The 143824-nt window shown below is 41.0% G+C and overlaps 8 protein-coding genes and 2 non-coding genes across 16 annotated transcripts in view; 3 read left to right on the plus strand and 7 right to left on the minus strand.

Moving 5' to 3' along the window:
- Window positions 1-1341: 1341 nt before the first annotated feature.
- Window positions 1342-24717, minus strand: LOC119914601 (calmodulin-regulated spectrin-associated protein 1-B-like). Of its 4 annotated transcripts, XM_038734004.1 has the most exons (20): window positions 24380-24717; window positions 23648-23820; window positions 16630-16892; window positions 14996-15157; window positions 14833-14913; window positions 13385-13417; window positions 12353-12494; window positions 9823-9962; window positions 9619-9715; window positions 9400-9526; window positions 8779-8864; window positions 7947-8031; window positions 5022-7413; window positions 4753-4889; window positions 4405-4613; window positions 4153-4215; window positions 3682-3769; window positions 3459-3580; window positions 3241-3359; window positions 1342-3026 (listed from the first exon to the last, which is right to left on the minus strand). In XM_038734004.1, the coding sequence occupies exons 2-20, from the start codon at window positions 23817-23819 to the stop codon at window positions 2736-2738; spliced, it is 4809 nt and encodes a 1602-aa protein (XP_038589932.1). In that variant the 5' UTR covers window position 23820; window positions 24380-24717; the 3' UTR covers window positions 1342-2735. The 4 variants fall into 4 exon arrangements, with proteins under 4 accessions (XP_038589932.1, XP_038589934.1, XP_038589935.1 ...); XM_038734006.1 differs by lacking the exon at window positions 13385-13417; XM_038734007.1 differs by lacking the exon at window positions 4153-4215.
- A 2028-nt stretch (window positions 24718-26745) lies between these two features.
- Window positions 26746-51556, minus strand: LOC119914644 (neurogenic locus notch homolog protein 1-like). The gene is given in 34 exon segments (XM_038734078.1): window positions 26746-29285; window positions 29397-29494; window positions 29588-29735; window positions 29816-30114; window positions 30225-30387; window positions 30511-30595; window positions 30957-31170; window positions 31300-31445; window positions 31592-32032; window positions 32155-32726; window positions 32839-32954; window positions 33062-33319; window positions 33431-33563; window positions 33696-33880; window positions 33997-34150; window positions 34265-34466; window positions 34589-34817; window positions 34913-35065; window positions 35153-35272; window positions 35837-35950; window positions 36064-36209; window positions 36324-36516; window positions 37687-37797; window positions 37895-38128; window positions 38240-38353; window positions 39774-39887; window positions 40011-40196; window positions 40311-40466; window positions 40580-40813; window positions 40932-41054; window positions 42059-42397; window positions 42495-42757; window positions 50112-50193; window positions 51302-51556. Coding segments are annotated over 34 exon segments (7416 nt in total). The 5' UTR covers window positions 51360-51556; the 3' UTR covers window positions 26746-28052.
- An 18828-nt stretch (window positions 51557-70384) lies between these two features.
- On the plus strand, window positions 70385-88464 carry sec16a (SEC16 homolog A, endoplasmic reticulum export factor). Its single transcript, XM_038733184.1, is given in 34 exon segments — window positions 70385-70470; window positions 72117-74608; window positions 74611-75066; window positions 75069-75366; window positions 75369-75505; window positions 75655-75800; window positions 76052-76137; window positions 76305-76428; window positions 76715-76913; window positions 78564-78747; window positions 78893-79035; window positions 79599-79660; window positions 80032-80170; window positions 80282-80524; window positions 80699-80796; window positions 80919-81000; window positions 81143-81260; window positions 81374-81485; window positions 81577-81682; window positions 81898-82038; window positions 82145-82258; window positions 82432-82633; window positions 82730-83184; window positions 83332-83379; window positions 83885-84049; window positions 84135-84215; window positions 84343-84399; window positions 84515-84635; window positions 84831-84968; window positions 85121-85203; window positions 85395-85466; window positions 85900-85938; window positions 86849-86917; window positions 87018-88464. Coding segments are annotated over 33 exon segments (7008 nt in total). The 5' UTR covers window positions 70385-70470; window positions 72117-72190; the 3' UTR covers window positions 87090-88464.
- Window positions 88465-90253: 1789 nt separating this feature from the next.
- On the minus strand, window positions 90254-92789 carry LOC119914129 (embryonic polyadenylate-binding protein-like). Its single transcript, XM_038733186.1, has 5 exons — window positions 92687-92789; window positions 92250-92362; window positions 91400-91499; window positions 91097-91218; window positions 90254-90918 (listed from the first exon to the last, which is right to left on the minus strand). The coding sequence occupies exons 1-5, from the start codon at window positions 92761-92763 to the stop codon at window positions 90815-90817; spliced, it is 516 nt and encodes a 171-aa protein (XP_038589114.1). The 5' UTR covers window positions 92764-92789; the 3' UTR covers window positions 90254-90814.
- A 779-nt stretch (window positions 92790-93568) lies between these two features.
- On the plus strand, window positions 93569-95844 carry rpl28 (ribosomal protein L28). The gene is made up of 5 exons (XM_038733187.1): window positions 93569-93608; window positions 94106-94193; window positions 94734-94857; window positions 95450-95568; window positions 95707-95844. The coding sequence occupies exons 2-5, from the start codon at window positions 94113-94115 to the stop codon at window positions 95794-95796; spliced, it is 414 nt and encodes a 137-aa protein (XP_038589115.1). The 5' UTR covers window positions 93569-93608; window positions 94106-94112; the 3' UTR covers window positions 95797-95844.
- A 4891-nt stretch (window positions 95845-100735) lies between these two features.
- Window positions 100736-118316, minus strand: LOC119914980 (prostaglandin G/H synthase 1-like). Its single transcript, XM_038734524.1, has 14 exons — window positions 118156-118316; window positions 117973-118056; window positions 115677-115793; window positions 112878-113018; window positions 112641-112784; window positions 111399-111580; window positions 110723-110806; window positions 110125-110371; window positions 107955-108241; window positions 106990-107137; window positions 106338-106696; window positions 103472-103655; window positions 103034-103215; window positions 100736-101825 (listed from the first exon to the last, which is right to left on the minus strand). The coding sequence occupies exons 1-14, from the start codon at window positions 118160-118162 to the stop codon at window positions 101262-101264; spliced, it is 2730 nt and encodes a 909-aa protein (XP_038590452.1). The 5' UTR covers window positions 118163-118316; the 3' UTR covers window positions 100736-101261.
- A 5090-nt stretch (window positions 118317-123406) lies between these two features.
- On the minus strand, window positions 123407-126873 carry rpl37 (ribosomal protein L37). Its single transcript, XM_038733188.1, has 4 exons — window positions 126780-126873; window positions 125870-126005; window positions 125360-125444; window positions 123407-123517 (listed from the first exon to the last, which is right to left on the minus strand). The coding sequence occupies exons 1-4, from the start codon at window positions 126780-126782 to the stop codon at window positions 123448-123450; spliced, it is 294 nt and encodes a 97-aa protein (XP_038589116.1). The 5' UTR covers window positions 126783-126873; the 3' UTR covers window positions 123407-123447.
- LOC119915183 lies at window positions 124367-124446 on the minus strand. Its single transcript, XR_005446921.1, has one exon. It is a non-coding gene; the product is annotated as a small nucleolar RNA SNORD72 (small nucleolar RNA).
- On the minus strand, window positions 126083-126162 carry LOC119915184. Its single transcript, XR_005446922.1, has one exon. It is a non-coding gene; the product is annotated as a small nucleolar RNA SNORD72 (small nucleolar RNA).
- A 4312-nt stretch (window positions 126874-131185) lies between the features above and the next one.
- Window positions 131186-143824, plus strand: part of st8sia5 (ST8 alpha-N-acetyl-neuraminide alpha-2,8-sialyltransferase 5) — a 16397-nt gene continuing 3758 nt past the window's right edge. Inside the window, exons 1-7 of one of the 4 annotated variants that reach the window (XM_038733189.1) lie at window positions 131186-131909; window positions 136515-136622; window positions 136936-137031; window positions 140508-140600; window positions 142518-142679; window positions 143394-143538; window positions 143685-143797. In XM_038733189.1, the coding sequence (XP_038589117.1) occupies window positions 131764-131909; window positions 136515-136622; window positions 136936-137031; window positions 140508-140600; window positions 142518-142679; window positions 143394-143538; window positions 143685-143797 (863 nt within the window). In that variant the 5' untranslated portion in view covers window positions 131186-131763. The remainder of the gene's footprint in view (window positions 131910-136514; window positions 136623-136935; window positions 137032-140507; window positions 140601-142517; window positions 142680-143393; window positions 143539-143684; window positions 143798-143824) is intronic. The other 3 variants (XM_038733190.1, XM_038733191.1, XM_038733192.1) reach the window with 3 other exon arrangements.

Here is a 143824-nt window from a genome sequence, read left to right on the forward strand (position 1 = left end):
CACACGGCAGCCGGACCCGGGCACAGACCATGAACTGGATATAAAAAGGCACAGACAGAGAGGCCAGTCTGACCACCGGGAACACAGTACGAAGGTGTTTTTCTTGCCGGTTTGGCTCTTTTCATCCTGGTAGCTAGTTAGCTGACTTTCAACAGCAACAAGTAAGTTAAAGCCATGTGTCCATCAGGAATCTCCTTAAATCACAGAGTTGAGGCAGAACAGCCGGGAGACATCAGAGAGAAAGCCAGATAATATTTTCCATCAAATATGATCCAGTTTCAGCAAAATCAGTGAATAAAGTTGTGCTTTCCTACAGTATTCAGCGGTGCCACTCCCATAAACACTATTTTTCAGCAGCATCATAAAAACAAAGAAAAAACCCCACTGACTATTAATTTAATTTAGAAATAAACAGATAACCAACACGTTAATGCTGTGGCTGGTTGATGTGAATTCAATTGGAACTTTGTTGGGTCATTTAATCTTCAGCAAGTCTATTTCTCTTTTGATACAGTCGTTTTTCCATGCTTTCCATGTAGTGATGTACTAGTTGTCAGAAGTCATGGAGAAATGTGTTTTTATAGCACCTCAAGTATCAGTTTATGAAATTAGTCCTAGTAGTATGTAGCAGAAGGGAGTTACAAAACACAATTTCACTCTATAACTTGTTATTTTGTGACAATAAACCTACCTACCTGTCCACCTACCTAGTTGTCCTGAACTCAAATGTGTGAGTTGTTGTCAGGATTGATACTTTTCAAGCACCCCAAAATCAAAGAATAAAATATTTCATATTTATTTCTAACAACTTTTAAGAGACACATGTAACATGTTTGATACCCTCTGTGAATATAATCCAGTTAATCTTATTCCCACACATTCTATATGGTGGCTTTTCATAAGAAAGTCTGACACAATTTGATCAATATTGTATGCGGTGCTTTTAAGATTTCATAGCTGCTATTTAAGACTTTCATACTGCAACACTTGTCTTTGGTGTAGTAGTTTAAATGATGTAAGGCCCAAAAACAAACGTGAGTGAGGGTATGGTTGTGCATACCAGTGTATAGTCATTTTTTGTGTGGGAGAATGGTTTAGGACCTAATCAGAGTTACAGACCATTCATACACATACTATTTACCTCCACCACGCCCGGAAGAGAACGAGAGAGGGGAATAGAGAGCAGCAGAGAAACAGAGACAGAGACAGATGTGATTAAAAAGAGGAGTGAAAGAGGAAGGCAGATGATCAAAGAAAGAAAAGGGGAGGAGGAAAGAACGGATGCACATCTGTATACACACAAAAATGCACACAGTACAACTTTGGCAAGCACACATTTCATCAGAAAACATACCTAGTTGCATTTTATTATATCTCTTCAAAATAAATAAACATACAATATAACACAATGAAATAAGACTCATAACATCTCTGAAAGCCTGTAACAGAATAAACCTCAAAATAGTGCCTGTTTTTTAGTAAACATAACTTGTACATAACGTACAAAAAATACTACTCAAAAGTGTACAAAATGCAGCAAACAAATATCAAGTATTGTGCAGTTTCCCTCCACGTTATACCAGCTGTTGACAGTCAGTCATTACAGGGAAATTACTAGTGTTGAGTGCCAGAAGCTACATTAAAATCGTATGTCTCACCAGAATCCAGTGAGCAGTTAATGAGCAGCTAACAGCTCAGTGGCATAGCTCAGTTCATTTTGGTTCAGCAATACGAGCCATTCAGGGATCTCAGATGGCTCACATATGTGGTGGAATGTAAGTATGAAGTTAATACAATTTAATGCACTACTGAAACGGTATAATGCACTGAGTCTCAAAAGCGCTTCCTTTTTGGAACAAATACTAGTAGAATTTCCCCTACTGTAAAAACATTACACTTCCTCTGTAACAGCAGCACGCAGCTCCCAAACTAAAAAAGAAAAAAAAAGTTTTGTTGCTTTGCTCTATTGTTCTGTTGCATGACAGACATTTTAAAGCATAATCAACAGTGAGAGAACACATTCAGAGCAGGATGCACGTACAGTGCATTCAGCTCTCCCCTTCCACTAACACTCACACACTTCCTCAAACGCACTAAATAGAAAACAAGACTGGACGTTACCACTCACTAAAATCCATTCCATACTTACATAAAAATGTATGTTCAAAGCTCCCTCTCTTCATGAAAGCACTGACCAGTAATAAATAGTTACTGGTGAATAATAGGGGCTCTGTATGTGGAGCCTGGATTAATCACAGCAGTAGGGTGTTTTTTTTGCCAAGCTGAAATAGCTTTAAATTTAAAAGACATAATCAAGTGAATGTTCACCTTTGCATGTCTGTAGTTGCACTTGGTATCAGCAGTATGCTTGTTAATGAAAGTAGATTCAGTAGTATTCAACTCGAGGGTCCATCTCCTCTTCATTGCTACATAAGAATCAGTCAATCATCAATAGTGCCTAACTCAAGTAGGACGTACCCACAAATTTGAACATGTGACATGCAGAATAAAAAGCTAACGAGACGAAATGAAAACATGAAATGTTAGAGCATTCAGTTGGCAGGTGTTTCATAGTCACACACTGCCACCGTCTGACATCTAAAGATATATACCCCTTTGGGACATGTCAGTTACATGACCACATGTCAATCATCTCAAAGATTATTGGGTCCTGCCCAACAGTAGTAGATAGAACAGAAACTATAACAAGTGTTTTCTTTCCCTCTTCTGCCTTCTCACTTTCTCCGCGCACTGCCCGGTCTCTTGACCTGCCAGAGGTGATTGTGGATGGTCAGGGCATCGACGCTGACCGACACAGACTTGGCGGGGATGACGGTGAACTGCTTTCTGTCCGAGCTGTATTTGTAGAGCTTGTCGATCATCTTGCGGGTGATAGCACGCGGCCCTGTGCCTGTGAACTTGATGATCTCCTCGGTGTCGGGTGAGTACGAGTAAATAGCGCGGAACTGGCACCCACCGTCACGGAAGAGGATAATCAAGTGATTCGACTCGCACTTTTCCAGCTCCTGTGGTCAGTAAAAGAGACACAAAACATCTTTTCTGAATATAGCAAAACATGAGCGAAAAATGTAACTGTGAAAGTAATACGTAAAATAAAAAACAACTTACTTTGCCATGAAAGTAACGCAGAGTTCACTGATGATAACGATGTAGGCATAGCTTCTACATATTCACAGTAAATCCACCATCAATACATTTATTTCAAGTGATCACACTAACCTCCAGAATAGCATTCTTCTGGCCCTCATTAACCCTTCCAGCCAGACAGCAGTGAGCGATGGCATTGATGATGATTGGCTTGTTGGACTTGGAGCTTGGCTCCTTGAAGAGTTTAGGTCCTTTAACAAACAAAAAAAATGACAAAAAGATTAATAAGATAAATGCATAAAAGTCTGTAAGCTATAGGATATTCAATCATTTTCTGCATTTCTGCTCACCATTGTACTCCACTGAAGTGATGGAAGAGGCTATAGAGCCGTTCTCCCAGTCCCTCTCCATGTTCCTGCTGGACGCCCTGCTCAGCATGGGGAACGACTCCATTGAGCACACAGATCCAGCTCTGGAAGCCACACATATATGTCAGTAAAATGACAATACCGATGCACAAGGTGGAAGAGAGATCATGTCCTCTGCACTTACACGAAACACAGGAAGTCTCACCTCTGTGACTCTGCCCCTCCAGAGATGACGCTGTCTGCCTCGGTCGCCAAAGAGAGTGTCGATCCTCTGTGACTGCAGATCAGGTCAGCTGAAAGTGACAGACAGAAGGATTTAGTCCCAGTCACTTTACTAAACAAAATAACATTGTTGTTTTCTGATCCCCACACACATGTTCTGCTGAATTTTCACATGACAAGCAGTGACCCAAATTGATGATTTAATGTTACTCTAAATGCAAAAAGTTTCATTTTCATTCAAACAAGGGACAGAAGCTGCATAATAAGAAAGACAACATTATGATAAATGGATCACAGGTAAGTCAGAACCACTAAGTCAGCTACTCTCAAAAGGCTGATTAATCTTCCAAATATGTAATAAATATCTGATAACCCATGGGTTTGCTGCATAAACAATCTTTATGGGCCATTAATGGTTTATATCACATCATGCAGAGCAGGTTAGAAGGTTCACCTCCCCTGCAGCCTGCTGCTGAGCCCTTCGCTTTGATCAACATCGACACCTTCAGAGAATTACCTGCATAACACACATGTACACACCCAGAGGATGACGACGATTGTACACAAGTGAGCTAAACTGAAAATACACGCGCACAAACATGGCCTATCAGCATGCAGACAAACACACTAGGCATCTTGGCTGACAAACAATACAAATGCAACATGGCGCACAAAAAAAGTACTAAACCACTAAAGGTGTTCTTACATGTGGTGGATCCTTTGGAGAGGCTGTTGGACTCTTCACGGTGCAGTGATTTGGGCCTGCTCTTGCGGGATTTAGTCCGTGGCCGAGGCTTGACCAGACCCTGCTCTTCCATCAATGCCTGCTGCTTCCTATGCAGGTATTCCTGCTTAATAAGCTCTCGTCGTGCCTTCTCCTCCTCCTTACGAACACGATCCTCTTCTGCCTTGCGCCTTCAAAAAGGGGAAGGAGAGTTAGATGCATAATTTATCTTCATAACCAAGATACACCCCTGTTCACCTGTGTACCTGCAGACTTAGACAGGTCATTTTCCTTATAATTAATATGTGAGCGTGTGAAACCAAAACTTACCTGGCCTCGTCACGCTTCAGCTCACTCTCAGCTTCTTGCTGTTGTTTGCGTAGTCTCGACTCTTCAGCTTTGCGTTGCTGTTTTAGAAGGAAGGCAGCGCGACGTTTCGCCATTTCATCCTCTGCTTTTTCCTCATCCTGGAGAATTTAAAAAAAGAGTGATCATCATTGAATTAGTGGTTATGCTTCCCAGATGGTACTCTTGATATTCCAAATAACAAGTTACGCACACAAGCACACATAAAAAAATACAGATATCCTAAATTTTACCTTAAAGAAGAAGCCTAGCACATTCTTCTGCTCGCCTTCTGCTGTGCAGTCTGTAACGTCTGCACTGCCATTCTCCAGTGGATCCTTGAGCTCTGATAGGTCAACCTCAATCAATTGACCTTTGACTCTGGTATTCTCATCTCCAACCACAGCCTCTTTCACTGAGTTTGCAACATTGTTCTCCTCTTGTTCTGCAGTCTGTGAAGGAGACATCAATATACTTGAGAGGACTTGTGGGTCCTGTGACTGGGTGCTGTCCAAAGAGGGCCCTGTTCCCTCTCCAATGCTGCATTTGTTTGGGTCATCATGGACTCTGAAGGTGGTGTTTCTCTGAATGTTTCTCTCTAGCCTAGTGCTCTCAACCATACTCGGTGTCTTCTGGTCTCCAAAAGAGTTTTCACTAGGAGACTGAGTATTAGACTGGACAGAAACCATCTTGCTGTTGTCTTTACTCTGTTTTTGCTTCAAGGCTTTGCTGCGTTGGCTGGAGCTAAGCTTGGGAGGACGGCGAGCAGGGGCAGAGCTGCTGCCACAGATATCCACAAAGTGAACGTCAAAGGATGTGCAATCTGAGGTAAAGGATGTTGATTGTGTTGTGTTTGGGGTTGTGCTAGGGCTTGAGCTAGGGCTTGACTCTACACGTTCTGGAGGTGACACCACACGCTTCATCAGCAGGTCTTGCTGTAAAGAGAGCTGCATCATCTGGTGCTGAATGGAACTTATAGCTTCATTGAGTAGATCTATGGAGTGGGAACACTCATTCAAGTCAGGTTCAGCCGTATTATCCTGGGACACAGTGTTCAACCTGTTATCTCTGTTCATTTGTCTTCCCTCTGTTTGACCTGCCTTTGCCTGGACCATCAGAACATCAAGACAGGAGTCATCCTTGCAGGACGGGGTCTTCACTTTGCTCCTGTCAGCTAGTTCTGAGGATTCCTGGGAGTGTTTGAGGGGCAGAGGAAGTGTGTCACTCTTCCCTCCACCCTTCTTAACAATGTTCAAGAAAGCAGCCTTCCCTAGCTTCAGTCGCTGCCGTGCTGATAGGGTCTCCATCTTCTTCTTCTGATACTCAATAGCACGTCTTTGCTCTTCTAGCTGCATGTGAAGTTGCAGCAGCTCTGAAGGCACTACCGAGGGACTCACCACCATATTCTTCCCCAACATAGGCTCCTTCCCTATCCAGCTGGAGGTGCAGTCACTCCTCAGCTGCCAGGGAGGGCAGGGTTGCCCCCCCTCAGAGCCATCCGGTGTGGTTTTCTGAGAGCTGCTGGTACTTGAGAATCCATCACGGAGGCCAAGTTTAAGGCGCTTTCTCTCTGCAAAGCTGGTCATCTTGACACTGGTGCTGCCTGAAGCGCTGCAGCTGCTCGCCCAGGATATGGTACTGAGGCAAGGGCTTGAGCGTCCACTGCAGTCTTCCTTATCGTCCCGCTCACAGTCTTCCTTATCGTCCCGCTCACTAACCTTCGAGTCTTCTCTCAGTTTGGCAGACTCACCCTCTCCAAATTCACACGCCACTCCCTCCTCTATGTATTTTTCCCTTCCTCTCTTCACCACCTCTTTAGTCAGCTCCATCTGATCCTCCTCCTCCTCATCTTCCTCAAGGTCTGCAATGTCAGAGTCAGATTCTTGCCCTACCTCCAGTGCCGTGGAGAAAGGACTGTCGCTGTCTGGCTCTCCTGAAATATGAAGGAAAAAGCCATGGGACTGTTTCTTCCCAGAAGGAGAGATGTCTATAGACCCCTCTGTGGGTGGCCTGAGAGAGCTTGGGACTGATTCTACCATGGGTATGGGCGTAAAGGTATTTCTGTTTAACTCAGATACAGGGCCTTTTCTCTGTGAGGTGCTTGGGGCATGGGCGGCTGCTTTCCTAGCAGTTGCTAGTACTCTACAGCGACTCTCACCACTTTCCTCCTCCTTGTTCAGGGAAATGCTCTTCTCTTTGGCTGGTTTAGGGATGGCAGGCATCAGACGCTCCAGATAGTAGCTGTCTGCCTGGCAGTCAGGAGTAAATGGACCTATGTCGAGGCGGGGAGAGCAACGGCTATTAGAAACTCTTGAAGTGGAGGTTGCACTCTGGATTTCCAGCTCATCCTGCTCCATGTCACTCCCAAGTGGACGTCGAGAAAATGCAGAAGGATGGATTACAGCAACCAGTTCCTCCTCTTCTATTTCCTCCTCTTCATCCTCTATGTGCATGTGATTAAGAAGGCTTTGACCACTGAGTCTATGTTGAGGCAGCTGAGGACCTGACCCCAGCATGTGTTTGGGGGTGATGCTCATTATGTTGGAGGCCAAGCTGTCTTTGCTGATGGAGCGAGCAAGGCTGATACTGTCTGCATCGTCCTCGATGGGACAATGCAGGGCGTAAGGTACTTGCTGGGATAAAGGCCTGGACAGGGACAGAGGGAGGAATACAATTTATGTGAGCGAATTATATATATATATAGAATCATGGAACAACAATTGCCTGTTATTCAATTAAATTCAATTCGATTTTATTTATATAGCGCCGAATCACAACAACAGTTATCTCACAGCGCTTTTCATAAAAGAGCAGGTCTAGACCGTACTCTGTGATGTTATTTACAGAAGCCCAACAATTCCCACCAGGAGCAAGCACTAGGCGACAGAAGCAAGGAAAAACTTCCTTTTAAGAGGCAGAAACCTCGAGCAGAACCACGGCTCAGGGTGGGCGGCCATCTGCCTCGACCGGTTGGGGGTTAAGGAGAGAGAGAGAGAGAGGGCACGAGAGAGAGAGAGAGAGAGAGAGAGAGGGCAAGAGAGGAACCAAGAGAAAGAGAGAGAGGGATGGAAGGAGAGAGAGGTACAGTACTGTAAATACAGTAATGTTTATGTTATGCGTGTGCCTGCTGATACATTAATAAACACAGTAATTGTGAAGGTTGTAATAACACTGCTCACCTTGGCCTCCTTTCCGGCCAGGCCAGTATTGAGCCCTGATGCTGCCCATCTGGACATGTCATAGAGTTGGACCTATTCCTCAGTTCTGTAAGAAAGGAAATATAATCCACATTACCTAAAGGACCTCTCAAACATACAAAATTAATTTTAATAATCTACACCAGAGACATTTTAGAGCCTATAAGGACTTAGTCTACACTCAGGGAATGAACTCTTTGGATAGAATATAAAACTGACTTTGAACGCTAATTATTCCAGCGAAATACCTTGTTGTTTTTGTTAAAAGTGGACATTGAAATAAGGAAAGATACAGATTAAAGATTAGCGAAAGTTTGCTAATCCACAATTTAGCGAATGTTAGTTATGCTACGTTCCAGACAACTCAGAATTCGAAAATCTTCGATCGCCAGCATCACTTACCCCACCTTTAATTCCACTGAAGACGCTGTTAAAAATGAATGCCTTTCCTTTATGGATCTCCAAAAGCAAGACTTCACTCTCAGAACACTTAAAAGTTCTTCTTTTTTTTCCTCTTTATTTTCATGAATACCCTCAATTATGCACAGAAGGCATTTATTATGTTTATGCATGCCATTTACACAGTTATCTGAAGTTAGGAGCATCTGCTGAATTGGACGTGACACATTTGTTCCAGACCACCGTACAAAAAAAGTAAAAGAAAATTAAGATAAGACTATGAAAAATGTTCTTGCATGAGGGCCAATGTTAATTCTGCTCTTTATCTTCCCTCTCTCTTTTCAGTGTTAAAGACTTTTGTTTGGTTTGGGACTTGAGGCAGCAAAAACTCTGCACTGGAGCTAGAGTAAATTACCTGAAGTGCTCTCCTCAGCCACTTTCTGTTGTCTCTGTCTCAGGGGCAGTAAAGAGTGAGATGGGCTTAATGGTCTTTGTTTTGTGCTGTAAGGGAAAGACAGATGTTTAGGTATTGATGTATTGATACATCTGGTTTGATTTTAGCTTGTGAAATGTTTGCTAAAAGAAACTAAAAATAATGCTCATAGTGTGTTTCAAAAATAGCCCTGATGTAGTGTGATTTTAGAATTAAAATATTTAGGAAGATGCTTTAATATGTTAGGTGCAGAGCAATTATAATATTACAGTTAAAGTGCTGTTGTAATGTACTGATAAAAAAAATACTGGTCTTAAAGTTAGCAGTAGTCTTCAGATTTAAATGTACGTCACACTATAGATTGTTTTGATTTGTGACTTTTACCATACTAAACTAGTGTATGAGTACTAAAAATGTACATTACAAGCACACAAATGTGCAAATGGACAAATGTCAACAGAAAGGACAAAGCAAAGTTTAGGCATGTGGCGTTTCTCAGAACTAAAAAATAAAAACTGCATTACATTAATCAGTAAACCTGTAACTTGAAAGTGAAACTGTCTCTGTGTGGTGTTACTGGAAAAAACAATTACTGGATAATACCTGAGGTCAGGGCTCGGAGGTATGGTCAAGATGTCAGCAGAGTTTGATGTTGTCAGGAAACTACGTTTGGTGACGTTGGAGATGGGAACATGGGGTCGTGAACTCTTAGGCTGCAGCAGCAATCTCACTGCAAAAATGGTAGAACGAGATTTTAAGAAGGGACCCTATAACATGAGCCATGAGCAGCTCAATAAATTACAAGTGGAGAGTGTGTTATACCATCTCTGATTTCCTGAAGGTCCCTGGGCTGTACAAACTCTGGCTTCACACACTCAAACCACCAGAAGAGCTCAGCAATGAAGACCATCACATTATTCTGCAAGACAATGATCAAGTTTAACGTCAACAGGAAATCATGATAATGTTGTTGGAGCCATTTTAAAAAGTATTTTCATATATGTTATGAATTTTTTTTGCGCTCACCTTTAATACTGGTGGAGAATACAACATGTCCTCAGGCTTCAGATAGAAGCATTTGTTCAGGTATTCATTAGAAAACTCCTTTAGTAGCTGGATGTTGTACACAGTGTCTGCTATGGAAGGAACCTCCTTCAGACAGATATCTGCACAATAATGGGACAACAATGCTTTATTCCATAGGCTGTGAGGTTGCTAAATCAATGACATGACTTTATGCACTACACTGAATTTTAATCTCATATCCGCCAGTTGGGCACTTTTAGTACCAGACACTTAAATTTTTTATTCATGTGCGTTTCTGTTGTGTCTATTGATCCCAGGGAAATGCTATTTAATTCTACCTGTACTACTGTTGTATCTCTGGTAAATGACAATAAATCTTATCTTATCTTATCTTAATGGGCAAAACTATCAAGTTATTACTGCATACTATAATAATAAAGTGGTAAATCAAGACTATTTTTAATCATTTAAAAAAAACTGGGCTTTTTGGGAAATACAGGTGCTGGTCATATAATTAGAATATCATCAAAAAGTTGATTTATTTCAGTAATTCCATTCAAAAAGTGAAACTTGTATAATGTGTACATTCATTCCACACAGACTGATATATTTCAAGTGTTCAATCCTTTTAATTTTGATGATATAATTGACTAATGAAAACCCCCAAATCACTATGTCAGGAAATTAGAATATTGTGAAAAGGTTCAATATTGAAGACACCTGGTGCCACACTCTAATCAGCTAATTAACTATAAAACACCTGCAAAAGCCTTTAAATGGTCTCTCAGTCTAGTTCTGTAGGCTACACAATCATGGGGAAGACCGCTGACTTGACAGCTGTCCAAAAGACGACCATTGACACCTTGCACGAGGAGGGCAAGACACAAAATTGCTAAAGAGGCTGGCTGTTCACAGAGCTCTGTGTCCAAGCACATTAATAGAGAGGCAAAGGGAAGGAAAAGATGTGGTAGAAAAAAGTGTACAAGCAATAGGGATAACCGCACCCTGGAGAGGATTGTGAAACAAAACCCATTCAAAAATGTGGGGGAGATTCACAAAGAGTGGACTGCAGCTGGAGTCAGTGCTTCAAGAACCACCACGCACAGACGTATGCAAGACATGGGTTTCAGCTGTCGCATTCCTTGTGTCAAGCTCTTGAACAAGACACAGCGTCAGAACCGTCTCGCCTGCGCTGAAGACAAAAAGCACTGGACTGCTGCTGAGTGGTCCAAAGTTATGTTCTCTGATGAAACTAAATTTTGCATTTCCTTTGGAAATCAAGGTCCCAGAGTCTGGAGGAAGAGAGGAGAGGCACAGAATCCACATTGCTTGAAGTCCAGAGTAAAGTTTCCACAGTCAGTGATGGTTTGGGGTGCCATGTCATCTGCTGGTGTTGGTCCACTGTGTTTTCTGAGGTCCAAGGTCAACGCAGCCGTCTACCAGGAAGTTTTAGAGCACTTCATGCTTCCTGCTGCTGACCAACTTTATGGAGATGCAGATTTCATTTTCCAACAGGACTTTGCACCTGCACACAGTGCCAAAGCTACCAGTACCTGGTTTAAGGACCATGGTATCCCTGTTCTTAATTGGCCAGCAAACTCGCCTGACCTTAACCCTATAGAAAATCTTTGTGAAGAGGAAGATGTGATACGCCAGACCCAACAATGCAGAAGAGCTGAATGCCACTACCAGAGCAACCTGGGCTCTCATAACACCTGAGCAGTGCCACAGACTGATGGACTCCATGCCACGCCGCATTGCTGCAGTAATTCAGGCAAAAGGAGCCCCAACTAAGTATTGAGTGCTGTACATGCTCATACTTTTCATGTTCATACTTTTCAGTTGGCCATCATTTCTAAAAATCCTTTTTTAGTATTGGTCTTAAGTAATATTAAAATTTTCTGAGATACTGAATTTGGGATTTTCATTAGTTGTCAGTTTTAATCATCACAATTAAATGAAATAAACATTTGAAATATATCAGTCTGTGTGTAATGAATGAATATAATATCCAAGTTTAACTTTTTGAATGGAATTACTGAAATAAATCAACTTTGATGATATTCTAATTATATGACCAGCACCTGTACACTTTTTCTTTGCTTTCTTGCTGAGAGTTAACTTAGTTTAGTAATAAAACTTGAAACAGGGAAAAACAGCTAGTCTTACTCTCTGTGTGGGAGGAGGAGGCATAAAAAAGGAGCTATAAGTGAACTTTAGAGGTGCTAGTAGGCTGATTTGTTTACCTTATCCTTACAGCTAGCCAGGCTCCCTGTTTTCCCGTGCTGCTAGTCTTAAATCTAGGCTAAGCTAGTGGTTCTAAATTCACATTTAGCATCCAGACATGAGAGTGGTATCAATGCACTCATCTAGCTCTAGGAAAGAAAGTGAATTTCCCAAAATTGAAAACTGTTCTTTTAAAGGATCATATAACCTCAGGCAACAGTGGTGGACTGTGGCTCCAGAAAGTGAACATCTATTGTATCTTGTATCTTCCTTCAATGGATCTAGCAGTCCAGTGTTACTGTACCTTCCAATCTAATGAGCTCTGGGCAATAGAAGTGGATCACAGACAGCAGAGCTGTGCCGTCAGACACATCCTTCAACAGGTCGTCCAACAGAGGGAAGTGCTGAAATGTCCGACCAGACAGGTGATCTCTGCGGTAACGTACCTACACAGCAAGAGAGGGCACAAGTTTAAAGTCAGAACACTGAGTCACATCCTCACTTGTCACACACAAACACAACATTTACTTTGTAAATTATTTTCTGGCTTTAATATGTATACGGCAGAATAGGTATCTGTAACTATTATCAGATATCATATTATGTCAGGTGTAGGTTTGGTCTTTTAGGGCATGTTGTGCATCTGACCTGTCATGGAAGCTACCACCTTCAGGTATAATAATTTAACTAAGACTGAGGTGGGTTTAGTAGTTGGTGCATGTCAGAAATGACAAAATGGGAATAACAATAAAGGCAGGGATGGAAATAAGAAAAAGGTAAATGGTGAGTATCGTGAGAGAAAACTCCACAGGCTCTAATAAGCCATTGAGCCTGTAATAATAATAAATTAGACTGGTGAATGAAGAAAGAAATGACTGAGCAGTGACTGGATGAGTGGACATCACTGAATGTGGACTCCAGACAGGTTACTTTATGGCAAGAATGAGTTAGAACTGCCTGGTAGTTCACTATAAAACCAAAAACAATATAAAAACAAACCAGAATGTAATGAGAAAAGGGTGAAAATTGAAGGAATTGCTTAAGGGTTTCATGCAAAGCAATGGCAAATGAGCAGAGTGAGTCTAATGAGCTTGTTATTTCCTCCTTTTCCACCAAGGGGCACTGCGTTATCTTCATTATACACATTATATATATACATAACTGCATTCTCTGTAAAACAAATTTGAATTCATTTAGGTCTTTTCTGCGGTGTATCTCATTAGCTTTTATTTTTGTTTTGGCTCGTTTTTGTGCTGTCTGGTCTGACACTGACACACATGCACCTCAAACAGACGTACATACACTCACACAGGACACTGCTAGCAGTTGCACTTACAGGTACAAGCTTCCAATACCATTTGGAGGGAGACTAGTATCCAAGAGGCAGGAAGGAAAGGAAAGTTTGGGGAGACACAAACAGGAAGAGCAGCACACAATTCAAGGGTCATATGCAGTGACAGTGAATCAGATTGCCTGTTATGGAGACAGATCTGATCTTAAAGACAACTAGAAAGGGTTAGACAGACAGAGTCAAGAATTCAAATTTTACAGAGAAGAGGCACATGAGGAAAAAGACTACAGGTGTATTTTGTAATTAAAGGTTCAGTGACTACTTTGTGTTGTCACATTGTTTCAGACAAATGCAACCTCATTACCCTCTGAGAAGCAGCTCAACAACAATGCTTCCACTTGTTTTGTTTTTTTAAAAATATGCCTTTTCTGTATGGTTGATAAGAACCAGGGTGAGTCAACATAGTGCTGAGGTTTTCAAACTGTGAGGTATGCCTCCCCAGGGAGGCGTGGAAGAGTTGAAGGAGAGGCGGGGAGTTATAACTCAGTCAAATATGAACACACAGGAATGACAAACACTTCCCGATTATATCATTATCTCCATCACAAACAAATGTCCACAACTCAGGAATCATAGAAAAAAGATAACTCCAGAACTTGCCTGAGAATCATCATGTTTTTAATTTTCTTCAGTATGAGGTATTCTAGTAATTAAAAACAGGAACTGCTAAGAGGTAATACAGCATACCTATAATGGTGCTATTTCGTCAAAATGTATAGAAATATAGGCTAATAACAGAGGGCTCAAGTTGTAGCCCAAAGCTAACTAACTGATTCCATGGCAACATTATACTTCCTGTTTAAATCCCACAACGTCCCGAAATAATGGGAAATTATGGGAACTGCAGTTCAAAAAAACTACTAGTAAATCGCGATACAGAGTTGCAGTGAAAAAATAGAAACTAATTTAAAAGCCGTCGCTTTGGAACCCTGTACGCTGTGACTACATCCATTTTCAGTGGTGAGAGACTGGACTTGCTTGTCATCACAGAAACAGATCCTAAGATTGTGATGTTTACTGTAGCTTCAGTAATATCTGCTGTTATCCCTTCTGCTTTCCCTTCCCTAGACAAAAGGTCAACAACTGCACCCAGGGTGGGTTTGTCTCAATTTTGGAGGGGGGGCACAGTTTCAGACTTTGAAAACCTCTGATATAGGGTGTCCACTCTAAACGCAAAAAAACTCTGTGATCAGAGGGTGATGTGAGGTGCTCACCAGATCACAACGCAAGATCCAGTGACTAAACCTACACAATTGACAGTTAATGCACTCAGTGAGAAATGGATGCATGCATGTAAAATCCAAGACAATAAACACAGGTAACAACATCACTAAAGAAAGACTATTCAACATACAGGAAGCTTTCTTTCCAAGCAGTGAGATAAAGAGACAAGGTGACAGATTGTGAGCTAAGGGAATACAACAAAGGGACACCTTTTGGTGACTGGGTGAATCCAGCAGATGTTGCTTCATTTTCAGCTCTTTTTCCATGATCTCCCTCATCTTTATGTTCACCTGTAGCAACAAAGACACTGTAGATCAACACAGAAAGACAAGCGCACAAATGCAAACATGAACACCCCTGTCTGGCTCTTACCTTGTTGATCCAAAAAACCATTGCGTCTTCCAGGTCAAAAGGGAGCTCCTTGGAGGCACTGAAGTTGGAAAAACGCTTGACGCTGGACACCACCTTCTCTATGCTGATCATCTCCACAGTGTAGGCCATCATCAGGGCATCAATAAGGTGGATGTGGGAGCTCTGCAAGAACACAGACTTTGAGTCTTTGAATGTTACAACAGAAACCTAATTTTGGATTTGGCAAGCACTACATTTAAATTAAATTTCCTGCCCCGTGTCATGATAATCAATCTCTGCATTAAGTAACATAGTATTTCTGATGTGTACACTGTAAATCTTTCTTAGAAACAGTTTATATTGTATACAGTTATTGTACTGCATTATTATTAGTAGTATGTGTGAGCTTTTCTGCAGACAGGGAAGACAAAAGAGATGCTCCATCACCGAGTTGCCATGGAAACAGGGAAGAACTTCCTGACTGAAACATGCAGAGTTTAAACAGTAAAGTCAGCGTTCACGTGAGGCAATCACTAAGTCATTATTGTATGACTCACACACTGTTTATTTGTACAAAAAGGCCAGGGTGAGTAAACTGTGCAGAATGAAAACGTGTTTTTGTTTTGATGGAAGCCTGGATTTCTTTTTACCTTAAAAGGTTATTTATATAGTATTGAAAGTCTGATTGATGGATGTCAAATAATCTATTACATGTTATGATGGTTTCAGAGTTACTTTAGTGTTTCCACTTGAGTTTAATATGAATCTATATAGCCAAGAGCAAAGACTAAATTCATATCCTGACACTTAAACACAGCATAAACTGCTGCTTCTCAGCCAGCTTGTTTCCTTTTGCATTTTGACACATGTGGGATATGACTAATAGTGGGTTCATATTAAATGACAAATGCGTAGCCTTTTGGTTCATTTTGTTTCATTAATATTTTAGTTTTACACTCCTCCAAACCTGCAAAATACTCACATCCGCTGACGCATTATTTATTCCAACTCTTGGCTTATATTTGGCTCTGGAAAGCAAAGTCACATTAGCTTGTTACCAGATGGCAAGTGTGGCTTGCCAGTTCACTGGGTTATCCTGCAAAGAATGCAACCTCATTTATATAAAAATAAACCTTTCCTGATTAACTAATTATATAATTCTTAAAGGAGTATAATTTTTTTTTTTTGCCACCAGTGGAACAAGCTGTAAATCGAACATGACATATTATCAACTGTGAATGAGTAGCAAACAGTACCTATTACATATTCAGCAGAAACAGAACAACATTAGAATTTATTTGGAGTTATGGATCTGATCACCTGATGAACGAAAGTCTATTCATCACTGTATTTGCTATTGGTATGAGGACCAATGTTTTACAGACTCAAATGACCTAGTTTTATTTAACCTCATTTATTTAAATCTACATGATGATCATGACGCCAATCCTTAACAGTGATCATTTGACTTACCTCTTGAAGAATACTAAGATGCAGAAGCTTCACAAACCACTACAACTAATGTGCACAGAGGTCAAATATAGCCAACAGACAGATAACAGGTTTCAGAATACATTATGATAGGTTGAGATACAAAGCACTAATATGCTGAGTCAATGTTGGTCTATAACTTGACATAAGGTTAAGCTACCCACCATCTTGATCGGAGCTGAGCTGAGGTCCAGATCAGAGACAGGTGTGTTGTCTGTCTGCAGGACATAGATGCCTTTCCTGGACAGAGCCTGCATGACAGACTGGTGGCTTTGAAGGGAGGCAGCCTGTTCAGCGTGCAGGATGAGGCCGCATACCCGGCAGTACAGCTCTCCAGACAGCAGCAGGCGGATGATGGGGGGCTTGATGTGTTCCTGCTCATACTGGTCAGTATAAAAGGGGTCCTGCAGGTCTGTAGGGATGTGATCTGAAGAGAATGACAAACATACATGCATAATTATATGAGTGTCTACTTGATGAGACATTCAGGGTTAGCCACTTTTTTTCCTATTAAAGTTGTCACACCATGCATCCACACTCAAACTATTTTTGGGTAGACACGTGTCCACCAATGTCTCACCATGTTACATAACAGAGAAGCTCTCAGGACACAGACCTTCAAGGTATTAGACTGTCTAAGAAGAAACCAGTGCGAGGGGAGAACACTGAGACAAAGTCAGTGGTGAAACAGCATGCCAGGTAGCAACCCTGAAGGCCAATAGGTGGACAAGAGGCTTTAAGCCAATGAGCTAACACGAATTAGTGGCGATATCTTAAGCTGATGGTGTTGTCCCAGCCAGCCTGGTGTTTTCCTGCTCATGGACACAGACATGGGGCAGCTATTTTTATATGCCTTGGACATGTTAATCCAGAGTTAAGGCCTGAAGCACTCACGGAGCACTTTCCAGCACTTTCTGGGTAGATTTAGGCAGGAATAAAGAGGGAGACTGTTGTCTGATAGCTATGCAGCAACAAAAGGAAAAACAAGTGAGAAATTGGAATTATAATTGTTTTGTACATGACAACAGTCATAAATGATTGGTGGTCGACCATGTGCTTTTCAATGGCCAATGCCAATGCCACTTTAATAAACTTTAACTTTAACTTTAGCTTTATTTAGAGAGCAGTGTGAACAATGGCCGATATATAATGCCGATATCAAAAAAAAAAAAAGAAAAGTCATGTATAATTCCATTATTCCGTCCAGAGTATAATCTAATACATATGACAATATTCAGTAGCATGCTGTTTTAGATTAAATCTTTAAGCTGTTTCAGACTTATGTTTAAGGGAGAGTGGGGTACAATTTGTCAGAAGTAACATCATCAACTTCATTATTCTACAGTATAACTAATTGTATTATGAGTATTATGTCAAAATGCCAGATATCGGCCCGATTAATCGGCCAAACAATCTATCGATCACTATTATTGACCTACATTTTACCATCCAGATCATTTAGAGATATAGGAACGTGCCCACTTCAGTACACATAGCTTGAAGGAGTTTGAGAATGAGTTTCAGATCTCATGTCGTTATGCTAAGTATGAAGCAGACTATTAGCTGGCAAGAAAAGCAAATTGTCATTTCCACGTGTCAGTTTTTGTACAGAGTAAAAAATGTGAATATAACATGTTAAATAGTGAGCTTTAGAGGTGCTGGTAGGCAGATTTTTTAAGCTTTGGTAAGAGCCAGACTAGCTGTTTTCACCTACTTCCAGTATAGGCTAGGCTAACAGCCTGCTGGGTCTAGCTTCATGGTTAATGCACAGAGTAGTACTAATCTTCTCATCTAACTCTTCAATTCAGTTCAAGTTAATACAACTTCATTAATCCACAAAGGCAAATAGATTTTAGGGCATGGCTAAAAACAGACATATGCACAGACAGACAATTACAAGCAAAAGACTCTTGGTAAGAAAGCAAATAAGAGTATTTCCCTAAATGTCAACAAGCCACAGTTTTAAACATCCACTGGATTGTCCTGTGCTACTTTCTGGTGCTCTTTTGACCTACCATAAAAACTGCAGTTATGCACTTTTTTGTTAAAATTCACCATTTGTTTCACTATCAAACTAAATGGTTTAAAAAAAACTGGGCTTACTGCTTGTGTTGCTGTTATAAGGCTTTGTCTGTCAAAGTCACATGTCTCAAGATCTCAGCAATGGCACATATTAATAAAATTTCATCTTAAATGATAAGAATAAAGACAGAAACTAAGAAAATAAGATGCAGGCTTTTAAATAAATGGATAAATGATGACAGTTGCATCGATAGTCAAGCACTTAACAACAGCATCTTCTCTCATTTTGCTTCACATTAGAAGCCAGCTGACTGAGAGATACAGACAACAAAAAGACATCCATTAGTGGGAAACACACACACACACACACACACACACACACACACACACACACACACACACACACACAGCATGCTCAGATTAGAGTTGTAGCACACTGTGAAAACCGTAGCTTTCACAACAGACTGCTTGCTTGGCACAGTCTACCTACAGTATCTATCTCACTCTCTGCTCTTGTGTAGTGCTGCCATATGGCCACGAGTATCCCAGATCATGTAAGAAAATGCTTACTATGCATCCATCCAGGTCTTTCTCGATCTGTCTCATTTGCATATCTCTCAACAAAAGCAAATCTTGCCTGTCTTCCTCCCTGCCCCTTCCTCAGCCTCAGCTGTCCCAGAATGCCCCCTCATCCTCCCTGGTAGCTGTGGAGATGGTGATGGGGGATGCCAATGTGGCCGGAGGTGGGGGCTGGGCTGCTGTCCCATCTCCTCACTAAGGCCTGCTCATTGGATCGTTTTATGGTTCCTGACATCAGGAGGTGGATGTGTGTATGTGTGTGTGTGTTACAGTGGCGTGAATAATTGGAGGGGGGAGGCAGGAGCTCCTCTCTAATCCTAGTTACTAATACTCCTTAGATATTTATTATCCACCTGATACAAGCATCAAAGCCCACCCTGGTGTGCATCTGTGTGTATGTGTGTGTTTGAGAAATCAAGAGGAGGGGGTGTAGGGAAAGCCTTTGTTCCTATTCGTTCAGACGCAAGGTCAGATTGATCAGCAGAGATCTTGCTGACAGTCAGGGCAGGGCTGTCAGACTCTGGGCTATGCAGGCGAAAGACACAACTACTCTCTCCAATACGAAGGCTTAATGGAGTATGTTGGGAAAACATAGCCTTTAAGCCAATGCACCCTGTGGACTCATTTGGAGGTCTGAGCCTGCAGGAAAAAATTAAGGCTTTATGCTTCATATATTAGCTAACAGTGTTGTTACAGTTCCAACATTAAACAATAATTCATCATTGGTGAAAGAGGAAAGGAATAAAGTAAAGAATAAAAAAATGAATGGCTCTGATTAATGGTAACAACATTTAGAAAAGATTTCAAGGTTCCTCCAAAGGCCATTAATAAAACTGTCCTGAGTCTAAACAAACAAAGGTCCAATCCCATTAAACACTTAAACATGTGACTGGCTGACTTTCACACCAGCACACACCAACAAACACAGCAGTGCTGGGAGGACAGTGTTGTCTAGTCCTCCCAGCACTGCTGTGTTGGTTGGTTTGCTAATCTAATAAGAGTTGTTTTGGTTCTTCTGACCTCCACAGTGACTGTCAATGACCAGGGATTGTATCATAGAAAACAAACATAAAACAGACTCATTGTATTTCTACATGAGATATTGTTCCAAAACAGGAACACATTACTGATAAGTTTTGGGCTGTCGACATTATAGGATTAACAGGAAAATAGCATCCTAAAGCTTTTCAAGTAGCTAAAAAAAAAATTCTAGATTCAGTGAATTAGGTGTCTATTGGCAGTTTACCCAAATGCTGCATGGTCATGTTTATTTGCATTACTTACTACAGTTTTAGGATTATCACATAATTCATCATATGTTGCCAAGAACAGATGAACTATTACATACTCATAAGCTACACTTAGTTATCTGTCTTACAATCACATACCCAGTTAACAAAAATATTTAATTCCTGCCTAAACCTGAATTCCATATGTGCTTTGCACTGCATTATTGAAATGGTAACAATGAAAGAACAAGTAAGACATGAATTCAATTCAATTCAACGTGAGAGAGCAAAACTGCAAAACAAAAAAATTGAGTTATTTTGACATGCCACAGTAATCCCTGGCCTCATGTTAACTAACTCACATAATAAAATAAAAATGATTCTAATAAGTTCTGTGTGAGGTATCCAGATTTGTTGTTTTAAATGTGGAAGAAAAGAGAGGCATCGGATCATTACCTGTATCAGTAGACACCCTGAGTTGTGGTACTGGAATCAGTATCGTTAGACAAAGCTGGATCTAGAGCTGTAACAATTAGTTGATCAACAGAAAATAAATATGCAACTATTCTGGTACTCTAATCATTGTATCATTTTTCAAGGAAAACTGTCAAACATTTCCTAGTTCGAGCTTCTTAATTGCGATAATTTGATGCTTTTCTTTGTCTTATAGGATAATAAACGAAATATATTTCAGTTTTGGACTTAAGTTTCTAAATTTTGTAGAGCTGAAGCAATTCAAATGTACAAAACTACATGCACTGTACCATCTCTTCTGTATGAACGTGTTAACGTTATGATAATTGTCAAATCACGTAATACTAGTACTGTCCATTCTGTGTGAAAAAGGAGTTGAGATAGTGTAGTTAGTGCAAGAAATCAGTCTCTTGCTGTGAAGGGTGTTCCTGGCACACTGAAGTCAGGAGGAGCCAATCAGATTAAGGGAAGCAGGAAGCTCGACGGGGGAAAAGGTGATGGTTTGGTGTTTATTAAGGGCATCCGATCTCTGCCCTGGAAGAACAGTGCTATGTAACAACAGAGGTAAATCTCTGACCAGCAACACAGACTGGCGGAAAGCATAAAAATGCTCCAGCTGTTTGGAATTTATGTGATATCACTCACACTGATCGTGGATGTCATATTTTTGTTTCCACTTTGAAAAATAAGGTGTGTCTCTACCGCTGTTTACTTCACCACATGTTATGCTGCAATGTTAAGCTTTGAATTTCAGGGTTTTGTTCCCCTCTCAGAGTCATTTTACCGAGTCATCCACTGCAACACAGGAGACAGCACTGCAGGGCAGGAAACACTTAATCTACATTATGTCCGGCTCATAAAATGGATAAGATGACAAAGAGTTTTCCTTTACTGAATTGCTCTGTCTGTGTGTCCGTCCAAATGCCTCATTGTTACAGTGACAATAAAATCACAGACTAGTAGGAGAATGCATGAACAGCACAGCTGAGCTGAGCAATCAGTGACACAAAAACCCACATTCAAGGAGTCATTTCCAGACATTTGCTTACAGCCTGGCAATGTGGAGCAATCATTTTTAATGTTTTAGTAGACCTCGTCAGAGCTGGCAAGGCTAGTGACCTGTGTATAAAAGACTTTGGCTGACAGTGGGATGTGGTACAAGTCTTCAAATACGAAGGACTGGACTGTGGCTACACTATCATGGTATGAAAACCTTTTTGTCAGGATGTTTGTTTACATTTTTGACATTGAAAAGAACCAGAAACCAAGTCAAATGACTATCTGAATGATACTCAGTAACTTTGTGACGTCTTTTAAATCTATCATGCAAACAGGAAGGTTATGAACACAAATACATGATTTACTAAGTGGGAACTGGAGATAAAGATACAGTTTATTTGTATTGTCTTTTTGGACCAAATACAGATATGACCACTATTTCTAAATCACATGATGCATAGTCCCAGCTCATGCATTTGACCACATTATCAATTGCAATTTTGAATTTTTACTAAATAAGACAGATACTAAACTCATGTGGATAGCAGGGTTTCCTGCAGTGTTTTATAATTCACCTTAAAGACCACTACATTCACTTTGATAAAATAAAACATTAGGTCTCATTAGAGAAGAACAGATGCACAATTTCATATATTTAATGAGTGTGACTATTGTGAGGGCATTCATCTACTGACTAAATTGATCTCGAGACGAGATGCGTATAGATATGGGTGGCTTACTGCCCCAGCTAAGAAATTTAGATAATAATCTGCATCAGCCAATACCTACACTTACAAGGCCAATTTATCATCCTAAATGACAGCAAATCTAATCTAAAACCATTAATGGCTTGTGTTAAATATATATTGTTATACTGTAGAAAAGAATGCAGTTGATTGACTTCACTTCTGACAAACTGTACCCCACTCTCCCGTAAACACCAGTCACGTTTTTGAAAACTACAGCTCAAACCAATGTATTTTTCTATTTCCTTAAAAAATCCATCTAAAACAACATGTTACTGACTAAGATAACCATGTATATTATATTGTACTCTGTATGGAATAATGGAATTAAACATGACTTTCTGATATCGGCATTATATATCGGCCATCAGCGGCCCTGCTCTCTAAATACCAACATTGGCTATTGAAAAACCGGTATTGGTCAACCACCAAAATATTACCTGTATATAGATATATAGTAATACCAGGAGTCCGCTATAAGTCTGCAACTAATGATTATTTTCATTATCAATTAATCTGCTGATTGCTTTCTTGATACACTGATGTTGACATGATTTTGGTCTATAAAATTTCATGAATATGTTTTTTTTAAAAGCAGTTTCCTACAGCCCAAAGTGACTTTTTTAAATGCCTTATTTTGTTCAACAAACAATCCAAAACCCAAATACATTCAGTTTACTATCCCATCAGACAACAAAAAACAGCAAATCTTCACATTTGAAGCTGGTAATATTATGATTTGATTTTGTTCTTAGCTTAACATAATAAAAGTGTTTTGTTTTTGTTGCTCTCCAAGGCAGCATGCCAGAAAAGGAACTGGTGCAAATGTTCAGGCTCAATTAACAGGACTTGCATCTAGCAAACTGTTCATACAACTGCAGTACGAATACTCCTACAATACTACATAGACTAAATTGTACAAATACCTTACAGTAGGTAACGTGCAGCGGCTGATATTTTATCAGGGGCTACATGCTGTAGCTAGGCTAGACAAACTGTCTGAGCTCAGTTCATGCGCAGTAGATGTTTGCTCCAATAAATAAACATATAAATAAAAATACACAATAATATGACTACGATAAGAAAACACGATTCAAAGTGTTAGCGAGAGGAAAAAACAGAGGAGGCCATACCTGTACCATGAGCTTTGGCAAACAACCAGCGGAGATTTGCGTCTATTTTGGCTCTTGCAGAGTCGTAGAGCTCCAGCGGCACGACCTGAGCCTCCATGCTCTCTCCTGCATCATCTGCGGCCGCTGCTCTCCTCCAGGTGCTGTCCCTGCCAGCACTCACCCCCACATCCATCCTGCAAGCAGGCACACGGGAAAACATTATTGCCAATGGCATCCAACTGCATTACATCATCGATATGAAGAACAACAGCCAGGGCCTCACTGACAGCACCTGCTCTGGTGATAATCCTACACACACACACACACACACACACTCACCTTGTTCAACCTGCTAGTACTGTAGGTGTCTCTGCTGTCAGTCACCATGATTCACATACCAAGACCATATTAAATCCCCCCCACACACCCACACCCCACCTATTTGCACATTGTTTCAGCTGATGATCAGCTGATGATGATGTTAGGTTGGAGTGATAGAAAAAGCAGCACTTAGGATGTAAATGAGAGCTGCTCCAGGCTTAGTAGCTAAACAAAATATAAGCATCTTTGAAAGCCGCTGTTAGTTATTTTTTGTCTAGGTCCAGTCGAGGCTGGACGGGGTGACCAATGAATGACCTGACATCAACACAGCACCGTTAAATTCATGGTATTACCGTTAGCTGGGTTGGCTAGCTAAACTGCGCAGGCACACACACCCCGACATTTCAGCAGACAAACATAACAAAGACTCACCTTTAAGAGTGCATTGGGTCCTCTCCTCAGCTTTATGTTTGAGATGGAGGTGTAGTTAAAACGTCGACATGTTGTTCCGGCTTCAGCTAACGTTAACGGTGAAATAACAGAGGACTCCTCCCTGCCCAGCGACACAAATCTCCGGCCTCTCAGGATAAAGCTGCGGCTGGTGGTTAATCCAATAATTAAAAAATCTGTTTGGCAACCATCCGGAAGTCTGTTTTAGAGGAAATTATTAATATCCCGAAGCCGGCTGTTTCATATTGACGCCCCCGAGAGAGGACTAGCAGGTCTAACGGAGCTCGGACTGCCCTCCGTCTCTATGGGGACTGTTGTCTCCTGTCAGCTCGGCTGCAACACACCTGTTGACCTGCTGGGGGCGCTGTAGGCCCGTATAGCTCTATCTATCTATCTATCTATCTATCTATCTATCTATCTATCTATCTATCTATCTATTCAACAAAAAAATACAAAATACAAGCATTGCATCTGTATAGAACATGCAAGAATTTATAAACTAAACTGATTAACAGCCTCAGTATTTGTTTGATAATATCTTATTTATTTATTTAATAACTAACTATTTGGGGCTCCATAGAGAGAGAGATTTTAAGAAGAATGGTAAAAACTAAAACAGTCCTGAGGGACAAGCTCCAAATCCACCGGATCCTAGATTTTCCATACATCAACCGATGGTCCCAAAAGTAGGCCTATTTACATTACTTAAGTAAAAGTAGCAATACCACAGTGTAGAAATATTCATTCCCAAGCATTAAACATGGTACTTAAGTAAAAGTATTAGCATGAAAATATAGCAAAAATAATAGTACTCATTATGAAGAATGGTCCTTTTCAGAATACTGTACATAATGTTATTCAATTGTCATTAGCCAACTGATGCGCTGATGTGTTCAGCACTTGCAATTGGTGTGGGGATCATACCTTGTGAATTTCCCCCACGCATCAATAGTGTTATTTTAGTGTATCTGAACCTACAATAATACATCATAATATATTTAGTGCTTATATTTTGCATTGTCAATCTGAATTTAGCAAATAAATGTAGTAGAGTACAATATTTGTGTAAGTATCTCAAAATTGGATCGAAGTTCAGTACTTGAGTAAATGCACTTAGTTACTCTCTACCACTGTTCAAAGTATTCAAATCCTTTATTTTATTGAAGTAGAAGTAACAATACTGCATTAAAGGTCCTCCATTCAGAGTGACAGACAGGTCACTCTCAGTGTTATATTATTATATATTATATAACATTAGAATATTATTAAGCCTGCAAATAATTGCGCTACAATTTAAGCAACATTTTCACATTATAGCTGGCCAAGTTAGAGCTTATAGATATAAAACATACTGTTGGTTAATGTATAACAATGGATTGTAATTTATAAACCTGTCATGTGTTTATAAGAAAATCTTAATCTGTAAAGTAACTGTAGCTGCAGTTTATGTAAAACATGCAATAGCTGCCTGTGAAATTTAGATGTGGAAGTGCTGAAATAAAGAGTGAATACTTAAAAATTGTGCAGCACTTGTGTAATCTACTCAGTCATGGTCCACCTTAGACACTCCAAGTCTGATAAACACCTATGTCTTTCAGCTCTGTGTTACCTGTTTGTTACACAGACTTTCTGTTGTAAATTCAACCAAATATTTTGACAGTTTTTTACAGGCAGTACTCCTCATTATTGATAAAGTGACTATGGACACATATTCCTGTGGTGTGCATGTTCTCACAGGAAGAGGTTTATACAGACTGAGGTCTAGTGGCTTCAATTTCAGCTGTACAAAATTCCAAAGAGTCCCGTGGCTTTAATCCATAGATAAGAATGCAACCCCAGAGGAATATGATTCCAGGTAATATAAACAATGCAATTTAGTGTGGAGAAATGAGCATGCAGTGGCGTGAAGTATGACTTTGAGACTCCGTGTGTAGACTGAATCCCATGATAGTATTTGTTTTTTTCCTGATCAGTCTGAACTAGCTATTTCTTTATTTTTCCAAGGGCTCAAGCACATGTCTTTAGAACCACTAAATATCTACTTTAAGGTATATTATGTAGGCAAAGGATAGCATAAACAGATGGAAGACTGGCTATGTTTTGTATAGTGGTATCCATGCATTTATTCAAGACAGAAATTTCTGATGTAATAGACAACAGCTGTGATGTTATCTTTGTGGGTGTCAGGCTATCACCACTGGAGGGCATCAGACACCAACGCTTTTGAGTTTGTTTTTTACATGAATGCAATGGATGTTGCGTTCAGTTTGAGGAACTACAAATCAGGTGGGAATACTGTCAGGCACATAATATTTCAGAAATGAAAATCAAAACAAGGAAGGAAGCCATATCTTAAAGCTTAACAGCAGCTTTTATTGAATCAAGACATTTTTTACAAAACATTTTAAATCAAGAAATACTTCTTTGCAAACTACAACTTTGCATGAACATTGATTTTGAATTACATCTTTTCTTAAAAAACATCTTTATCTCTGAATTAGTTTATAAAACATGACATTTAGACACCTTAAACCACACTCCTTTACAAAGTGCAGGTGATGTCATTAAACTCACAAACAAAGGTCCCCATTTCTTTCACAAACAATGTTCTCCACCTCAAAGACATATTTTTTACAAGATATCTCACAAATACATTGCTTTTCTTAGGAAAAACAAAAATCACACTTGTTGTATTTTAAATTGTGGCGCATGTAACATTTCAACTCTGCAATTTAACACTTAACAGGTTAAACATGGTAACCATAATCACTGATTTGGGATACAATAAGATTTAAAGAAACAGTCCTTTCATCATAAATGACCACAAATCAATTACCAAGCACCAGCTCAGACCATTGTTCAATAAGAAATAGACTCAGGTTGATTTAGATGCAATTCCCCACTCATTTTGAAAAGCTTCTCTCAACTGATAAGGGATATTTGTTCTTTGCTTCAAGGTCCCAAATGTCCAAAGCAAATTACGAGATCTTTGTTACCTACGCTAAGTTACTCTCTTTCTCATTTTGCAAAGAGAGGACAGTGTAGCAAGCAACATTATGAAAAGTGACACTTTAATATATATTTGATCATCATCTAACACAGACTCAGTGATAAGACTTAGTGAAATGTAATTCAGTAACAAAACCTGCGTCGCTTAAAAAGACAAAGGAGGTTAAAATATAATTAATTAATACTGAAAAATTTAAAATAATCTATAAAAGTTGAAAAAAAATCTGTACATAACAAACATAATGCAATACAATCCCCACAATAAGGCCAAGAAGGCCAAGGATCAAAATAAATCCAGTGAATATGGCAACACAAGACACAAATAAATAGCCAGTGTACACAACTAGGAGTGGGTTTTTTTGATATACACTCCTTTTAAAGGGTTTTTGAATCTTCCCATACATAACAGAACACAAAAATTACAAAAAGCATAAATATAAAAGCATCTTCTTTATATTTCAGGTCAAAAAAGCCCATAAATAAATACAAAATTACTAAAACTGTTCTTATCGTTAGTATAAAAACCGATAATAAAAAGAAAAGAGCATCTTCAGCCTTGAGACAGGTTTGTCGCTCTCTTTCTGTATGAACTTTCTTTGTTTACATATGTTTTTCCACTCAAGTGTTCCGTCCATTTTACAAGTCACTATTTAAACTGGTCTGGGATCAGATTCATCTGTGAATGGATACTTGTAGGCGGGCTAGAGATGCCTTCCGACCAATCGGACATGTTGGAATGTGGGGATGAGCTGGACCACTGGTCAGGGGAGCCGGGGGAGGGAGTAAGAAATGGGTGGTCAGGCACCTGTAGCTGGTGGTTAGGTGTGTTGTCCATGGGGCCAGAGTAGCTGTGCTGGGAGGGAGGGGTGAGAAATTGTGTACCGAGGATCTGCGTCTCCTGGGGCATGACAGTGTGGATGGACATAGAGCGGCCGTTGTTTTGCTGCATGTCAGAGCCGTTCAGCTCCACGTTTGGGAAACTCTGGTTGAGGGATTGCCCGGCTGTGGTAGAGTTGGAGTTCTGGTGCTGGAGCTGCCGCGAGTGAGCCTGCTGCATCATGTGTGCCGAGCTGAGGTGACTGGTCTGCATATTCTGGTAGCCCATGATATGTGACAGAGTGGCAGTGCTGACGCCATGCAGAGCACCCATCATGTTGTGGGATATGGGTGGTGCCTGCGTGAAACTTCCTTGCTGGCCAACACCAGGGTGCATCCTGGAGACCCAGCCACCTATGGATGCTGTGCCCTGACTGCTGGGGCTGGACACAGGCAGGTGTGAGAGACGTGGAGGGTTATGGTCAAAAGACATACAGCCCATATCCTTACCCATGCTCATCTGGCCCATATGGGAGTCTCCATTGCCTTGTAGGTGGTTTAAAGACATAGGTGGGGACTGCTGGAAGGGCGACGTCATGGGAGGAGAGGCCACATCAGACAGGTAGCCATGCGGTGACTCGAGGGAATCAACCGGGGATAGGACAGCTGATGTATCTAGCAGGTTACCCTTCCCATCCACCGACTTTTTCTTCTTCACTCTATTGTCTTTGCCCCCATCCTTCCCTCCTTTGCCGCCAGAGCTAGGTTTGCGAACCTTCTTGACAGACATGGTGGGCTTAAGGTTGCTAAGGTAGTCATTGGGGGAGCAGAGAGGTGGGGAGAGGCTGGAGGTACTTAGGGGGACGCTGTGGAGCCCAGGACTCCTAACTACATTGTACTCATCCAGAAGGCGGACGATGTCATGGTGCATGCGTTCCTGGGCGATATCTCTGGGCAGCTGGTCGAGATGGTCTGTGATCTCACGATTGGCAAATTGTTCCAGAAGAACCTTGGCTGTCTCGAAGCTGCCTTCACGGGCTGCAAGGAAGAGTGGTGTCTCTTCCTAAAAAGCAAGCAAAAAAAGAAACAGTTAATACACTAGGTATCTTACTGTGAAAGTAACGTTGTAAATGTTTGTCAAAAAGCTCCATCACAGTCACATCAATTCACATACCTTGTTGTCTTGCATGTCTTTGTTGGCACCATTTTTCAGCAGCACTACAGCAGCCTCCACGTTGTTTACAGCCGCTGCCCAGTGAAGAGCAGATTTACCTGCAGGAAGATTGAAAAGGTAGAGGGTTGATTATCAAAACAGCCCAGAATACAGATCTTTATGGACTGTGGAGATGATAAAACGTTAGCTACCAGAATCATCAGTGGCATTAGCATCGGCGTGGCAGTTGATAAGCTCTTCGACCATACCCTCAACCGCCAAACGGGCTGCCAGAATGAGTGGTGTTGTTCCATCTTGCATGCGAGCATCAAGATCAGTGGCACGGTTTCGGATTAAGATCTGCAGGGACACACACACTTGTTTAGTAAAGTGCTTTTAAGCCGGGAGAGATATCAGACTCCTATATAGGAAGCAGTCACCTGAAACACTCCCTGTGCATCTGCAGCCACAGCAGCGTGAAGCGGAGTGCGGCCCATGTTGTCCTGAACGTTGGCATCAGCGCTAGACTCCAGGAGGCGTTTGGCAGCATCAGAGCGGGCGTACCGAGCAGCCAGATGGAGGGCAGTCTCGCCTGTGCGGTCAGTCTGGTTGTGAAGGTTGGCACCTTGGTAAATGAAGTCAGAGATGATTTCTGCTGAGGGATCCTCTTCCTCTTCACTATTACCAGTCTCAAGTCCTCCCCCGCTGCAGGAGGCGATCATCAAAGGAGTGAAACCATCTGAAAGAGGAAGGGAGAGGATTATAATGAGTTCCCAGTAATGTGTCTGTTATTGTTCACAGAAGATTATGATTTTTTCATGATGACAAATGCTAAATTGATGTACACACCTGGTCCTCTGACATTGACATCCATGCAGTCATTCTCTATCTCTCCCTGTGGAGGGGTAGGAGCAATAGACGGAATACGTAGGTCAGCTGCATCCAGATGCTGCTGTGTCCATTTCCTATGGTCAGTATGGTCACTCAAATCCAACATGGCCTGCTCCTCAAACTGACAAATACACCAATCATCACGTCAGCATCAGTAACACACATGAAAACAATTGAGAATAGACAGTTTGGCAAAACATAGTTTATTTAGACAAGAGGAGAGATATCAAATTGTTTATCTTACCCTGAATCGCCTGCAGTCTGGATCCTCATCATCCCATTCATTTTGATTGTCATCCATAAGATTGATGTCAGAGATTTTCATAGGCCTGTTGAAAGGAGTAAGCAGGTTAGACAATTGTTGTAGTATGCTGCTGCCGATCAAGGCTAGGGTTGTAAATAATTATCATATATTGATTGTATAGTGTAAATAGTGTGTTAATACATCTACGTAGAATGTTAATTGTATATTGATCACATATAGTGTGTTTTCAGTCTATATATATTTATACATCTACGTTGAATGTTACTGATCCTACAATACTGCATCTGTTCTCTGTGCTGCTATGTCAACCTAAATTTCCCCCACAGGGGATTAATAAAGTTATATCATATCTTATCTTAAGGAAACACCCAGCTGCAGGTTGACTTTAAAGTATAGTCTTCATATTCCACTTTAAGTCTACTTACTTCAGTCCAACAGAATCCTCTCCCAACGGCTCTCTGCGTTTCTTTTTGCTGGGCTCCGACACTTTGAATCCCTCAGGAAACCAGAGCTGGCCATGCTCTCGCCGCCGCTTACGGGATACCAGAACACCCAGGCAAATGAAACCCAAAGCAGCCAAGCCCATAAAGACTACATACATGGGGTAGAGCTCTGAAGTGGAGGGAGTGGGTCTCACACCTGGAAAGATAGTCAAAGTCACCTTCTGTTACTAAGGAATTTCAAATTGGTAACCAATTTTAAAATAACACTATGAAAAAAAAATATATATATATATATATATATATGAAAGGTTTGGAGATTACATACTGGTGACAGCTTCAATATAGGGGACGTTGAGATTCCCACTGGAGGCCAGTGCACCAAGGAATGCAGCTACATCTGTGGCGCTCTGGAAGCATTCACTAGACTGCTGGTAACACTGACGATTGTCAATCTCCAGGTACACCACGGATCTACAAACATAAATGGGTGGAAACATTAACATTCAGTACTTTTCTATAATCCAAATACTAATAATTTTGTATCTTAAAATAATATAGATTTGTTCCGCTAATGAAAATACACAAGTTGAATTGAGATTTTATTTTGTGTTACCTACCCTTTGACTTGCACAGGATCCAACTCTCTGCGTTTCCGAGAGCTGACCATACCAGTCACACTTTCCTTCATTTGACCCAAAACATTGGATGGCATCGAAGCCCACTCGGGCCAGCCATCTGCGGAGCGCTTCAGCACGTTATGTTTAACAAGGTCCTGTTCATTGCCATAGTAAGGGAAGATCATTGGTTCTCCTTTGGCGTCACGGCGGAACACTACGTTGGTATGGAGAAGGCTGCTGAGGTCTCTGAGGAAGGCTGAAGAACGGTTTTTAAGCTGTTCAGGGCAAATATGGACCACCAGAACTAAGTGCCCATCTGCCAGCTTCTCTGGCATGTTGTTGGCACAGTCCAGGCCGTCCCATTCGCATTCTGCATTGTTGCAGCCCTGATCACAGTGGCCATCAGCATAGTGGTCCTTACAGTACTGGTCATACAGTGGGCTGGAAAGAAAAAAAGGAAGGAGAGTGGGTTAGTATTCTGACTAGCATTTCTGCAAGAACACAAATATATGACAAAAATCCCCAAATAGTTCAACAATACATGAGCAGGTTTCTAGACTTACTTGCATTGTCCTTCCTGTCCCTGACAATCAAAGCCATCATAGAGACAGCCAGGGCTGTTGCACTGGCCATCGCACTTCCCGTCATTAAAGTAGCGCCAGCACTGCAAGGCCGCAGAGCAGTTTTGCCAAGGATCATCAAAATTAAGTGAGCAGTCTCCTCCATCCCAGCCACAGGCATGGTTGTTGCACAGGGAGTCACAGATATGGTTCCCTGCCCACTCGTCACACTGAGGAATCTCGCAGCTCACCTCCACTTCCGGAGGTGGGGTGATGTCCCGGCCAAAACCTCCGACAAAGGAATAGTCCAGGATGTGGCACAGCAGGCCATTGAAATTGCTGGGGCAGCTGCACTGGAAGAAAGGTACGTCTGGAGTGATCTGGCAAGTGCCACCATTGTAGCAGGGGTTGGAGATGCAGAGGCTGTCAGTGGGGGTCTGGCACTCAGGCCCTGTGAAGGTTGGTGGACACAGGCAGCGTGGCCCTAGGTGGCCTGACACACATGTACCTCCGTTCCTGCAATTCAGACTCCCACAGGAGCGAGAATCATACTCGCAAGAAGAGCCGGTGAAGCCCTAGAGGGACAGAAATGGACGGATGTTTTAATCATTGTGCTACACTTGAGAAAAAGGGATATCAAAAGCACCTCTAAAGAGCCAATGGTCTAAGTGGATCACACAGCTGTACTCACGGTGGACATTTGCAGATGAAACCATGGGGTGTGTTACTGGCAACAGCACATGTTCCTCCATTCCTGCAGGGTTTTCCTTTACAGCCATCAAACACCTTGTCACAACGCTGACCTGTAGAATAGAAGCAAAAATGTATGTGTCACCATTTGAACAACATTCATACACTGCGCTCAGACATCTTGCAGTCTTGTTGCGTGCTGTTAGATACACATCAGTACCTGTATATCCAGTGCGGCATTCGCAGCGGTAGCTGTTGGTTAGCTGGATGCAGTTGTAGGACCCTCTGGGGTCACAGGGGTCTGACAAACACTCGTTGACATCACCTTCACAGCGCTCACCTACGTAGCCTGGTGGGCACATACATTGGTATCCTCCAATGCGGTCCACACATTTGCCATTGTTGAAGCACTTGGGCTCATTGGTCAGTGGGTCGGTGGAGGGGGTGCAGTCATCCAAATTAATCTCACAGTGGACACCTACGGGAGACATTAGCGTTGCATTAGACAATATCCATATCCTTATTTATGAGTTAATATTTGTTTTCAAATGTATTTTTGCCAATGTGAATGTGATTTCCACTTATATACCTTGTGTTCCTCTGGGACAGGAGCATTTGTATGTGTTGATGAGGTCGATACAGGTGCCTCCATTCTGACAGGGCTGTGACTGACATTCATTGATCTCTTTGGAACAGTTTACACCGTGGTAGCCAGGGACGCACTGTCAAAGAAAAAGAAAAAGATTTATAGTTAATAACTAATAATTTTTTTTAACATAACTCTGTCCAGTAGTCTCCCATCATATCTGTAGATTTCTATGCCATTTATTTAATTCCATTTAAAATCAACCTACCTCACAACTGTAGCCTCCCAGATAATCAGTACAGGCGGCTCCATTCTGGCATGGATTGGGTGAGCACTCGTCCACTTGTTCCTGGCAGTAACTCCCAGTGTACCCGGCCTGGCAGCGGCAGTAATGTGTGTTTCCAGCATCCAGACACTGGCCGGAGTTCCTGCACAGGTGAGCTACCTCCACTCCTGAAATCAATGAGAAAGGAGTTACAAAATATACAAATCACACACAGGACTTGTAGATTTAAGAGGTTTAATATAAAAAGCTATATCCCAGGATGGAAAATAACTTTCTATCCTACCTTGCTGTTTGGCTGCAACCTCACAAGACACACTGGGGATGTCACAATAGAGACCAGTCCACCCAGTCTGACACTGGCAGGTGTAAGAGGCTCCCTGTTGCCAGCAAGAACCTCCATTTTTACAGGGGGAGGAATCACACCAGCGCACAAGATTCTAATAGGGAATTAAAGAAAGAAAACACTTAATAAACTGTATAAATGGAGGCAATGCATGACACCACCCCAGAGCACTACACAATTAACCTGACAAAAGATGATGTCATCCTACCTGACAACTGACTCCTGTGTAGCCATGAGGACAGGTGCATTTGTACATCCCATAACTGTCAAGACAAGTGCCTCCATTGAGGCACGGTTTGGAGTCACACTCATTGATATCATATTGGCAGTAGCTGCCAGTGAATCCAGGTAGACACAGACAGGTGAATGCATTAATTCCATCCACACAGGTGCCGCCGTTAAAGCAAGAGCTGAAGAAACACAAGGACATACAAATGTTAAAACATCATTAGACACGCTTTGAGTTGATTATTCAGCAGCAGTTAAATAAGACATATCCACATACAGACAATATTTTGACAAAGTGAGTTACCTGTCAGTGCAGTCGTTAGTGTTGATCTCACAGTTGATGCCGCTGAAGCCAGGTGGGCAGGTGCAGGTGTAACTGTTGACGCAATCGGTGCAGTTGGCACCATTCCTACAGGGGTTACTCTCACACTCATTTATGTCCTGCTCACATCGGCCGCCACGAAACCCTGGCAGACAAGTACACGTGAAAGTGTTGACGCCATCGCGGCACAGACCACCGTTACTGCAGGGATCTGAAACACAGAAGAAAGAGGAAATAACATTTTCTATCGATGGTTTGGATTGTAGACAAGGTGGGAACTTGCAATGGTGCAAATCTGTTCCTTACTTGGTTTGCATTCATCAGTGTCTGTCTCACATTTCTGGCCAGTGTATCCTGGCTGGCACTTGCACTGGTAGCCACCCCTAGTGTTATGGCAAACTGCACCATTGCGGCATGGGCTCTTCACACATTCGTTGATATCAATCTCACATGTTTGACCTTGAGGGGAAGAGTTAAAGTTAATCACATATTCCAGTGGATGGGTAGACTAATGGACAGGCGCATGAAACAGAAATGGATGGATACCTTGCCATCCTTCAGGGCAGATGCAGGAGAAGCTCTGGTAGTCTTCAGCCTCTTTACATACTCCTCCGTTTTTACAGGGTCTGGGGCTGCAGGGCGCCAGCAGGGTCTCACAGTTTTCACCTGGTGGCAGAGAAAAGAAAACATCAGTGTTTGCACTGCACTGCAAATATGCCTCTGACCTCATTATTCATTATCAAATACCAAGTCATTAATTTATCAATAATTAATAATGAATTTCCAAATGTTTTCAGACTCCTGTAAAAGACTCCGACTTCCTTATCCATTTCCAAACAGGAAGGGCCTTCCTGTTTCCTGCTATTGTGCACAGACAGGATACAGGATGTGGCGGAAGTGGGAAAAGGGCTTGGACCAGGCTCCAGTTCTCCGGCTTGAATAAGCCGCTGTGGCATGTTATTCCAAAACACACACATATGCTGTTATTCCTGCAAAGCAGACAGGCAGATCTTTCCACACAGAGGTGCTAAAAACAGACATCACTGTTAGTTGCCATTGGGTGATGTTTTCTAAAACAACATAAGATAGGAGAGGATAAGCCTTCTGTGTGGAAAGTGGAAGACTGTCTTTACGTTTGCAGACCTGTGCAAACAGCCGAGTCAGCAGCTAACTGAATTAAACAATCCAGGTAGTAGTCTGATCTTTTGTGTGAAAAATAAGCAGTCGTACCAGTGTAGGGCAGCAAACAGTTGCACTTGTATCCAGCCACATCGTCGATGCAGGTGCCCTGGTTCAGGCAGGGGTTGGAGGCACACTCGTTGATGTTAGTTTGGCAGTTAGGTCCTACAGTGGCAGGATTAGAGAACATGCTTGGGTTAGATAAATTGTTACAGGGCACACATTCGCTCTCTATGAACAGGGGAAAAGAAAGGCAGGGACAAGAAGTCATAACTGACCAGTGAATCCGACTCTGCATGTGCAGTGGTATCCGCTGGTCATGTCCTTGCAGGTTCCCCCGTTCATGCACGGGTTGGACTCACACTCATTGTTATTGATGTCACAGTTTGGGCCACTCCAGCCAGAGTCACAGGTACATTTGTAGCTGCAATGCAAATGAAATGTCAGGTCAATGGTGTTTTTTAAAATTTTTATTCAATGATATTCTTTCTGGCCACTTTTTGTGGCTCGCTCATCTTAAAATTGGATCTGTGCTCACCCATTGACAAGGTCCTGGCATCGGCCGTGGATGCAGGGGTTGCTGCCACACTCATCCACCTGAGACAAACAGGTGGCGTCATTGTAACCTTCTGGGCACAGGCAGGTGAAGCTGTTGATGCCATCAACGCATGTGCCTCCGTTGTGACAGGGGTTGATGGCACACTCATCAATGTTGATGTTACACATTGCTCCTGAAAGACAATGAAATATGCGATTAGGACAATGCAGCATGAATTTCTATTTAAAAAAAAATTTGAATTGATATATATCTACACTGGTCACTATGAATGCCCCACAGCTTGACACTTTGCTGTCTGGTGTGGTAGTCTTTGAGTCTTTATAAGCTGCTAGCTGAGGTACACTGTGTGGCTTTTGGACAATAGAGAGACTCCTTAAACATTCAACTGGCAGGGGCTGTAGCAGCTCCAATGTGTGCATAGCCTGATGGCCCCTGGAGGCCTCTTTGCCGCTCCTGCATTGATTGAATGGGGCCATGTTGAATAGGCAGAAGGAGGGTTTCAACTGGATCTGAGAGGGGGAGGTGCTGCCAGGAAAGGAGGTGGGTGGTGCGGGAGCTGTAGCTACTCTCCCTATTCACACACGTACCACCCCCCATCCTGGGTGAACTAACCTCAACCAGAGCTGTTTACGGGGACAGAAGGCCAGACTCATTTCACACACAGCCAAGTAACAATTAACCCCCCCCCCCGGTCCCCTACCCAGCTCCCTCCTCCGCTGCTCTTCATCAATCAAGAGGGGAGGGCCCAACTGCCTGATCTTCAGTTACAATAGTCCTCTGTCCCTCTGTGTCTCAGTCCCGCAGTGCCCTCCACACTCACCCCGTCAGCACAAATAGATGGAGGGGAGGAGGAGGGATACACAGAAGCCTGCTCACACACTTTTTCAAGTATTATCACCCAGCCACAAGCGGTCCACTTGTTGCAGATAAGACTAAAGTTTCATATACCAGTAAATTAAAGGTGGATATGTCAGTGAAGTGAGGTGAAAACAGTACAATGTGAGATATTCATGGGATTTGTCATGCAGTTACACACTAATGAACATCAGATATGTGATTTCAGGCCAGGCTCTTCCTTTTAAAATATCATCTTACAGACTCTTTCCAGGTACAACGTCACAGCCTTTTCAAATGGCAAACAAAGTTAGAGCTTTGTGTGTGTACTTGTGTGTATGTGTATCAGGTTAGGGACTGTGTTCCTTTCTTTATCCCCCCCATCCCACACAGGCAATCTGACACCATTGTTCCGTAGGAGTGGACCCGCCAGCCACCTGTCCTACCTGCCCCTCCCAAAGCTCAAGGGACCACCCCCCTGCACCTGTAAACTCCACTCGGTGCTTACCTGTGTAGCCGGGCTCACATGCACACTCGTAGCCGTTAATTTTGTCGATACACCTCCCGTAGTCGCAGGGTTTGTTCTTACAGTCATCCAGGTTTACCTCACAATTGAAACCTGTAGAATGAAACACATGCAAGCAAATGATATGAAGAAAATCTAATAAAAATGTAACTCGAAGAATCCGACAGAATGCTGTTGTCTAAAGTCTCACCTGCAGTGCCTTTGGGGCAGGCACAAATATATGTGTTCTCCCTGTCCTGACAAGTGCCACCATTCTTGCAGGGCTGGCTTAGACACTCATTGATGTTGGTCTCACACAGGCGGCCTGTGTAGCCAGGTCGGCAGTAGCAGGTGAAGGAGGCTAGGCCATCCTTACAGGTGCCATAGTGGCAGGGGTCAGAGTAGCACTCGTTGATGTCGGTCTCACAGTGCTGCCCTGTGTAACCTGGACGGGAAAATATGAGTATTAAATAGAATACTGGCAATGTTAATGAGAAACAAGAAAAATTGGAAGAAAGTGGCAAGACAAATCTGAACAAACGATTGTTTGGTTTACCTTCAGCACATTCACAGGTATACTTGTTTGGACCATCTGTACACTTAGCTCCATTCTTGCAGGGGGTGCTGGCACACTCGTCAATGTCCACCTGACACAAATTCCCCGAAAAACCTGCATATACATTGAACAAAATGATTAAACTTGTCTTAAGATTAATGTTTCAATGTGTGAATTTTCCAAGGAATAATTTCGCTCGTTTGATAGTAATTTAAATTTCGAGCAGCACACCACAAAGCTTGTTCAATCATGTTTTTATCAACTTAGAAATATAGCAGTTTTAAGGACACCGAGACCATTTTACACGCCTTCATCTCATCACGCCTGGATTTTTGCAACAGCCTTTTCACTTGTTTAACCCAAAAATCTACTGATTGACTCCAGACTGTCCAGAACTCAGCTGCCAGGCTTTTAACCAGAACAAAGAAATATGACCACATCACCCCTGTTTTAGCTTCACTACACTGGCTCCCAGTATGTTTTAGAATTGACTTTAAAATTTTATTGATCACTTTTAAAGCTCTTCATGGCCTTTCACCTTGTTATATTTCTGACCTTTTAGTCCCATACACACCAGCACGTACCTTGAGATCCTCGGGCAGAGGTCTGTTGTCTGTTCCAGAGTCTCGACTGAAAACTAAAGGGGACAGAGCGTTTGCTGTCAGGGCCCCGAGGCTCTGGAACAGCCTGCCCGAGGAAATCAGGTCGGCTGAGTCAGTGAACTCTTTTAAGTCCCTTCTTAAAATATACTTTTATAGTAGAGCCTTTCCCGATCTTATTTGACTTTATTTTATCCCTTTTATTTTTTTCTATTTTACTTATTTTATATTTATCTTAAACGTGTATTTTAGTCTTTTCAATGTTTTCTTGCTTTTATCTTGTATTGTTTCTGTATTATTGTTTCTTTGGGTATTATTGTCTTTACACTTGTTAAAGCACTTTGTAACTTGTTTTTGAAAAGTGCTCTACAAATAAAGATTATTATTATTATTCTGTATATCATGGCTACAGTGTGCATAATTCAAAAATGGTGAACAGAAAAACTGATTTGCATCTGAAGTAGGTCTGGAGGGCACTGAAGGTCCTAATGTACCATTCCACCACACTCCTTCCGCCTCCACCCCCCTCCTCCTCGACTCTTACTGTGCAGTGAAATCTTTCTTTCAAACCACAACACAATGGCCTCCAGCTTACCGGCCATAAACCAATCCCTGCCCCCCAATTTTGGCGCTAAGCTCTAACACAAACTCTCATGCCTGCCAAATATGCTAATGTTTCTGTAACTTGATCCGCACTAACCTGTTCACCCGAAAACCCCTCAGAGACCCTATTAGAAGAAGTAAATCATTCTCGTGCAATCTGTTAACCATATATGGTGTGCTATATTCATTGACAGCAAAGTTAATGATCCACTCCTTTATAGCCTCTTTTCTACTCCTATTGTTTGACTAAAAAGACACCCAAAGGATCCAAGAACATATTTCTTTTGCTCCATCATCTTCATCATCTTTCACATTCCCTGTTATTTTCTCACCTTTGGGGCACTCGCAGTGATACGAGTTGATCTTGTCGATGCATTTGCCGTTGTTCAGACAAGGCTGGCTGGCACACTCATCTATGTTGATGTGGCAGAACACACCTTCATATCCTGAAATCCCACAGACACGAGAATAAAAGTTGTTAGTTTTATAATGGTTCAGATTCTTGCATTTAACTTTCCCTTTCCCTCTACATGCAATATATACATGCAATTATAACCAATTTGACTTACCTGGCATACAGATGCAGTGGAACCCTCCAATCTGGTCCAGGCAGGTGGCATCATTATTGCAAGGATTAGACATGCATTCATTGACGTCCATTTCACAGCGGGGTCCCTCATATCCTTGAAGACACTTGCACTGGAAAGAGCCTTTGGTGTTGAGGCAGCGACCACCGTGTTCACAAGGGTTGGCACCTACAACAAAGATGCAAGTTGTCATACATATGTGGTAATCTATGCATAATAACTGTAAAGGATTTAATTTCGAAACTACACAAGAAGAAAGAAACATTTGACTTTATAACTTACCGAGGGAGCACTCGTCAATGTCTAGGTTGCAGGCTGACCCAGTATAACCTGGGGGACAGGTGCAAATTGCCTTGCCATTGACTGGGTTGGTGTCACAGTTGGAACCCTTTTGACATGGATTGCTGATGCAGGCATCATCGAGATGGCACAGCAAACCTGTGAACACCACAAGAACAAATGTTCATCAAATGTATCATTACATTTAATTTCTTCATTAAGACTGTCCTCTTCGTCTATGGTATGTCTGGAACAGCCATGGATCGTCATACCTGTGCGCCCATGAGGACACTCGCAGAAGAAGGAGGCTACGCGGTCGTGGCAGGTAGCACCGTGGTAACAAGCTGCACTGGCACAGTCGTCAATGTTCTCGCTGCAGTCATCACCCGTCCACCCGTTGACACAGACGCAGTGATAGCTGCCGTGAGTGTCATGGCACGTCCCTCCATTCTGGCATGCATTGGGCATCAACTCACACTCATCCACATTTTCTGTGCAGTACTGACCTGAAAGAGTTTATAGGGAAAAAAAGAGCTTAAGCATGGTGTGAAAGGAAGTTTATACTGTAAATGTTTTCTTTGTACAGATTTAGAGTCTATGGTCATTCTCTTAGCAAAAGGTCACCTGTGTAATGAGGTGGGCACTGGCAATTGTAGGTGTTTACACCATCCACACACACACCACCATTCTGGCAGTTGTGGCCTGGACAGTCATCGATGTTATGCTCACAGTGCGGACCTGTGAAGCCTGACGAACAGGGAGAGAACAAGACAAAAATATTGGTAAAGAAAAAAATTTGGGAATATTTTCTTTTAGTTAATAATCATACCCTTTCTTGCACTTAAACAGAAGATAACATCCTACATCCTCGTGGGAGATTGTTTTAATGCTCTGTAGATGACAGAGCAATTTGTCTCCTCCTCAAACATCAAAGGCTTAAGTGGGTTTTTTACAGCCACAATTGTCTGATTAACTATCGACCCGCAGCTCTGCAGGTGCCCGTGCAGTTTCACCAGCCGCATTCCAGCACGAACACCCACGAGAGACACACAGCATGGGTTAAACTTTAACACACAGCCCCACAATATCCCTCATTCATCTGCATATCTAAACAACTTGCTCAATGCTGGTCATATCTCAGTCAATCAGACCATAACGCAGGCGTCTGAAAGCTTAAATAATGACCAAATATTGAACCGTTCAGAGAAATAGAAATGTGCCAAGTACGATGTGGTTTGGATAGGGAAAGTTTCTTCACAGCTGCTGTCCTGCCTCTAACAGCAGTAACCACAATTGCCCAAGATTAACCAGAAGTTTTATACAATACTGCAACGGCTTTGGGGGCCAAAGCAATAAAGATGCCAAACAGACCGGCTGTATTTAGCTGAAAAACAAGACGTTTTTATGTGTGTGTGTGTGTGACTTCATGAACAGGGTGTGTATATCTATACGTTTATGTGTATGTGCGTATCCCTGGTGTTTTGGGGGCTTGCTGGTGATTATCAGGAGGAAACATCTGTGTGATTGCATCCTGCCAGTGGAGGCTGGCAGAGAGAGATGGGAGGGGGGTAACCAGAGATTTCTCATTCCACTCAATCAGATTTTACTACAATAGACTGATTTTAAGGTCAACTGATGTAATAGGAAAACAAAAGTGTGTGTTTTGTTACTGTACTGGCCATATGCAACTGTCAGCAGAAAATCTACTATTGTTGTGCTTATTTATGTGTCGATATGTATTTGTGTATTACCTGGCAGGCAGCTACAATCATAGGTGGTGTCTCCCTTCTGCACACAGGTGCCTCCATTCTGGCATGGTGAGGGACTGCATGGCATGTAGGGGGTCTCACAGTGTTGGCCAGTGTACTCTTGAGGACAGCGGCAGTTGTATGAGCCCACCTCATTCACACACACACCACCATTGAGACAGGGAGAGGGCGTCTGGGCACACTCGTTGACATCTTGTTTGCAGGTTTGACCGTGGAAGGCGGGTGGGCAGGTGCAGATGTAGGTGGAATCAAACGCTGAGCACTGGCCCCCATTTGCACATGGATTGGAAGCACATGGGTTGGCGAGCTGGCAGGTTTTGCCTTGAAAACAAAACAACAAGAGAGGGGTCATTAATCATTATTCTTCATGGTAAAATGAGGGAAAGGAGAGTACCAAAAAAAAGTTTTATCTACATACCTGACCACCCAGGCGGGCAGCGACAGCGGTAGATACTGAGGGTAATGAGATCACATGTTCCTCCATTGCGACAGGGTGAGCTCATGCAGGCATGGTTGGTGGGGGTCAGGCATAGCCGGTCTGTGAAACCCAGGCGGCACACGCAGCGGAAATCAAACGTGTTGCCATGGGAAACAGCGCGGCACTCGCCACCGTTGCGGCAGGGTGAAGGGCTGCAGGGACTTGGATATTGGCATCGATTGCCCACGTAGTCACTGGGACACCTGGGAATAGATAGTAAAGTCATGAGTAGTGATCATTAGCAAACAAGGATCTTTTTTTGTTTAAATCATGGAACAATTATCAGAACAAAAAGGGAATAAGGGGAGGGTGAGAGGAGCGAGTATTGGAGGGGGACTAAAAAGTTTCCCGCCCAGGAAAGTCCCACTGCAGCAGGACAGGGATGGCATGTTGTTCTAGTGTGTCTCTCTGGATTAGACCCCATCAGAACCTTGAAAACACATTCTGCTGGGACAACAGACGCCAACAGAAGCTGAAACAACCCGTTCCCATCTACCTTTCGCCCCCATGCTGTCCACACTCATCCTGAATGACTATAGAGATCAAGGGAACAGTGCCGGCTCTGGATGTCCTATATGAATCTCTGCATTCAGGCCCTAAGCCGCTGGGTGCTTCCCTACTATCCACACTAAGGATGCTGCTAGTCACATAGCTCAAACTGGCTGATTGTGAAGCGTGAAGACATAGAAACTCAGGACAGACACTCAACACAGATGAGCACTGGCTTCCACTTTTGAATTGTCTGGGTAGAAATACGTTTTTGCAAATAAAATAAAAAAAATACAAGATCTATTCATTTCTGGTTTTCAAACTGCTTAGACATCATTTGATATGCAGCTTATTCATAACGGTGAAGTTCCATCTGTCACGTGTAGGAGCATTTAAAGTCAGCAAAAAAAGTATTTATGTTTGAATTGGGGCTTGTGTGAGTTGTGTATTTGCACATAGCGTGTGAGTGTTTATGTGGAAGGGAGGGCATCTGTTGGCCTCCTAGTAACTCCACAGGGAGCAGGTGCGCATGTTAATGAAGGCAGCTGTTGGACAGGACTCCTCCTCCTCCTCCCCCCTTATCCCTCCCCCCTCCCACCCTCCCCTCTGTCCCCTTGTCAGATGGGGGTGCCGACAAGCCAACCTCTCCTCTAGGGACATAAAGAACCCATGTGAAGTCAGCTGTTGCAACTTCTGTCTCTTCACCCCTGCCTCAACCACCACACTCTTAATTCCTCTCTTCCTTACCTGTTCCTCTTTTGATTTCCTTCTTTTCCACACAGCACTGACTCTTCTTTCCCTCTGGCTTTTCACTGCTCTGTTTTATCATTTCTCTCCTGTGTGGACTTTTTACAACTCCCAGCAGTTTGCTATTTACAGCGTTCCCCTTATGTCACATGTGACTGCTGAAAACTCCCTTGTTGACTTAGTTACGTGAGACCAATCAGAGTTTTTAAAAGTCCTGTGTGCCCCACTGGGAGTCCAGACAGTTGCAATTGGCAGAAGATTTTAAAAGTATTTGGGGTGGCTTTGAAGTTTCCCTGCTTCCCATTTCTCTTTACCATGAAAACACAGTGAATAATTACTAAGGGAATCCTTACTCTGTTTTGTACAGTATAGGCTAATGAAACAGGTGTTATTAATGGTGTGTATGCACTCGTGTGTTTGTGATCCCACGCTAACTAACTGTAATAGATCCTCTTTGTGCTGAAGTCAGTCCAGTCTGAGATAAAGATCCACCCAATGCTGAAAAGCTAAGCAGCACACACCACGGCAACAGGTCTCTCCCGACGATGCAATGTCCCCTCAGGCCAGAGCAGATGCTTCCCCGACCTCTGACCCCAAACACTTTTGTGACTGTGGGACAGCCTCTTTGCCTTCTCTCCCCTCTCTCTTGTCTCCCTGCTGGGCCTGATCTACCATCTGCCACTCTGGGGGTGACTTTATTATCCTTTGACACAAAACCAGCCCCACTGTGTGCTGGAAATGCCACCGCTGTAGAAAATGTTATGTAAATGGCTAAAGGCGCCACACTGCAATTATGTGTATAAGTAGGAGTTTTATTCTGTTGTTTTTTCCTTCATGTTGTTTATGAAAGTATTACATCACCATCTCTTAAACACTTACTTCCCCCTTTTCTCTTTAAGTGGCTATTTGTTTCTGCCCTTTCCTCCTCATTAATTTTGTCTAGTTAGTTGACGTCCCCTCTGGCAAGTCTAATCATTAGTTAAGGTGTGACCCCTGTAGTAAACATTTGTGAGTACGACCAAGAACAGAACAGTGAAGCTCTGCTAGAGGAAATGAGAAATGTAATGGGTCTGAAAGGCTCTGAACTCCCACCACTTTCCTAGAATCAGTGGGTTTGATAGTACAATGGGAGTACAACACTGTAAGTAAAACTATGCATAATACCTATCCCTATCTAAGGAACTTAGTCAGCCAACTTAGTACCTTCTTTTAAATCATTCCTTAACCTGTTGTTTATGTTGTTTCTGTTTACCTTTATACCTATACCTATTTATAATCATACCTGTTGTTTTTATTTAGATTCTTATCAAGAGTTCTCCTGTAAACCATCTCCTCTCTTGAGCTATACCTTCTAACAGAATATTTTTGTTTTTTTTTAAAGCATAGAAATCTTATATATTTAGCAAATTCTAACTAATCAAGTTAAAACTATGGGACATTTTAGAATAGTATAGTATTAAGTGAAGTTAAATCTCTTAAACACTTTCTACAAGCAACAAGTGTCATAGACAAAAAGACTCATGAAGAGATTACTTTTATAGTAATTAAGCTATTTGTTGTCTCACTCTCTAAAAGAAGTGAAGTGGGAAGATTTATGAGGACCAGTCACAGGACTGAGCACCTGCTTGACTAACAACTACAAGGTCACTTTCACACACAAAATACCAGATAACAAACAGCAGGGTCGTAAGTTTAACAGTGTCTGTGTGCAAGCGAGCAATACACCTTGTTCTACGGGTGGCAGATTCATTTTGGTGGCGGACCTCTCCCAATAATGTGAAGACAAGGAAAAACACCTGCCTGCCACTCCGCTGACAACAAATCTGCTTGACTCCTTGCCTGGAGTCCTAACCCTTGAACAGGCTGTATAAAATTAGCTGAATCAGGTCGGTGCATGTAACCACAACATCCTTAGTCTGGAGCGGAACTGGAACCATTATCACATGTAAAGCTCTTCTCATCTTCCCAGTCTTTCTTTTCTGTAATAGCAGTTAACCGAATTTGTAATATGGTGACATTAAGGAAAATGAATGGTAACTGTCCTAAATGATAAAATTTCCTCTCAAGCATGTAATTAAAACACAGATAGGGAAACAGACGCACACATACACAAATGCATCTAACCTATTTACCCCATTGCCCTATGGCCTGTTGTGCACCATTGACCTGCCAGAAGAGCTGGTATTTCTACATTTGCTGGTGCATGTGAACTTTCAGCACCCACCAGAGCCAAATAGCCTGTTATCTCTGTGCTGACAGCACAGCTTTGATCCCCCCGCTCTGAGGATCTCCAGACTCACAGAATTGTGATCACTTTACACTACTCTGAGGCCCCCTTCGACACTAAATGCGATGGAAATATTTTTCTTTGTATGGAAGTTTGTCTTCACAACAGCTTTGGGTGGTTGTTCTTAAGATAGAAACTCAAAATGAACATAGCCTAATGTTTAAACACTACGTCCCACCAACGCCATTCACTGCTTTATCAGAGGGGGCCTGGCATCTAGGGAATGGGCCCAACCAAGGGAGTGGCAGCCTTGGAGCTTAAACCCCAATAAAAGCCCAAGACCGGCAGGCACACTTGACCCAGCCACGCACTTGCATGCTCCTGATTCGCTTAAGCCCACATGGAGCTGAGCCTTAACAGAGACCTTCCTGGTAATCCTAGAGGAGGACAAATGAAGAGCGGCATTCCTTGAGGGAGAGTGGAACATCTTTTTAGAGGTGCCGTGCTCGCTCTAGACAGCATGTACTGGTGAGACATTTTATCATCAATATGCAATATCAGACAGCTCTGTGCAAGGTCAGAGAGGCCCGATCACACCAACCACTGCAGACTTTCAGTCAATTTTCTGTCTCAAGTCTATTTTGGTCATATGTCTTGCAGTATTTGAGACATGTAGAGAGGTAGGCTAGTTGAGATGTTTTCTGAGTTTATTATTAACACCCCAGACCAAAACAGTGTCTGTTTCAGCAAAGCAGCACCAACAGTCAATAAGTCATGCAAAATGCAGGGGTGAGGGCAACAACCTTTCAACCTCGCTGTGCCCTCATTACGTCTCACAAATGGAAACTAAATTACACGTTTTAAAGCAGCCTACATACCACGATAACTACAGCTCCATGGGAAACAGGAAGCCCCAGACCTTCAGATAACCTCTTCACAGAATCATCAACCGAGTGCTTCCCCATCATGACGGGTCGTTGTTTCCATGTGTCTACTACAACCACTGAAGTACATTTTTAAGTCACCACAGTCACAACAACATTGTGATTTTCCCCGAAACTGAAGTTGAACAAAAATTCTATTCCTCAAGTCTGAAGGATTAAAAAGGCTCTCTGTTTATATACATGTAAAATAAAATAAAATAAACATTTTGAAGCAGAGAGTTCTGCCTTTACCAGAAAACACAGCTAAAAACCAAACAGTCAACCATACAGATAGCTTAAGGCGACAGAGCCAAATCAAAGCTAACTGGTGAGATTTTGGCTAGATTTACTCCACCTAGTTGGTTCCTGTAATTGAAATATATTACTTTTGATGAACAAACATCTTTGTAATTTGGTTTTTTATCCCACATAAATAAGGCAGAGACTAAATCCAGTCATGGAGAATGAAAACAGTTATGCTAAGGTAACTAAGTTAGCTTAGCAGAGTAACAATAACAGCCATCACAGCATGCTCGTCTAGTGGAATTCCCGACTTTGGTGCGGTTATGTTACTTTTAAATCACACATTTAAATATATTGAATTTTAACTAATGTGTATAGTTTCACGGTATCAACAAATGCTAGAAAGCTAGAACATGTTTTGTTTGTTGATACTGTCTCATTTATGGTATCTGCTAATGTTTTTGTTGTTGTTGTAAAATAATGAGCCTTCTAACTTATAACTAAAATGAAATCAATACAACATGTCTCTTTGCTGGACACCCTGAAAACTTTAAACCCTTTTTTCTTACCTTCACCTTTTCTATTTTTCATGCTCACTGTTGTAGGGCAGATACAAGTAAGACTAGACTACCCCAGAACAAACTGGGCCCAACCACCCTCAGAAAGACAAATACACAGCAGTCAAATAAACAGGACACAAACCAGTTCCTGTTTTAGGGATGATCTGTATTAAAAAAATAAAGTAATTAAGGGTGACTAATTATAGAACCAGGAAGGACAGAAAACATCCTTTCTGCGGGAAGGGGCAATGGAGAATTGGTTTTGTCTCAATGCAGGCTTAACCTACTAAACCCGTCCATAAGACATCTGATTACCACAATTTACACCAAGCCTACTATGCCAACATGTGATTTCACTCTGTTCTCACACTCATGGGAAGTGTGCAGAAAGAGGATTTAAACATACCTTACCACTCAAATCTGTGTCATCATATGCCTACAGTGCTACACAAACCACAACGCACAACATGACTCACTGGTGACTTCAAGAGCTGCATGTGGGTTTAAAGCATTTCATCCTTTAAACCTTTGACCTCCCATTTAATGTTGTGTGACGGGAACTGTACATCGTAACCTCACACAACTCATGCCTAGTCTGCATACAGGGCATCATTTCCCACGGTGGTCACAGTCCCAGTCTCTTCTTCTTCTTTCCCCAGGTGGGCTTTCCATTTGTCACCACACATTTCCAAACTGAACTTATGATATTATGATGATAAAAACACAACTTGGATTATTGGAAGTCCCCCCATTGGTACAGATGCTAAACTCTGACCCCTGAGTACTGGTGCTGAATCTACCAGTCCATCACGTGACTAATGGCTGCTTGGTTTGGCAGGGATGAATGATTAATGAGAGGAAAAGCAAGGAGGAAGCGAGAGAGCGGGTGGGTGAAGCGATGCTCTTATCCTGTCTGTTTTTAATTGGACTGAGCAGAGATGGAGACCACAATAACAGCTTTGTGGAGGAGGAGGAGGGCGGAGGGAGAATTTCTGTGTGTGAGTGTGCACACGTGCGGGCGTCTGTGTGTGTGTATGTGTGTGTGGAGTGTGCAGATTGAGTACTGTGAATTGGTGGCCCTGGGCAAGCAGCATGGGCTCGTCAATAGCTCTGCAGACCAGAGAAGCGCCTGCTATGACCACATGCCCTGAGGGTAAACCAGGCCACCCCTGAGTGTCTTTACAGATGGACAAAAAAAGATGCCTCAACTGAAAATCACAATTCAAATTTGCTGAGTTTAACAGAAGCACCTCTGTCTCCCCTCATGTACATTAGTAAAACCTAATAACTGAGATCTTCTTTTCACGCTTTTGTCTTTTGCATGAGAACATTCGATGTGCATCAGCAAGCTCACAGATACATGTAACAGCTTAAAGGTAATATGTTGGCATAGCGTCTTAGCCACAAACTATTAACATCCATCCACAGCCTAAACAAATAGCCCACAATCTGCCTCTCGTTCCCACTTGTTTGCCTTCAAATTTCTGCACTTTATTCCAATTAATCTCACTCTCCTGACATCCAATCCAATTACATTTCACAGCCATCTGGCTTTCTAATGGAGATCATAAGCGGGTATGGTTGGGGGCGGAGTGGAGGTGGAAGGGCGGATCTCCATTCAGGAAGCAGGACACAACCCTAACCCCCCTTTTGTAAGGAGGGGGTAGTGTTGGAGGGGGTTATGGCAGGGGTTTGGTGTGTGTTGTGGTGTTTGGGGTGGTTGTGGCTTGATGGGAAGCCCAACTCAGATTAGTCACACAGCATTATTCTGACTGCAGGACAATGGGTGACGGGCGGCGGGCGAGCCCCAGCTGTCGCCCATGAAAGGGCAGAAAAACAAGATTTAGGACTGGACGCGTCCTCTCACTTTGCTGGTGAAGGGGTCTTGCATTCATTAATGAGTCTAACGATGGGGGGGGGGGGGGGGGGGTCTTTTGTCCAGCCACCCCTCTCTCAACTCTGTGGAATTGCACTCTCTTTTTATTTCTTTACTTCTTAAACTCTTTTCTTTTTAGGGAATGTGTGCAGCTTCACAGAGCAATGTGGCTCCTGGAGGGGTACAGGAGCACACCAGCCCAGAAGAAGCTCAAGGGCCTCTCTGGTTGCTGGGCACAGGGCCTGCTCAAAGGCTGGAATGAAAGGGGGAATATGTGGGCCCTTTTCTTTCCAACCAAAAAAAGCACTTTCAAGTACCAAAATTACACTTCACTGCACTTCCAAGACTGCACAGATCTCAAAACACCGTAACAAATGACATACACACAACACAAAAAAGATAACAGGAAATTAATGTATTTGTGGTGGACTGCAGTGCAACATCTGGTGCTTCACATATATGTTGCTGTTTTTCAGTCATCCTGTAACTTACTTGCATTCTCCATTTCCATTGGAGGTGGCTTCACATCTTCCTCCATTTAGGCATGATTCAGTGGGTAGGGAGCATTTTAGACCTGTTGAATACATAAAGAATATTAACACATTAGGCCCAAGACATCTCATAAAACAGCCAGTATGTGACATCTGTCCTGTTAAACAAGCTGTTAGGATTAACAGGGATTAGGTAGCCACACTTGAAATTATCAGTGGGAAATTATTCATCAGTTATTTTGTAATACATCTTTATTCACATGAATCACATTTTTAATACACATGCGTGCACATCCTGATCTTTAATTGATTTGCTACAGAGTTGTCCGTGGGGGATATTGGGAAGCCTAGTGTGGACACCACTGAAGCCAGAGCGCGTGGTGCGTGGCTTTCTTTTAGGGAGCGCACGCTTTTGGGGAAAGCGCAGCAGCTGCGGGGCTCAGATGCGGAACAAAAGAAATCAGAGTCCAGCACGAGCCATAAAACACTCTCCTAAGGCATTGTTTACCGGCAGACGGGGATAACAGCACCTCCTCCACCCGGCGCTCACAACACTCTCCCACACATGCAGACAAAAGATGCCCTCCCTTCCCCCCTGCCCCAACACACGCTCCCGCTTCCATTATCTCCCATGTTATTTAAAACCGGTTCTCAGAACAATTTAAAAGTTTATAAAAAGCCTACATAGAAAGTTTTTCAAACTGAGCATAACCAGCAAATAGGCTACAATTATATGTTTTGGTCCACATAGTTTTTGATCATTAGACTAATTGTTGCATTAAAATATGTGGTTAATATCACCAGAATGAATGGTCTTCCTGTGCAGATAAAGTAAACAGTTAACCTGAGTGAAAAAAACTTCAGTCAGCAGCCAAGCGCACCGCAGCGTTTGGCTCATGCACTTGTAGTGAATTCATTCCCACGATCAAGAAAGGTTCTTAAAATGACCCAATAAACGTGTCTAAGAGATTTACTAGAATGTATTCGTTTCTAATCCACAGCTCATACATAAATAGCTTTTAAATGACCCAGTAGACAGGCTGCTGATCAAATTAATACATTTATTACCCATCAATTCACTAACTTCTGCAAAGACTAACTTCAGTTGCTGAGCTTCCTTGTTGCCCCTCAGTCGAGCTCTGCAGCCTCTATCGTGACTCTCTGCAAAATAATCTTTTTGAGACAATTTACCTTGTGAGATGACGATTGCAGGAATCAGAAATGTTAGTTTCACAAAGAAACGATACATTCCTCTTCTTCAGCTTCACAAATGTCGTTGACTCCCACGTAGGGTTCGCATAGATCCGCAATTTGGTTACTCCAGGTGTTGGCTTGAAATAAATATCCTTTTTTTTAAAAGGTAAATCCGATCAGATAGAGAGAAAAGGTCTTCAGCAGGATTCAGTTCATAGATGTTAACCTGGTGCTTTCCGAGTTCTCAATGAAATCTGCAGGCAACTCTACAAGTTCCTCCTACTCCCCCCCCCCCCCCCCCCCCCCCCCCCCCCCCCCCACACACACACACACACACACACACCTCCTCCTAAGGGCAAATAAAAGAGCTCTCTCTCTTGCTCTCTCTATCAATCTCTCCACATGCTGTGGGGAGGAACAAACCCCTACTCCCTCACTGTTCCATAGTAGAATTATTAACATTAGACAGTGGTGGGAAATAAGGCCTATGTATAATCTACAACAGGACTACAGTTAAGGTATTTGTAATTTACTTTCAATTTTCATTCACTTTCCCATTATGCATCTCTTCAAAATTTCTGGGGGAAACACTGTACTCTTTACTCCACAATGTTTATCTGACAGCTAAAATCTCAAACATGGGCACAGTTCAAAATGTTCAAATCTGTGTTTTTTCTCCTGTGATGAACACAGCAAATGCATGTCAGAAAAGCCTTTACTTGTAAGACTGTCAGGCTCTGTGGAGCATGCTATCAAGGTACAGCTGCCATAAGTTTATTAGAATAATGATGTAATTACATGAAGGTATGTCAATCACAGTACTTCAGAGTCCAAGCCCTTCACTGTGGAAACAGGGGTCGAAAAGGGATGCATCATTGCTCCCACCCTGAGCTGCCGAAGGGCATTCCAATCCTGCACATAACTGACCACAGGCTCTTCAACCTTAATAGGTTCAAGGCCAAGAGCAAAGTCCAGCCTTAAACATCAAGAAGACCCTGGTCCTACATCACCCTCCACCCATTTAGCCAACCAACCATAAAAGTGGGCAACACCACACTTGGAAATGCCTGCCACTTACTCTACCGTGGCAGCCTTCTTTCCTCAAAAGTTAACAGTTCAACCATCACCTGAGTTGTGGCAGTAGAGCCTATGACAGGCTCAGGAAAAGAGTCTTTGAAGACTAAGACCTAAAGGCCCAACCAAAAAACCTGGTCTTTAGAGCCATTGTCTTCCCAACCCTGCTGTATAGAAAAAGCAGGCACCCGAGAGGCCTGGAACAACAGCACCAAAAAACCTTAAAAGATTCTGAGGATCAGCTGGGAGGACAGATCCACCAAAAATGCAGCACCATCTCCACCGAAGAGGACGATCAAACTTGGCTCAAGTGAGTAATGAATCAGAATCAGAAGGAGCTTTATTGCCAAGTAGTGTTTTACACATCCAAGGAATTTGTTTTGGTGTTAAGGTGCTACACGCAGACATACAGCTGACATAAATAGATGTAGAAATATATAAATATGTAATAAACAAATGCAAGTTATTTAAGAATAACAGAGTAATAGAGAAAAATAATACAACTGACAATATAAAAATAAAAATAAATAAATAAATAACAATGCGACGACAGCAATTTTCAATTAACAACAAATATGTGCAATGTGCCAGGTTCGTGCATGATATGACATGAAGTGATATTTACATGTGCAGAGACGATTGTATTAATTGAAAGGGGGGTGAGTGTCAATCACCTTCTCTGCAGAGCGAATGATACGCTGCAGCCGGCCTTTGTCTCTGGCAGTGGCAGCAGTGTACCAGATGGTGATGGAGGAGGTGAGGATGGACTCAGTGATGGCGGTGTAGAAGTGCACCATCATTGTCTTTGCAGGCTGAACTTCTTCAGCTGCCGCAGGAAGTAAATCCTCTGTTGGGCCTTCTTGGTGATGGAGGTGATGTTCAGCTCCCACTTGAGGTCCCGGGAGATGATGGTGCTCACTCAGGATGATGGGGTAGGGTGGTGCTGGGCTCTTCCTGAAGTCCACGACCATCTCCACTGTCTTCAGAGCATTGAGCTCCAGACTGTTCTGGCTGCACCAGATTACCAGATGGATCTCCCACCTGTAGGCAGACTCATCCCCACCAGAGATGAGCCAAATGAGGGTGGTGTCGTCCGCAAACTTCAGGAGCTTGACAGACTGGTGACTGGAGGTGCTGGTGTTGGTGTACAGGGAGAAGAGCAGAGGGGAAAGAACGCAGCCTTGAGGGGAACCGGTGATGATGGTCCTGGAGTCAGATGTTTTCCCATCTTGACGTGCTGCTTCCTGTCCGTCAGGAATTCTGTGATCCACCTGCAGGTGGAGTCAGAAGATGACGAGTTTGTAGCGAAAGATTGATACACCTGTAGCTTTGAAGTTGTGTGTGTGTGTGTGTTGGCGCACACTTCAGTGTGTGTTCATCTACTGAAAAACACTAGTGTGACTTTTTGCACCACCTAGAGGAGGGTCATATTTGATCACAGATGCTATAAATTTAAATAAAACACCCACAATTCAATGAAAGTAGTGATCATTCATTTCATTTGCATGGAAGGAACCATCCATGTTATTTTTATGGCAATTAGATGAAAGAAATCCGTATTTCTGATTGAAAACATTTGACAACGGGTCAATTTACACAAGTTAACATTTTCGATGCAGAACTTGAAATGGAGTATTTTTACATTGTGATGTTGCTACTTTTACTAAATTTTTAAGTGAAGGATCTTAATACTTTCTCCACCACTGAAAGAAATTAAGTTTACTTCTGTAAGTACTACACAATTTAGAAGTACCTGTACATTCCTTGAGTATATCCATTTTACATGCATAATGAAATCTGTAATTACTTTTGCAGTATGTTAATAGGGAAATTGAAACATTATATAAATAAAAATTTGTTGAATTACTATTTTGCTGCTTTTACTTGAGAAAATTATTTGAATAGTTCGTCCACCACTAACTTTATAGAAGTAGAAAATTATATTCTGTGTAAAGTCAACAACTGTAGCTGTCCATTGTGCTTTGGTTTCAAAATGCCACACTTCACAGTTGTGCATCTGATGTGAGAATCCTAATCTTCATGTATCTGCTTGATGTTAGATATTTTCGACTCAAAACCACACAATCTTAATTTCATGAAATAAGGACACATTTCAGTTCCTGTTTCAATTTCATTCTCATGTCATAATTTTCTACATTCTTCAAAACACATGACTACTTGACATTGTTCTGATAAAGTCTTTCCACAAGCTTACCGTGATATTACCTTGTTTTTCTATAACATTTCAGTTACAACATACAGAATTGCACAGACACCTTGAGCATGTCTGTGCCAGAATCCTATTTTCTTTTCTCTGTTTCTCTCGGGGCAAGTGAAACTGTCAGGGAGTAGCTGCAGAGTTTCAGCACCCCAGGGCAAAGATTATTTTATTATGAAGCCCACGCACATGCTGGTCCTTCTGTTGGTCTGACTGCCAAATGGACCAGCGCCAAAAGGGGCTAGATCTCTCGAGGTGCATAGTGTGGGAAACACAGGGAGAACAGAGAAGAAAAGAGGGAGTGTGAGAAATCATCTACAAATTTATTGCATAACAGAAAAGCTAAAGTGAAGTGTTGAAGAAAGGTGTCGGACATGTGAAATAAGAGAGATATGTACGGGCATGTACTGTGATAGTAGGAAAACACCTGACCCACCGTGAGAAATGTCCAATCCATCAGGCACACACTCAGCCAGTCATGCCTGCTGTTAATACATGCCCCCCTGCATCCTCAATACAGGTAGCAAGGTGTGGTTTGGGCTTTAAATCACAAAAGTGCTGATTTGTCATGAGTGCTGGCAGAGCGTGCTGTCTTTTATCTATCACGAAATCGGAGCGCTTGTTTTTGCTTGAGAGACTCTCTCTGACTTGAGATAATTATTTGTTTTGGGGGGAAAATTTAAGGCCATGAGAAAATGCTCTGTAATAGATTCACAAGGTTGGAGAAGGGAAGACCCAAAGCTCAGAAAACAAACTCTATCAAAGCTTAATATAGAAACAAAACCCGGAGACACAAAGTGCAACAGAGTCATTTCGTTTAAGATTAAATATAAATGAGACAGCCCTCTGTAGTTTGAGCCCTGGCCACTCAGAGCTGCAGAGTCTGACCTGGAGCACATTGCAATTACTTTTCTTAGACTCCCTTCCTTCCTTCTCTGGGAGCAGGAATGGATCTAGGCCGGAGGTTACGATAAAACGTAGCTTTCCCTGACAAGGACTACATGATGTCATCCTACTATCAGACCTCAAACTCTGACCAGAGCTGGAAGTATTATTCTTGGTTCACATCCAACAGGTTGCAACAAAGTCTCAAAAAAGTAAAATGACACAGAGTATCTACAGCTGAACAAAGTAGTCATTGTACAGTGTTATTTAGTGTCCAGAAAATATGATTTATTTCTCTCTTAAAGAGGGTTTAAATATGGCTTCCAATTACATGAATAATTTAACATGGGTTTCCTCAATTAAATATTTGAGTTATTTAAAGCAGATTTTGTCCTATGAATGTGCAGGTAAACAAGAATTAGCTGTTTCAAAGTTGTTGAGATTATAACTGCTGCTTGCTGTCGTTAGCTGGTTAGCTCAGTTAGCCGTGCAGCTAATGTAGCGGTACGATAAGGATAGTTCATTTTTAGAATGTTTTAAACTAAAATTCTGGCCAAATCGTACCTTTAAAAAAGAAAGGAAAGACTTTATACTTAAGTAGAATAGATTTTACGACACAGATTTGACTTGATTTGATATGTGAATGTGTTGGTTTATTTGTGTTACCTGAGCTGAACATTAAAGTCACTGAAAAAACAATTTAACTGAGAGGCTGATCCCCTTGATTATAGGGATATGAATATTTAGATTTGACTTAAGCGGTTAATCATGCATAAACATATTCAAAATAAAATTCCCTTTGCATGCAGGGTTAATGTAATAACTTAAATGTACTTTAAGTCACTGCTCTTCTAAAAAACACGTCTTTACCTTCATGTCAACGTTGAATTAAAGTGTTCTAAGGATGGTTTTGTTGCAGAAGTTGCAGCAGGTTTTCTAACAGCTACTGATTTTCTAAAGGCATGATTTTCTAAATTAAATGTTATACAATTCACCAATAACTTAAACACACTTTGTATCAATTTACAACCACAAAACAATGCTTCTTCTGTAGCAATGCTCAGAGAAAAGAAAGTCTTTGTGCCTAATCTGCTGTTGCTAAATGTATTTCACCACCTTGTCTCTGCAGAGCTGATGGCCCTGTATTTATTTGGTTGCTGTTTGTTGGAAAACAACCCCTCTGTTGGTTATTTAAAGATAAGTGATTGAAAAAGCACATCACTTTATCAAGAAGAACACTGACCCCCCTGTGGTGTGGAGCCTCTGTTTTCTCTCTGGAGTATACTGTCCTGGATCAGAGAACAGAGGTCCTCGGGTGTCCCAATTATCACCCTCCTCTGATGGCCTTCACATTCCGTTTTTAGACAAGCCTCTCATATGTATGTAAGTCATGCTAATGTCGAACATGCCCAGACACTCAGTAATGACAAAAGAGTGTTACAGCTCAAGCACTTTTCCACACGTGCATCACATCTAATCCCCAGTAGCAGAACAGCACGTGAAGTCAGGGCTTATCATCAAGGTGACAGTACACTGTAAAAATGATCTAGGTGGTTCAACTTAAAAACTTAAATTCAATTGCTGCCTTAAAACTTTGAGTAAAGCTTTGTTTCAACTCATGATGTTACGTTATACAATTTGTTTAATTATTGATCATTTATTGTTTGACCTTAATACTGAGTGAAAACAACTATCTATATTACATTGTCCATTCAAGGAAACTTGCTTTCTCTTGTCAAACAAACATACAATTCTAAACCCTTTCAACTCACATTTTTAAGTTCAGATAACTAAATATAAGACATTTCAAGTTAGTTTAACTTGGAAATTCAAGTTCACCTGCTACCTTGAAAATGCTAGTTAACTCAACTTGAAGATTGCCTTTGTTTCAACTCATAAATTTAAGTTCATGAAGTTGAAGTGTTCTAGTTGTCTCAATGTTAGTTAAATAAACTTGAAGTTTGAGTTATTCTATTATTCTATTCTCATAGTTTCAAGTTAAAGCAACTTAACCAAATTAATACTACTTTCCATTTCAAGTTAACGGATTTAAATTCCAAATTTGTTTCAGTATACATCTATAAAGGGCCTTGAAGACAGACCACAACAACAGCACCGCTGTGCTATCATCTTCAGTGACTTGCGATGGGGCAGGGCAGTTTGTTGGTGCGCAAATGCACGCTGCAGTAAAAGTTCAAAATAGCAGCAGATGTCACCTCATTTCTCAAAGGTCCTTAAGGCCTTTGTCAGTAACCCTTTCCACTGGTGACACTAGTCTTGTTTACCACAGAAGTATCTGTGTTTAGTTGGGATTTGAATATATGACTTATCTGCAGTGTATAATTAGCAGGGGTGAACATGAACACCACAATCTCTATCTGTATCTGTTAAACAAATTAAATTTTCTGCTGTAGGGAGTGACTGTGGCTCAGGAGGTAGAGCGGGTTGCCTGTTAATCAGAAGGTCGGCGGTTCCTCCAGGCTGCATGTCGAAGTATCTTTGGGCAAGATACTGAACCCCGAATTGCCTCTGGTGGCTGTTCCGCCAGTGTATGAATGTGTGTGAATGTTAGTTTCTGTTTGAGCACTTAGGCTCAGTGAATGAATGTGTGTGAATGTTAGTTTCTGTTTGAGCACTTAGGCTCAGTGAATGAATGTGTGTGAATGGTGAATGTAGATGTAGTGTAAAAGCGCTCTGAGTGGTTGAAAAGACCAGAAAGGTGCTATAGAAACACGGAGCATTTACATTTACATCTGTACTCAGAATGGGTGGGGCTTAATCTGTAAGTGGGTGGAGTTAACTGGAAGTTATTTAAGCCTGAAATTTGTATCAGAACTTGCTATATTTATCAGAAAACTATTTACAGAACAGCCTCAGAATTGAGCACCACAATAGTAATTGATTTTAAGAAAAGGTTCCAATTTTTACAGTTTATAACAAAACAGATATTGACACATTTTACTCTGATACAGTTGAGTTCAGAATCACAATAGTAATTGATTTAAAAAAAAAAGTTCCTATATTTATAGTTTATAACAAAACAGATATTGACACATTTTACTCTGATACAGTTGAGTTCAGAATCACAATAGTAATTGATTTAAAAAAAAAAGTTCCTATATTTATAGTTTAAAACAAAACAGATATTGAAACATTTTACTCTGATGATACTCATAAAAAGTATCTGTACCGGATACTCGTTTCAACCAAGTACTCGCTAAACCCTAACCCTAACCCCAATTAATTGATTATGTATATGTTTTTCTCAAACTCAAAAGACACAGCAACTAGGAAGTTTTTTTTCTCTTGCTCCAATCCTCGTACTCTCGCCTTTTTTTTCAACTGACAAAAGTGTCAAATAGTCAACACAGTGAATTAATGCAAGTTTAACTTTCTAAAACTCATACAGTTGAGTTCAAAATCCAAAACTTGTGAGAGCTATTTGAGTTAAAAAGAAGAAGTAAGTTGACATAACTAAATGGGTGTGTATGAGACTACAGTCATGCCCTGCTTATCACGATGTATATTGTTAAATGTTGGAATATTGTTTAATTTTTAATGTGATGTATAGAGACATAATTAAGTACTCCACTTTTGCATTTTGCATTTTGCATTACCCTACTATAACATTGTTGGACTGCTGATGCACAGTTAAAAAAAGGGATAAAATTGACAGTTTGGTTGGAGATTCAGGTGTATTGTGCAAGCAGCTGCTTATGTAGCCATGAACCGCTATCTGCAGGCAGAGATGAGAAGCAGGCCACAGAGGTCTGCTAAACTCACATCTTTTTATTTCCACACCTCCAGATACTTTTCATTTTCAGACTTGTAGTCTTCAGCCCCAACTGACGGTGACTCAAGTGACATCACTTGAGACAGCTTATCAGACTTCATGCAGCTTTTTCTGGAGCATCAAAAGGCTTTATGTAACTGTTTTTTACATGTAGTAATACCAGAAATTTCTGGAGTTCATCTTAAATATTCATTAGCTACATGTATGTGTTTGCATGTGAATGTTTCTGTATGTTTGGGGAAGGACAATAGGATGCAGGAAGGGCCTGGCTACATGCTGACCTAGACATGGCATACAAACCTACATACACAGTCACACAAGAAAACACCGTTATTTTGGGTCCTTCCCCCACATTTATAGCCCAGAGTGAGAACAGTGCAGGAAATGGGCCCTCATTCACAACCTTGTGAGAGAAATGACAACTGGAGAAACACATTCTCACACACACACACACACACACACACACACACACACACACACACACACACACACACACACACACCAAATACAGAAATCAACTTTATCAGCAAATCACCAAAACAGAACATAAATTAGATTTGCTGCCCCACTAAGTAGACATTCAAGGCCTTTAGAGGGGAACATTGCCTGGTTTTGGCTGCGGAGTGGAGCAGTGCAACAGGCCTTGTAGTTGGCCTTTACAAGCCCACTGATCCGATCCATAATAGCTGCACGAACGGGTCAGGGTCACACAGTTGGAGGCCTGTGCTTTGCTTTGTGGCTCACTAGCAACCCATAACCATCCTTGTCTGTCTGCCTGTCTGTCTTTCCACCCAGCCTTTCAAATCCACCTTCTCATCCCGCCCAGAGGTCTCTCTCTGGGCAGTGTGTGTCCATCCTTCGAGCCAAATGCTGCAAGACTGGAACAAAGATACTCGTTATCCAGCTGAACCGACAGCCCCCCACAACCCATCACACCAGACCCTTATCCCCTCTAGTGCAGCCAGTCTGTAACTGGGTCTGACTCATGCCCTTTAGTTAAGAGAAATGAGGAGAAAGAGGGAGCAAGAGAGAGGCAAGTGAAACAAAAGAGAAAATGAAAGAGAGAAGTGACATTGTGACCTCCACACTAATTTCCTGTTGTCATGCTTCAAGTCCACAGCCGAGAAAAGACATAAATTGAAGTCTTAAAGGATCAAAGACAGGACAGAGCCAGAAAAACTAACTGAACTAACTGGCCTGGAAGCTCTATGTTTGATGTATGTGTGTGTATGAATACAAACAGTGAGAATATTCACTGTTAGAGGAGATATTTGTTCAGCCGGGGAATTTACTGATGAGATTAGGCGCTGGATCTCTGGTTAGGGGTTTTGGGGGGGTGGGGGTGGAATGCAAACAAGAGGCAAGCTGAGAGAAAGACTTTAGGAGAAGATTCAGCTTCCCCCTCCCTCCCCACCACCACCATTAATCTTCCTACCCCTGTGGCTCCAAAGACAAGTGAGGTTTAGAGACCTGCCCCATCAGTTTGTGTTAAACTTTATAAAGTGTGTATTATGCAAACATTTGTGTGTGAATTTATGATGATTGAGATGAGGGAGCAGGAAAAACAAAAACAAACTCCATAATAGCCTAGAATAGTTGTGCACAGTAATGATGGTGTAGTGATGACACAGCTGGACTGTGTATTAATCTTGAAAGAGTTTTGAGTGCAGTCTAGCTTTACTTCTTTGTCATAACTAACTGAATGTTGGTGTTCTTACTCTTTAGGGGACAGTGGCGGTGAATAATGATCTCCCTCTTTCGTGTACATCACCAATGTTTTTACTAATGGACACTAATGGATGCTTTCTCCCTCTCTCTTTGAGAGCAGGCCAAGTTTTGGGGTACAAAGAGAGGGTTTATTGATGTGTCAGCCAAATGAGGATGGCAAATTCCATCGTTAAAGGATTATTCTGTTGCGTTACAACTTGAGTTTGTATTTCATTTATGTTAGTTAAGATAACACTGTACTCACTGGAGTAAATGCTCAGATCAGTGATCAGGGGGACATAGCAACAAAGAGGTTTGAGAAGATAAGAAATAACTTCTCATTTCTTGTAAACAAGACAAGCCAGATATGAGAATCTACTTTACTTGAAAGTGAATGCACCTGAAATGTTTGATATATCCCTTATTGCACTTCCTGGGCAACAGTTTTACAGTTTCTTTGTTTTCTCTTCCCCAAAGCAGAGTTTGGCTACCATGGGGATTTGTTTGAAACCAGATTGTCTCACTGCTCATGTTCCTTGACTCCTCTGACTTCTATAAAATTTTCACCACTTTCCCAGATCTCAGCAATTAACTTGGTGAGTACAGTTTTATTACAGTAATACACATAGGATGATGGTCAAAAATACACCAAGGGTGAGAGCCTACAGCCACACTAGTGTCACTATGAGTAAGTACTTAAAGCACCCACAAGGATCTGTCATTTTGTGTTGATTCTAGCGGCGCCTGTGGACAAAAGTGTTTACTCGCCTCGTGCCGTAAATATCTTGATTTTGCTAGCACAAGGTAATATATTTACTTATGGATAAGATACATCTTACATCATACAACTCTAACATAATGATGGTGAAACAAAGTAAGCTTTGATTTAGTGCCCCTCATGCACCTAGGTTAGGGGAGAAGTGGCACATTTAGCTTTGATTTGAGTTAAATGCTAATGTGGGTTTGCTAAAATGCTCACAATGACAATGCTAATATGTTCATTTAGCATGTTTGCTTGATAACATTTGCTAATTTGCACTTAACACACAGTACAGTACATAGGCTGATGGGAATGTAATTGTTTCTGCAGGGTTTAGGCCATAAACCAAAGTATTGTACAAAGTAGGGTGTTGACCTGATGATGACGCAAGATAAAACATTAAGGATCACCAAAGCTAGGTCAGTCCATGCAATAGATGCTGAGATATTTCCTTTAAAACCAAAAATGCCAACCTCATTGTGATGTTAGAAGCGAAGTCAGGGGTTTACACCAAAATCATTATGCAACATCATCTTAAAATTATAAATGTCTGAATTGCGCCAGTCCATCCATTACATCCATATGTGGAGATATTTCACATATTCTTCTTCCTTGTCAAAATCTGGCACCTACATTACACACAATACAAATTGAGCACTGACAGTTCAGTCGATAATTCAGGTGTGTTAAGCTAGTAGTGGCTAATGTAGCCTCATGCAGAGATGAGGAGTGGATTACAGAGATCTGGTAAAGTGACTTCTTTCTAAATCTACGCTCCCATGTTGTAAAAATGCTTAAACTTGTAGTCTTTAGCCCCAACCGATGCTCAAGTGAGGTCACTTGAGGCAATTTATCAGACTTTGTACAGCTCTTTCTGTAGCCATGAAAGGCTTTACAGAACCACATATGCAGAAGTATCCCCAAGACCTGTAAACAGACTTTGACATGTGACATCAGTGGAGTTCCCCTAACCGACAAGGTTAACCTCATGGTGTCGCTAGAGGAAAGGTCAGGGCATCATCAAAGTTGTAATACACCGGAATTATCCTTTAACAAAGACGTCACTGTAATCCACATACACACACACATTTCTCACAACTCTAACATGTGACGTTCAATATCAAAAGAGAACATCCTCTGCAGGGAACACTACTCGCACTCTCATATTATGTAGTATCACACCAATTTCACGCTGCTGCTCAATCCATCCCCTTGGAAACCACACGCTTGCGCTGAAGGTGTGTGTGTAGAATATGTTGGGTTGAATATCTGGTCTCCAGAGAACTTCATCCCATTTCCCCGCTGTTTATTTTAGCGACCTCCTGATATGCTGCCTGACTGTGGTGAAGGAGGGAAACATTCACCAGGGGTCAGGGCTCTCATCATGATTTGGGCCCCAGAAGTATGTGGGTGGGGCGGGATGTATGCAGGAGGGTGACAGGCCTTTCCACAGTGAATATGATTAGATGACTGTGGTTACAAGACAACCTCAAGAATTTGTTCTGTGGCCTCGAGATGTGACTGTGATGCGGTGTGAATATATGTGTGTGAGAAGGGGGAGCGGAGAGACACAGATGCTGAGATTTCCATTTACCCCCCAGTTCCACGTTCATTACAAATCTGTCCAGAGCCAAGTGAATGTTAAGACACTCCAAATTAACCCTGAGAGTGACAGAAGCAGCGTCAGCTGTCTGTGGTATCACTTTCCATCCAAATGGTATGGATGGGGGTCTGACAACTGTCACCCTGACCTTGCTTTGCTACACCACTCTCCCAAGACTCACTAGACTCTCTGGGGCGGGGCGGGATGAGATTACCAGCATTCACAATATCCCCTGTCTCTCCAGAAACACAGCCATCTGCCAATCACAGAGACATACTCACGATAAGGTATTTCAAAGCATTCGACAAGCATTAGGAGCTCGATGTCTTCAAGTGGGTTTAGAGTTAAGATAATTGTGTGTGTGTGTGTGGTTGTGTGCCTCTCTTGCATGTCACCTTGAATCACAGGGGGAGGTGACAACTAGTCCGACAGAAATTGCTGACCAGTTTACTGGCTGATTAGCGAGCCGCATCTGATTCGCAGAACTAAATGTCAAATATAGTTACACATAAGTAACATACTTTCCTCTTTCCAGTCTACTTCTTCTGTAGCATATTACCACGCTCTCGCCACTCATCTTCCCTGTACCTTCATTCTCATCTTATCATCTTTGAGCAGAACCTTTCACAGTTCTTTTATTCCTCCTCTGTCATTATCTGGATCTTATCCCATCTCTTTCTTATCACTAAACAAGACCAAGAATCTACGGCTCTGTTTTTCTGTACTGGGAGCTAAATGGTAACACATCTTAGTTTAGCATCTTAGCATGCTTACATTTGCTAATAAGCGCAAGGAACTGCAGGAAAAGTCAGTCAGCCAGTGCACACTATATCTTGACATTATAGATGTCCATACCAAATTTCATGGTAATCCATCAAATAGTCGTACATAAATGTCAACCTGCTAGTGGCGGTAGAGGAAATGTCAGCGAACGACCAAAGTCACTGGGATTTGTTTTACAGGAACCAAGAATATTTGTACAAAATATTTGATGAGATTCCGCCTGAACCAAAGTGGTAGACCGACAGACCTCTTCTTCCTTGAGACCCGGTGGTCATTACAGTTGTCAGTCCAATCAATGAGATAGGTGACATGGAAAATGCAGTGACAGGAGCCCTTAATCCTGCTAACGACAGATGTGATATTAGCTGTCACACTAGAACAAATCAAGTCTGTACATTTCAGATGTTTACTGTATACACAGTATACATACTGTAGTGTATACTGTAACGTAGATGCTCCTTGTTGACAATAAATTTCCATCTTCAAGCTCAAGCTACATTGACAGCAGACTGCGAGTACCATCCGGAAGCAATCAATGAAAGCCAGCACCCTGTCTTCACATTAAAATGGTATCTGATATCTGATCAAGGCTACTGGTTTCAACCAAGGCCAAGTAAAGGGGGTGAGAGGAGGGAGGGCAGGCTCCTCAGGGGGATGCTGGAGGGTGTGTGAAGCAGTGGCCTGCGTGCCGTCGGCCAGCCGCCTGAGGGGGAGGCACATGGCGCTAACAGCTGCCATGGCGAAATGCTAACCCCTCTAAATGCTCAGTCCAGTAAACAACGCTGGGCTGAACACATGCCAACGGGGGAGCCTGGGTGAGGAAGGGGTGATGAGGGTGAATGGGGCGACCCAGCTGACGCCGTGGAGAAAGGAGAATTGACCCCTGTGAAATGGCTTATTAAAGTGTGGTGGTCACCATTCTGGGGGGCCAACACAGGACAAGACAGTGAGGGAAACTCAAAACCCTCTTTGGCCAACTGAGCGCTGTGCAGGCCACAAGCCCCAGATTCAGGAGATACTTTTATTGGATGTATTTACATAGATAGATGGAACACACCACGTGCATGAAATGCTGATGACAGATGCTTTTATTTTCCCTGCCGTACCCAAAGACTAAGCATGCAGAGTTTATTTTATCTCACAAATGGATGACGGGTGGAACAGGATTTGAACTCTATGCTAAGTATCCATCATTTACCCCCCTAAATACAATGCCTTCAGACCCATGTTTTGCTTCTTTTATTTTTTAAATTGATAAATGAAGTGCACTCTGCAAAGCCTGTTGCAGCCATTGGAGCTGATGAAGGTTCCCATGCTCTCAGGCCTGCTAGGGAGTGGCAGGAACAGATGTGACATCTACACTCCTCCGCTCTGCCTGTCCCTCCTTCCCTCAGTCTCTCCCTCGGCTACTTGTAAAACAATCCATCTTCCACTTGTAAAAACATTACTTTCTACCTCCATATTCGCATCCCATAACTCCCACTTTAATCAACATGAAAACCAAATTATCCCTAATCTTGTAATGGGATAATTGCATCTAGTCCTCATTGATGGTTAAACGTGATACAGGACCGTTACAGTAACCTAATAAGTGCCTGCCTTTCAATCTGTCTTTTCATTTTGCTCTCAACACACACACACACACACACACACACACACACACACACACACACACACACAAACAGGAACTCAACCAGATCAAAAAATGTGTGCCTTATTTATCTTTGTATCTGTCAGTCAAAAGCCATAACTATTTCTGAACTCTCAACTTTCTGTACAATGTGGCATTTTATCCCAGTACTTTTCATTTGTGTCTCTTGGCAAGTGAGCTGAATTCACCATTGTGCTTTGATAAATCACCTGAGTAAAGACGCCCCCATATGGTAGTTTTTTTCAAGAGCTGTCTGTGACACCTGTGCTTTTCTTGCTACTACAAGTCAAAATGTATAGTGGGAAAAAAGCCATCTGAGACACTACTGTTTATTTCCATTTGAAATGGATCACTGCTACTTACTATTTAAAAATATTAAATTCAGAAGCTACGAGTAAGTGATTTTTTGACTTTTAATAGGGGAATCAGAGAGATTCTGAAGATTGTCGTAGAGAAGATTAGACAAGATCTAATTGCTTCAAAGAAGTTTCGTTTTGGTGGCAAACAAAAGAATACCTTTTGACAGTGGTGAACTTTACGTAGGTACAGTACTTAAGGAAAATTGTTCTATGTTATGTTACTTTACACTTCTACTCCATTATTGCACTTTTTCACTCTACAACACTTATCTTACAGATATACTAACTAATTAGCTTTCAGTTTCAGATTTTCCATACAAAATATATGTGCTTATAAAATATGATGCCCTATTATTTAATAACCTCCCCAACACTATATAAAGCAAAATGCTTTATAGCATTGCTTAATTTTAATGCAACATAATCCTAATCTAATAATATCATAATATAATACTAACAGGGACCATTCTGCATAAGGAGTACTAGTACATTCCCACTAGACTATGTCTAGTTAATGATACTTCTCTACTTTACTTTTGGATGCAGGACTTTTAGGTGTGATGGAGTGTTTTTTATAGTGTTTTATTACAACTCTTGCTGAAGTAAATCGTCTCAATACTTCTTCACTCACTCAAAACACAAAGTCAATTTGCAATATGTGTTAAGTATAAGACATTTTAGGCCAGTAACAGTGAATTTTCTTTTAGTTCAGTTTCACTTTGCTTCGTTCTAAAAAACTGCATCCATGCAGACAATAAAGTAGCAGCCTTACAGGTTTCTCCTGCCAGAATCTTGAACACTGGTTTATTATAAAAGGGAGTGAGAGATTCTCTGATAGGAGGTGTTCTACCATCATCCTGTAGTGTAAAACCAGGCCCACACCTGCCCATACAATCTTTTTTATCACTCTATTGACCACGACTGTGTGCGTGTGTGTGTGTGTGAGAGAGAGAGAAAGAGATAGAGAGAGAGGGGACAAAGAGGATGCAACGCTAGATCTATCTGCTGAGCTCCTATATCACTCATCACACACCTGCCAAACTTAACAGCTGATTACAAGCATACATGCCTCAGCAAGGATGAACTCACTCCGGGGCTATTGTTCAGAGGCCCTGTGCATTAACAAACCACAGGCCTCAGGTTGATATAGAGGGGCTTATCAGGAATTTTGACAGTGGTTAACCAAACATTAACCACTCTCATGGCTTTTCTGTAAGACTACCTTAATGACAGGGTAGACAGAGTCTCTGAGGACAAACACTATCTCTGTGTACCCACAGGAAGTGATGTAGGTCTCAAATATTACAGATTGGCCATGGATGACCGTGTTGAAGGGAAGAGTGCCTCTCAGCTGGAGGTACATCTAACCCTTTTCACTGAAATATCAAGCATGAGAATTAATATTAATTTCAAATTGGGTGGTTCTACAGATTAAGCTTTTTAACCCAGTCATTCATACAACATATAACTGGAAGTTTAATTTTAACAAATAAGTCTAAATCCCAAATCATCTCTTATTTCATTATTTTATTTTTGCTCTTAAAATGAAATGAAACTGCCTGTTACAAATTGAGCCTGGCGGAAGATGAAACATGAAAACAGTGAGGTGTGTGGTTGCGTGTGGTGCATCTACAAGTGTGGGGTTGCAGATTTTACTGTGAGAAACAATGTGTGCACATACTGTATCTGCATGTAAAACCCAAATTGCAGCTTCAGTCACAGCCCTACATCATGAGTTATATGGTAAGCATTTTATAAGCACTATAAATAACACACTAATATGTAGTTGCAATCAATAATAAGGACATTTTAAGTGTTTGTTAGTGTGCAGTCTTTGTCCTATGAAGACAGATTTTATAGTATCAATATTGTGTTGTATTGTCATTATCTTTCAGCCTCTACTTATGGGTGCCCACAGAGGAATTATAGTTATTGTCAAATACATTAACGAATACATAAAGAGACCTTCTATCTGTTTAGAATTACATTATGTTGTGTTGTAAACCATTTATGAAACATATATTTACTAAATTTTGTGGTGCTTAACAGTAAAAAGTAGACAAGCAAATGATGATGTAAAAACACATGGCTAATGTAATAATTTGCCCTAATTAGCTGTAAAAACATTTCAATATATCACATTATTACATGAAGTGATCATCACTTTATAAGATATGTAACATATTAGGTAATAATATTGAGTGTACTTAAATCATCACTTATCATATCAACTTTGAAGCAGCAATGGCTGAATTAATGTGAAACGATCCATTTAGTAAAGTATTACATTAGGATTCATCCTTTATGAGAGACACTGTACTACATTCTGAAAGGTGGTTTATTATCAGCAGCTACAAGGCTTCACACTGATAGAGCTCAGGATTACTCAACACACTCATCATGCACCAGGAGGACAAGCCAGGGGGTTTCAGGTATAAACGTGAAGGTCTGTTCCAACCTGCCCCGTGGCCTGTAGTCTCCAGACACTATCTAGTGGGAGGGTAAGTTTCGGTTGACAAGTCTGAGCAAAAGTAGAAGAAAAGAAGGTGTGTGAACAAGAAATAGATCTGTGTGTAAATTGGGTGTTTAAATTCTGAAGAGTGTGTGGTTTCTCTCATTTGTGTTTGACCACAGCTTTTCAAGGTGGATTTTCCCATTTCCTTTGAAACAGGTGATGACGTCCATGACTTTTCAGCTATACACTCTGTACGTTCGTCGTAGATTGCCCACGAAGAGGGATGTAGTTAGAATATGCATAACTATTACTAAGGTGCACATATTTAATTTATTATCACAGAGTGATTAAATATTTTGAACATAATTGTTCATTTGGATAATGAATAATTAATTTTTAAATTCATATATAAAACAAAATATTATAATGGATCAGTATACAAGAGTGAGATGATTTATAAATGAATGCCAGTCACAATATTTAAACAAATCCATCACAGATCCCAAACTGTATCTGTATCTCAATCTGAAGACGTAACCATGCCTTCAACATTTAGTCATATTTTAATGATATACTGCTGTAAGTCTGTTGCTTTATTCTTTATCAGTGAACCTAAGCAAAAGAACTTCTAATTTGAACTTGACAAAATATTAAAGTTTTTGATTGAAATAGGGCCGGGTAGTATTTTAATATGGTATTAGGCTACATACTAATATCCAGTGTCTAGTTGCATGACACTAACTAGCAATGATTTAAAACTGTTCAAATAAGAACATCAATAAAAAACAGATGTTTTTCCAATGTGATTAACATGGTTCACCCTCAGTTAGTGGATAACACTGCATGTAGATAACACCACAGCGCCCCCGAGTGGACGAATGTCTTCTTGACCACGTTTCCTGCACTCTCTAAATGTAGCGTCATTTTTGTCTCTTATCTTTGGGACTAAAATGCATTGCGTAAGTTGCTTACTCCAATCTCCTGCGCACATACACATTTATCTTGACTAATGTACAATATCATGGACACGTTCATGTGTATAGTGATTTCTTCTTGTTATGGTCATATTATTTACTGTTTGTGTACAGCTACACATTACTATTGAATATAGTTATGCATAAATATAACTTTATATAAATATATATTTCAAAAATACTGTATCTACTATATAACTATGATCTGGAATATAAGCTGCTCTATATGTTTCATTTATATACACTGGTGCAGGGTGATGCACTGTATATAATGTTTTTTTTTACTTTATTTGTTATTTACCTGTGTTTTGACCTATTGTAACACCCCATTTGGATCAGTAAAGTCCTATACAGAATAGAATGTGCACATGACATAACAAAGCTGTCTTAGCATTTCATTGTGAACAACCCTTCAGGTATAGACATCAGAACCAGTGGGAGAATAGCTAGGGTCAATGACAAGGCCTGACCTTTCAACATTTGCCTTTATAAAATAGTTTTGTAGCTCTCAATACCTTTTACACCACTCGCAAAAGATAATTTGTACTCTGAATCTTGGGGGCCACACCTGAGCGTCAACGCCTGCTGTCAGTATAACTTGCAATCCCCCTTTACTCAAGTGTTTATTAGAATTCAGATTCTGACATACTGGTACACAACCATTTGGTTTCTGTGGAATGCTAACAGAGGAACTGGAATGAAAATAACATAAAAAGGCAGGCCAATGAATTCTTGAATACCCATAAATTGATTCAGATAAATACACTGAAATGACCTTTAACAAGCCCCGCCCTGTGACGACGCAATGGCTGTTTGGCCCGTGACGCTGGTTGTACACGTAGCCTAGTAGGATGTGTTCATTGAAGATGGTGGCGGTGTGTCAGACTCACTGTCCTGCACATTTGTAAGAATTTATTTATATTTGCACACATTTCCGACATCGGGTAAGAGTAAATATATACCCCAGTTAACAATGTTTTACTCTCGACGTTTCAATCTGGTGTCTTTAACATGCATGAAACTGTTACCCCTTTAGTTAGCATAGGCTAGTTAGCGAGAAATGCTAACTAAGCTCCAATGCTAACGCTAGCTGACCAGGCAGTGAACCTGTTAAATTATGCTCGACGAGTGACCAGCGACCCTTAACTGCTCGGCGTGTGCCCTGTCAATGTTTAAAATGTAACTAAAATGATAAATCATTCGTTTTAGATTTAGTTTTTAGAAGTCCTGGCTTCGGGCAAACCAGGCGACTTTCGGTATCAGTGCTTTTGCTGGGTATGGCGTTTAGGACATGTAACGTTAGAGCAATGTAGCGTACCGTTAACGTTAGCTGTTGAGCCCAGCACTCTGGACCTTTCCTCGGAGGCAGCTTAATCTGTAACGTTAACTTCCTGTCATGTCAGATTAAGGAGAAAAAGCTACTGGTTAGAGTTAAGCAGGTGTGGGGTAATGATCAGTTGTCGAGAGGGAATTTCTCAATAGGCTAACTTTGTAACGTTAAGTTTTGTTTCATGTTGACTGTCGTCGCCGCTAAAGTTAGCCTGAAAGATCCGGGATCCCGTTGGTAGAGCGCATCTGGCCAGGACTACATGCCTACTAGCTCTTTCTGTTATTGATGTTTCTGACATTTCAAATGCGCAATGTCGGTCAGTGCTAATCTCCTTGAACTTCCCCCTAACAGAAGCATTGTGTATATAGCTATCTGATTGATTAAAAGAATCTCATCAGGGCATAGTCATCAGTCCTACGATTATCCTGTGTTTTGTATTTCTGGCATCTTTTATTAAAAAGTCTCAAATATCCAAATAACTAGCCTTTCCATCAAAAGCAGTAAAGCTGCACAAGTTAGCAGCAGGACGTTCTTGATTCTTGTTCAGCGAGATTAGAAAAGTTCATTCATAACAACAGCGTTCCCTTTATCTTAACAGCTTACATCCTTACTAAATCTCAGTAAATACATATAATTGCAATGGCTCTGCTATCTTGTTAATAGTTTCTAGAAGCCACCAGATTAAAAGTTACCTTCTGGCAAAAGCTCTCTGTGAGCCAAAAGCAGGTGCTTTAAGCAAATAGTTAAGCTACTCAAGAATTTTTTTTTCATTTTCTTCTGCTGTTGAAAGAGGACCTTGCTGCTAGATATTAACTTAATAACTTAATTTACCGTTTTATTCCCCCAAAAAGCATTTTCATATGTGACATTAAAGTCAGTTGTTTTCTTGTAGTATGAAAATTTCTGCGACGATTTATATTTTCATGTTTCTTAATTGTTTGAGTCAAATAAGCACCAAGCTTTAAAACCATTTGACTCAGATCATGTGATGTAATCACTGGTGGCATTCATTACAATCCCTCATTTGTGTTTTACTCGATATAGTAACTTATGTATGTATTTGTAATAAGATGTTAGAGCTCATGTAGAAATTGCCACGTTGTAATGTTCATTTAAAAAGGATCTTAGACTTATTACACAAATAAAGGTGTGGTACAGTTCATCAACAAGGCATGTGTAGCTTTTTGTTAACCACTCCCTCTTTCCCTTTCTTTACCCAGCTTCGCCTGACTTCAGACTCTTCAGTTACATCCACTAGAGTGACCTGGTCCTCGGACTTGTTAGCTCTGCAGCCATGCAGCCTCCTCCTCGGACTGGACCTCCAGGAGCATCTGGCCCCCCTCCTTCTGGGCCCAATATGTTCCGCAGGGCCAGGCCTCACAAGCATACTGCAGCGGCTACTGCCACAATGCCACCCGCCACTCAACCCATGACAGACCCTTTTGCATTTGTTAGAGCTCCTCTCCCTATGGCTGCAGGTGGTCTCCCAACAATACCCAACAGCAACCCTCCACCAATGCAAGCCCCACCTAACACCATGTACTCTCAAGCTGGCTCAGGGCTGCCTCCACAGCCACAGACACTGAATGATGTCCCTGGTCCTCTGCCATCCTCTCTGCCAGGGGTGACCCTGTTCAACCCTAACAGTACTGCAAATCCTGGTGTTTTCCCAGCACCTAGTCCTGCGGGATATGCGTCCTCAAATAGTGAACAGGGCTATTTTAATTCAAGAGAACAGACACCATCCATGGCCACAGAACCACCACCTGTGGCCTTGGCCCCACCACTAAGTCAGACACCTTTTAACCCAGAATTTCAAGGACCGCATCCTCCTCAGCCTGTGCCCTTACAGCCAGTGCCTCCCACCACCTCCTCTTCTCAGTGGGCCCCTGATCATGGAAGTCGACCTCCCTCTGTTCAGAACTATTTCCAGCCTACTAGTGACCCTCCACCACAGCCTTTTAATTTACCTCCGCACACACAGATGTACCCTTCCCATACCCCATCACCCCGTCACAACACCCACACCCCTCCAACACAACAGGGACATCCCCAGATCCAGGCTCCTGTTCCTCCACAGAACCCTGTAAATACCCCTAGTTCTCAATGGCCTGACCCAAATACCCCTCAGCAGCAAAATTCCCACTTCCAAACTCAGAGCTACTTCAGCCAAAGCTCTGCCCCCCAGGACTCATGGTTCTACCAACCTCCACAGGACTCAGGCTACCACCAAATGGGGACTGGCCTGGGCCATCCTCAGGCCCGGCCTGACTCTGCTGGATCTCAACATGCGTCCAACACTGGGCCTAACCCTAGTTCTGCCCCTGCTCCAGTTCCATTCTCTCAGGAGTCTGGTACACTCTCAATGTTCTTCAAAGACAATGATGTGGAAAATGAAGAAACACTTGCTGGAGAGAGAAATAAAGCTGTGAATGGCATTCCTGGATCTTTTCAGCACCACAGCAACCCACAAGCCCACAGTAGCCATGCAGATGTTCCTTTGGATTACCAAGGACCTTCTCTACAAGATCATTCACACCTACCATACATGAATGATGGCAATCACACATCCCAGAAACCACCTGGTTCCCATTACGACCATGTGGAGAATTTGGAGTGTGTACCAAACCTGGAAGTATTACCCAGTGAAACCCATGGCAGTCCTGGAGCTCCTGCAGCTCATGGAGGAGACCAGTTTGAAACCGGGCCTAACCTGGAGACTCCAGATTCTATTCCAAGACCAATGAGGCCTGCCAGTGTGTCGTCCAACTATAGCAATATGAGCCATGGAAGTGGAACTGGCACTCGTCGGCATCAGGGAGTAGTAGGTACCTTTATTCAGCAGGAAAGTCCACGTCTCACTGATGAAGCAAACCTGTCTGCAGCCACTGGAGGCTACTTTGAGCAGATTGACACGTCTCCAGCTGGAGATATGGGCGCGCAACAGAGCTCCTTGGAGCAGATGTGGCCCCCCACACCTAGCCCACCCAAACCAACAGGTATCTTTCAGGCCAGTGCTAACAGCTCTTTTGAACCTGTGCGATCACATGGAGTTGGAGTGCGTCCTCCTGAAGTTGATAGGGCTAAAGTGGTAGTGGAAGGAGGTCCCGATTCTATACCTGGCAACCTGGAGCAACCACCAGATAATATGGAAAATATATACGGCCCAGGCCATCACCTAGCTGCTGGGGCTGGAGGTGGTGTACCTCACCTGACACACCCGGTGCTTCATTCTCACTCTCGACCTTCATCCCGTGCTTTTGGGGCCAGTCGCCCCTGTGAGAGCCCTGCCACTACTCTGTGGGCTCAGAGTGATCCTACTAGCTTGGGCGCTAACATCCTCCTAGCCCCAGCTGCCCCGACAGTTCTTGCCCCTTTACGAGAGCCGAGTGCTGATGTCATCCAACCTCCAGAGGATGGCCCACTGGACCTGCAGAGAATCCAGCCAACTTCACAGCAACACTCAGAAAACCTAGAGAACCCACCAAAGGTGAGTGAGGCAGAGCCACCTGACTCACAAGGCAACCTGGGCTATGCGTCTCTCCTTGTGTCCGACTCGCTCCACCAGCCTGTTTTGATTGCCCCACCAGTGTCCAATTACAGTGTGATTCCCCCCAGTACGCCTGCACAAGCAGCCAGTCAAAGTAGCCTTAGGGAAACTACCCCACCTGTGAGATCACTCTCACAGGGGCAGGGTGCTAGTACTCCCAACCACCTTCAGTAACCTCTAATCAGAATCCACTGTTTGTCCCTGGACCAGTAAGCTTCAGTTCCTCAGCCTCTAACCAGGGCCCGCTCAATCTGACCCAAGACAACACAGAAGCGGCAACATCAGACATAACTGCTTCGCCGCTGCCTCACCCAGTCCGCCCTCCTCTTTTAAGAGGCCAATCATTGGGTGGAGACGGCCACTCTGCTCTCCAAGTTAATCCACCAGCTTCTCTTGTGACTGCTCCTGTCTCTAACCATAATCAGCCATCAAATTATGAACTGCTTGATTTTTCTATGCACCAATCACAAGCTCAAAGCCAAGCATCTGGCCATCCTTCCTCTCTAAACGAGTCTCCACAGTCTAGTAATGGATTTTACCTACAGGTCACCAAAGATGCTCAGCAGGGGGTAAGGGGGAAAGGGAATGCCTCTGTCCAGACCCCTGCTCTTCATCTACCCCACAGTTACCACCAGCACCTTCCCAAGCAGCTGCAATCACCCAGCCGCCACCAGCTGAACCTCCTAAGACATCAGATTCTCAGGCTGCACTGCAGGGACAAAATGATGCTCCTCCTGTTCTGGTGAGTGTAGCACAACCCTTCAGTGGCCGGTATCCAGCTCCAGCACAGGTGACTGCCGCAGAGAGTGCTGCTCCTCCTCCTCCTGCAGTATACCCTCCAGGGCCGCGAGGACCAGTACCTCCAGGAGCATCCCAGCCACCTCGACCACCCTCCTCTGCAGGCAGCCAGCAAGGTTATGGACCCCTGCTCCAGTGCCAGGGCAGATATATGGTGGCTATTATGGTAATTATGGTGAATACCCTGATGGCAGAGCGCCTTATCCTCCTGGCCAGTACCCACCTCCACCTGGGGATCCTAGAGCACACCAATATTATCAAGTAAGTGGAAAGTTCTTTTTTGTATGCTAGCTTGTGAATGTATTCATCTGCCACTTTTTTATAAGATAAACATGCATAAGAATATCATGCATGAGCAACTGCTCCCATGAAATATAAAAATGTGAACAGAAAATGCTTTTATTTCTCAGGATGGTCAATACAGGAGTAGAGCAGATCCTTGGTATGGCGCAGGGCAGACCCCAGCTTATCGTGATCCAAACTACCAGTACAGAGAGCCTCAGCCAGACCGACCCAGCTCCAGGAACAGTCAGTACTCTGACAGACCCTTATCCAGGTTGGTCAAAGTGTTTCTCAGGCGTACACCATTGTTTATGTAGGATGTACTTTATGTCAGGTCAGCACTTGTCGTAAATTTGTTCATGCATTTTTAAGTGTCTTATTTATTAATGATAATATTGAGAACTAGGTAAGGAATCTCTCACTGTGAGTTTGGTTTTGTTCCATGTAAATTATGTTCTCAAGTATGTCTAGACTGTTTTTGTACTTAAGTTGTGAATCTCACCTTTTGCTTGCTTTCTGCCACAGGCAAGGCTATGACGATTACCAGAGAGCAAACCGAAGTGCCTATAGTGAATATTATGCAGATTACGCCAAGCACTATGATTATGGAGGTATGAGCCACAGGGTTGAAAGCTGTGATTACTTACTAGTATGAATCTGAATGCATTTTCTCCTTCTCATTCTCTACATATGGTGTAAATTATTTTTTTGTTGTTTTCATAGAAATGGTATTTGATATAAATCTCCCTCTCTTCCTCTGAACATTTTCTGTTGGAAGGATACAACTATGGACACTATGACCCGCGATACAGAGGTTACTATGATCAGTCCTACTGGACTAATTATGATGAGAACTACAGAGGCAGAGAAAACTACTATAATCAACAGATGTATCCTGCCAGGTATGCAGAGAAAACCATTTGCACACTCAAGTTTGCTATTACATTGGTGCATATTTGGTAAATGATGGAGCTATGTAAGAAAGGGTTAATCTGTGTGTAAACTAGCAGTACCTAGTGTAGGTGTAATCTGTCAGATGATAACCTTGTTTAGCCTTGCTAAAAATGATTACTTCTGCTGTGTTTGTTACATTTATGAATTTACATGGGCTACATTCTACAACAGGTAGTTAACACGTAGTTGTTGTTGTGCTGTTGGCTTTACAAACACTATACCCTCTACTCACAGGAAAGAGGGCTATGATGATCAGTGGCGGTACTATCCTGGTTATGATGCCAGTTTTGACGATGATTACCGTCGGCGTGGAGAAGTGTACGCCGATGAGTTTGACAGACGCAGCGTCCACAGCGAGCAGTCGGCACACAGCGTGCACAGTTCTCACAGCCGCCACAGTAGACGAAGCAGCTTCAGCTCAGGGTCACAACAGGTAAATGTGCAGATTATTCTTGCATGCAATGGTGTTTTTACCTGTTGCAGTTGTTTGGCGTAACCACAGTACAGGGGCTCAAAGGTTAAACCACTTGTGGACATATTTTAGATGCCGTGCTATAAACTGCTGTCAGACAAAGGAGCACCATCCTTGCAAACACCACACTTCCACCTTTCCTCTCCTGGCTCTGTTTAGCTCTACATTAAAAACTAATCCCCACCCCCAGCCTCCTTTCTAAAGGCAAAACCCATCCATCGTATTAACTTGACAGCCAATCAGGACAGGTGATGCTGTGTTATTCTGTCTCAGCTCCTAAATCCGTTTTAACTATGATCTTGGAGTTATACCGCGTTCATAAATATTTCTCCAGGTTTTCTAATATTGATGCAGCAAAGGATTTCCTGTTGACATTAGAGGGCTTCTTTATTTAACTGCTTTTACTTTCATTATATCATACTTTACATTACTGTTCAACTTGCTTGCTAAGAATCTTTTCTGCACAGAGTGCTGTTGTTGAAGCTGTCCCAGTGACCTTATATTCCACATGGGCGGGCAGTGGATTTCTCTGAAAAAGATAAAGTTGACATTATAGACACTGCTATGAAACATTACAATGGCTAAATTTCAATGTTCTAAAGATTATGGCTTTGATATGGGCTTTGTTCAGATTGTGGATATTTGATACTTGTGATGAAATGCTCTTTGAAATTAATTGTATGGTAATAGTTTGGGCAACATGTTTCAAGATGGAACAAATTTGAGATTTTGTGGATCCATTTGTGAGCTGCAATTTTTAAACAGCTGAAGCTGGAAAGAAAAGTTGAGTATAATTTCCTGCATTCACAAACTCTTCCCCTGGTTTATTTTAAGGTTGTTAATTGGAGAGTGAGAACATGGAACTGCTAAATATGAAGCTACAGCCAGCAGCTGGTTAGATTCACTTACAAGACTGGAAACGGCTACAAATATTCATATTTATAAACATCAGAGTGGTATCAATCTTTTCATCTCTCTCTTGGCAAGAAAGTCAATAAGTGGAACCATTGCTTTAAGGGATCTTTTTCTGTTATGTTTTACTATCACTTTTTAAGGGTGCAGCCAACACACAGCTAGTGCTTGCTTTTCCATGACATCCCCTGTAGCATCTGCTCTTTACTATTAGCTATGCTTTCAAGCAGTCTCAGCAGTCTCTCTTGGTCCTCAGCTGCTTCATTCAAACAGTTTCTTAGATTTTAGTATGGTCACTATACTATGTAGAAACATAGCGTATATTTTGGAATGGCTGATAATTGCTACATAACATGTTTTTATGTTGTAAGACTGATGACACCTTGAGTGAAATGTGTTGACATTCAGACTAACCTCCTTCCACTCTCTAAATGCTTATCACAGCTGCACCATCTACTCCACACTTATACTATTGTGACTTGCATTAAGTTCTCAGCAGCATCCCAATTTATATCTCAGCAGCATAGGCTTAAAATATAGATATCTTCCTAGCAGCTCGTTCTGAAAGCAAAAGTATTAATTGGTTGTTGGTTGGTCTTTAATTGTGTGCAACTGACTTGTACAACTGAGTGTTTGCATGTATGTTTCATTGGTCTTCCTGTTTGAAAAATTATCTCTGTTTGTCTTCTGACCCTGCAGAGTCAGGTATACAGAAGCCAGCCTGACTTGGTGTCAGCAGTCTATGACACCACATCATCCACTTTGGCTGTGGACTACTCCTATGGACAGTACCCGAACCAGACTGATGCTTCCCAGAACTACGGCCAGTACCTCTATCCCTCTGAGTACACGGCAGACAGCACCTGGATTGCCCCTGAGCAACGTAAGTATACAATCCCTAGTTTCAAGAAAATTGGCATTAAGTGATTAGTAATTGGATAGTAAAGGATTTCAGATACTATTTAAACCACTAGATATGGGACATTAAACACTGGTTCTTCTTCTGTCCATCCTGCTTTGTCCTCCAGCTCCTCCTCGTCCTGCAACCCCAGAGAAGTTTACCATACCCCACCGTTGTGCCCGCTTTGGACCTGGTGGTCATCTGGTCCAAGTTCTGCCCAATCTCCCCTCAGCTGGGCAGCCTGCTCTAGTTGATATTTACAACATGGAGGTACATTTTTAACAGATTTTATTTCAGCACCTTAATGTAGAATGTTTTAATCCATTGTGTTTAGTTTATGAAGAGCTAGCGACAGCAAGAAAGAATTTAAACAAACACTATTTTGATGCCATACTGTAAGTTATAAAGTATCATCAGTGTTTCAGTGTCTGCACAGTGGGAAAATAAAACAGAATATGGTTCCCTTAAAATAAAAGCCCGTTAAAGGTGTTTCTGATTCAGGGGTGTTTAATGATTGTAATATCATCATCATTATTAATATCGGTGGAGCAGTCCAGCTCGCAGTGTTTGACATACTGTGGTTGTAAATGGGATGATCTGCCATTGAGAGCACTAGTTCCTCTTTTTTCAAGGAAATTAAAAATACAGACACATCTTCTCCTTTAGAAGGCTGAACATTGACACTTATTTATAACGGTAAATTATCTTAAACCACACATATAAATATTATTATAAATAAGATTAGTATTTTGCATGTGTTTCTGCAGCACATTTTTGCAGTTACAGTGTTAGGCTGTATAAAGTAATATTTTGAAACACGTCTGTATTTGCAGACCATGCTGCAGGATACCCAAGATCAGGCAGAACTACGAGCCTTCCCTGGACCTCTTGTTAAGTAAGTGTATTCTGCCCTTTTTATCCACCACAAATGTCTTTGAATCACTAACATTTTAAAGGGCAAGGCTGGAAAAATTGTGTATTTTTGTTATTGTCAACAAATTCCATGGAAAGACCAAAACCAACATGTATTATTCTGTCTCTCAATACTTTCTGACTTTCCTCATCTGTGTCACTCAGTCCAAAGCCAGTTGGTTCCTACTGAAAATGTAGATCTTAAAATGTGTCGAGAATTTAAGTACTAGCAAACGAGTAACAAGTGGAAAGCAAATCACCATTCTGCTGGTTTGATATCAGTATGTCTAACAGGTAGGATTAGTTTCATTAGTCACTGCTTACCTCTCTCACATCTTGTGTCCTGTCCTTCAGGGAGGAGACCCATAAGGTGGATGTGATAAAGTTCTCCCAGAACAAAGCCCTGGAGTGTTCTCGTGACAACAACCTCTTGGACAGGGACTCTGCTCGCCTGCTCTGGGACTTCATTATGCTGCTCTGTAGACAGAACGGGGTAAGACTGTGCAGACGTAACTGCAAATCTGTCAGACATAGAAAGAAGGAATGTGACATTTGTATATTTGCCTGAAACAACTTTTTCACTGTGATACTCTTTGCTAATAAGACTGTGGTTGGCACGGACATCGCTGACCTCTTGCTGAAGGAGCACCGCTCTGTCTGGCTACCAGGCAAAAGTCCTAACGAAGCCAACTTGATTGATTTTAACAATGAACCGCTGGCACGAGCTGAGGAGGAGCCGGGAGCTGGACCGCTATCCCTCTTATCGGACACCTTCATGACTGTCCCAGAGAACATTGGCAAGGAAACGGAACGCTTCAGGGAGCTGCTGCTGTTTGGCCGCAAGAAGGTAAAAAAATACTCTCTTTAACTGTATTACATATACTGTCATTTAATTAATATCGTATGAAATCTGAAATGAGTTCCACTTTCCCTTCAGGGATGGGTTAAATGCAGAGAATGAATTTCGCAACATGTATTTGTATGTGACAATAAAAGTATCTTCTTCTCTTCTCTGGAATAGGATGCCCTAGAAGCAGCTATGAAGGGAGGTCTGTGGGGCCACGCCTTGCTGTTGGCCAGTAAGATGGACAACAGGACGCATGCACGTGTCATGACAAGGTAAAGTACTGGTGACATAAAAGGTTGTGACTCGTAAACTTGGTTGCAACTTTATCACGTGATCGGTTTGTTTTTACAGATTTTAAACTGTAATATTTAATGTGTCTGTCTTTGTTGTTTAGGTTTGCCAACAGTTTGCCTATCAATGACCCTCTCCAGACAGTATACCAGCTGATGTCAGGGAGGATGCCTGCATCGGCCACTGTAAGTATTGCATCTCCCTTCTTCCTTTTAATCCACTTGGTATTTTTGCACAATTATTCTGAAGAAGGTGCACACGTAGTGCTTGTCAAGTGTGCAGTACTGCATGCCACTTTAGTATAGATATTTATTTGTATTCATACAGTGCTGCGGAGAGGAGAAATGGGGTGACTGGCGCCCTCACCTGGCCATGGTGCTGTCTAACCTCACCCAGGCCCTGGACCTGGACACTCGCACAATCACCACCATGGGCGACACTCTCGGTAGGATTGGATCAAAAATCTCTCCTGCACTGACCTAAAAAAAAAGGTTTTCATGTTTCACCAAAAACAAACACGTTACGTCACATTCTGTCTGCACTGATTTTGTGTGGCAGCTTCAAAGGGGCTGATTGATGCTGCACACTTCTGCTACTTGATGGCCCAAGTTGGTCTGGGAGTTTTCACAAAGAAGAGCACCAAGATGGTTCTTATTGGCTCCAACCACAGGTTAGAGACAGAGGCAGGCACACGCATACCACAATACAGTTTGCATGTAATATGCCACACATATAACCTTATCTTTGTCTCTTCACTTCAGTTTGCCCTTTTACCAATTTGCAACCAACGAAGCAATCCAAAGGACTGAAGCCTATGAGTATGCTCAGTCTCTGGGTTCCCAGCCGTGCTCCCTACCCAATTTCCAGGTAGGACTTTTTTTGGTCTTTACTGACAAATGAATGATCCAATAAACACACAGTTTGTCTCTTATAGAGGTGTCCTAAAAACTTAATTTATTGCACTGACTGGTCTGTGCTGACAACTAAAGAGGTTTAAAGAGGTTTGCATTGCACATAGAACATCTTGAGATTAAACTACATAGGAATAACACTGTTCTCTCCTTTCTATTGTCTCTTATTAGGTGTTCAAGTTGATCTATGCATGCCGCTTGGCTGAAGCCGGCCTGAGTGCTCAGGCCTTCCACTACTGTGAAGTTATTTCTAGGACTGTCCTCACGCAGCCTTCCTACTACTCCCCTGTTTTCATTAGCCAAATCATACAGGTATGCCCTCACTCTCTGTCTTCTCTTTCCCTCTGTGCCTATGTATAGATATGGACTAGTTTCTGAATTCTAATCAATGTAATTGAATGGGTTTTTTTGTTGACAGATGTCAGAGAAGCTGCGATTCTTTGATCCACAACTGAAGGAGAAGCCAGAGCAGGAGTTGTTCAATGAGCCTGATTGGCTGATCCACCTCAGACAGCTGGATGGACAGATCAGGGTGAGGAGGGAAAAAAGAAATTTGCACATATAACTACAAAGGATATTCTAAATAAAGTATTTAGTTGTGTGTGTATAGGCATTCAGGCATTGTACTCTTTGGACTTAATTGTAACTAGTTGGTGGTTCCTGGTAGTTTCTATGTAACAAATGTTCGATGCTGGACTTATTTAGACAGGGGTGATTACATACAGTGAAGGCAGACCAACACCTACACAGTTTGACTGCAGCAGCCACAGCTCTGACTTGGACCAGCACAGTCCACCAGAACCTTACAACATGCCTGTGGAGTTGGATGGCCCCACCCCTGACAACCCGCTAATGAACTCACTACTGCCCGGTCCTCAACCGCAGGGAGTACAGCTGATGCCCCCAGGTTTGTACATTTTTCAAATAGTGCTCATGTGGTCTCCTTTTTATTATGAGCCAGATTTAAAATGCATCAGATCTCATCTCTCCTACTTTCTCTCAGCTCCCACCTCCATCCTCCAAGATGGGATGTCCCCTCCTCAGCCTTTACCTTCAAATGATGTGCCCCAGTTCTACCCCGTAACCCCAAGTGGACCACCAGGCCAGATCTCAGGCTACCCTCCACAGGATCCTGGTTTTGCCCCTCCTCCCTTCCAGCCTCAACCTGAGCAGTCAGAAATGTATCCAGGAACCCATCAGCAGCCATGTCCCCCATCTCTTCAACTGGGTCAAATGTCACCACACATGGCCCCTCAGGTGCCGAATTCACCTACACGGATGAACCACCCACCACCCCAGATGCCTCATCACATGCCCCCTTCTCCCGGGCATATGCCAACCGGACAGCACATGTCCCAGGCCCCACCGGAGATGCACACTGGTCAACCAATATCATCCTCACCACCCAGAAGCTCTTTCACACCGAAAATGGACTTCTATGACCACATGGCTCACATGGTCAGTATCTGGCTGTCAGAATATCTACATAAAAGGTCCTTCCGTCTTTCAGCACCATCACATCAATTCTCTCTCCATAGAAGTGCACTTGGTTTTGTGTTGCGTAGATTTTATAGAAAACCAACATTGTCTTTTCTGGCGTTGCAGGGTCCTGGGAGGAGATCGAGGACTGCTTCACAATCTTCAATGCATATGGTGTGTATGTGTGTGTCAGATATAAACTGCTAAAAGACTTTATATCTGAGGGTTGTTCTGTTTAATCTGTCCAGAGCCTGTTTTCAGAACCGTTATGGAGCAGGTTGTTTTTGCTCATGTGCGCAGTATATAGCGCTGCACAGCTAATCGTACATGGCATCTTAACTTTGCTTTAGTTTCCAGAAAATTTACTGAATGTTGTCGGACTCAAGATGGACAGTAAAAAAGAAAAATACTGGAAAATGTATGCAGTATTTTTGTATACATTGACAAAACCTACAGCTTGATTTGGTAGCAGCATATGCAGGCAAGTTAGGAATTCAACATCAGTATCACAAATTAATGCAATAATGGCATATGGTATGAAATAGCTTCCATACACAATTAGAGAAAATGGAATACAGGAAGCCTTTCCATGTCAAGGCACCCCAAAAACAAGGTCTTGCTCTTGAGGCTCAATAGAAATGTATATATATTAATCTCAGCGGTATTTTCTGGTCTGCAGACTTCAGGACGTCGCTCTCGCACCACCTCTGAATCTTCCACTTACTCTGGCGGAAGAGAGCGGAGCAACTCGTCTGCCAAGCAGGCCTCTCCACCGCCGCCTTCAATTCCTGAACAGCCCCGCAAAGAAGAGGCCAAGAAAGTCAAAAAAGACTCCCCGAAAAAGGTTCATATTCACACAGAATCATTCAGATGTTCTATCGGTGCGCCTAAAGCGTTCACTAGTGATTAGTACAATATCTTTTACACAGACTGGTGGTGGTGGCTGGCTAAACTGGCTCTATAGGAAGGGGAAGAATGAGGCTCACTTGCCAGATGACAAAAACAAATCTGTAAGTTATAGCAGTTATATGTGCATGTCTTATTATAGTGTTCCTCTGTATTCAGTTTCACATTTTTGCATACATATTTATTTACATATGACCAGTACTGATAGAGCACTATGTTTTTTTTTGTCAGATTGTGTGGGATGAAAAAAAGCAGAGATGGGTCGACTTGAATGAGCCTGAAGAGGAGGTCTGTAATGTTGTAAAATTGGTCTACAAGACATAATTGACTGGTCTAAACTGAGAAACTAAAATCTTTATAGCTCAACAAGGTCTGATCTTATGGTTTTCTTATAATCTGTCAGAGTAAGCCCCCTCCACCACCTCCCTCTGGCTTCCCCATGATGCCTCAGATGCCTGGCCCTGGAGGGCCTGCCGCACCACCGAGTGGCGGTCCTCCTGTCAACATGTTCTCCAGGAAGGCAGGTAAGATGAGTGTTAGATGCTGTGGCTTGTGGCTTCACAAACACTATGCTTGACACTGCGTGATACTTTTGACAGTTGAGTTACAAGTTGTGGGAAAATAAAGGAGACACCATACATAATAATTGTCTCAACAAAAGCAGTCAGTCAGCATTCACACACGTTTCTTACCACTCAGATGTGTTTCTTTCTTCTCAGGCACAAGGAGCAGATATGTGGATGTTCTGAACCCAAGCAGAACTGCTAAACCAGGTGGATCAGCCCCTGCTCCTGCAGATATCTTTGCTCCTTTGGCACCAATGGCCATGCCCCCCAGCCTATTTGTGCCTAGTTCAGGTATGTGTTAAAACAAACTGTTACATGATGATTGTAAAATAAACAAGGCACCCCTAATGGTTGTGGACTTTCTTGTTTATTTTGGAAGGAGAAGCTGCAGTACAATTAAGGATTGAAGTAATGAGATCTTTTTCTGTATCCCCCTTGTGTAGCGCCTGATGATCAACAACCTCTAGAGGGCAGTGAAGGAGGAAATCTGGAGCAGAATTCACCAAACGCCAGCGCTGCTCCACAGGTATCTCTTTGTTATTATTAAACAGTTCACATAGTAAGTTTACCATAAAATAAATATAATAATATAAAACTTTTACTTTAAGGAATAATTTAATAATATTAAAAATATATTTTGGCATTCAACATGAAGTACAAAGCCGAACAGCTACTCATCCACATTCTTTTCTGTTGCACTTTCATGAATCTGTTTAGATGTTCACGCCAACGTTGTTACCGCCTGCCCCAGAAGGTCCTTCTGTGCCTGATGGCTCACAGTCCGGAGAGGTAAGACAAATTGTTGCGGTCAACAGCTACTGTATCACGGCACCACTGAATCATGATGCTGAAAACCCTAACAGCCTGTGTGTGTGTGTGTGTGTGTGTGTGTGTGTAGTTTGCTTATTTGTATGAATGTAAGTTAATGTAACAGGGCGTACAAAAGAACATGAGAATGCATGCATGTCAACTTAAAGTCTTTCCCCATAATCATGCTAAATGTGCAGCCTTTGCAGAGGCTAAAATATCTGTTCCATTTGCTCTTATAATCTAATTCTCTCCATGTCTGTTTCTTAAAGAATCATCATTTTCTAACGCTGATTTATTTAAGTTCATTCTGAACTGGTGGATAGTGTAAATATCTAATCCAGTGCATGGGAATTTATTAATATGGGTTTGTCTTTTTGTTGTCTGCTGTTTGTTTCCCCCATGCTGTCTTTAGCTCTCACGTTCTAGCTCAATGAGTTCTTTATCACGCGAAGTGAGTCAGCATTTAAACCAGGTACCTCTAGCTGGGCCTCCAATGGTCCACACTCACCCCTGCCTGCCACCCATCCAGCTCACCACATCACTAGTAACACGCTTCACCATTTGCACCTGAAGCTTCACCGCCCATTCGACCAAGGATGTCTGTCTGCTCCCCTGCCTGCTGTCTCCAGCATTACTAACTTAACTCTGTATCATTGATGATCAATAACCAAAACCAGCGAATGGTCAACAAATTAAAACTAATGCAGTAACTGCAATAAACTTACTTTTTTATAGCCTTGCTAAAAGGATTAACCCTAGTGAGTCTGGGGATCACGTCGCTTTTAATCAAGCGTTTTCTACCAGGTCAAAATTTCAATTTGTCCAACACGTTGGTTTGGACCAGATACCTGCAAAACTAATGACATTCCCATCACCTGCAATTTCTGTTTATCGCTAATTAGAAAATGTTAGCATGATAAACTGAGATTATGAACATAATCTATCACTGCTGACCCTAAGTACAGTCTCATAGAGCCACAGGCAAGGCTGTAGACTCTGTTTTGTGTATACTACAGAAGTGAACCATCTACTTCTCTTGAAAGTTGCTGGGTAACTGAGCCATAGATCAGAGTAAGGCATGCTGGAGACTGTTGCAGGACGACTCGCTTGCTTTTTGTCATGAGACCTCACAGCTTCAATAACCCATAATAAAGCTTGCATAGTTATTAATAAAAAGTGAAACAGTGGTTTGTAATGCTGCCACTCTGTGGATCCAAGTACTCTTCGTCGTTACTTTTGCTTGTGTTCTGTTTTAAAATGTTGCCAAACCATTGTGTGCATCCCCCTCTCTGTCTCTGCCCATAGAGGTAATGGGACAGTAACACTGCACACACTGTAGTAACTCATCTTGTCCTTTGCAGAGTCATCCTGCCCCGGGACCTCCAACCGCTGGCGGTGTCACCTTTTATAACCCTGCACAGTTTGCACAGGTGAGGGTTTTAAAAAGAAAGTTTTAATAGATCTGCAGTTGTAAAATGCCACTCTCATTTGTCTTCCTTTTCACACACACCCCCCCCCCCCCTTTTCCAGACAAGTGCACCATCAGGAGGACACCGCGCTGGTCGTTTGGGTGGTCAGCGCCAGTACCCAGTGTTAAAGTAAACATCAATTTTGCAGAGAGATGGTGCAAACAGACTTGTTGGATAGAGTGATATCCTACCTGGAAGCACATGGACATACTGCTCTCTCATACTGACCCTTTCTATTTTTCCTCACACCTAAGAAGAGCGTAATCACAGTCTCCGTCATGTCAACCTTTTGTCCAACAGCTTAACCACTCGGTCATCTTTCTCTTTGGTTCTAGATTTGTCAATGGTGTAATTTTCACAGGCTCGGTGTTTCCTTTAAGGGCTTTTTCCTGCATCCAAACAGACAGTTGTAAAATGGGTTTTAACAAAGGCTTATCCATGGATGCATTCATACACAAAACTGTCTGTTCATGAAGGCATCATTTAGTGTACAATAAATATGTTGCTCCTCTAAGCTGTCCAGCTTCCCCTCAAACATAACACTGTCCTGTTTTAGTTTTCCCTTTGTGTCTAAAGTCCAAAAGTCCATGTTTGATTGACTGACTGATTGTATGTATGATGGATAGAAAGAAAGTGACAAAAAAAAAAAAAAAAAAAAATCATATTGTGGACTTATATATGCATTTGCTGCTCTCTAGAGTTCCTCTGTCAACTGGAGATTTGTGTGAGAATGAATCGTGTCAATAGTGCATTGTCTGCTGTGTTGCTTTAACCCAGTCGCCCTCCGGTAAAGGATGGATGTTGAAAGACACAAGAAAAGACCCGTAGCTGAAAGTGGAGAACATCTGTATTGTTAGGATGCTGCTTGTTTAATATTTATTTGCCCTCCCTGCCCATCAGCAACTCTCAACTTTAAAGATGTGTCAGGGTCTTTCGTCCAAGTTAGGCTTCGCTTTTTCCTCTGAGAAAGGTGACAATATCACTGAAATGAGGGGTGGTCTTCAGAGTAGCAGGAATTGGGATTAAACTGCATTTTAAATGTTACTAAAAATAAATCTATCCAAATATTTGTATATCAGATTGATTGTATTTATGAGCTGTAGTAATAAAGGTGTGTGTGTGGAAAGCAATTAATTATTAGGTTCATTAGCTTTGAAGAAATTGATTTATGATTCACCAGATATGACGTGGACTCTTGTATTTGCCGCTTCTGCAGACAAATATTTATGTAAATTGTGACATGAGAGCTAATTATACTCTAAATACTTTGTCATTTTCAGTTACTGATGATTTTAATTCAATCATTTATCACCCCAAATGTTTGATTTAATGATTTTGTAGATATCAGGTTATGATTTTAAAAGGTCCCCTTTTGTTTCAGAGAAGCAATTGTTTTTCTCAATGTTTTAGGATTCCTCATGTAAAATTCTTGACATAAAACCGTAAATACAAAAGGTGGAAACGAATTGGTAATAAAGTTATTTTTTGCGCTCTGTAGCACTTTGAAAGATGTCTGTTGGCCTCATTCATTACAGAAATTTGTTTTTTAAAATAAAGACTACCATTAAATTCAATATTAGAACAGTTTGGGAGTTGCAACAAAACCAGTGGAGCTGCAGATGAGAATGAAAATGGCTTCAAAATGATCAATAACAGTATTTAATATTAAAGGCATAATCAAAGCTGTTGTGTGTGGGAGAGGCAGAGGAAGGCAAATTTTACATGGTATTCTAGAGGAAATCCAAGCATGATGAATAAGGCCAGGTAGCGTGGAGCATTTGGATGGCTGAGGGGATTTACAGTTAATTTCTACTTAATATACTGTAAATGCAATCTAAGTGGTCACCATTTTTGTAACCGTTTCAAACCACTAAATAGTAGCCCTAGATTGTGGCTGATGTATTAGCATCGATTCATAGGGGTAACCATCCATTTATCTAAAAGATGATTAATCAGCAATGTTTGAAAAACCCAAAAGGTTGTTTGGGATGAAAAAAATGTTCTGTCTGGGGCAGGAGAAAAAATACTTTTAATCCGTTTCCCAAGTTGCAAGTCTTGTTTCTTATCCAGGTAGCCACTGGCTGCCATCTTCGTTTGGATAGAAAACAGCACAATTTGAGAAAAATTAGATTGCAGAGAATTTACCTTTTGGAGAAACTGATTCTATACCTGTGATTAAAATAAATGAGAGGCACAAACTAGCACTAGTTCGTTAACATTTAGAAACATCTGTTTACTCTGAAAAAATGTATCCACTATTCTGACACTTTACTTGATTTTAAAAGACTTCAGTTAGTGAACAATGGAATGGAAGAAAATTGAGGAAGAAACAAAAATGGAAAATGTAATAAAATTGAGGTGTGAAAAAATTAAATCTAGAAAGACATGACAAAAATCTGTTCATTTTCCTATACTTATGTGTATTGATATGTTACAGTACAACTGTCTTCTCACGAGCAGCTGTCGAGGGTTCCTGGAGATGATTTTGGGAGACTATACCAAAACTCCTCTGACTGTACTTAAGACACAGCAGTGCTTAGAGCTACATGCTAACATTGGCACGCTAACATACTCACAATGCTAATGCTAACATGCTAACATTAAGCATCTATCATGTTTAGCATGCTTACCCTCTTAGTTTAGCGTGTTAGCATGCAATTGCTAATTAGCTAGAACACAAAGTAACTTACAGCGGAGGCCGATAGGATTGTCAATAGTTTCATAGGTATTTATGTATTTAATATAACCAAAGTATCAGACAAACTGAAACTTCAACCTGATGATAGTGTTAGATAAAAATCATCAATGTTATTAGGGGTGGCACATAGATAAGACGCTTGCCTTTGGTGTGGGAGACGTGGGTTCGATTCCACCAATGGGAACACCATTGTGTCCCAATGGGAACACCATTGTGTCCCTGGGCAAGACACTTAACCCCTAATTGCTCCAGAGGTCCCACACCTCCATGACATGTATAGCAATTGTAAGTCGCTTTGGATAAAAGCGTCAGCTAAATGAAGCTAACATGTAATAATAAATAAATAATTGTCAAGGAATCCATCAAGTAGATGTTGAACGTCTGGACAAAATTTCATGGCAGTCCATCCAAATGTTGTTGGCTGTTCTGCTAGTGTGTGAATGTTAGATTCTGTTTGAGCACTTAGGCTTAGTGTATGAATGTGAGTCAATGGTGAATAGTCTAAAAATCACTTTGAGAGTTCAAAAAGACTAGAAAGGTGCTATACAAATATGGAGCATATTCCAGTCTGGACCAGTGATGGGCAGACAGGCCAAATGTGCTTCCTTAGTTTAGATATAATCTGCTGTATTTTGTGTTAGCAAAGGCATTACATCAACTTACAGTTACATCAATATGAGCAGTATGATCAATATTTCAGTACAGAAAATCAAATAAATTGTCATAGCATGACAACACCTAGATAAGCACTTCTTTTGTAGCCTTACATGTAAATCCTCTCTTACAGCCTGCTGTAAACTTTTTCATAAAGGAACAATGATTCTGATGTTTTGTACAATCACATACCAGTGAAGTGAGCACCCGTATTAGGAAGGGGCAATATTCATTTCAGTTAAGAAGAGGCTGACTTGACTCTCATTTACAGTAGATCAAACTTTGACTGTCCACAGTCCACTCAACAATCAGTATAAATCAAAGATAGCTGGTTATGTAATAGGTAACTTGTATTACCATGATCTCCTGTAGTGATGTATAAGCTCTTCCCAGCATTACGTTATCCAAGTTCATTAAAAGTCAGTATGTGTTAAAATATGTATAATGTGTTATTCTGTGCGTAAACTGTTGTTGTCCTCTTCTGTTCAAGTAGAAAGAGTTCATTTTTAAGTGTCCAGTGCTGCTTGTGCTTTCTGAACAGCACCCTCCAGCATTGTGTGGTCACTGAGCAGCTGTTGGAGAGCAGTTGGGTCCATCTCCAGTAGCATACCTGCACAAATAGAGATATATACTGTATATATTAGCCTTATGTTTAGACATTTAATCTTTATCTGCACCTTACAAAGCCTATATACAATAAGAAAAATTATAAACTTACAAAGATATTACATCTAGGAAGATTGAGGATATTTACAGGGAATGCTACTACAGACGGAGTATCAGGTCACCTGTAATATCATTTGCATGACGTGGATCTAGCTCCTCCACCAGTGAGAAGATCTTCTCTCCCAGCCTCTCCGTGTCATCAGTGTCCGACGAGTCACTGATGTCTGTCTCCTCCAGGTTCTGCCTGAAGGGAAGCATCATGAACATCATTTCAAACAAATGGTTTAACTGTAATTTATCAATGAATATTGGTGCTTCTTAAAATATTTTATTTTGTAGATTTAAATAGCAAGTGGCCTGTTAAGTATTGAATGTGTGCCCTTGTATGCAAATGTTTATTCAACAAGCAGTAACAAGTCACATACTCTTTAAGTGTCTTCAGGGCAAAGTTCACCTGCTCTTCCAGCTGTTTTGGATCTGAAAGAAGGTTTATAACTGCCTCTTTGCGCTGCTCCAGAAGCATTCCTGTTAAAAAACAGCAGATCATATTTTAATGTATGACACACTCGTTGTTCATACATTAATCTGCAGAATATAAATTATAACAAGACTAAGAGTCCACAGCCACATTAGCAGCTCTGTGAGGCTGTACTTAGGCACACTGCAATGCTTTGAGCTCAGTGCTAACTTTGGAATGGCAACATGCTGACAAAGACAATGCTAACGTGGTGATGTTTAGCAGGTGTAGTGTTTACCATGTTCACCATCTTTGTTTAAGGTGTTAGCATGCTAAGATTTGCTAAACATAAAAGTACAGCTCAGGCTGATGCTATTTGGTCCTCAAGCAAAGTATCGGACAAATAAAATAAATTTTAACCTGGTGATGGTGCTAGATGAAAAGAGAGATCAGTGAAGTGCTTACAAATATCCAGATGGGAACATGTCATGGCAATTCACTTCAGTTGAAGACATTTCACTCAAAACTATAAATCTCAACCTCACAGTGGTGCTAGAGGAAAAGTCAGAGGATCAGCAGGTCAGTAGGATTCATCCTCTGTTTTAATCAGTAAAGCGGAAAATCAAAACCAATTTTTTATTTTGCCATTTACCAAATCAAATGAGAAATTTGTTTTAGAAAAACAAACGTATGTTGTTATAGAAATCACTCTGAACTTAGCACAGCTGTTACAGTCTAACTGTAACCTTAGCTGCTCAAAAACATTAAGCGTGTGTAAGTTATTAGGTGTTTGTTGAGTCACCGGAGTGGTTGCCTACCTGTGATTTTCTGTGAGTGGCCAGTGTTATAAACATCCACCAGCTCAAACAGCTGCTCCCCCAGAGAGTCAGACGACATGGACACATCATCTTCGTCCTTACATCTTACCTTGCTGCAAAGAGTTGCAGTGACATGAGAATACACATGCCATTTTTAAGAATCTGACATACAGCATAAACATCTTGTTCCTAAAATAACACACTGACCTAAACTTGGCCGTAAATAGCTGATGTTACCTTCATGGGTAAAACTACCTTTCCTCAGACTGTTTAATGGAATAATAATCTCTGTTACATTTAATATGCCCTTCTGCACCTAAATACTCTGCTGGGATTGCATCAGCCTCAGAAATGAGGACCCACATACTGTTTAAGACCAGCCTGTTCAGGATGATGGAGGGAGATCAGGTCTGGCAACCCCCTTCCCATTGCTGTACCTGGGCTCCTGTGCCAGCTGTAGGGCTCTGAGGGCTTTCTCCACGGCTGCGGTCAGCGTGGCCTCGTCCTGCAGCATCTGACTCAGGACGGTACCTGGCAGCTCCAGCACATACCTGGAACACACAGGCAGGCGTGGAAACTTTGGTTTTAATAGGTCATATTTTTAATGTAAGAAAAAAAGTAACAATCTGCCCTGCAGGTCAACTCACCTGTGAGTTTTCCAGCAGTCTCTTTGTGTTTGGGGTAAATCAGATTGTACAGTTCTCACCAAGTGTCTCCAGATCTTCTTCTTCATCCATGTTTGACTACTTACATTAAGACACCGCATGCAGCTGCCATGTTACATCACATCGTAACTTTGTAATGAGCAGTTTTACAGAGGACTTAGACCGCTGACAGCTTTTTGGTTTATAGCTCCCAATCACATCAACATTCAGACAACTGCCACAAAACAGTTCACAACATCTGCGTCCAAAAAAATGCAAATTTTCTCTACAATTATATTTAATCTGTGCTTACCCTCCACATGCAACTACGTTATAATCTAAATTAGGAGGGCCGTTTTTAGGGTGAAAACAGCTGACATTTGGATATAGACATTTTTGACGGCTGTCTGTAAACACGAGGCGCGCATTAATGACGTCGGGCTTTCACAGGGAGCGGTGAGTACATGTTCCTCCGCTGTGCTTGCGGATAAGTAGTACTCCGTAAAAAAACATTCACGTAGGATATAGCGTCATGATACTAATGAAACAACTACAGTGCCGATAATAACGACTCAGCGTGTTTGTTTTAAATGTGCTAAAATGTCGGTTCGATAGTAAATTTTTTATTTAATGTAGTGAGTGGCGCGCAATGATCTGTGACAGAGGATCCGTAAAGAGGTTTCCGCTCTCTCCGGTCCTTTTCCTCCGCTAAAAGGTAACGTGGTCGCCTCGGCAGCTAATAGCCGGTTACTAAAGTTAATTTGTTTTGTGTCCCTACTTGTATTTAGTCTCTGAAATAAATATATTATTGTTGTGTTGCTTGTTGTGTACATCCCATGTGGCAGAAAATGTCTGTGTAGGCTGTAAAAATGTAAAGAATATTTGTGAGCACGTCGCCCACATTAGGCCTCGTCGTGCTCGATCCGTCTTTAGGGCAGAGCAGTGGAGCTAACTCAAGCAAACTGCCCTTCAACGTAACACCAGCTCTGTGTTTTATGGAGATAAAGCTCAAACGTTAAATACACAATGTATTTTGTGTTACAATACTCACAAACCGGCTCGTAATTTCCCCACTCAACCAGTAGCGCTTACGTTAGTTTTTATTAAGAAAATGGTAGCAAACAAATGACGCCTGTCAGTTGCAAGCACTTGGAAATTGCTTTCAGTTGGCTATAGATGTTATTTCAGTAACACTTTCTCCTGTTTGTACAGGTTCAACATGTCGTCCCATTTGCAGTGGATGATCATCAGGAACTGCTCCAGCTTCCTCATCAAGAGGAACGGACAGACCTACAGTACTGTGAGTAGCTCGAGGGGACGTTATATAGAGAACTTAACACTGTCTCTGCTCAGGCCACTTGCCTACCACACCAGACCTCTGTCCCAACTCAACATTACATTGCAAATTTAACCAGAGTTTAAGAATGTAGTGTAATTACACAGTAAAAGTCACAAAATTACTCGTCAAAAAGTCTTAGATTCAAAGACCGTTGTGAGTGTGCTGTTTATGCACAAGACAGTATGGGCCAACAGTCCATTATACAAAGGCAGTGGAGGAGGTGCATTTTGTGAAATGTAATTAATATTTCATCAATAGAAAAACATTTGTATTCTCTTTGAGTCTGAATTGGCAGTGGCATTCAAAAGTCACACTCATTGATTGTACTTTGATTTCTTGCATACCAACAGCAAAATCTATGTACTACTGCAATACAAACTGTAGAAACTTCTCCATGGACACTATAGCTAACAGAATATAACGTAATTGGCCTCGACATTGAAATTAATGCATAATTGTTAATCTTTAGGGTTATCTGAATTAAATATATTTATGTAACAGGAGCCCAACAACCTGAAGTCCAGGAACTCTTTCCGCTTCAATGGTTTGGTGCACAAGAAGACTGTAGGTGTGCAGCCAGCGGCTGACGGCAAGGGAGTCGTTGTTGTTCTGAAGAAGCGTGCAGGTAAATATTTGACACTATTTCTATCTTCAGCCACTTTGTGTCTGTAAAACAAGTGACTTATTGTCTGGAATAAAAACTTACTTTACCTGATGTTCACAGTAGGTCTTTAATTATTTGAATGATATTACTGTCTAAATGTGTATTGCACAAACTTTTTTTCTTTAAGGAAAAATGTACCTGTAATTGTAAAAAGGATTTTTTTTAGCTTTTCTAAGGGACAGTGGCTACTTTCTGTGATGTATTGATGCGTCCTTGAATCAAGCGTACTAACTTCCAATTGATTCAAAGTAGAGTTGCTCATGCCCTGAATTGCAGAAGGGTCAAGAAGCAGAACAAATTGACAGTTTTAGCAGGTTGCAGTCATTAGCAGGAATTTAAATGGTTGTCTGCACTGACTGGATTCATGGAATTAGCTAACATACCCTGAACTATAAGGATAAGAAACATGGGTGCAGGTGAGCACTGCAATTGAAAGAGATACAGCAGGTTTACGTAACTTAAGACCTTTTGCTGTCTCAGGTTATTTATTTATTTTTGGATCATTACAGCTATGTGGTCATATTGGAATTTCTTTTGTTTTCTCATCGCACAGGCCAGCACAAACCTGCAGGCTCGTATGAGAAGATCACTATCAACAAGAACTCCCGCGCCACCCTCAACAGCCTGAGGCACATCATTCGCAAGAACAAGTACAGGAAGGACCTGCGCATGGTGAGCGTAATCTCTGATTTTACACAACAAATTCTCAAATTTACTTACAACATTGGTTTGTATGATGGTTCTTTTTTATTAATACTTTGTATTTTAAAGCTGTCAGGAACACAACTTGAGTCTAATTTGTTTCCCCAGGCTGCCCTTCGTCGTGCCAGTGCCATTCTGAAGAGCCAGAAGCCTGTTGTGGTTAAAAAGAAGCGCACCAGGGCTACCAAGACGGCATAAACTGATACACATGATAAAAAAATAAAAGCTTTTTGTTTGGAAAAAACACCTCATAGTTCTGAGTCTTTAATTTCACCAGGATCCTGATTACATATCTGACAACACTCATTTGGTAGGTAATCAATCAAGTTATTCCCAAGTATTTGTAATTGCATAGAGAAGATGCTGAATTAGTACATTTTGTGGTCCATTTAAGAAAATGATCGATTCAATGGAACCTGAAGATTTTTCCTCCCTCAAGCTTGATTGGAACATTAGAACAGGTCTTAACTGCCTGATAAGCAGTACAACTTAATATAGAACATGTTGTATGGCAAGTGTCACTGATATAGTAGCAGTATACTATAATATTACTAATTTCAGAGCACCAAACATCCCAAAAGCTGAAGTAAGTAGTCCAGCTGTTGTGTACAATTCCTTGCAGTACAACATTTAAAGTGTAGCACGTTCTCAATCTCAAACGATGTAATCCATTGACCACATTTAGCAAGATCCTTGTAATACAGATGCACATTAAGACATACAATTACCTTATTTCTTTTGGTTTGTTTTCTTTTGGCTTTTTAGTAATCTGATTCTGTTTCAACACCGTTTTGGGGTGTTGAAATAAGCCATAAAGTGTTTTCTACAATATAAAAAATCACTGACCGTGACGGATAAAGGATGTTGATCACCATGTAAGTTACCATTGGCTATTAAGCCGTTTCTCTGTTATGCCATAACTTGCTATTATGCATATATCTTAAACTGTCAACAATAGGCCTAACTGAGACCCATGCGAGCTACCTTGTAACGTGATGAAAGTGAGGATTTATGTTGCACCCTGTAGCCTCACGTTATGTTTTGCCAGCCTTCAGCAATATCATTAATTGATTTTACTTCAGTCACAGATGCTGACATATTTAGTGACTGGTACCTCATCTGCCTTTTTGCTATCTTGGTAATGAAGTAATATTTTCCACTGTGTTAAGTCCATCTTTAAGACTGCCTGCATTACAACAACACGGGGCGCAGTGTCAAAGATGCGCTTTTTGTAGTCCATCTTCAGAACATTGTAGTTTCGTCACGGCAGTAACATCTGCCGTCGCTTAGAAAAGCGCACGTGGATTCTCTGAGCCCCGCGGTCCTCTTTTCCTAAGTCCTTATGGATTCTCCTTCACATCTTTCCTTGACCTCATGACGTTTTCCATCGAGGTCAAGGAAAGGAGGTTCTGGTGACTCTTAGGATGGAGCCCTCGCTTTAGTTCGTCCTGTTGACCTCAGCGCCCAGATGTCCCACTGATGATGTGCGTCCTGTAGCCTACTACATGTGACAGAAATGAGCTACAACTAATCAAACACCAGGAGTATTGATTATCTATGCACCCATTTGGCACAATACTTTGTTTTTGGACTGGATTTTATATTAATTCCTGAAGAACTGAACAATTTGTTTACACAGCATCTGTTCCAAGCATACCATTGTCATTTGAAGTAGATTATACTGAAGCAAACAGGGCCCATGTTGCTTTGGTCACTGTGAACACTGATGTGGAAACATTGGATAGATTTTAAAGCAGCCCACTGGCAGCTTTCCACCCATGGCTTTGGAAAGAAATACACTGTCACCTCCCCTTGAGTTAAAGCTGACAACGTACACTGCACCAATCATTTCTGCAGCGAAACGCATCTCATTTACACAGGATTTGGACTTACCCATGAGAGGGATTTTTGTTTTTGAAGATGTGACAGAAGCTGTGTGCTGTGGTCGCTATGAGGGGACTAAGGTCAGTCCTTTTCTTCATGCCCCTGGCTCTGCTGGTCCTGCAAAGTCGAAGCTTTGAACTACAGGATACAATTCATGCACTGATAGAGGAGAATATCCACCTTCATGACCAGCTGGAGAACCTCACCCAAGCCCTCAGGGAACTCAAACGGATGCTCTGGCATCACTCAAATGGTACTCTAAATCCTCTACCATTTAAATATACAGAACAAATACAGATAGTAACCAAAGAGTAAAAAAAAAGTAGGCTACCTGCGCTTGTTATTTAATTGAAAAATAGTTACAGTGGAAAGTTATTAAGAGGTGTAATCTTTTTCTACTTCTGCAATACATTTTTGGGTATTTATTCTTTAAAAGGTTCAATCCACACTTGTAATGGGAAAAAATTATTTCAGATTTTTGAAAAGAGTCACACTAGTCTTTTAGCACAGCTTTATATATATTTATTTATATGCTACTCTGCATTTCACTACACATAATACTTGAATGAAACCTTTGAATTTAATTGATGAACAACAATACATTTTTTTGTATTAGTTTCTGGTTCCACAGAATTTAATCTCAAGATACAGGATGTACAATACATGCCCTCTACTCCATTGTGGGACTACTATTGAAATTTATATTAGTTTTATGAAATGTTGCCCCAAGGTCAACACAGCAGTCTGCTCTCTCCTTCTCATTTCCTGTTTGTGTCTGTTTTCTCTTAATCCTTTCCTCGCTGTCTTTATTCATTCATTGTTCTCACGCAGCTTCCTCTCTTTTGTTGTTTGACCTCACCCAGAAGACTGAAATAATTATTCATGATTATGGTCAATTATTTCCTATGCATTAGTGTTATTGGCAGATATTGCAATACACTTGCATATCCCCATCTTGACACAGCTGATCTGTGTGTTTAATACAGACCCAGGTCATCATGAGCACCACGAACATCACGATGAGGACGTCCAGCATCTGTGGGACGAATGGTCAGAACACGGTTCGTATCATGACTAAAGCATTTCAGAGAATTCAGAGGTCAGGTAGCAGATGTGAAAAGCCTCCAGGAGATTCACTGCAGTGAGCAAGTGCAAGTTGTGGCAGAGCCCATACCATTAGTTGGCATTGATTTCACGGCCATGTAGGCAGCAGTTAGACTTCTGGGTCATGTAAGCACCAGAAGTGTTTTGTTAATCAACTCTGCCATACATCTGCCTTCTAGCAGCATGATATTTGTCGCACACACAAGTAATAGGTTAATGGTAAATACTCCCTGCATGAGATGATGTGACAGTTTTTTTCCCTTTCTGGCAGGCATCAGTGCAGAAACCCATCTCCTGTTGGAACATGCATTTTGTGGCTCAGCTGCTCCCCTCCATGAAGAAACAACCCTCCTGCTGCTGGCATTAGTCTGTCTCACCCTGCTGCTGATGAGCTATTTGTAGGCTACGTTAGCCTGGTGTCCACTGAAAACGTGACTACACAGAACATTAGCTGTTAGTCCATGTCGCTCAGTGTTTCATACAAAGTAAAGTTAACATCCTGTGGCCAGTGGGGATAAGTGCAAACAATACTTTGTCATTTAAAAATAAAATGAATAGTGAGTTTTGGTTGCAGAGATTAGCTCCAGTCCTGGCTATTCCTGTTCAGAGTGATTATTGAGTGGACAGGATTGGATGAGTTGACCTATCTTCAGTCAGTGTGCTGGATAATCACCTCTGGGGAACTTACTGAACTGGAAAGAAGCCTGCTGATGCTGGTGTATCATCACAGAGGAAGCTGATTTATGGCAGGTTTAACCTGGTGACTCATCTTATTACTTTTTATTAATACCAATTTGTTTTTTCAGTTTCATTTGTCAGTTTCTTGTTTAGGAGTTATACCAGAAACCACATGATTACACTGAATACTCAACTTTTGGCTTCTCAGTGTACCAAAAATGTGATTTCACTACTACGTGAACTCCAAATGTCAAGATGTTACCAAATAATAAATAATCCTACTTTTACTATAATTCCCCAAGTGATTAAGACTACTTATTTCATGAGTATAGACCTTTTTTTCCCAGCAGACATTATGACATTATGTCATGGCAGGAAAAGCACAGGTGAAACTAATAACATTAATGATGGATTTGTTCCAGTATTTAATAACATTAATTACACCCATGTCTGATCAAAAAGTCAGCTCTTAAAAAGGTCCAAAATATATAAATAGCCCATGTATACACACTAGTATCAGCATCTGAGCTGATCTTTGAAAACAATAAATGCCTACTAATGGGATGAACCAATGTGTAAAACCTTTGATTACTAAAATGTTGTTCAACTTTGACCAACTGAATGAAAAATGATTATTAAAGTAGCATTTGTTTACTTTTTTTGGCCGCTGAGGGACAGCAGAAGCTGTAAACACAACGCTGACAATTATCACCTTATAATGTTGTTATGGTAAATGTGTTGGCCAAACGTTGTATTTACACATCCAGCACCTTCAGTGTTGTACAGTTGTGATTCTGTCCACCCAACAAATACCAATAATCAATCCTTTCTTAGCTCTGCTTTGGTCTCCAGCAACTCCTGAGGGAAACACCTGTCTCTTTAGCAGCTAAATGTTTTACATTGTGACTTGACATTGCAGAAAAAGCACAGGTGGAACAAATAACATTAGTGATGGCTTTGTTAATAACATCACACCCATGTTTGACAAGTCAAAATGTCTGCTTTGAAAAGGGTAAATTATATATATATATATATATATACATACACACACACACACACACACACACACGTATTCATCTGAACTGATCTGTGAATACAATAATGTTCACCAGCCTTTTCTGCCGTTTGGTGCTGAGCAGGGAGTATAAAATGAATTTATCAGAGCTTTTTTCCAAAAAAACACTCAGTTGGGAACAAGGTTGATGAGTGTGAAGAAGGATTTTGGGTTGGAGAACCAAAACAATGAGCTTAAAAAGCCTAAATTCTCTGTGGTGCTGGAGGGAACTGCAGAGCAGAGTAACAATTGTCTGTGGGTTTGTTACTCCAAGTGACTCTTTTCATTTCACTCTTAGTCAATCAATCCACCTTTGGTATAAACACATTGAGTAGGGCAACATTCCTGAGCTCTTTTTTGTTTTAGACTCTTCATCCCTACCTTGAACAAATATGACAAATTAAAATACAGCAAGCAATGAGTCCAAACGTTTGTTTATTGTTCCCACGATTTCAAATGGTACAGCACATATAAAAGTTATAAAATTAACTAAAAGTCAGTTTGGGCTGGAGGCTTCGTATTCTACAGATGAAACACACTTAATACAATGAAGATGCACATGAAACAAACAGGAAAATGTGTTTTAACACAAAGAATAAATAGTTGACAGTCATAGCTCAAACAAAACATTTAACCTACCCCTACATTAGTCTCACTGTGTATAACAACAGGTCCTCGATATTCATAATGGCTAGAATGTACTCTGATTAAACATAACTCTTGTTTACCATGTCATGACAAAACTCACTGGGTCGCGATGTTTTGTGTGCATTTACTATTGGCTTCAATGCTGGTTGTATGTTACTGTGTGAGTAGCAACATGGTTATCCTGGCTCAGTTCGTCATCACTACGGGGTCCCACGTACAGAAAAGTGATCTATAGTCCATGCAGACTGTGTATGAATGTTTCCCAAACATATAATGCATGTTAGATATTATGGCTCTAGTCTATATCAAGGTCTGAGTCCTCATCACTGACAGTGTTCTGTATGATGGCTCCATTGCGAACGGTCTTCGGCACGATGGGGGGCTTGTCAGGTAGCAGGCCGTACTCCTGCAGCAGGGCCTCCAGGTCTACAGCAAAGAAGTCTTCCCCGAGCTGGTCTGTGACCCGCACGAAGTTGCCGATCAGGTCCCCTCCTTTGTAAACGAGCAGAGCTGGCAGAGCACTGTCTCTGAACAGTGCGCTGGTGCTGATGGCCGAGCTGCGTACGCTGCAGAACTTGATCAGCGGGTATTCCTGAGCGAGACACAGCAGGCTGCCACTCATGGCCTCACAGCCCGGGACATCCGGCTCGTAGATGTGGATCATGACCAGCGTGCTTTTGTCCTCCTTGTCCAAAGCCTCCAGGAAGTCCTCTCCGGTATTAAGCTCATAGACCTGCGCAAAGCGTTTGCCGCGGCAGAGCTGGCGCCGCATCTCTTCAATACGCTGCATTCGGTAATGCTGGAGGAAGTCTTCATCATCCTCTTCTTCCTGGAGCATACTGTACTCCTGCATGGTCATCTGTGGGGTAGACAAAGAGGAAAACATATCCAGTTAGTTAAAGGAACAGTTGGAGATTTTGGGATATATGCCTTCTTGCCAAAAGTTAGATCAGAGGATTGATGCCCCTCTCATGTTTCTAGGGTAAATATACAACCTAGTTAGCTTAGCTTAGCACAGAGACTGGAAATGGGGGGAAACAGCTAGCCTGGTTCTGTCCAATGTTAACAAAATCCACTTTCCAAGAGATCTAAAGCTCACTAATTAACACAATATATCTTGTTTGTGTAACCCATACAAAATTCTAGGTGAAAAAAGGTCAACTCGCTGAATTACAGATGTTATGTGCTGAACATTTTCCTGGCCAGGAGCAGTTGCCAGTCAAGCAACGGAGACTCCAGGAATGTGCTGGTCACAAGAAATAGTCCAATACATACACTAAAAATATAGCAAATTGTCATTTTACACGAAAATTCACAATGTCAAAATTGTCCTTTTAAAAGAGTGGCTGCTTATTTAGAGATGCTCGGATTAATGAACACTTTTTTTTCCTGGATTGTAAGATTGCTGATCTCTAAATTGGCCAATTATAACTATGACAGGGATGATCTTGCTTCTCAGGACATGGGATGTGTGTATATGTCAAATTGTTGAAAGGCATTAATGCGCAGTGAATAGTGTGTAACTAAATTCACTAATCCATAATTAGTGTCCAAAAATAGAGGATGACAGCGCAGGGACTGTGTTAATCAGGTTGTATTTAGATTTCTCCCACAGCAACTGTTCCCTTAAGCCTAGTTCACACTACACAATTTTTAGCCCGATTTGCCAGTCGGGGAGCTCAGCGACCGTCTGTGATTCTCTCTGTAGCTCAGACGATCCCTGCTACCTGTGTGTTTTTGTCTTTATAATCACCATCTTTATAATAACAAACAACAGCTGTTTCGTGTGTATGTTCGCGTCATTTCCCGTTTCACATGTTTTTTGTTTTTTTTTTTAAACGTGGTTTGGGGACCAGCGTCGGGTGACACCGCCACTTTCAGCTCGCGTAGTGTGTGACCCCCTGTCACCGATCAGTCACATAGTGTGAACAGCATGGCCATTGGCCAGTGCCGAAAGTCTGTAGCAACTGTGGCAACCATGCACGGCCAGAATGTCGTAAGGAACAGGAAGTGTAAGCCACAACTATTTCTTTCCCCATGTATGCATTTTGTCCCAATCCTACTTACTTTGCCTTTGATTTTGTCCTGCAACTCTTTTTGTTTGTCTTTGTCTTTTTCCATGTCGAGCTCAGAGCGGCAGCTCATCGACAGCTTCTTGATCAGTCTTTCCATCTCTTTCTTCTGCTCTTGTTTCTGCTCCACCTCCAGCTGCTTGTACTTCCTCCAGTCATTGATGACACCCTTTGGTCCTAAGAAAGAGTAGCCAATTTTATTGGTCATCAGGGTGACAACTGTAAATATCTGATTAAATATAAATGACAAAGTGATGATCACATGTTACTCAAGAATTTTATACTAACCAAAGATTTTAACCATTACCAGTGTGTTCAAGAACTAGAGAGCTTGTCAAGAATTATGTGTAGCATGGCCACTTAATTCATACACAAAATGAAGCACAGTGCTTTATTGGGACTTTTTGGTATGTGTGTGTGCTTGTATAAGCACCTGTGTTGACAGCACTCCCATCGGGGCTGTAGTCTATTTCAGGCTCAGTGACGCTTGCGTCCCGGATGGTCTTCTTCTCCCCATCTTCGTCTTCGTTGTCGCTGCCTTCGTCCTCGCTGCTGCTGTAGTAGTACTGCAACTTCTCTCCCAGGATCTTGTCATCCAGAGTCGTCATGATTACGGCTCACCTGAGAGACACCATGGTTATTAATGTGTTAATGATAGGGCACAGATGTTACTCACAACTTTGTCCAGACTCAACGCTAAGCCTAATGCTAAGCTTAATTCTTTCATAAAAGATGATATCTTTGTGTTTCTGTTTATTAACATGACTGAGAGCTCATCCTTTTGTACTTTAGTACCACATGCAGAGGAGAGTCTATGTATTAAGCAACATCAAATTCAGACTAAGCACACAATCCTCCAATTTGACTAATAATTTGCATGAGCATTGTAGAGGACAGTGAGACAATTCTGGCATTTGGTTCATCTTTAAATCCTCATAGATAAAAACAGTTTAGTCTCATAGGAGTCTATCTGAGCACATTAGTCAGTGGAGCATAATAATCCTGACTGAAAGTCATCCAAGCTGTCATAGGTCGGATGGAAAGGGCTTTTCAAAAATAGGACATCCACACTATTCATAGCTTATACAAAGTGTGTCAATTGACAAAACATGGGCTGAGAAGCCTATAATGATGCACTGAGCAGTATGTAAGCCAACTCATATGGACAGATGGAGATACAAGGAGGCAGACACCCTCCATAAATCCCTCTCACTTTTGACAGTGGTCAGGCAGCAAAATGGAAGCTAAAAGCATGCCTAACTGTGGCGTAATGTTACAGCTCTTTTGTTTGATTGGATCTGCCATTTGGCGACAATAACGTTACAAAACATATTGCTGCCGTTGAATATATCACAGTTAATGTCTCAAATACATCTAAACAGTAAGGAGCGAAGGCTTACAGCCAATACCTAAGATGTCTGAGAAACACATCAGCCGAGGTGACAGCTACGATAGCCAACCCAGCTAATGTTACTCATCGTGTCAACCGGTATTGTTACTTCCTAAGTATCTCACGTTACACGCTACTGGAGGGAGGATAAGGACAATCCAATTAGCTTGTTTATTAAGTAGGGCACGGGGCGTACCAGTAGGAAATGCTAGCGTTTGTGAAAGTGAGCTAGCTGGGTTAGCACTAGCCAACTGAGCTAGCTTTTCTTACACTGATTTCCTGTGACAATCAGTAAGGTAAACATTAGTTAGCCACAAACCGAGAAAATGTAAAATTTACAGCTATAAAAAAGCATAAGAAATATCCATTAATTTTACTCTTACCTTGATTATGTGACCAGCTAACGGTAGTAAGTGATCACCAGCTCCCTCTGCTCACTTTAGGCTAATCTGCTAGTTTAGCTTCCACAGGCCACGCCCCCGGAGTGTGATGCCTTCAAGGTCCACGGAGATGTTGTAATTATGGAATATAGTGTACATACTGTGATATGTGACGCATTCTGGGATATGCGTCAATATTTGTTGCAACATTGTAAACACAAATATTGCCCCAAATGTACTACTACTGAATAACTCCACACCACAGTCACTCAAAATTATTTTACATAGTTACATAGTTCATTCTGGCGTTATTGACATCGAAATTTGTATTTCAAAGTTTTTTGTCTGATGTTCTGAAATGATCTTACTGTAAATGTGGACTTTACTGAGGCTCATAAAGTCAAAACGATACCATGGTTCATCCAACTGACGTGGAAAATGTGGGAAGATGCTGGAAGCGTTATAATCAGACAATAGTTCCTACCTTCACAACTAGAGGGCAATATGACTATTGTACATGACACATACTACATACAGCAGGTTTTCTTTCTTATGTCTGAGACTGTGGGCCTCCTCTCAGACAAAGCATGGAAAAAGGCGCCCCTTAAAAGCCCCCTTAATTTACTTGCTTAGTTTCGCTCAATTCCTGGATACCTGTGGGAACATTATCATGTTATGATTGTAATTTGATCCCATAAGACACTCAACAACACAACTTCAGACTACACAAAATACATAATAAGGTCTGTCTTAAGGCATTTATTAGTTTTTGACTCTGGGAAAGACAGTAAACTTCTCACAAAACGTCATACCAATAATTGAATATTGGTTCACTCTCCCTTTTGTTAAGGCAAATCACTACAGACAGTTAGCACACATTTAAGGCCAAATCTAGTCAAAATGTGAATTCTGACATAACTGACATGAATAATCTCATACATATCCAAATATACCTAAATGTTCTAGGAGGTAATCATGCTTTGGTTTAATGTGTTTTTGAACCATGCTGTACATCCTGCTAACTTCCACTGAATCACTACACAGTCTCAAGCCAAAAGAAACACTGGATTGGGTAGACGATGAGCAGTGCGTGTGAGGGGAAGTGGGCATAGACAATCACGAGAGAACAATGGGTAGTCAAAAACATTATTTTAATTACTGGAAATTTAAATGATTTGACAATAATCCATGTTGTGTCTAAAATTTTATTTCAATGAATGGTTATTTGCATCGTCATCATTTCTTTTAAAATAAAGCTACAGACAGTATACTTTTATTACTGGAGAGTGTGAACATGTATTTTGATGGTATTTCATTCTTTAGGCACAAAGCATTTAACAAAAATCACACGTTTAAGCCTTCAATGTTTTGAGCCTGTGTGACTTTCCAGTGCTCTTTAAACAAGCATTACTGTATGTTCTCCACACAAACATCACAACACTTTTGTTGTTTGTTTTTTTTAGCAGCCACCTCTTTTACCTTCATATAGGGATCTCAAACCATAAACTCCCAGTGTTTGCAAAGGGTCATAGCTCATCAGTCTTTACTTTACTGTCAACATTCCCTCTTTGCGATCGCTCCTCTGTTGGTACTTTAAACGCCACGTAAGGACACGTCCTGGTGTTCAGACAGACCAGCTTCTTCAGTGTGGCAGAGTTCACTATGTCAAAGCCGACTTTGCCTCCAAAGGTGCTGGGCTTCCAGTAATCTGGAGAACATATAGGGTTTCCCATGAGGCCTTTAAGGGAGAAGGGGGCACCCATCTCCACCATGCTCTCTCCAAATATGGACCCCGGTCGTGTTTCCTCCAACATCAAACCAGGATAAAATTCAACAGCATCAATGTCACCGTAGAACTCTTCAAGCTCGCGGGCTATCTCCTCGTTACCTGAAAATGGTAACCACAAGAATTGCAGTTAATAAAAATTCAGCTGATCATTTATGAGAATTATAATAACTTTGGTGACTTCCTGACTTTTCCACGTGAGCCATCATTACGTTAAAAAATGGCTATTTGTCCAATAGTTTGGTTTATGACCAAAGAGCTGCAAAACTAATTCCCATCAGCCTCCAAGAATGTATGTTCAGCTGCTCTTATGGACTTGTAAAAGTCGTAAATCACATGGTTTGAAGGTTGCACTTCGTGTTGTGTGGTCTGTACACAGAACAAGTTTTTCTTACTAGTGAACTGTCTGAACGATGTGTATGGCTTAAGGTTAAAGCGCTTCCTGTACTCGTTGAAGGGCTGCAAGCGGAGTTGGCGGGACTCCTTGATGGTGCTCACAGCCACTTTGGTCACCACAGCATTGATGTTATGGCCACCACCAATCTGTAGGACAAAGGTTTGAGAATTAAATGAATCATTTAAAATAAGAAATCTTGAATATGATATATTTTGTTTATTTAGACTGATTTTAATTCCAGGGGAATATTTAAATGTTCAATATGAAACATCCATCAGATTTAATACATTGCCCATGTTATTTTCTGGTTGCCCATCACACACTATTAGAATCAGTTTAGCTAAATTACGCTAAATTCAATTTGTTATGTATTATGGTATGTATTTTCGTTCCACATCACAGTGTTGAATTATCCTTAAAGTATTTTATTATCATAAAGCACTTTGGTCATGTGGATGTGCTGCTGGGTTGTATATGCTTACATGTGAAGTTTCAAGAGTGTACACTGATGTAGGGTAGTAAATGCAATGATCCATGTAAAGACAGTAACTATTAAACATTCATTCTTTTTCCAGCCAGTACATAAATGTATGTATGTGGCAAAAAGGGAACCCAAAAACAATATTATTATTTGTTTCTGGTTAGCGTAAAAATCATTTTTGTAGCTTTGACTGCTATAGTCTTCCCTTTATTAAAAGGTCAACTTTGTGATAACAATCCCCACCAACTTCAGTTAATCATACAACAGTACAAACACATTAGTGACCCTCAGTTATCAGCAGGATATACACCCAGCAAAACAGGAACACAATAAGAAAGAAGAAAACTTTACATGCATATCTATAGCAAGCAATACAGTACATTATATGCCATAGTTATAACTAACAAAGAGTCAGTTTTCAAAAAACAATGGAATTGATGATTCTTTGCATATTTATTATGTTACATTGTCTTGTTTGTTACCTGGCCAGCAGGTTGCCGAGAGAAGGCATCCACCAGCTTCTCAATGCCGTATCGTGTGAGAACAGAAGTGTTGAAGATGAACTGTGTGTATGACAGTTCATCTCCATTAATATGGAAGCTGTCAGGCATCAAGGGGTGCCAGTGGTAGAGCTGGCTGAACTCCAGAGAGATACGGTTCGAATACTGGAATTGGGAGTTATACAGCAGGGTGGGATCAAACTTCAACTGCAGCAGGTATCCACTGAGGTGCTGCACATACTCCTCTATCACTATTTTTATAGTCTCACCTGAGAGAAACATGCAGAGACACATAGAGGGAGAGCAGACAGGTTCAAATTAAACAACCCACCTGAGTCATGACTGAACAGGTTCACACAAGTTATCTCAAATAACTGAATAATATTATCATCAATGAGCTTATGTGTAAGTGTGCTGACACTAAAAAAACGTCAAGTAGACCAGCCCTAGACTAACACATTTAAAAAAAAAAAAAAAAAAAAAAAAATATATATATATATATATAAATATATAAAGGAATAGTTTGATTTTATCTATCTAAATGTTAAGCTATAGCCAGCTGCCGGTTAACTTATCTTCGAATAAAGACTGAAAACAGGCAGAAACTACGGAAGCCCAAAGCAGCCATCGATTCATATCTTTATTTTACTCCGTTTTCCCTTGATAACGGGATAATTATCTTGTGATCTCGAGATAACATCTGTTGTTTTCTCGTGATAACGGAATCATTTTTATCAGTTTAACACAGGGGTTGGCAAGAACGTTTCTTAATGGTAATTTCAAGGCGTCACTGTAGTGACACTAAAATGTAGTCTCAAGATTGTGAGTTTGATCCTCAGAGAAGGCTAACTTTCTAAAAAAATCTCTTCAACAAAGTTGTTTTGAAGATGATTGATTCACATGCTCACAATTAATCACATACTGAAGTGTGCGAATCCCGACGATTGGTTCAAATTCATCAACCTATAGACTTTTCATTTCCCCATCATTCCCAGGCAGAGGAAATTCATCCACTTCTCATTCAGGGGAATCCATTTAACGACACATTTCCAGGAAATATGTGATTGGATTCCCCTGAATCTCTTCATAACAACTTTGTTGAAGAGAATGATTAAAAAACACACAAAAGAAGAATAAAAAACTTTACAGAGAGAAAGAGTCAAACCCACAAAATTTGGTTTACAAGCCCTGCGCTCTACCAATTGAGCTAAATTCTGATTCAGCAAATTAACATGAAAATTATCATAAAAAAACGCACCTGCCGACCCCTGTATTCATCTACGGTTCGTTATCTCGAGATCATGAGAAAACAACAGTCGTTATCTTGAGATTATGAGATAATTATCTCGTTTCATGGGAAAACGGAGTTAAATAAAAATATGAATCGATGGCCGCTTAGGGCCTCCGTAAGAAACAGCCACGAACACTTCACATCTTGTTTGTTTAAACAATATAACAACCAAAGTGTAAAACGACTATTTGTGTCGGACGATCTCTTGGCGGCTCCTGTAGAACGGTCGTCAATATGCAATAATATGCAAAGAAACCGGCAGATTAATAATTAGGTTTAGGTTAATCAGATTAATAAAATTAATAAAAATTGAAAAAATATGTGTGTTTGGCCAAGAAATAGTCCAGCACAGAATCTCCTGTAAAACCACAAATTGTTGTTTTTACACATAGTAAGAAACAAAAGCTAAAGTTGCGTGTGCAAAATGGGAGTCCTCTCTCCACCAGTCAGATTCATTCATACATAGGGAGCAGCATATCATGTATCAGGTCATGATTGCTGCTAACTGCTGTTAGCTAGCTGTGTAGACGGCTTTGACATAACGTCAGAATGGTTATGTCTTCACATTCTCCTGATAAGTTTAACGTTAGTTAATCTTTAGAATGTTTTAAAGTAAAATTCTGTCCAAATCTCCCACATTGTACCTTTAACCAAGAGAGATATAATGTGTTAATTAATGCACTTTAGAGGTGGTTTGTGGAATTTGTTACATATGCACTGAGGGCAGGCTAGCTGGTTTTATTCCTGTTGATTGTAGCCTCGCATACAGTGAAGTGGCAGTAAATCTTCTCATCAAACTCTTAGCAAGAAAATTAGTTTCCCAAAATGTTGAACAATTTTGCAAAACTGTTTTCAGCTCACCAATGATGATGAAGCGTGTGGTCTGGAATAGCTGTTCATCATCCCAGGTGGGATGCTCTGCCTTCAGAATGTCACATACTCTGTTATGCTCCCTCAGCCACAGTGTGGCATACATTCCCAAACCAGGGAGGAGTCCAAACACTTCCTGACCGATAGCCATCTGATTCTCTGGAGGGATCCCAGGGGGGTAGCTCATCCTAATGGGTGCATCAGCTACAGAGGGAGGGTACATCTCGCCGTCAATTAACTGATGGGAAAACAATAAGTAATGATTTTACATTACAACTCAAAGCAAAATCTGCCTTTCCAAACCCTCTCCACTGTATCTGACAGTATAGTGTACTCCATATTCCTGCAACAATATGTCATGTTAAAAAGTATTTAGTAAAATGACAGCTATGACAATTGGCAAATGCTTCTCAGAATTAATACTTAAGGCGACATCATCAGATTAAATAAAACAATAAAATATCGACCATGCCAGATAGGTCTGATAAGCTTGTTTGATTAATGAACAATATTGTTTCACTCTTGATGAACATGTTGAGGTAAGTCTTTGAGCACATGTTTTCTCTATTCAAAGATTTGATTATATTACCTGATACTTGAGTTTTCCGTCTTTGTGAAGTCTGAGTTGGAGCTGACGTTTTAGGCTGTCTCCATAAATGTGCCCTGCATCCACCTGCATGCGTCCCAGGAAGAGACAAAACATTTAATTGAAAAATGGGAGTAAATAAATAAATGCAAGGCCAAATATCAGTTGGTGACATTAGGATTAAGACAACGCAGGGCTGTCAGTATATTGTCCTTTCTAATTTCAGAATACATCCAGTTTGTTTGGCTGTGGTGTAAACTGATACACTGGTTGCTCCTCTCTTGTATTTCTGACAAAGTGAGCAGGACTGAGTTACAAATTTAAGGGGGCTGCTTTAAGCCTGTCACTTTCTTACCTCTCTAACAGAACCGTCACTGTTGTATTAACAGATTCATGTTCCTCTGTAGGTCCAGTAAAAGGGTGCATTCTCGCCCCACTGTTGTTTATAATTTACATGTTTCCCTTCAGTCAGGTGTTACAAACCACGTTTCTATTAGGTCAGTTCTGTCTGCAGCTGAATTACATAAAGTGATTATTTAATCTTGTTTGTTTTTTTTTACTTTGTTTTTACACACCCCCTTCCCCCCTTGGAAATTAATCTGTAACTGTTAGTGCTCTGGAGTGCTATTCAAATCAAGTTTATTATTATCAAATAGACAAAATCTCTAAATGCACTAACCCCATGCGCTAGAGCCTTAGTGTAGCCCAGACCCATGCGATTGTAGGTCTTAAAGAACTGGTGGGTGAAGTGCTGTGCAAAGAAGGCGAACATGAGGTTGGAGCCCTGGGGGTCGGGTCTGAACTTCCTTCTCTTTAGCAACCTCTCAACCAGCAGCTCAGGGTCAGGCAGCCCAGTCTTGCCTGAACAGAAACACCACAGCGTCAAACACAGCACAGGGCAAAACACAGATACACCACACCTCTAGTCATAATACTAAAATAGTGTGTCTGTAAAAACAGTCCTGATACAGTTAACACATCACACTGCACTTCTGAACCATCCAAGGTCAATAATCTGCATGCATGTTGCTGTGGTCAGAGGTTAAGCTTCAACTGAAAAAACACTGAGCAAAAGACATGTTCTGTATTATATATTATTGATACTGTCACACATTTGCATCTCATAATGTATTATAATATCAAATTAATGCAGTGGTGGAAGGTAACAACAGTAAATTTACTATTATTTAACTGTTATCATTTATTTTATCACTACCTAATCATATACAACATAGTTAAGCTTCCTCCTTCCTGCAATTATCACTTTTCTCCAATCTAAGTTTTGTAATACATGGATTTGAATCAGGGGCTATCTGACCAAAGAGAAAGTAAACATGATAATGCATCTGACCAGACGTTAGATGCAAACTTTCTGTAGTTGACAGTGTTCAATACTCAGTGCTATGGGCACATTTCAGTTGCTCCCAAAAAAGTACGGGCGTTCAATACTCAGCCCGATAAATAGGAAACATCACTCCACAAACAGAGCTCTAAATTTAAACTTGCATTAGCCAAAATGATTTTTGTCTACTTGGAGGCAGCACAACAAGTTATTGGTTACCAATATCCATCCAGCAGATACAGAGCAACATTTTCCACCTCCTCCATCTTCAACTCCTGAGGCTAATATCTGGCTCCTTAGCTTCAAATGTTCCACTCTGTTCTCCAGCTAGCTAACTTTGTCTCAGTGCCTGAGTCCAGTGAGATTATCAAAGCTTTTTCACAGAAAACAGGGTTGATGAGACCAGTGAGAGTGAACACTGAGCAGAAAGATGCTAAAACATGCTTCTTAAAGCTGAGTGGAGCTGAAGAGTTTGGTGCTAAATCTCTGTGAGTGTGTCCCTACAAGTGAGACCTTTCACATTACACTATAAAATATTGATTTATGCGGCTTTAAACTTATTGTAAATGCGTGGCTAACCTTTGACCCCCAGAGGTGTAGGGCAGTCCTCTGGAACTGGGGGCAGAATCCGAGTGTAGTAGCTCAGATTACTGTAGGATTCCCAGCTGAGATAGCCATATTTTGAGTTGTAGGTTGGAGGACTGGGTATTAAGTTGGACCTAACTGTCATTGAAAAAAGAGAAAAAAAAGTTATTAGATACATAAAATATGTAACAGCCCGAATGAATTTCTTTGAATGAACTGATGACTCTAGACCTGTTAGAACCAGTCGCATGAGAACGTCCCGTAGGAAGGTGTAGTTGATGATGTCCCAGAGCCAGCGGAAATGTGTTAGAATGTAATGCACCACATCTGGGCTGGGCTTCAAGAACTGACGCACTCTGCTCCAAAGCTCAGCTGTGGTGGGAATGAAAACAAAATCTTCTTTTTACGGGAAGTCAGGGCAGTTGGGAATTAGAGTGGAATTGTACTCAGTATGACAGAGTCGTTATGTCATAGTCCAGCAGGACTGGCCTCTATCCGGACCTCTGTATCTCCACCCTTAACTCTGAATTGCTCAGCAATTCATTGAATGAAGTGAAGCAAAATGGCAATTGGTGTTTAATTTGTTTACTTAAATTACCACAAAAGAAACTTATCCCATCTGATAGGATTTTTGCTTTTAGTTGTTTTATTACAGAAAGTGTATGAAACCCTTGACCAAAATAGTCAGACATTCTGTCACTGCGCTACTTATGTACAGAATTATAACGAAAATAGGGAGCCTCCAGAAGGTTCATTCTGTGAGGAAATCAAAACAAAAATTATTGTATTTGGACTGTGTACACTTGTATAGCCAGGCCTCCCTCTCTCGTCTACAACTGGTTCAAAATGCTGCCGCTCGTCTCCTTACTGGAACTCGTAAGCGAGATCATATCACCCTGTTCTTGCCTCTCTTCACTGGCTCCCTGTTAATTTTAGGATTGATTTTAAGATTTTATTGTTTGTTTTTAAAGCCCATCATGGCCTAGCTCCAGCCTATATCACTGATCTATTGAAGATGCATGCTCCTTCAAGGTCATTAAGGTCTGCGAACCAGGCTCTTCTTGTTGTCCCTAAAACACGGCTCAAGAGCAGAAGGGATCGAGCTTTCTCAGTCGCAGCCCCAAGACTGTGGAATGAATTGCCTCTTCATGTCAGACTGGCCCACAGTCTTCCGGTTTTTAAATCGCGACTTACTTAAACACATTTTTATTCCTTGCCTTTTAATCCGGCATGAGAGCTGTATGTTGTATTTGTCTGGTGTTGTATTTTGTCTATTTATTGTTTCATGTCAATGTACAGCACTTTGGTGCTTTACAAATAAAGTTTGATTGATTGATTGATATGCTGATTCATATAGTTTTAGACCCAATATATTCTAATTTGTCTATTTTTTCCATAAAAAATGTATTCTGGGCATTGTGGACTTTTCAAAGGATTTTAAAAGCTTTTATGTCAGGAAATAAAATGTACAGAAGAGTAGTATAGTTTAGTAGTATCCGTTTGTCTGGCAGTCGCCCAGCATTAACAAACCTCTCCGGGAAGTCATTGTACCCGGTTAAGAACTAGTCCAGCATATAACCACCCCCCTTCCCCGTAAAAGAAAAAACTGACGTTTTCACACTTTTGTTTTTGCATGGATTAAACAAACCAGATATAACATGTTAATTATGTTTAAGTGAACTTAAGAGTTGATGGTTGGTTGATTTTGTCATTTTTACCTTTGCTACCAGCTTCCTGGCTAGCTTTATACTGTATCTAGCAGATAGGAGCATGTCAAACAATTTCTTTAAACCTGCAATAGCTGGGTTGTTTTTGGCCACTTGGGTGCAGTGAAATCAAGTTGTGAACACAACATCGACATACTGTATCGTCACCTTTTAAGTTGATATGTACAGCTTGTTAGAATACATTTACTTATTTACACAAACAGCAGTTATGGAGCAACTGTATCACTCATTTGGAGTCGTGTTTCTGACCTGTCCAATATTCACTCTCTTTTTCCTTTGCTTCTAGTCTCACCCTACTCCTGATGGGAATATCTTTTAGTTGCTAAATGCTTCACTCTGTTCACCAGCTAGTTGCTAACTGTGTCTGTCTGCCATGTGGTGCTGAGCAGGTATTTACAGTGGGTTTTTATAGCTTTTACAATGAAGACAACTGCCTGCTGTTGCCAAAAATTATGCTATGACAGTGAACGAAACAGTAAAGTTTCCAGACAGCTAAACAATGAGGTGAAACTAGCTATAAAGTCCTGTAAAGCCAAGGGGAACTGCAGATTTGGGTGATAATTCTACGAGTGACACCTTATACATTGTTTTCACATTGTCATTTGAGACACTGTTACTAAAAATATTGTATTACAGGTGGGGGATGTATTTGGGGGGAATTGTATTCATGACCTCAGGATTTCTAAAATCCTGATGCTCCATAAAAATGTTTCAAAGTTGATTTTGTTATTTTCTGAGAATGTTACTATTTCATGTAAGTAGTGAAAGTATAATTTCAAGTAAATGTTATCACTCAATCCCATTTCCCCTTTTCCTGTTTGACTTTGCTTGTCTTTTCCTTCCTTCTCCTCACATTCTTGCTTTATTTTTCTTTTCTCTGCATAATTAAAGCTACGGTGAATTGTTATTACGACTGGGAGTGTGATGTAACTGCATAACTGTCAGCCAAATACTTCACAATTAATTAAGGACTACAGTGTGTGAGCATTCCGTTACTGAGAAGCAGACTGGCTGAGATAGTGGGTGGTTCAGTAATGAGTTCAGCAGAAGCAGCTCTGATCCAGCTGGTCTCTTTCCTCCAATTTTAACAAATATTTGGGTCAACAGAAGAAATCTTAACACTGGGAACTCGCTATGTTGCACGACTGTCTGATTTAACAGCAACAAAATGAAGCAGCCTACCATCTGACTCTTTCCATCCTGTGTGCAAGACAGAATATGTAACAGAATATTTCAAATTCCTTAAAAGTGCAATAAGATAGGAGGATATGAGAACTTATGTAACAAGGACGACTGGACTCACGGACAGTGCAGTTTTCTCCATAGTAGCCGGTTCGAGTGCAGTCACACTCAAACTTGTCCTCACCATACCTCACACACACACCCCAGTGCTGACATGGAAAATAACAGCATGGGTTCACTGTGGAAAACAAGAAGACGAACTCATGTCAGAGACTGTGAAATTCTTAAATAAATTTTGGCAGGTAGATGATACATGCAGTGACACTGAAAAACAGATAAAATATTGACTAACACTCTGCTTTCTGCACAGTGATTGGATTCCCACCCAAACACATCTGTCTTAGCACAGAATTGGATCACATTTTTGTATGTTCAGCTGCCCTGCAATGCAGTTCCTAAAAAAGTCCAACTAGTAGCGTTTAACAGGAATTGATTACTTGGTAGTTTACCAATTGAACACTATGCATTTACCTATTATAAGTCACAAATAAAAAAAATTTGTAAGGATTAAACAAACCAGTTAGAACGGGTTAATAATTGATTATTAGAGGTACTAATAGGGGGGTTGTGTTACATTTGGACAAAGCCAGACCAGCTGTTTCCTCCTGATTCCAGTCTTTATGTAAGCTAGCTAAGCTAACCAGCTGCTAGATGTAGCCTTATATTTAACACAAAAATGAGAGCGGTATAATCTTCTCATCTACAGCCACAAGTGTGTTTCCCAAGATGTCAAACAATTTCTTAAGAAGATAACATTTTATGAATTACCACCGCACAGAAGTAACAAAGACTGAAATGTGTATATGGTTAAGTTTATATTTCTATAATCCCTTTACAATTCAATTCAAGTGTTTTTGGCCAACCAAGTCAGCGACATAAAAAGGCCTTTGTTCTTACAAGCAGAAACAGGAGTAGGGTGTGGGGGTTGTCTGAGACATGCATTAACAAGGAACAGGTTTATACCTGCCAGTTTTGGGTGAGAATTCAAATTGTCTTAAATTACAGCATGATGGCAGATCAGCTCACATCATGACATTTCTTCACCCTAAGATTTATGCATGGATACCTACAGATTTATAATATTATTGAAAAGTTCAGGGTGTAGCATTACAGATATGACTCTGTGATAATCTGTAAACCATCCACATAAGCTCCACTGACAAAAAGCATTTACCACAGAGAACATGTCAACATATGCCTCCCCTTGCCCCAGCAGGCCCCATCTTTCATGTCTCCTACCAGCACCCTCAACAATCAGTAATCACATCTGACTGCTATGTAAACTACATGGACACTATCTGATTTTAACAAGTCAGATAACTTAAAATCTCACACTATAGCAGGGGAAATTCACCTTAGATATGCCATAGTACTGTTGATTTAAATCTGAAAACAAATCACTGACTGAGTTAACAATTTATGGAGAAAGTTTTCTCCATCTTCCTGCATGGGCCTTAACAATATTGACACAGCGTCACACACAATGAGATCTAAGACGTAAGTGCTGAAATGTTTTGTTTACATATGTGTGAGTAATAATGTTGACCCAAGGGCAGGGTGGTAGCCTACATTGTGTGTGTGTGTAAGCGGGGTGGCCTCAGGCAGATAAACTCTGTTTGGAGGGGGGGGGGGGGGGCCTTCAATAGAATTACACCACATAATTCATGAATCTGTGTATCTTTTAGAGATGTAAAAGATCAAATGCTCATTTTATTAGATAAATAGGTTTTCCAGAATCAACTTTAGAGGAAAAATAAGTTGTCACATGTGACCTTAAATAAATGATCTTTGTTTGTAGTGCTTCATCTAGCTCATGGTTCTCAAAGTGGGGTTCGGGGACCCCCAGGGGTCCTTGAGAGGGTTCCCAGCAAAAAGGGGAATATTTTATTTTATTTATAATTCTATACATAAGTAGCACAGTGACAGAATGTCTGACTATTTTGGTCAAGGGTTTCATACACTATAAAAGCCAAAATCCTATCAGATGGGATAAAATCTTATCAAATTGGGGTCTGTGGTCTACTTTGTGTTAGTTTAGGGGTCCCTGATGTGAAAAAGTTTGAGAACCACTGATCTAGCTGATGAAGTCATGCTGTTGTACCAGGAGTCCTGCCAGGGCCTGCCTGTTTTTTTTATCAGTATGACCGGAATGTCTATCAGCCAAGTGGCAGCTCCACCTTGTTCAGAGGAAGACATGGTAAAACCACATGGATCAGAAAACACACGCATGCACGCACATTAATTCATCTCCCTAACATGTGTTTCCTCCATCGGATCCATGGCAGCTCACACTAACAGGTAATTATGTCACAACGCAGGCACAACACCCCGACCAAACCCACAGACCTCTCACCTACCTGTGTTGGAGGTAACCTCATCACCGCGGCACGCAGGCTCCCGCAACAGCAAGAGAAGAGCCCAAACTGATCCTAGGACAGCGGCTTCAACAGCAAAGAATTTTAGCAAACAGTTTAGGTAGGTTTAGATCAGGAGTGTTAACATATAGAGAAGACACACGAGCCACAATCAGACATACTTACATCTCATTACAGCAGCCTCAGTTCAGGAAAATTTCATTCCAACAAATAAAACTGTTAAGAAAAGTGTAAAAATCCAGGCTTCAGATACTTTTGGTTCAGAGAGTTGTGACGAGGAGATCAAGCTGTTCACAGACAGAGAGAGAGAGAGAGAGAGAGAGAGAGAGAGAGAGAGAGAGAGAGAGGGGTGGGGGGTGCATCAGGACCAGCAGGTTAACTCCTTCTCTTGAGAGTTGCAACCCGCCGCACAGCACCTACCTGCTGCCACCCCGACATTTCCAGTTTTTATCGCCCCCTGTTGGTTCATGTTTCTGCCTTCTGGCTCTATTTCATTTATTTAATCACTGCAATGCCGTTCTTTTATCTATTTCTATTTCTTCTCCCCTCATGCCAGGCCAGAGGGAGGAGATCTAATGTAATAATTCTGACAAGAGATAGCCTACCTATATATTTTTGAGGGTCAGGAGATTATACCGATCGCATAGTTACAACAGCATACAAAATACTATTCAGGGTCATAGACATTTCAGAGATTTTGACATGCCATAGTAGGAAAAGAACAGATGTAGATAATATAAAATTAATGATGGCTGAATTCCATTTAGCTGCTTAAGTTTCAGGGTGCCGGTATTGAGCATGCTGGCTCACTGTCATGGCTTACTCGGACACTTTAAAACGGAGCCATGTTTCATTTTATTAGTTGCGTGCTTTTCCTACACTGCCTTCTATAAAGTCAAAGCATTAGCATGACTAAAAAGATGCACCACAGTGAGCTTCACAAGAATAATAGAATCTTTCAGCAGTTAATATTCCCCTCAAACAAGAACCACGGTGGGAGTATTTGGCTCCATGGCCAGTCTCTGAGATGCACATCCTGGCTCTAATGTTTACTTTACATGTATCACTCCACTAAAGACATTTACAGTGTAGGAATACAGCACCTGCACAGGTCACAAGGCCAAAGTAGAGGAGGTCTGTCAGGATGGTGTGGATAGATAACACCTCTGACCCTGGAAGCACAGAAGAGGTTCTGTTGCATTCCACAAGACTGAGGTGAACCAGGGAAGGGTTTCTTTTCTTTAACCCTTGCCATTTAGACTTTAGCTTTGGAAATACTAGCAGTCTAAATCTTATATGGCAATTGTATGTTGTATATTTTTAGTTCAAATTGCTGTGAAATGTTTCTTCTACATTATGGGGGAACACTGTGATCCTGCAAACAGGGAAACAAATATACATATATACAAAAAATGTATCTATATTTAAAGCCAATATGAATTTATAATCTACTTCATTTAAACAACTCAAACATTTAAGAAACATAGCAACCTTAAACAATAAAAAAATAAATAGACAAGCTGTAGTGAAACTGGCAGATATCCAGCTTCAAAATGTGAAAACAACAGTATAAACTTTCAAACTACTTTTAGAGTATTTGGCACAAAGTACAAAGAGGTATGTTGAGAAATACTGCTGCTGTAAAATCCTGGCAGGCTCATCTGTGATTTAAGCCACACTCTCCCTCAAGGTTGCAGATCACGTTAGGAGTTGCCAGATCCCTCACCAGATAAAAAGACTGCATTTGTTTTAACAGTGCACAAACCATTGAAGGTATAATGTACTTTTTCCAGTGCAGCAACAAAGGCTTCACTGTTCTGCCTACAAACCTTTCCCCCATGTCTTTTGACACGTGTGGATTTCCTATACACCAGGACATGGACATTCCAAAAACTCAAATGTCTGTGAACTGGAAAGCCAAACATTTCTCCACTTTTGACTGCTGGTTTTCTTCACTGCAACGGTATACTCGGATGTTGTCCAGCTGCAACCATAAAATATAAACTTTTGACTCATTTGTAAACTGACTCTGGTCATCATCTGAGAGATTTCAGTATTGTTTGGCCCCCGGTAAATATTTAGACTTGTTTTGTTGTTGGAAGATTTTTGGAAACTGCTGCTCAGCCATTAAAGGAGCAGATCGCAATTTATCAGCAGGAGCAGTTCTAGCTGAAAGCTTGAAAGGAATTCACCTGAGGCCCTGTAAGAATGTGTTGTAGGGCCCCTCATTCTGCAGCCACAGTAACACGACAATGTTTGCTGTTTGAAGAACTGTATGACTGATATACTGGTATTTAAACAATGCTTGCTTTCAATAAATTACTATCTAAATTGAGCTTGTGTGTGAAAAAGCTTTTCAGCTGCTGTCTGGCACAGAAACACTTTACAGCACTTGAGTTAATAACACTTCAAATTTCTTTGACACTTACAAACTGAACTGTAAAAATGTATTTCAGCAGATGTTATTTTCCCAAAGCGTTTCCCAGTAGTAGAAGACAAAAACAGAAGTACAGTATATCAGTCAATACACAGTATATTTGCAGTATAAGGATGAAGTGAATTCACTCACACTTGTCTGAAATCAGTGAGTCGAATTAACTACCAGAACAGTTTGTGCCATCAGTTAGCCTTTTTTATTTTTGACAAACATCAATTCTAAATTATCACCATCCTACTGGTCAAGTATTGTCAAATAGTTCATTTCATTTGCATAAATGCTTTGATGTACAGATTTCAGCGCGTTTATTATTCAAACCAATTGATTTAACTTTAATAGAAAAACGATCACCTCAAAGTGCCTAGAATAAGAATTATTTCAGCAACGGGGACTGTAGAGCACATTCTTTCCTCCAAAATAAGCAATTTGGCGTAGTGTTTGTAGATGGCGGTACAACTTCTGACGTAGTTTCACATCGTTGTACCTTAGTGCAACTGTTTCCATATCTTGATCCAATAATCTTGCCAAGTTGTAAGTGTAGCAATTCAATTCAATTCAATTTTTATTTATATAGCGCCAAATCACAACAACAGTTATCTCACAGCGCTTTTCATAAAAGAGCAGGTCTAGACCGTACTCTGTGATGATATTTACAGAAGCCCAACAGTTCCCACCAAGAGCAAGCACTAGGCGACAGAGGCAAGGAAAAACCTCCTTTTAAGAGGCAGAAACCTCGAGCAGAACCATGGCTCAGGGTGGGCGGCCATCTGCCTCGACCGGTTGGGGGTGAAGGAGAGAGAGAGGGAGAGAGAGAGAGAGAGAGCAGAAGAGGAATAGAGAGAAAAAGAGAGGGATGTAAGGAGAGAGAGAGGGGAGGGAGGCAGCCTACACAATATACACACAGAGGTACAGACAGTGAAGGTGATGTTGCTATAGACTAAATTAAAAATGGTACAGATATTTATAATAGTGTTAATGGTAACAATCGTAATGTTAATGATTATAATAACAATAATAACAATAAGACTAGCAACAATAGTCGTTGCAGCAGAGGGTGTCGAGCAGGAACACGGGGGCAGCAGGTGACCCGCAACCACAGATCCAGACTCCACAGCTCCAGAGCCAGAAAACCTGCAGGAAGTGATAGGAGAGAGGAGAGAGACGAGAAAGCACAAGACTACCAGAAAGGGGAGAAGTTGTGTTAGTAACATGCAATAATGGGATGAGGTTGCATACAGAGGGAGAGAAAGTAGAGGAGAGAGGAGCTCAGTGCATCATGGGAAATCCCCCGGCAGTCTAGGCCTATAGCAGCATAACTAAGGGATGGTTCAGGACTCACCTGAGCCAGCCCTAACTATAAGCTTTATCAAAGAGGAAAGTCTTAAGCCTACTCTTAAATGTGGAGATGGTGTCTGCCTCTTGAACCCAAACTGGAACCTGGTTCCACAGGAGAGGAGCTTGATAGCTGAACGCTCTGGCTCCTAGTCTACTTTTGGAGACTCTAGGAACCACAAGTAACCCTGCATTCTGGGAGCGCAATGCTCTGGTGGGGTAGTAAGGTACTATGAGCTCTTTAAGATAAGATGGTGCCTGACCATTAAGAGCTTTGTAGGTAAGAAGAATGATTTTAAATTCTATTCTGGATTTTACTGGAAGCCAATGCAAAGAAGCTAAAACAGGAGAAATGTGATCTCTTTTCCTGGTTCCTGTCAGAACACATGCTGCAGCATTCTGGATCAGCTGAAGAGTCTTAATGGACTTTTTCGAGCAGCCTGATAATAAGGAATTGCAGTAATCCAGCCTAGAAGTAACAAATGCATGGACTAGTTTTTCTGCATCATTTTTAGACAGGATGTTCCTGATTTTCGCAATATTACGTAGGTAATCCTTGGTAGGCGGTCCTTGAAATTTGCTTAATGTGAGACTTAAACGACATGTCCTGATCAAAGATAACTCCAAGATTCCTCACAGTGGTGCTGGAGGCCAGGGCGATGCCATCCAGGGAAACTATATCTTTAGATAATGCGTCACGGAGGTGCATAGGCCCCAGAGCAATAACTTCAGTTTTATCTGAGTAACATGAGAAAATTACAGGTCATCCAGGTTTTAACATCCTGAAGGCACATTTGAAGTTTAGCTAACTGATGAGTTTCATCTGGCTTGATCGATAGATATAACTGAGTATCATCTGCATAACAATGAAAGCTTATGGAATGTTTCCTGATAATATTGCCTAAAGGAAGCATATATAAAGTGAAGAGGATTGGTCCGAGGACAGATCCTTGAGGAACTCCATGACTAACTTTGGCATGCATGGAGGACTCATCGTTAACATGTACAAACTGAAATCGATCTGAAATAGGACTTAAGCCAGCTTAGAGCGGTTCCTTTAATGCCAATGAAATATTCCAGTCTCTGCAATAGGATCTGATGGTCAATGGTATCAAATGCAGCACTAAGATCTAATAAAACCAGTACAGAGACAAGTCCTTTGTCTGATGCAATAAGGAGGTCGTTAGTAATTTTCACCAGTGCCGTCTCTGTGCTATGATGAGCTCTAAATCCTGATTGAAAATCCTCAAACTATTGCTCTGTAGAAAGTCACAGCTGTTTAGCAACTACTTTCTCCAGAACCTTAGAGAAATGGAAGGTTAGATATAGGTCTATAGTTGGCTAAAACATCCGGATCAAGTAGCAGAGATCTAGTTTGTATTTTTAACTCAAACAGCTCAGATCACACTGATCTCACTACAAAACGTCAAACAGTAATACAGAAGGTCATGCTTTCAAAACACCATTTATTTCAGGTTTTTGTTCTTAGTTTTGACAAACATGTAATTTTTATTTTATTTTTTTAAACGAACCAAGTGGGAATAAAGTCTTGACACCCTGTGTATAAATCTGTATCAATCACGACCTCTGACTTTAGCCATCATTGGTCAGACAATAAAGCTTGAAAGATCGAGACAACACTGAAACTCCTGTTTAACATCACATTTATTTAACCAAAAATGTGTCTTTTAGGATGAGCTGGAGGCGGCCACTGCAGCACGTCTGGGTTTAGGGGTGGTACCTTCCCGGAAACCATTCCTGGAAAAAAATAAAACATTATTGATTCAGATAAATTCCCTGTAATTAAAAGTAATGCATCTGAAACTTGGAATTATGTTAGACGTGGACACGGTAGATATTTTACAAGCATGGACGAGGTAAAGCTACAGTGAACACACCGAGTGCAGATGTTGTCTTTTGGGGGGGGGACGGTGTGTTTGCAATGAAAGACCACAGGTGTAGGCGAGTTAGGGGAAAAGAAGTCCGACGCACGCGCAAAGTGCTCAACCCTACCGCCAGCAGTTACAGACTGGTCAGCTAACTAGGCTAAAACTACTGAAGATGTTGAGACCTGATGATTAATTCTACTAACTCTAAATGTTGGTTTCTCCTTGACTTGTTTAGACCGAAGGATAAACAGCAAGTCTGTGGAACAAATGACGACATGACGTTTAGCACACTAGTGTTTTTGGTAAAGAAACAAAAAACGGAAAATTGCCATTTCAGTAAAAATGTCATCTGAAAAGAAATGAGTCATCCAAAAACCAAACAAAAAGCAGAAATTTGACTTGTCAGGGGAAGCACAGGTGTAGCCTAACTTACGATGGCCCAGTTACACTGAAGTGTCCCAGTTAGCCAGAAAGCCAATACCAGGATAACTGAACTGATTTAGCATTTAATGTTAATATTTTGCCATCTACATTCATTTCGTATGATGGGGTAATAGTTAAGATGGCCCGAGCTTACTAAAATATGCTAATGAGTGTAAGTAATATTACAATTAAAATGGGTGTTTTTTCTCTTAATGCTTTTGAAAAAATTTAAGAGACACCGTCTGGGCAGGCACTCCAGAGCTGCCGTTTTATCACTGATCTCATCTTATGATGCTGCTTACCTCAGAGAAAACAATGATATCATATTGAGTTCATTTGTTCAGACATTTTATTTTCCACCATCATTGGTAAGCAGCATTGAAAAGTCTTATAACAGGACCATGGACAGGTTGCTAACAAAATCCCAATACTTTATTTGGCAAAGCACAAACTGGTTGCAAACATTTTATAGTACGCCTGATTAACGTAACATAACTGTCCAATCAAGTACAGCAGAGTCCCTGCCATTGATGGGACAAAAGACAGACGCAGATGTCTTTACTCTTTCTGACTGAGTGGAAGTGAATAAATTGTGTGGTTGAGGAACACTTGCATTGTGAACAGGTCATGTTACCACAGAAATTTAGTTTACAGCTTCATGTTTATCATCTGTGGTGCATTCAGTTAAACTATCAACACAGGTCAGTAATGACAAGTTTTTGTAAATATTTGTTTAAATTGTTTATGGGTACACTTTTTTACCCCCAAACCAAGATTTTTACGATGTAACCTCAACAAAGCTGATGATCATATGGTAATCCTACATTTTTTAAATAAACATTTGTCTTTAAACCATTACATATCACTATCGCAAATTCAACACAACCATCTGAAAGAGAAAAAAATGCTAATATTAGCTTCCTCTTGGCAGCTAAAAGCAGGATGCAGTGATCTTGCTTATATTCCGTTGGGAATAAGTCAACACAACTCAATAGCAAATCCAATGTTTGTAGTTGATAAAATAATTTACTACAACCACATTTCGTAAGATGTTTATCACATCTAACAGTTTTATTTACTGTGCTCTTTGAGTTAATTACATGTTTAACAAATTCTTAATATGGAGATGACTATACTACTAATGCCAAGGCACTGAAAAACACACAACATTGAAATGAAGCACAGACAGCAAACAGGTTTTCACTGCGGAAATGACACATTACTAGCAGTGCATTTACAAACACTGTTGTTATCTTAGCGAGTAAATTTCATCTCAAAAAGATCTTACCTGAACCTGCGGTAGACAACCTTCAGGTGTCTCAGACGGCCAGTCCCAGTGGTGTTCCTCCTCTTGGCCTTAGCGCTCCAGTTGTCTATAAAAAATAAACATTGTATCCATCAAGGCAGCCTGGCCACTCACATCAGTGTAGAGCTTGATAATTTACTGTCAGTGTTATTTTTGGCATTTATCCTGATTTAAAAATGCTGACTTTTCCTAAGACTGTATTATTCATAGAAATATACAGTTGTATCACTCAACTATCTGGACATACCAGAATAAAACATCACATTATGGTGGGGCACCATTTCATAAATATAGTCACTGAGGGCTGTGTCACCACACTAAGCCAATCAAAACATGATGCAAGATCTGTTTTACATCTTTCAAACATTTGTACCTATACTAAATAAATGCCTCAACAATGTTTCCCCGCGAATGTTAGAGTCAACAGCACACTCAGACAATGTTTTGAATAAGGAGGACAGTGTTATCAAAACATGCCCTTAAGTGACTTACACTTTCTCTTGCGCTTCTCAGGGTAGCCACACTTGCCACAGGAGGACTTCTGCAGGTGGTAGGCCTTGGACCCACAACGACGGCACAGGGTGTGCGTCTTGTTCCGGCGCTTACCGAAAGATGATGTCCCCTTCGTCTGAGAGGTAAATTAAGAGATTAGAAGTCAGAAACAATGCCTAAAAACTTCACTACAGTTCAAAGCCCTGGTAGTAAGTCTTGTCTCAGCACAGAAGTAAGAATCACAGGAAGTCATTTGTTCAGACATTTGTGTTTAAAGACATCACTGACAAGACCGGCAAGACCTGGCAGCAATCACCACTTAGCTGATGCTGGATGTGAGGATGCAAGAATATTGAACATTACCTCAATGTTAGCACAACTGATTTACAAGTTATTATGCCCCTAAAAAGGTAACATGTCGTCCAAATTCGCGTTTTCAGACATACATGCGTTTAAGTCTGTTTGCAACTGGGGCATGCTGGCTGTGTACACTTAGAGGAAGCACATTCAGTGCTACATGAAAAGACTAGCCAGTTATGCTAACAACTATGGAAGAGCCTAAGAAGCTATCATTACTTTTATAAGATGAAAAACATGACTAATTCATTCGTGGTCACCTGCCGGGCATTACCGAAGATATTCAGATTTATGTTTGACGCTATCTGGTCGTTTCTCGGCTAATTCAGGCCCATTCTGTACACTGAACCTCAACGATATGAGCAGCAAATAAACGCTGGACGGATGAAACAACCGCAACATCAACTATATTAAAATTGAGTTTCATATCAAAAATACTTCCCCCAAACCGTTACAATGTTTCTCCGACATCGAAACACCAACACTCGGTGTTACATAAACAGTAGTTTGCACAGATGTTAAGAGATTTCTCTCTGCCAGCATTGCAGCTTACCATTTTCGTCCGGTGGCTAAGGGAAAAGAGACCGGAAGGGGAGCGTGCGCTGCATCAAATTACATCCGTGGTGCTTCCTGTGTAACACAGAAATGCATCCCCATATAGAATTTTCTCATGAATTGATTCGAAATGGCGATGGACATATTCAGCGAAAGCAGAACATAATTTCATTTACATGTCTGTACCTATAGGCCTATTTGCTTATGTTATTTTATTTAAAGTGTCTTTTCAACTTCATATATTTTAATTCAGAAGACGCAGACGTCCTCTGTTCAATGGTACAATTCCTCCTTCACTGAAAGTTGCCATAGCTTAATCATTATTCCATAACACTATTCCCCTCCAAAATTCCTCAGAGGGTGGTTCTACATAGTTCTCAATTACAGATCCACCTTGAGAACAATAATGTCTTATGTCAGTAATGTCTGAACAATACCAATCTGGCTTCGCCCCAAACATAGCACAGAAGCAGCCATGGTTAAGTTCATCAACGACCTACTCTGTGCAGTATATTCTGGTCTGATCTCTATTAGTCAATCCTTCAGTATGTCTTGATTCAAATTGATTTTGATTCTTGGGGTCGCAATTCTATTCAATATCAATTCTTGCTTCTAAACAATTTTTGATTTCAAACCTTGCACATTGAATGATCATGGCATCTCCTTCTTCCCCGGGAGATTGTAGAATCCAAAGTGCACTCAAACGCTTCCCACAGGGAAGACGGGACTGGCTGAATTTCTTGCTGCTTCATGTAAGATAAATCTTTGTATTCTTTTTGACCAACATTTGAACCTTGAGCCCCATATAGCTCATACAATCTTCTTTCTTCATTTGAAAAGTATTGTTTAAATAACATTTGGCCTATGTACCAAAAACGTGGAACCTCTAGAACATACCCTGAAGTGTGTTTAGACTGTAACTGTGGCTGGCGATGGGGCAGTGGATAAGACACATGCCTCTGGTGAGCAGGACACTTTACCACTAGTTGCTCCAGAGGTGTGCGACCTCTGACATATATAGTAATTGTAAGTCACTTTGGATAAAAGCGTCAGCTAAATTACTAAATGTAATTAACATTAAATACTAATGTAATGTAACTCCCTCTTTACTTGCATTACTCTGTCCTCTCTAGCCTCTTCAGTTAGAGCAAAATGCAGAAGCAAGACTGTTAACAAATAGTCATCTGACCCACATCACCAGTTCTTGCCTCTCTTCACCAGCTTCCACTAAAGTACAGAATCAACTTCTAAATCTGAAGATCACCTACAAGCCTTGCATGGCCTGTTCCCACATATATGAGCATGTGGGCTGAGCCCGTATTTAAGTTCTCTGGATCCTATTTTAAATCCAGAGGTGACCGCGCTAAACTCTGGAATAACTTTCCCCTTTCCATCAGATCTGCTCAATCTATGGTTTGTTTTAAGCGGCTATACTGAAAACTCATTTCTACTCATGAGCCATTTTAGAAACACTCTCTATTTGCCTTTAGTTTAGTTTTTATTTTTATTTTGGCCATTCGCTTTAATATTTGCCTATGAATCATGTATGTATGTGTATACTTGTATTTCTACATGTGAAGCACTTTATAACTGTATGTTTTATAAAAATTGCTATATAAATAAAAGGTACACACTAAAAACTCCTGGGTTATTTCTTCAACCCATTTTCTGTGTTAGTTGTGTTGGATTAAAATTATGGGTTATTTTTTCAGAGAGTATCCATTTTCTGGGTTATAGGTCCCAATTCCTGGGTTGTTTGGGTTTCTGAGTTATTTTTCAAAGACTAACCCATGTTCTGGGTTATAGGGTTGGCTTTCTCTCTCTCAAATTTAACAACCACCCCGCAGTTGTTCTGGAATTTTGGAAAATCGTTTGAAATAACCGTCACTTCGCGCTCGGTCTGTTATGGCCTGTGCTTCTTTGGTGCAACTTCGTCGTGTATTCAAGGTAAGTGAGTATTTTCAGTGTTGATGCAACGTAAACTTTTCTGTGTCCATGTCCCCGTTGCTAGTTTAGCACCATTTTCTGAAAAAATTACCATGGCTTAGTTGCTACGTTGAGACTAGCGTTAGCCGTGGTAATTCTGTGGTGGCCATGTACATTTAACTAGTTTAATGTCCGTGTAAAGTCACACATGACATGACACAATCAGTGTTAAAAGACTTTAAGCCTTAAGTTCAATCCAGTTATTGAACGTTGTCAAATATTTGAGAGAGAATGTTCAAGAGTTGTTTATTTTTCTATTTTTTATATAGAATTTAATTTAATGCAAAAAAAGTGCTTGAAGTGTGTAATATTGTCACAGTCACCCCTAGTCACATGTCTTCCTTTGTTCTGTTTTCCAGCCACTCATCTGTTTCCATGGTTTCTGTCATTTAGTTCATCTGCATCACCTGTGTTTAGTCAGTGTTCATCTGTGTTAGTATTTAGTTCCTTCAGTTCAGTCATTCTTTGGCTGTTCTACTATGTAGTCTTGTTTAGTGTGTGTACCATTTGGAGTTACTTTATTAGTAAAACATTTGAATTTGAACTTTGGACTCCTCCTCTTCTTCTTCTGCCTGCACCACACCCTGACAGATGTAATGTAAAGCAGTTTTATTTTCTGAAATAAGGCATACTGGCATAGTAACCTAAGTTAGGTTATTTTTGACCCAACTCCTGTGTTAAAAAGGGACCAACTAATTTCTGGGTTATTTCAACCCAGAAGTTGGGTTATATTAAGTACAATGTTGTTGTTTTTTAACCCAACATTTGGGTCAGGTATTTAACCCAGAAGTTGGGTCAAAAAGAATAACCCAATTTCTGGGTAACCCAAAAATTAGTTGGTCCCCTATTAACTCAGGAGTTACCCAGTTTACCCAGTAAGGCTAATACTGCCATGGATATGTTCCAAGCCCATAATGACAAGGTCCAGATAGTGACACGAAATTAGCTTCCTTTGCAGGTTGTCTGGGTCACTCTGTTGAGAGGAGTGGGTGAAGTCTCAGTCACCCTTATTTGTGGAGATATTATGTGCACGTCCAACTGGCAGGAGCCCAAGGGCAGACCCAGAACATGCTGATGAACTACAAATCCAATCTGGCCTGGGAGTGCCTCAGGTGCTGAAAGCCACGACTTGAGAGAAGGATGTCTGCTGGCTTCTTTGCTCAGCATGCTGCCTCTTTGAGCGGGATCCAGATAGGCTAAGAGGCAAAAAATAAAACAACAGATGGCTAAAAGTAAAGAAATAGATGAGCTAGAATTGAAATTTCGGTGTTTCTGAGATCTAGATGCTAAAATGATGTGTGTCCTTTGTACAATATAAAAATAAAGTAGTTTAACAGATATGCAAACATGCTCACGAACTGAGTGAGGTGCAGAAACCCGATCGCATCTCGTGCATCACATATACACGCTTTGTAAAAGCGAAACTGCGATTTTGCATGCATATATTTACTGACTTAGGTTTAGGCACTAACTAATGCCATGGTTGAGGTTAAGGAAGTTGCCTTGAGGGGGCTGTCAACTCCTTAAACAAAAACATCGCTAGCTAGCTAGCTAGCTAATTAGTGACCACCCCGGGGCGTCACATACACACGCGGCCTGGATGCGTCTCATACACACATGACGTATACTATACACGCAAAATCGCTACTTTGCGTACAATAGACACGGCTTTTACAAAGCGTGTACATGTGACGCCTGAGCATGAGAACAGGCTGGGTGCAGAGTAACAATTCCCTCTTTTCGAATTAAGACTCTATACTATTATTGGTAGGCTATTTCTTCTTTCACACCCGCCTACGACTCCGCTGTTTGTAAAGGTGTTAATGCATACTGCTGAAGTGACCCAGACTGATCAAACAGCTGTCAAATTGGACACTGGCAGAAATCAATGGCACTAATACAGTTATCAGCACCAGCATTAGACAGATCTGCTGATTTTGTCAGGAGTTTGGCTCTGAGAAGATGCTGCTGTTGTGGGATCAGGGTTTAGTTTGCCACATGCTGTCTGACATTGTCGTTGGGCCCTAGAACAGTGGTGGGAGACATTGTTAGCCATTATACAGAAAATAGGTATTGTTAATACTGTGCAGAAAACAGCTTGACCATCCCTTTGTCATGAACTGCAATGAATAAAAAGCACAAAGAATAGGCTATTGAGACATAAAACCAGCTCAACTTGCAAAGTGCACTGTGTTGCAACAGCATCTAATCTGAAGAAATTACTGTGAAAGCTAATTTTAGGCCTATATTATGTAATCTACAGTTTAGTGGCTCTGGTAAATTGCAGCCTATGGAGGTCAGGTGACATATTTTCAGCCAGCAGGTGCATCCTTGTAAAGGCTACCATGACCTTGGATTTTTGGCTGAGTAAGGAGCATCTGAATAAAACGCGGCGCGCCCCCGGCTGCCAGGCTGAAAAAAGTCGCACCCTCCTCCTTTTACATTTCAGTCACGCAGCCATGCTCAGATTTGAGATGAATCATGAAGGATGTGTTATTTTTTTCTGTCGCAGCTCATATCAGCAATTTTGAAGATAAAAAAATAGCGCTTGGGATTGGTGTCTTTGCTTTATGTGATTTAACATTTCGGGATTATTTGTAGACAAAAAGCCCTCTGAGCTTGTTATTTTGGATAATCTGCATTGCTTGCATCCCCGATCGAGCGACTGCACCTCGTCGAGACGAGTAGCCTATAGTGCGCGACATCTGGCCTAGAACTTATCATTTCATGTTTTTACGCCCATTCGTTTGCAAATTAGCCGATATAAAATAGAGATTTTAGCACAACTGGACACGGGTCCATTAATGTTTTGCTACTGAGGTCACAGCTGGCGATACATTGCGATGCTTATCATCCAACACCAATGATGCTGCGGCATGAGAGCAGCCTAGAAGGGTGATGGACAATGTCCCCGCCAGCAGATACAAGACACCGGCGCTCCTGGTCTTGAATGCAGCGGAGAGAGACACCTAACTGGGTGTCACCGTCAGCGCTGGATGCTGCGCCGAAGAATGGGATACTCCGACCCATCGTCGGGTAAAGATATACTTGGCAATAGATCTCTGTGTTTTATTTTTATTTGCGCATTTGGACTCGTCACACTATTGCAACAGATTCTCTATGGAAAAAACTACATTAAAAGGTAAGTGTCGGTTATTTCTGTCTGGCCTTCATTAACAAAAGGCAATTAGAGCGCAGGCCTTGCTGTTTATGGCAGAGTTGTAGGCTACACACTGTAAGGATAACCTTCAGCCTTAAAAAGCATGCCTTCATTGCCGTTTTGTGTAAGGCTTATTGCTCAGGTTTAATTCCAATTATTGACTGAATGGTGGAATATAGATTGTGAATGGTATATTGATAAACTGTTCAGTATAAATGGAAATAGTTTGGATGAGCTACATGTCGGGACGCATGGGGAAAACAAGCTTTAATGGCTGGAAAGAACAATAGCAATTAACCATCCATCTTTCTTTAACCAGTGGCATAGAAACAATTTCCATTGGATTTATTTTTGTGATATTTTCTGAAAATGAAGCATCACATTCATACCATACACAGTGCTCCAGCTGTGTATGGTAATGTTTTCCCTTTCTTTTTTCCCCAAAGATCTTTATTTGATTTTCCGTTTCAGCCTTCCTGACTGGTCCTAGCCTACATCTTACAGAGGCATCAGATTATCATAATGCAACTGAAAGCTATTGGAGCTGATGATGATTACAGATATCAACATGATAAAGATGATGTGTATTTCTTGTTGGTCCCTGTTAAATAAATCATTACCAGGCTGCACTTGGTGCACTCACAGCCACTGCAGAGCCATGTTTTATAATACCTCTGCAACAGTATTTATGTCTTCTTGAGCTCAACCCTGGTTGGAAGTCTACTGGTGCACTCATCTAAACCCATTTAAAGACCTGTTTGCTTTATATTCGGAGACAAATTTCAGTGTGAGACGAGCAGATGCTGAGAAGCCGGGATGTTTGATCTTTATAGGTGGTTTAAAGAATCTCACAAAGAACACCAAATCTCACCCCAAGCATAAGGAACAATCTGAAAACTTTATCCCCACCTCCAGATATTGCACAGACAGCACATATACAGTATGTTTACTTCAAAGCAAACGTATATGTGCTGCAATCTGAAAGCTCCCCACATATAACCCCTCCCCTGCCACCCTGTTGGGCTGGTCTGACAATACTCAACATGGATTCATGGCATCCCGACCTCTGTGGTGAGATGCATGAATCCAGACCAGACACACGCACCTTTCTTCGCCTGTGTCCTTACCATGCTCCTAGCGCTCAGCCTAGGAGAGAGGGGGGAACAAGCCGCACAACAGAAACCAGTGGGCTCAGCGGCCATTTTGCTACAGTCTGTCTGCACACACACACAGAACAAGTGGGGGAGAGAAAGGAAGGAAATGGGGAGAGTGAGAGACTGAGAGGGTGTGATGAAATGACTGTTTTCGTGTGTATGTTTGTGTGTGTATGTGTGCAGAGAGAGAGAGGGACGAGAGAGAAGACGTCATCTTATGATGTCTCTCCGAGGATAAATGACCAGAAGTCGTTGTCCACATGGGTTCTGCCGCACCCAGCCTCTTCTAAATCCAAGCATAAGAACATCCTGGAAGAGTGTTTATCATGCACTCTGGTTTTTCAGGGCATCACAGAAAAAAAACAACCAAAAATTTAAGCTAGAACATCAGCAGAAGAGTCTTTTAGGTGCTTAGATTGTGTAGGGAGTAACAATTTAGATGTATCATCAATCTTAGACCAGCTCGCTTTGTGCATACATCCATCCCAGATGACCAAAGGGCAAAGGGCTCTGATCTAAATGTATGGGAACCCACATTAAAGTCAAACAAAGTCACAAACATTGTTGTACTTGATTAATCTGGCCATTGAATTTCAATAGATTCACATTAGGGTGTCACATGAATCAGCTCTCTGCCTGCCTTCACTCACATGAGAATGAAGCTGTTGTGGAAGATGTAGGACTGTAAAATGGCAGTGCAGGATTGAAGTGGGAAGCTTATTAAATGAGTGAGTGACACACTTCCGTAAAAGGAAGACAAGTTAACTTTCAACTCTATTTGACTTGAAGAAGGTGATATCTAAAAATATTCTCAGCAAGAAAGAGTAGAAGCAAAGGCCCCGAGCTGGAGTGGATTGGTAACCATCCAAAAATGAGCGGCTTTGGAACTGTGTATTTGGCTACAACTAATGATAATCTTCATCGTCAGTTAATCTGTCAATATTGTTTATCTATAAAACATCAGAAAAAGAAATGCAGAATAAATGAACAAAGAAAAGCTGATTTTTTGGCATTCTTGGTAAATGACATAAACAATTATGTCAAAATTGTTGGCTACTGGTTGATAACAACAAACAAACCACTTCAGCACTTTTGTACACGTGAATGTGTTTATGAGCCGTTCTCGGTGCATCATGTATTTCGGTTGTATCGCCCTGATTCTTTTTTAGTTTCAACATGCGGTTGACCAGGCTGCACGTGGATTCTAGCACAGAGCAGGACATGAGACCGCAGTTCATAATGTACTTTCAACATTTACAGGAAACAAGAAAGAGATCGAGAGGAGATTAAATCTTTTTTTTTTTCATTAATGACAGCATTCATTTTCCTGTTTTGATAAAGACAGTGAAGTACCTATCATTCGTGGAGCCTTTAGTCGATATAGGAAATACCCCTGGAATTACTAAATGGACATCTGAGTCAATGTGCCTGGTCCTCACTAAAAACCAAAGCCACATTAAACCAATTATATAAAAGTCCCTCCTGCTTCTAAATCCCATTAACAGTGCTCAAGGGCAGAATTAGAGCACATTAGCGCTGCAGAGCAACTTCTTGCTTGTTGTTTGCTTAGATTACTGTCTGAGTTGTGCTCATAATTGAGCCATTTGGAGATAATTGATATTGAAGACACTGGATTGATCTGTTTGTCAGAAGTAGTCACATGAGATCGAATAGGGTAGCCACAATGTTGGAAAATATCAGTAATGTATAATCTTTTATATATATATCTATTATATAACCCACAGCATTTTAGATTGTGTTTTGGTGATGATTAATGTTATAAGAGACTAAATGATGCTTTTTTGATTAGCTTTTCTGTATAACAGACAGCTGTCCTCTTTCAGGCACACATTCTAAACTGGGACGACAAACATCTCTCTGATTTTAGTGTGTTCTGTTCTGCAACTGATTGCGAAGTGCTATTGAGATGCTGAAGTGGGACTCAGAGAAGTCAAATGTGCCTGCAGATATGTATTGACACAAGTCCCCGATGATGAATGCACATAATGCACCCAGAAAGGCTCTTTGTGTTCAGTTTCCCTGCTGAATTTAGCACAACACCCACAGAGCACTCACAGAAATGAGTCACACATGAATACTTGCATAATAATAAGTCAGTAATAGAAGAAGTTGTACACCCACTGATATTTGGATGTATGGGATGTAAGTAGTCTGTTCACAAATCAAGATGTAACACACTACCCTTAACATGTTTAGCAGATACATCTGGTGATATTCTATGTATTTCTTATATATCACATGAAAAGACCAAAACCAAAAATGAAATGATCCCAGGTGTGTCCAAAGCCTGATATAGCTTACTCCTATGTTCCATAGACTTCCATTGTTGTTCAGAGAATAAGTAAAAATACATAAATGACCCACACCGTTTTACCGGGTAACATTTTCCTTCATTGCAATGATGTTTATGAGAGCCCCACTTACACCATCCTGACACTATAAATACCAGCCAACGCACAAAATCTGTGGCTGAAAATAGTCCCAACATATACACAAATTTCTCCTGTTTGAGTAAAGTTTACTGTAAACTGCTGCGGTGTCCAGCTGTTAATTGCTGGGCCTTTTTAGTATTTAAGTATTTGCTCAGTGGACTAATAGACTTGGGGCCACAGACTAGAGGTTTGCTTTATATGGGATTTGTAGACAATAACAAAAGTGTAGAATATCACCAGTAAGTGTAACACCCCCCCCACCCCCACCCCTCTATCCCCAAAATGACTCTTTGTAGATTACTGTAAGCCGGCTTTGAGCATTCTGATGCCCCTCATCTCTCTAAAATGAGTTGGTTCATTCAGAATGCACAACATGATGTGAGGGCTATTAACCACCTGTACCTATTTTCTCATACTGGACAAAGGTCACCGAGAGCCACAGAAAAACTGTTTCCACAGGCTGAGTAGTACTGAACATGACTAGTAAAATCCCCTTTAACAGTAATATCTGGCTGAAAACATGGTCTGCTATTTTATCCTATCTACACTCAGCAAATCTGTTGGCATCTCTTCCTAATTTGACATTCGCAGCAACACTGGCAACGATTACTGTTCCTCCCTTAAGTCGCTGTGACTTTAATATATTGAACTACAAGTCTAACACTCCTGCAGGCCAATATTGCAGAGTGTGAATGTTTGAATCACACCGAGGATAGTGGCAACGGCCCAGCAGAGCATAAATTAACCATTCAAACCATGATGTCATCAACCAAAAATTCATTCTAACCATGTTTGGTGTCATACGTTGGCTGTTTTTCTTGAGCCAAAAAGCTGGTCCCCTTTAATGCATATTTGTATGTGTGCGTGAATGTGCAAATTCGAGTTTTGTGAGTGAACACATGGGCTTGGTTGTATGTGTGTTTGACATTTGCACAATGAGGACAACAAATCCCAAATAAACTGACTCATTTTCTTACTAGTGCGCAACAGTTTAGCCGACTCAAAGGGGACGAGACAGGAAATTGGACCGGTCCCGTTAATTTCTCGGATGATGGATCTCTGAAGCCTGCCAGAAATGGAAGGAAAAGGTACCTTTCCAGCGTGACTGAATGCACAACACCTCTGAGAAGAGAGAGTGTGAGGGAGAGAAAGATAGAGTGAGAGACAACATTCAGTTTCAAAGCCATCATAATGACGACCCAGCACTGCATGTGTGGACTGGGCCACTGATAACGCCCACCAGTCTTCTCAGATGCTATAGTGAGAACACGAGCTGCACATATTTACACTTTCTTTGCTCTATTGTTTTTAAATCTGAAGATTTAGGAAGTCAGCAGGGGTGGTGGTGACAGGGCTACATCATACATTTAACTCTAACTTAAACTGTCTGCATGTTGACAGATGTTTCCGTCAGAATTTTCAGCCAGATTCACAGATCTCCGTAATAGTCACACCCTGCCTAGCCGATATTAAGAAGAAAAAAAAACGCTCTCAAAGGTAGGCCAGTTTGAAGGCATTTTTAAGTATTTTCACAGAAACGCAAGAATGCCTCTTTCTTTTTCATTAGTTTGAAAGGTATAAACTCTCATATTTTTTCAGTGGTGGTTGCACTTTGCATGTTGTCTGATCCCGTTCACCTCGACCCCAGATCCCCAAACCCCATTCCCCCTTCCGAAGCTGGTAGAACCACCGTCTCCTGTTGATGTACTGGCTTCTCCTCGTACCTCTATGTCCCATCAAGCACTCATTTCCAAATGCCTTGTCCTCCTCAATCTGTGTCTCATGTGTTCTGCACAGCTCTGTGTGTATGCCATGTACATAGTAGGGACACTTCTCTCTGCTCCCCCTATCTCCCCTTCTCACATCTGCATTGTCTCTCTCTGCGACCTGGATTTACCCCCTTTTCCACTTTCCTTTCCTTATTACAATAAGACAGAAACCTTTCCCAAAGCTCCAAATCTGCATTGCACTGTGCAGTAGATGTCTTTATCTGTGGTAAAATGCTTCTTCTAAAACATTTCTCATTCTCAATTGGTTTTGAACCAGAATTATATGGTTAACCTAAGATGCCATAGGAGATGAAGTTCATCACATCTCAAGTGAATTACTGTCTTGCTTTTAGAACTAAACAGAGAACACTTGCAAAGGTTTCATCATCTTAGCTAAAGCAAGCATGGATAGCCCTGTTCAATGTGTCAAATAGATGATGATAAAACAGATGCTCCTCTCAGTAAACCCTCAGAAATACACTGCATCATCAGGTGGATGTAGACAACCAGTTTCATTGTTCCTTATTTCTACGATTTCATCCAAGCATCTTGTTCCTTTTATACATACCTCAATTGTATTGCTCATTCTGTTCATTTATTATTATCATTATTATTTTTTAACTCGCCTCATTTACCTCCACAGCCTAAGGTAATATTTTGCAATATTATCCATCTTCCAAAACACCACACTACATCCGATCTATCTAATGTGGCAACAAACAACATTCATTCTAATAAATACACATTGGGTTTGCTGCCATCTTGGAATTAAATCCCCTCACATTCCCTCAAGCATTACATAATGGGCAATACATACATTTGAAAAACATTTTATGACATACATTCAGATGTAGCACACGCCAGAAGGGGTATATTTTGAAAAATTATTACTGTGTATGTTAGATATTGCTGAATTTAATAAAAGTAAAATAGAAAAGTAAGATTTGCTGTATGGATCAATCTATTTATTTATATAAACAGGTTTATTTAAATGCAACCAGAGAGAGATGTTCTGTGGTCCTCTGCCCAAAGCAAAAAGGAAAATTATAGATTAAGGCTAAAGAGAGAAAATGCCTGTGGGTGAGACTAATAGAATAATTTGAATCCGAAAGAATAATTTGGTATATGATCATTTCTCACATTTTTAGTGTGTATTTATTGCTACAGTCCTGTGTAGGCACAGCATACTGACAAAATGTTGGGTTTGCATGGAAATAGAAAATGTTTTAAAGTTTTTAAATTTTTAAGCACTTAATTTAGTCATTAGTCAAATGGAATTACAAAACCAAAATACCATCATATTGTTCTGAATATATGTAATAATGTGAAAAATTACTATTAGGCATGCAGAGAAAAAGAGGCTTCTTCCAATCTTTGCATTTGAGTCCCCTGCCTCAGATCTTAATTTCTCAAAATATTTTCTATTTTGTGTTGTGATAATGTATTGCTTTCACTAGCAAGTAGCACCTTTTTGTGGTAATTTTAATGTAGACACTTGAGTTCAATTTCCCTCCAAGTAAGCACTTGGGTTAAGGCAACTGGCAATACAAAACGGTAAAGAAATAAATGTAACAGTTTGATCTGTTTTCAGAATCTGGAAAATCAAGTAACCTTTTGGTCTGTAGCCTCCAATAAGAAAAATATATTGAATTTAAACTTAATTCCACAATACTAAAAAAGACTAACTTTTGCTGAACAGTGGCCACGGTGGCCACAAGTGGTAATTACAAGGCAATGGTACATCGAATTTGCCTTTATTTTTCCAACATTTTCTTGGGTCAGCTGCTTTTAAAGACACCATCATGTTTATCTGTGATATGCTAAAATATAGCGTAACAGATGCACAATAACAAAGAGAGTCAAAGTCAGCGGACATACTCATTAACATCAATTAGATAGCATATTTCTAAAGTTTGCTAACATTAGCTAAAAAAAGCTGGCAATACCAGACCAAGTAAAACTGTGGCAGCAAAACTCCTGATTGTAATGAAATGAGCCATTGTGTTTTGTTGCTCATGAATTCAACTTTCAATTACAAGAAGAATGTGTTATTTCTTCTTTCAAAAGTCACAAAGTCTCACTTTAACATACATTACTCTGAAAAGCAGAAAGCAACTCCAAATTTCAGAGCTTACATTTTAAAAATCTAACCTATCAAACTGCATCAGCATCATCATTTTATCCAGACTGCATGCTGATTGCATGTAAATACAATGTTGTGCTGCAAGAAATGAGGCATCAGTGCACAGATAAATTGTAACATATTAGCACCTTGATATAAATTGATGTCTGAATCCTTTCAACTTTCTTTGCAGAACCATTTTGTCACACCACCCTACTGAAGACATTATTCTTGTTTGCTTTTGGTTAATGTTGCCATTTTGATATAGTGATTGTTTGAGTTTCTCCGATTATTTAGCTCCAGTTTAAATAAATATTAAATATTAAATTTTAAAACGTTTATTGGTTATAGCCTCTATGATTACCTGTTTACATGAACATCTGTGCATGTGTTTATGCTCACAGTGTATGAAAACATCAAGAAATGAGCCGCTGATGAGTCAAAATTCTGAGTTATTGCTGCCTGCACAATGGACATACAGTATTACCTTTATGCAGATAATGACTTAAAAGGATAGATGTACACAGACACTCTCAACCAACAGACACTAAACTGCTAACGCTATCTAATCCACCCTTTTAACAAGCTATGCACTGGCTGGTATCAACCCCTTTCCCCTTTCAGACTGTTTTCGGTTTCTCTTCTAAATTAATATACAACATACATACACATTTTTATCCCAGACAAACAGTTTTAAACCATGCAAGTTCTCATCATAACCAATTTGATAAGTGAAAATATGAGAGGTATTATTTTTCTTTGGTTAGTGTAACACATTGGTTTAGACTAAGATGTAACAGAATCTGGTGCAAGTGTCCAGTAAACAGTATGATACTATCCTGTTTCTGACGCCGAAAATCAGTTTCATCACTTCTGTCATTTGTCATCCCACAATGCTATACTGATATTTTAGTATTTCATTAAGTCAAACCATAGACATTTTGTAGTAAATATAAGATGTTTTTGCACACTGTTATAATGCTGTTATATTGCATTTTATCTCTAGTGTTTGTTGTTAATTCTGCTGATTCTCTTGTGTGTGAAGAGGCTTAGGCAGAGGATGACTGTGTTTATCCCTGCAGGTATCTGGAAAACTATGATGGCTCCTTTGAGTACAACTCCACAGCATGCAGGGAACTCAGACAGGAGATTATGGACGTCAAAGTCCTGACAATGTGAGTGTTCATTATGAGGTAGACAACCTTATTTGAAATAATATCTTTTCCCCCCCTGAGGTGATCGACAAGCAGTGAGAAAATTCACCACCTACTATGTTTTGCATGGATATACTTTAGTTCACAGGTTTCAGGTTTGAGGAAACAAATATGAACTGTCACTTTAATTCTAAAAAAGCAACCATTAATATTGTGTGTGGAACATTAAAAAGAATGATCGTGCTTAAACTTATGTTTAAACTTATTAACTTAAACATATTTTTGTTCATTTCGAGGCTGGAGGATTTTGAAGCGTCCAAAAAGGACTTAAAGAAAGAATATAGCAAGACTTGTCTGCATGCATGCTTTCGACTTTTTGAAGCTGTACTTAGGCACAGCATTGAATTGTGCTGAATGCTAACATCAGAATGCTAACGTACTAACAATAACAATACTATTAGCAATTAGCACAAAATACAAAGTAGGTATTTAGTGAAACAAAGTATTGGACAAATAAGTTTTAGTTCACCTTGAATGGCACTAAATGAAAAGTCCCCAACATTATCACCATTCATCCTGAGGGGAACAGGAATGGTTGTACCAATTTTTATGGCTATCCATCCAATAGTTGCTGAGACATTTTAGTCAAAATCACAAATTTCAACATCACAACAACATGCAAAATTTCATGGCAGTCCATCTAATAGTCTGGCCAAAGTGGTGGGCCAGCTGATTGACAGTATAATCCCTAAAGCCGCGCCACTAGCATGATTAAATATACACACAACAAGAGATAACAGAAGTGTCAAAAGAATGGCAGTATATTATTTATACTGTTCTTTATATTATTTTGTATACCTTTGAAACCCAGTTATTCAGTTTAGAATTTTAATAGTAAGCATGTTAGTTTTGAAATGTGTATAATAATTGCCCAAAAAGTGATGTGTTGCAGTTTAATATTTATGCAGAGCAAATATTCTGCTCATCATAATTTATTGTATTAATTTCTAGAGTCTGTCAGGTCTTGGCTTCGATACAAACATTTCCCATGACTATGATGCAGTCGTAGGAATTCTTTAATAAACATAAGTGACAGTCACTGTATATTTATGTTTTTAGTAATGTGCTTTGTTATGTGCATTGAATGTACCTTTGAGAAAAACCCAGACAAATTTTCACTGAGAAGGACAAAAAAGTCAATCTAATCTAATCCAAAAAGAAAAAGATGAATCAGTTCAGATGAACAGAGATTCATAGAGAATGAAGTTGGTTACCATTAATTTATCTGACGGCTCTTGAGCACTGATTAGTTCACTCTGTTCTTTTTAAAAATCAATAAGGGATCAAGTGGCAGAGAGTCTGTGATTATCTAATTAACAGCAGGTTGTCTACTGCAAATATGCAAAAACTGAAGTAAAACTGAGAGAACAATACTTAAATCTTTCCACATTATTTCTCACACTATAGTTTACATAACGTTTAGCATAATGATTATTGGCCAAATTCAGGGCACTCCTCAACAATCAAGTTATGCAAACAGAAATCATTTCCTCTTGTATGAATGTGAACATTTTCCAATGACCTTTTCTGCGTGTCCCTAAGGCTGCCAATCTTTAATGTCGAACACATTCTTGGACCTTGATGAAGGGCCATGAGCCGCTCACTGGCTGAGGCAGAGAACAGCTACTGTCACTCTGCCAGACAGTCAGAGTAATTGTGCCACCCTGCCTCCCAGAGCAAATCACATCTCCCAATCATCTCAAAGGAAATGCCAGTTCAAGGAATGCTATTTACAGACATGCTCATTGAAGCCACTGTCTTTGTATTAACACGCCTAGATCCAGTGGCATCAGTAAAGCCATCCCTGCAATTGTCTGTCCCCTTGTTTGTCTTTTTGAGTTGTTTTTATGACGTTTCTTCAATTTACTACCCTTGTAGAAACTTGGGTAATCGGAAAATACATGGCCATGGGTATCCTTCCTCATTCCACAAGTCTCTCTGCCTGTCTGCCAGGGTGAAAACCTCAGACCTGTTTGAGAGATGGCGAAACCTGCAGGTGTGTAGATGGGAGCAGAACAAGGAGGAGACAAGCAACTTCAAGTAAGCATTGCTCAGTCTCAGCAGAAGAAATGTACATCTGAATGTTTGGATTTCTTAAATCTCATACAGTATGCACACTGCACATACCTCTTTTTTTTCATTCATTTAAAAATGTTCTTTTACAAGAACTGTTAAAAAAATGAGATTTTGAACTAATGATATATTTCAGAAGTCTGCCACAGAATATTACACAGACTCCGACTGTAAAACATGTAATTGGTGTTGACTTTTTGAATAGGACTGCCCCACCACAAGTCTATTTTGATTTTTGTTAATTGAGTTTTATAACAGTTTTTTCTAAGGGGTCAAACAGGGAGTTAGACTCTTGCAGGGGCTTATTGACCCCAAATAGAAGTAATGTCACTATGTAGGGTAACATACTCTACATTTCTTCATCTGTAAATTAGTTTTTGGCAAACAAAATAATATATATATTTCTTAATGCATAGCCCTATACCATATTAAACATAAAATTATTTAGTTATAATAATGCTTTATGGAAATTTCTGCATTTTGTCACCTTCAAATGTAAAAGCCCAGTTTGCAGCAAAGCCAATACTTTGCTACTTAACATACCGGGTTTTAATAAGATCAGAAGAAAAGAGAAAAATATATTAAAAGCAAAAACTGGTATATTTTTTAAAAATAAAGTCAGCACAAATAAAACTCTCACAAATGAACTAACTCCATCCTTTCCTTGGTGTCCTCCTAAAGGATGTCTCTGTCTCGCTGCTGTAATGCTCCTTCCTTTCTGTTCACCACCAAGAGGAACACTCCCGCAGGGACCAAACTGAGGTATGAAGTTGACACCAGTGGTATTCTTCCCATTGCAAATGAGGTCTTCAAGATGTTCCCAGATGTGAGTTCATCATCTGTTTATGAGTGTTTATGTTGCTAAATGAATCTGCCATTCATTTGATGCTACTAAACCTGGTGATAGAATTTATTTGCTTCAAGAGCCCTCTGTGCTGTCTGACATTAACAACACGTGTCTGTTTCATCTAGGATATGCCGTATTCCAAATCACAGTACAAGAAATGTGCTGTTATTGGAAATGGCGGCATCATCAAGAACAGCAAATGTGGAAAGGAAATTGACTCAGCAGATTTTGTGTTTAGGTATACAGGATATAATCTTTCAGTGTT

The sequence above is a fragment of the Micropterus salmoides genome, unplaced genomic scaffold, assembly GCF_014851395.1.
Source record: "Micropterus salmoides isolate LMB-PRFRI ecotype aquatic unplaced genomic scaffold, ASM1485139v1 Ms_hic_scaffold_20, whole genome shotgun sequence".
In the NCBI taxonomy this organism is placed as follows: Eukaryota; Metazoa; Chordata; class Actinopteri; order Centrarchiformes; family Centrarchidae; genus Micropterus; species Micropterus salmoides.

Excerpts from the sequence above, each read along its gene's own strand:
- rpl37 (XM_038733188.1), bottom strand. Across the intron at positions 125,445-125,869 it reads TGAGAAGCGCAAGAGAAAGT|ACAACTGGAGCGCTAAGGCC; the intron begins GTAAGTCACTTA and ends TATTTTTTATAG. Across the intron at positions 123,518-125,359 it reads GTTGTCTACCGCAGGTTCAG|GAATGGTTTCCGGGAAGGTA; the intron begins GTAAGATCTTTT and ends ATTTTTTTCCAG.
- LOC119914601 (XM_038734004.1), bottom strand. The coding sequence starts at position 23,819 with ATGGATGTGGGGGTGAGTGCTGGCAGGGACAGCACCTGGAGGAGAGCA. Across the intron at positions 9,527-9,618 it reads CCTTCAGGAAATCAGAGATG|TGAGATTGCTGCTGCAGCCT; the intron begins GTATAACACACT and ends CCATTTTTGCAG. Across the intron at positions 8,865-9,399 it reads CCTCCGAGCCCTGACCTCAG|CACAAAACAAAGACCATTAA; the intron begins GTATTATCCAGT and ends TTTCCCTTACAG.
- LOC119914129 (XM_038733186.1), bottom strand. The coding sequence starts at position 92,763 with ATGCTGCAGGACGAGGCCACGCTGACCGCAGCCGTGGAGAAAGCCCTC. Across the intron at positions 91,500-92,249 it reads CCACTCACAGAAAATCACAG|GAATGCTTCTGGAGCAGCGC; the intron begins GTAGGCAACCAC and ends GTTTTTTAACAG. Across the intron at positions 90,919-91,096 it reads TCATGCAAATGATATTACAG|GTATGCTACTGGAGATGGAC; the intron begins GTGACCTGATAC and ends CTATTTGTGCAG.
- LOC119914980 (XM_038734524.1), bottom strand. Across the intron at positions 108,242-110,124 it reads CACACGCTTCATCATCATTG|GTGAGACTATAAAAATAGTG; the intron begins GTGAGCTGAAAA and ends TGTTTCTCTCAG. Across the intron at positions 106,697-106,989 it reads ATCGTTCAGACAGTTCACTA|GTAACGAGGAGATAGCCCGC; the intron begins GTAAGAAAAACT and ends TACCATTTTCAG.
- rpl28 (XM_038733187.1), top strand. The coding sequence starts at position 94,113 with ATGTCGTCCCATTTGCAGTGGATGATCATCAGGAACTGCTCCAGCTTC. Across the intron at positions 94,194-94,733 it reads ACGGACAGACCTACAGTACT|GAGCCCAACAACCTGAAGTC; the intron begins GTGAGTAGCTCG and ends TTTATGTAACAG. Across the intron at positions 95,569-95,706 it reads ACAGGAAGGACCTGCGCATG|GCTGCCCTTCGTCGTGCCAG; the intron begins GTGAGCGTAATC and ends TTGTTTCCCCAG.